The following is a 144,179-nucleotide window of genomic DNA, read 5'->3' as shown; positions in this document are numbered from 1 at the left end:
AAGTTGTTCTTGTAGCTGTTGCTGGTGAGGATCGAGAGAGCTTGGGCCCAAATTGATTGACATGGTTTGTTTTTGTAACTTACTATTTATTGCATTAGATCAACCTAATTAGATCAAACTAATAGCAATATGATTGTGAATAGGCGTCTCTAAGGCGACTGAGAGCCCTACACAATTTTGTTATTGTTTACATTATTTCTTACATATTTTTTTTAATGAAATATGACTGTTGCGCGCTCTTTGTAGCTCTGCCGCGCTTTGTTGACTCTGATGGTGTGGCTTGTCGTGTTAGACGGTGCTGGTCTACGCACAGACTGTTGGTATTCTGGTGCTGGCCTCACAGGCCCGGGCACCGGTGTTGGTCTTCTTCATGCATGTGTATTTGATAAATGGTGTGCACAGTGGTCCAGGGCAGTCCGCTGGGCACGTGTCCGGTTTGGTTCTTATGATCGTCTTGGGATCTGGTGTTTGCAAATCGTACGAGTTTATTGTTTGTATTTTATTAAGGTTGATTTTGGTTGAGGTGATGCTTTTTTTACAGAAATAAAAAAAAATAAGTAAGAAATAGGTAATACAAGAAATATAATAGACATTCTTTATGCCCAACGGGCAACACAAGGGTTAAGGGTGAGGGAGGCGAGCTTTCACCTCGCACCGCTCTCCCGATCATGCCCACCGCACAAAAGAACTCCGCATACTTCTCTCCAATCGGGGCTTATGCTCCGCTCTTAGTTAAGTAAGTTTTTAGTTCAATTAGTAAAGTGAATAAAACAAGCGGTGAAACAACGACTTCTGCGTGCCTATATTTTTTCTGAGAAAAATACCAAGAGGAAATGCATTTAGCTGCCCCCATTTACTAAGGAAGTTTTGACCCCCTACAATCATTTGGTCCTTCGAACCGGATCCTCCCGAACCTCAGCATCGGTGGAGTTTCAAAATTTTCAAGCTAAGTAGTTTTTTCTAAATTATATGTATATGATACATGTACATGCCTCCAGCATCCGTACCCATTCTCACATACATAAAATTGGATCCCCTTGATTTTCCTAAACAAAAAAATTACTTTTGCGCATAATTCGTGCATTTAATTAGTTTTTTTTCTTCTTCAAAAGAGAGAAAATTTGGTCCCAAATTTTTATACATATACTTATATATGTATATATAAGGCGCCATATTTGTTCGCCTACTTCAAGATTTTTGTCTCGCACTTTCCAAAATTTTACAAGTCATCCGGGCCAAAAGAAGTCATCCGATGTTGTTTGGCTCTAAACATAATTTAAAAGCAGAATCAAAGTTTTTTATAAAAAAAAAATTAGAGCCAAACAACATCAGGTGACTTCTTTTGGCCCGGATGACTTCTTTTGGGCCACCTTGTATGTACTTTAAATAAATACATATATACAAGCCCAGTATATAAGGCGCCATATTTATTCGCCTACTACTTCCTCGCAATTTATAAAAGTTTACACATATGTATGTATTTAAATAAATCTAGAAAATTCAAAGCGATTTCTTATATACAAGCGAAGTTTGTGAATGTGACAATAATATAAATTACAAAAATATATACAGTGCTAAATCCTGTGAAAAGTGTGTGCGCTAAGTGAAAAATGGTTCCAACAAAGAGAAAAAGTTTCAATCCAAATTAATAAAGATTTAAAAAAAAAAAAAAGTGAACCACTCCCGCGACACCCTATAGAGTTGGGGCTTATCAGTCAGACGTATAAAAAAAAATATATATACAAATTATTAATTTTTTGTATACAAATTTATTTTCATCCAATCCATTCACACCTCTGCATATTTCCATTCAATATACATAATTAAACATTATTAGTCTCTGAAAAATCCTAAGAGTTTTTATGATTAGTTAATTAAGTATACATATGGGTATAACTGAACGAATGAATTTTTGTGATAAATAAAACCACGAATGCGCTCGCTTTCAAGGGGTTGGCAGGCACTTGTGGGGTATATATGCTGAAGGGCCACGTTAATGGGAGAAGACGGAAAATGTTTAATTATTGAAAATTTGTGTTCCGCGTCATTTTATTCCATATCCGATCATTAGAGATTCCGTTCAAATTCCGTTTCGGTTCAAAGGCAAAGCATATTTCTATTCTTTCGGGAAAATTAACTTATCATATTTTGTTCAATTCTTGTCACAATCGTTACGCTTTGCACACCAGAAACTTTGCGAAATCTTCATTCCAATTCCAAAGTGTTTTTAATCGTTGCAAGTCGTTATTCCATTCATTCTCCAGAATGTTCCAATCGTTCCATGTCGTGATTGTCGTTTTTTTTGCAACTCCAAAGTGTTCCAATCGTTCCAAGTCGTTTATTATCATTTCATTCCACTTCCATAGTGTTCTAGGCCAATAATTCAAACATACCAAGTCGAGTTTGTGGATTTCTATTGTCAATTCCAAAGCGTTCCCAGGACATTCATTGTGTATAATTTTCAATTTCAAGGCGTTCCAAGCCGTTCCTTGGGTGTTTTGGTAGCATTTCAGCCTTTCCCAAACGTTCCATTTTTTGAGGGAGGGGGTCGAGCAGGAATATGAGAAATGCAAGACACTCTCAGATAATAAAGACGGTAGCTCTGAAAATTTAGCCATCCAAGCTAAATATAAAAACTGCTACCAAGCTTACGATTGATGCACGGCGCGATTAAGCGAGCTTGTCCATGAAGCGTCTGCTCCTACTCCTCCGAACCATCATGGGTCCACCTCTGCACCAGCAGATCGAGACAGAGTTCTTTACTGGAGATTACCTTAAATGGCGTACGTACCGTAACTTGCTTACTGCCATCTACATAAGCGATTCTCGAATTTCCCCGGTTGAAAAGCTGTACCATCTCCTAGCGAAAACGAGGGTTGAAGCCAACCTCATTGTAGCAAAGTTCCCGCTTACAAATGATGGTTTTGAAACAGCATGGAACGCACTAAAGCAGGGCTTTGAAAATAAGCGCCTTATCGTGAACAGCCAGTTAAGAGCATTTATTAACCTGCCCCAAATATCCCATTCGAGTCCGGAAAGGCATTTCAGGATCACCAGAACGCCCTGCAGGTGCATTAGTGCTTTTGAGCATTGTGGCCTGCCAGTCACCACGTGCGGTGGCACGTTCGTATTTTTCTGTTGCATCAAATTGCCGAAAAACATCCTTTCACTGTGTGAACAATCTCTTGGAGATAAGACTGCCATATCAGAGTGGCAAACGATGGACGATTTCCTCATTGAGCGGTTTCGTACGATCGAAGCGTACTATTGCATTGGTTGAAAATACAACCGCAACAGCTGTGTCAGTTCCCTCATCCAAACCTCCGCGAAACCCACTTCCATTCACCCGAAAGGTTAATACATTTGAAGCCAAGGTGATCACCGAACCCAAGTCCTGTGATCTCTGTATGAAGGGAGAATCACCCGGTGCGTCGATGTTCCCGCATCCTTCAGATGCCGGTGCCAGAGAGGGTGGCATACATAAAGAAAAAGTCCCTGTGTCTGAAATGTTTCGCAAGATGACGTCAAGTAAAAGATTACCCATGTCAACATAATTGCTTCACATGCAAAGGGCGTCACAATACGCTCTTGCACAAGAACGCCCGACCGGAGAATAGTCCAACGCCAGTCCCAGCGCAGCCCAGTGCTCACAATATTGTCCAGACATACTTTACCTCTGAGGCAAGGTTCTCACGAGATAAGGCACAGCCATCGTGGACTTTTGGCATAAGGGCACTACTTATCCTTCACGGGCGTTATTAGACCCAGCATCGGAAGTCAATTTTATATCCGAACGAATGTTTCGGCTCATGAAGATACTATTCCAAACTGAAAGGTCAATGGAACCTTGAAGGTCTGCATTCGGTCATCGCATGGCTCTCCAGTCCAGATAGATATAGAAGCATTTGTCCCAAGTTTCCGATGGTTTTCCTTCATGTACGATAGCCAAGGACACACAGGTTCCATTTATCATTAACCAGTCACCATTTCTGCACCCGTTGGAAAGAGAAATATCTGCATGAGTTAGAAAGGCGGAATAAGCGGTGATTTCCTTGAAAAAATCTTGAAGTGGGCAACCTGGTGGAACTCAAGGACGACAAACTTTCATTCAAAGAATGGCGTCTTGGGTGAATCCACCAAACCGTTCGCGGTGTTATGAAACGACCAGTCGCGAAGCTAATCTTTCTTCCTCCAGAAGAAAGCATTCAAACTCTTTATGTGAAGTCGCAGTAGCGTCCAGCAGCTGGACCTTACTCCCAAATAAGAAGGGGCAAGATGCCAGTAGTAGTATGTGTGTTGTAAAGTCCTACATTAATCTGTTTTCTACGCTATCGGAAGCTTTCTTATATCCGTCGTCCACATCTCGACTTCATGGCTCCAAGATAACGTTTAGCAAAGGCGTCGAAAGAGAAGCGCAGATGTTCGTTAGGAACTGAGTCCTTCCGTTGCCGAGTCTGTCGCGGAATCTGTCCTCTAAAGCGATGCCGACTTTGCTGCGGCTGAACGTGGAGAAGATGATGCGAGCAGTGCTTGCCAGCAAGTACTACGCTAATTGCCTGGTCCATTAGTACTCCGAGGGAACCTGTCTGAGCGGTGATATGTACCGCACTTGCAAAGAGGAACCCCACACACCTGATGCCCACGGCGATGGTACTCCTCGAGACCTTCGATGTGAAGGCAACTTCTTTGGCCACGGCATTTAAGTTGACAGCCGTCAACATTGGGAACGAGAAAGCGGAGGCAGTAGTGACCCGGATCCAGAGGCAGCTGATCCCCGATCAGCGAAGGACGGCGATTGGAAGCGATTCCGAAGGTGGTCGATGGCCTGTGCTGTTGAACTATAAGCTCTCCGATGGATCCCCAGATTGCCGGGAAATTTGACGGCATCATCCTGGCAGACGATACATTCCACCGATCGTCGTCTGTGTCCTTGGTTTGGGGCGCAGACGTAATGACGTCATGTAGGAGGGGAGTCTAGCAGGAGTTGGCGGGCGGCCAATCATGATACGCACCGTCTTTGGCTGGACCCTGTCAGGAGCGTGGCATTAGCACTCCTGGTCTTGCACTCCGGCAAATGGAGGAGCATGTTTATGCCCAACGAGGAACACATAGAGTGAGGTAGGCGAGCTTTCACCTCGCACTGCTCTCCCGAACATGCCCAGAACTCCCCATACTTTCCTACGGGGCTTGTGCTCCGCACTTAGTTAAGTTAGTTTTTAGTTCAATTAATAAAGTGCATAAAACAAAAAATGAAACAACGATTTTTTTTAAGGAAACTACCAAGAGGAAATTCATTTAGCTGCCCCTATTTACGAAGGAAGTCTGGCCCCCTACAATCAGACCTTATGGAAAAATCCATACAGAAAGCATCCACCAGACTACTCAGATGCAGATGGAGTAGGCGACAGGATGGCTGATGACATCTGGATAGAAGCCCAAATGAAAGTCGGGTACCTTTCGGGACGTTGTTCTTTGGACGAGACTGAGCTAAAACTGTGTGGTGTTGCTTGCCACATGGATGGTAGTTTCTCGACTCAAAGGAACAAATTCACAGGAGCACTTTGGTGAAATTGCGGATCAGCGAGCTGAAGGTCTAGCGAAACCTGCTTAATCTTATTCGGAACAGCGCGGGACGGAAGTGTTTCAGATACCCTAGGCAGCACAACGGCGACTTCCTCGAGCTGTCTCAGCGGTTCGCCAGGAGGGGAAATCTGTAAGCGGCACTGTTTGTCGAGGCTGCCTGCATCGCATTGCCCAATGCCGCGAGCGCTAGTTGATACTTTGCGACTTAGAGGATTATTCAATGCAAACATCCTTTTGGAAATAAAGGACCCTTTAGATCCCATGTCAATCAACGCACCGACTTGGAACTGCTCGCCACGATGATGAGTAGTTACCCTCGCAGTACCCAGGTGGTCCGTATTGCGAGTGGAGGCGATGTAGCTTCTTACATGATGGCTGCTGCAAGAGTCTGAGGAAGCAGGATTCGGAATTGTGCAAGCATAAGGTGCTAAGTCCTCTTGAGCTTGACTTTAAGGATGGAAAGGGCTGACCGCTAGAACTTGGTTGAAGGACTCGATTCAGGTCGTCCCCGGATGAGCCGGCGGTCTTGTTTGGAGCGGACTGTTCCCACAACATTATTAATGACATCCGTCATTAGTCAAAGGTGCCCTTGAAACAAAGGCTCTGGCTTCACCGCAAGTTTTGCGACTTAAGTGGTAAATTTTCTCCACTTATGTTAGGCACGGGGCGATCGACGTTTACCCAAAGTATTTAGAGCTGGTCTAAGTGCATTTTGATGGAGACGAGTGGCACATCATCAGCTAAAGCATTGGCTTCGCGAACCTGGAACGCAGCGTGGAGTGTTTTCTGAGCTGTTACGAATCGAATGGGAACAATAAATTTTTTTGAATTGCTGGAGATTGTTGAGAGGAGATCGAAACGAAGCTGTAGGTAGAGGAGCGAGAATGAAAACTGTCTACTCCTTTTAATGAACTCAATAAATAAGCACAGATAGCATAAATGATAGTATAAGAATCTACAATTTGGTGCAGATATTTCGTTATAAAATATCGATATTTTCGACAATGTTAATACGAATTTATAAAAAAAAAAAAATCAGGAATTGGCAAAGGTTCAGTTTTTTAAAAAGGTCTAGCATTCGTAGAATTATATACAGGAAAGTAGAATTCCACAAAATTATCATTTAGTCGAACATACTCTATACTGGGCAACGCAATTATCGCTCAGTTTAACATTTTACAGTATTTTTAACATATTTTTTTTTATGTTGATATATGAATGTTAGTGGCAAAATGGTGAGTTCAGTGCTCCAGGGCAGTCCACTGGGAGCATCTTCTCCGGTTTGGTTCTTTTGATCTTCTTGGGTTCTGTTGTTTGAAAATCGTACGAGTTTATTGGAGTTTAATCGTACGAGGCTTATAAAATAAAAACCAAAGTTTACATACCTTTGCAGTACTTGGCCCTAATATTTTTACATGTTCCAAAATTTCCTTCTGTAACTTAATTCATTAATACACAGACAAAACCTTACAAGTATAATTTCCTTTTTCCTTCGCCTTCTTCATACACTTTAAATGTGTACATATCGAGATAGGAATGCATGCGCATACAGTTTATGTATGTCTTCTGCTGCTTTGGTGATTTGAAATAACTGTAACTTGTGTTCTATATTACCGATTTTTTTCATATTATGTTTATAACAAAAATTATAACACCAGTAAAATTCATAGGGATATTCCAACTCCTTCATGTATTGTTCGTATATCATTAATTCATATAGGGGTCCGATCTGGATGATTTTCATATTTTATCTTACCCGGGTTAATGGTAGAAAAAATATTAAGTTTGTAACGATCCTTTTTTGTCCTCAATATCTTTTAGGGCTGGGTTCGACACAACAAAATTAATTTTGTGCCCCGGTGAAACCAGTTATAAATGAAACTAAGTTATCAATGGATTTTATGCTCGTGTTTTTTTTTTTTTTGATTCCTTTGGGCTTGGCTTGGTATAACTAGTTTTTTGAGGCAGTCTCGACCTTTAGAAGCAACTTGTTCTCCCTTTCGTTGTTATGACAGGCTCTGGATTACGAGGCTAAAACTTGCAATTCCCTTTTTAGTTTCTATTATGATAGCTCCTGAACGTCGATTGGCCGTTGGATAAGTCCTGTGACCTTTCGTTTACGTTCTAGACTGAATCCTGAGTTTCTCGGGATTTCTATTTCACCTCAGCACCTTTGTTGCTTCTTTGAGATGGCTCTGCGTACACACTGATCACAAGAATAAATCCAGTGATCGTTGCTCTTTCCAGCGTTTGGTGGTCTTCGGGGATATATAGATCCCGGAATTTTGGCAGTGGGATATATCCTCGTGTCTTCCAAAAGCTTGCGGATTGGCTTGGAGCCGATTGGTATCTCTCTGTTTTCAATAATTAAGTACGGTGTTATTAGTCCTATTCGGAGGTGGTGATGCCTGCTGAACTTGTAAGGTTACTCGTAAGGGCTTATCAGTTCGTTGACTTATTGCTGTGTCCTGTTCCAAGGACAGCTGATACTTTTCCATAGGCCCATTGCTTGTAAATACGCAGTCCCTTGCTGCCATGAATGGTGAAAGTCCCGCAAGGCCTTGGCGCAGCAGCATCCACTTTCGTTATGATTGCGCGCCCATCAATTTCCTGTCCTTGTTACTCTGCATTGCCTGTCGCTATGCGGGAATCCGTCACTTTCTTTTTATCTTTGGTGCTTTCTCCTCTAACCCTTTCTCCCTCAGTCGACGCTGCCATCGCCCCAGCCGGCCGGTCTGTGCAGATTGCTCACCAACATGCCAAAAGAGTCGTCTGTGCTTAATTTTCATCTTGTTCCATTGTGTGGTCACTTATGTCACGTATCTGTTGTTTGAGCAGGCTGATAATTTGCATATGACTGCTGACACAAATCCGATCACCTTATCACCTTATCCTGAATCCATCCACACTCTTTATTGGCTTGTCGTAGCCGTATAGTGGTTGCCTTGACAGGGCGTCGGCAACATTGTTCAGTTTGCCTCTTCTTTAAAGTGGTATCCTTCCAATTTACGCACCGCCCATACTATCGCCAGGCATTCTTTTTCTGTTGTCGAATATTTTTTTTTTTTGCCGGACTTAGCTCACTTGATAGGTATGCTAGGATCCTCTTGTCATCCTCTGTATTTTGTACCAGGATTGCCCGTATTCTCATGTTGGCTGTCTGTCTGTAACACAAAAATTTTTGTGAAATCAGGACATGCCAATACTGAGCCATTCCTCAACTTTTCTTTTACTGCATCGAATGCTGCCTAATGCTCTTCATTCCAGTGCCACCTTGTCTTTTTCTTTAGAAGTGCAATTAATGGGTGCATCATTTCTTGGCATCATTTCTGGACCAATCACTTGGTCCAGTGCCCGCTGAAACGTTACTGACTCCGAATGTAGACCGAACAGCATTACCTTAAATTAAAACCTTACCCTGGAACCGTGAATGGCGTCATTGGTCTGCTTCTTACCCCGGATGGTATTTGCCAGTAGCCGTCTTTCAGGTTCAAGCTGCTGATGAATCTTGCTTTACGTAGTTGATTGATGATATAGTCAATGCGGAGCATTGGGTATGCATCCTTCATCGATTTGGCGTTGATCTGTCTGAAATCTACGCATAATCTCCATTTGCCCGTTTGTTTCTTCTTCGCCATCAATATGGGTGAGCTATATGGGCTTTAAGATGGCTCTATGCATCCCAATGTTAAAAGTTCATCGACAATCAAAAATTTCGCTTTGCATTTTAGAATTTTTCGGGTAATATCTTTGTTTCATCGATATATCATTCTTCAGTGTTATGCGATGTATCCCTAAATTTAATGGTTCCTTAATTTTTCTCAATTCATTTAACTCATGGTCCAATAATCTTTGTATTTCCTGTTGCTCATCATTCTGGTTCACCATGATGGATATCCTTTCTACCAGCCTGTCCTGTATTCGCCTTATTGTTGGTATTCGCACTCTGTGGCCTCCATACAACACCTCTGTGTTCATGATTCGTTTCCCGAATCCCAACAACATTCCATCGTCCTTTTCCTGATTTTTCCACACTGGCAGAAGAAGTTGAGTTCGCCGCATCTTAGGCCTGCCTGGTTTGGGTTCAGTACTCTCACATCTTGTATGTTTTTGTTTTCTTGGTGTGTTCTTACCTGATTCTCCACACTGGAGTCCTGGCATCTACTGCATCATCATTGTTTGCATGTCCACCTTATAGTCCTTAAAGTACTAATTTTTGCTTTGCTTGCGTGCTTTGACCTGATCAGCCAGTTTTTTGAAGAATCCTTTCGGCAGAAAGTATTTCTTGAAACATTGAAATGAACTCCTTCCATGATCGACATTGCTTGTTGTTCGCGACGTACCATTTTAGGGCTTTATCTTTCAGTAGCTCTGGCATTGCTCTTGGGATCATGTCGAGCTCGATGCCGTACATGTCCGCTGACCTTCTATCTGTTCTATAAATTCTAGAGGTCTAGAGTTGCTATCGAATCTGAAAGTCACTCTCTTACTTGTTTCGCCACCTTAGCATATTTGGTGGTGCTGTTTATTGTATTTAGCACCGTTTTCCTGGGTTCTATTGTTTGTCTTCCTATATTCCCTTTACTCTCGGTGTTGTCTAGAGCTCCTTCGCTTCCCCCTCTTGGCGGTATAAATGGAGGAATTGCAAACGTGGCAATATTTATTTACCAATATTTCATTCAACTCAGATTCCCTGTTTATAACGACTTCGCATGCCTTTGATGTGCTTGCTCCTGCTTTCGTTTTGCGACTTTTTGTTAGTTGCAAATTGATTTTAAGCTCGTGTTGTTTGTGATTTCTTTGGGCTTGGCTTGGTATAACTACTTTTTCTGGGGCAGTCTCGACCTTTTGCAGCGCTCCCTTGCTTCTTGATCTCCTTTTCGTTGTTGTGACAGGCTCTGGATTGCGAGGCTAAAACTTGCAATTCCCTTTTTAGTTTCTACAAGGATAGCTGCTGAACGTCGATTGGCCCTTGGATAAATCGTGTCTTTACAATTTTTACCAACCTAAAAAAATGTTTTTAAAATTGGTGTAGAAACGTGCAAAACACATAAAATATAGACACAAATAAATGTACATATCATTAATGCCAAAAAATGTAGACCTCACAATAAGTGTAACACAAAATGGTAGTTTGATGTTCACCTGGAATAATATATTATGGCATAACTAACGTGGTTATAGTTATTTATTTTTTAATTTATTTTATAAGATAAATTTTAAATCAAAAAGTTGGAACAATTTATTAAATTTGCAGGAAAACTGTACATTCGAAATGCAAAGCGCATGGATTCAGCTGTTGCAACGATCAGAAATATTTATTTTACTTATCGGCACTAAGGTCTGATTCCCATTGGCGACCATACACCATCTGAAATTTTACCATCCATACCATCCAAAAGAGACGTTTCTACCTTAGTCAGTTCAATTGGCTTTTGTTTATCGATATTTTCCGAATGCAACACTGAAAATTTGTCATTCACTGGAAAACATGTGACTTTCACAGCGAAAATGTAAACAATGAATGGGAAAAAACAAACAGAGACACAAAAAATTATATCAATTTTGTATGACATTTTCGACGGCATCGAAATATATACATTTATTTTGGGTTCGAAATCAAATAATTTTTTGAATTGTTTACATATTTATTTATTTTTACTTAAATTTATATACATATGCAGATACCAATATTTCATTCATGTATATACATGTTATATATTTCGGGTCTTGCGCATCGAACTGCTTCATTAGTTTTTTAAGTTATTAGGATGGTTTCATAAAAATTTTTTTGTGAAAATTTTTCATGAAAATTACCATTTATTCGAAAATTTGAGACCATCTTGCAACATTTATCAAAAAAAAAAAAAAAATTTAAGTCGATTTTGCCGTATAACCCAGGGACTGCAATCATTTTTAGTTTTATTTTAAGACTTGAAAAATAAAAAAATAATGACAAGTTAACAAGTTGACAAGTTAAAACTCTGCAGGTAAACTTATGTAAAAGTGTTGCATTTGGAAGATATCGATTAAAAAGCCAATTGAACCGCCTGTTTTGGATGATGAAATGGAATGAATGAATGAAATGGATCATAAAATTTCGGCACGGCAAAACCTTATGCACCAGCCCCCAATGAGATGGTGAATGGTCGCCAGTGGAATCGGCCTTGTGTATAGATATACATAACATACGTTTATATATTTTAGCTTCTTCCCAAGTAGGTAGGTGAATGAATGCCCTTGATCGTTGTAATGAATTGATACATCACAACTATCTGGATTGGGTTGTGTTGTTGGCCAGATACGATCATAAGTGCGCAACGTCATCATAGTTACGTCAGATCCAAAATCCATTTCAAAAGTACAAGATTGACCATTAATCTAAACCGGATTACGTTTCTTCAAGCTCACCAGATTAGATATGAGGTTTACCGATTTCCCGCATGGAAATTTCCCTTTACTGGACGAACATCGTATTTATTTATTCTGACAGACACGCTTAAAATGGCCTTTCCGGCTATAGCCGTGACATACTGCATCACACTAAAGGCACTACCCGCACATTGTTGTCCATTTCCTTTATGTAGTTGTTGAGGACGATGTGATTTGATACTGCGGATAGCCACATTATTATGTCTGATAGCCTTTGCACTCGCTGCTGCAGCTTCACTAGTAGCTGCGCGCTCCAAAACTGTCTGCACTGTCAATTCAGTGTCTACAAGAAAACTTCTCTACAGGTTTTCGTCCCTCATGCCGCAAACAAAACGATCCCGTAGCATTCTGTCGAATGCTTCTCCAAAATTGCAACCCACTGCCAATGCACGCAGCACTGCCATATAGTTTCCGACGGTCTCTTCCGCAAGTTGAACACGTTTGTGAAAATGATAAAATGCAGCGATTTCCGATGGACGTGGACAAAGATGGTCATTTAGAATCTTCTCGATTTGGTCTAACGGTAATGTACTGACCTGGTTAGGAAACACCAATGATGTCAAAAGATGTAGACTGGTGCTCGGACCAGTGTGAGGAAAGATGCAGTTTTGCCACCTTCGTCTTTGACATCATTGGCGAGCAGGAACAATTTAAATCGCTCTAAATAATGGCCCCATTTATTTGGCTGTCCCAAGTCAAACGGTTCCAAGCTTCTAACTGTCGTCATAATTGGGTTCCGCTGAGTATTTTAAGCACTCGTTAAATCAATTAATTCCTTATTTTCCTCAAATACGCCGGTCAATGGATTCTCCCCAAATTTACCAGCAAGCGACTCTGCCATGCAAATGTGTGTGTGTAAACATTAACAAAAACTTAACCACAGCATGTGTATGTGTAAACGTATGTATGTCTGCTTTTGTGCGTGACAATATTTTAATGTTTTGCGTCAATAATTTCAAGTTCAATTCCGGATGATAATTAGCATCCCATCCTCGTCGCCAGCTTAGAATATACACATAACAGGGATGCAACACAAATTTTGGAAAATAAAACACCTCATAGATTTTTGACCTGAAATAGTAATAATTAATGCCTATAGTCAGCAATTTTCATTAACAAAGAGAACGCAAAGATCTTAACGCTAGATCAGAGCGACGGAGCTAACTTCGGCAGCGCCATATCTTAGAAAGCAACATTAAGCATCGCGCTAAATATAGAGAAATTCTTGTTAAAAGTCACAGCTTTTCGGAAAATTCACATTCGTGACTTTCTTGTGCCAATCGGTATATTAACCTTGCTATATAAAGGAGCACACATGCGAAATTTCAGCTCTGTAGCTTTAACCGTCTAACAAGGGGAACTTCAGGTATGCGAATCACCGATTGGGATGAATTTCGGATATGTTGTAGAATACCCCGTCAATTGAGGCTGTATAAAATATTTCGGCGTACTATTCTATATTTTCCTAATAAATCGCATTTAAGACTACAGTATAAATTTATATAATCGTATAAATTTATTTTACCTTTACAAAAATAAAAATGTAGGGTAAAAAATCAAAGTATCTATCAAAGTATCTGTGTTAAAGTTTATATACCCTTGAAGTCTTTGGACATAAAATTTTTACATGTTCCAAACCCTTTTTCTGTAACTCAATTTACCAATGCACATACAAAACCTTCGAAATATCATGTACATTTTATTTTATTCTTCTTCCCCATCTCCTTCTACATGCATGCCGCGATTGGCAAGCATACATACATACCATACATACTCGTACAGATTATGTAGCGTTGCGTCTATGTGAGTATGCGTGTGCTCAGCGAAGCTGTTGATTTCGGGTAATGGCGTGGCGGCAGCGATTGAGCAGAGCTGATTTTTTTTGCCTTGTGTTCTATTTATTTGATCTGATTGAAATTTCAGCATCTAATGTTCTATATTTAAAACTATCATATTAGTGAATTTCATTGGAACAGCTAAATTTTTTCACCAATTTTTCTTCTTTAACAATATAATATAGTGGTCCGATACTGACATTTTTTATCTTCTCCGGGCTATAAGAAGCTCTAATAAATGACGCTTGACTGTTTCAAAATCTCGTTGCTTTTCCTCCAACTTTTGGATAATATGGCGGTGTCGAAATGTTTATTTATTTACGTCAACTAACACAGAAGTCGACGAAAACGCTTAAGCTAAAAAACACATAACAATTAATTGAAGAAAGTAAGCTTAGCCTTATACACAACTAAACTTTCCCGACTCGTTGTAGATTATTAAAAGGTATAGCGTGAAGAGAAGTGACAGAAAGAGAGGAGAGACAAGATGAGAAAGGTTGTTGAAAGATTGGCAAAGAACACGAAAAAGTTCGTGAAGAGACTGCAGTCAGACATATACTAAGGTGAATAGGAAAAATGTTTCTGGTAGAGAGTACCAGTACCGCTCTGAGTAGAGCGAACTATGTGTATAAAACCTTTGTTACGTAGGGGTCATTAAATTCTTTGGCCCAACGTTTTATGAAGTCAAGAAGACTGCATGCTCTATTAACAATGGAGGAAATATGGAAATTAAATGAAAGTTTTGGTTCAAACATAATGCCTAAGTCTTTGATGGTACACAATCTAACAGAGCAGACTTGATAGAGTAATGAGCTAGGAACGGAGACAAACGACTAAATGTCATAAGAGAGCACTTTAAGACATTAAGGTGTAATTTATTAACGTGGCACCAATCACAGAACGCATCGAGATCTGATTGCAAGTACTGTTAGAAAGAAGGATCACTATAGGAATAACAAATCTTGACGTCATCCGCAAACATGACCACGCGTGAATGAGCCAATGCCAAAGGCAAATCATTTATAAACAATGTAAATAACAGTAAGCCCAGGTGACTGCCTTGGGGTAGACCTGACGTAACTCGAACAGTTTTAGATATCGAGGAACGAAAAGACACCTTTTGGGTTCTGCCAATAAGATACGACTTTAACCAAGCCAACAGTTTTGGGGAAAAACCCATTATGTTAAGTTTCGCGAGAAGCATAGAATGATCAACCGTATCGAAAGCCTTAACAAAGTCGGTTTAAATAACATCAGTTTGACACTTTTTACGGAAGCCATGGTGAACAAGGGTCAATTCTAAAAGGTTAGTAAGCGACGAACGATCTTTCATGAATCCATGCTGACAAGGAGAAATAGTGGATCTGGATAGGTGTTGAAGGGAAGACATAGAAACATCCGATTTGCTACCCTTTTTAAAAAGCATAAAACATAAACATAACACTCTCATAAGAATCAACAACAAATTAGCTGAGACAACAAAAACTCTTGGAAAACAGCTGGACGAACAGAGCATGAGCGCATTTTTGGAGAGAGAACAAAACGCAGTAAAAAGACTAACAAAAACATTGCGGGAACATTATGAAATGTTCTTGAACAACAACAGAACTGATTATTGGTTTGTAAATGAGACAGAATTGGAATTCCCGCCGGATATAAAATCATTACTTTCAAAGGGTCCAAAGTTTGCTCTTCCCATAGAACACGAGAAGCTCCCTCTCATTAAATACATTGCCGATGGAGAAGAAATAATTCAGACGATTAAGGAAAAAGAGAAACAAGAGGCAGCGCGTACTGCATTCTCTTTAATGGTTAAAGAGCATAGAGCGATAAAATACATAAATGCAACAGATCGTGCAATATTAAATATAACTCAACGGACATACAAATTTCTTAAACAACATGACGATATTTTGATATTAACATCTGACAAAGGAAATAAAACGGTAGCAATGAAAAAGATTGATTATGACCATAGAATGATGGACATTTTGTCGGATCTAAACACCTATAGAATCCTCAGGAAAGACCCAACAACACGATTACAGACAAAGAACAACAATCTGGTGGACAAACTACATAATATGGGGGTTATCTCAAAGATTGAAAATAACAGAATGACGACAACTACGGCGATCTCTCCAAGAATATATGGACTACCGAAAATACACAAAGAAGGGACACCATTGAGACCAATTTGTTCGTCAATTGGCTCACCATCCTATGGACTTTGTAAATACATTATACAAATTTTAAGGAATATAATATTGGACTCGAAATATAACATAAAAAACGCAACTGAATTCAAACAACGCATAAATAACACATAAATTTGTGACGATGAACAATTAATTTCGTTTGACGTGGTATCATTATTTCCAAGCATACCAACGGATTTAGCATTAGACACAATCAGGAACAAATGGACTAAAATACAGGAATACACAAAGATACCAAAAGCTTTATTTATGGAAATAGTAAAATTCTGCATCCAAGAGAATAAATATTTTACCTACAAGGACCAAACATTTATACAATTAAAAGGAATGCCGATGGGATCTCCGGCCTCACCTGTGATTGCGGACATCGTTATGGAAAATCTTCTGGACACTACAATGGATAAACTAACCAGACCACCAAGATTATTGACGAAATATGTAGATAATATTTTTTCAATTATACACCAAGATGACATCGATAAAACACTGAGCACCCTAAATTCATTTGACAGGAATATAAAATTCACTATGGAGCTGGAAGACAATGGAAAACTGGCGTATTTGGACTCTATGGTCATCAGACGAGGAAACGAATTAAAACTAAAATGGTACAGGAAGCCAACGGCATCAGGACGAATCAATTTCAACTCAAAACACCCTAAGACGATGATAATAAATACAGCAAGGAGCTGTATCTAACGGATGCTGAACATTTCGGATAAAATATACCATGAAGAAACGAAGATGGAAATAATAAATATTTTAAAGGACAACGATTTTCCGGATAACGTAATCAGGACATTATTTAAAAAACATAAATCCACCATTGACAAAACTAAGAATGAAAAAACATATATATCGGTCATTTATGTACCCAAATTATCGGAAAGACTATCACATTCGGATTGTTATGACAAAGATGGAATAAAAATAGCACATAAACCGGACAATACCCTCAAACATGTATTCAACAAAACAAAATCCAAGATAGAGATGACTAATAGAAGCAATGTGATATACAAAATCCCATGCAATGGACAAGGAAACATACCGTGCAATAAGATATACATAGGGACAACAAAATCGAAATTAAAAACTAGGATTTCCCAACACAAATCTGACTATAAAATGAGGCATTACTCAGACACACCAGAAACAGCACTAATGACACACTGTGCAACTAGTGGCCATGCACCGAATTTGGAAGAGACGACAATATTAGATGAAGAGCGGCACTACAACAAAAGGTTTACCATGGAGATGCTACATATCATCAATACACCAAGCGCCACATGACTTCACTTTAAGACTGATACTGACAACTGCGCTCACATATACAGACATTTACTTGACAAGAATTAGTTCGTAACTCCACGTCAAACGGTACTGACGTGTTAAATAATGTATGTTACAAAATTTTTTAAATGTCACATAATTGATAAATGTTCTTGTATTTTATTGTAGTTGCCTTGAAGACGGTTGCCGCTACGCAACCGAAATATATCAGAAAAGAAATAAACTTAAAAAAGATGTTTTATTTTTATTTGAAAAAATGACCTAAAGCCTGATAGAATTTTTATATAAGTAAAAAATGTAAAAGGAGGATATAAGACTCTAAGAGCCCTTATTGATTGTGGTTCATAGAGCACGATTTTGTCTGAAGAGGCCGCTCAAATATTAAAATTACCTAAAATTAAACAAAATACAAAAATAAGTGGAGTGTCCTCAATAAAAGGCAAGAATAATAATGATTGCAAGTACTATTGGAAAGAAGGATCATTGTAGGAATAATAAATCTTGACGTCATCCGCAAACATGAGCATGGATGACTGAACCAAGGTCAAGGGCAAATCATTTATAAACAGGGTAAATGACAGTGGGCCCAAATGACTGCCTTATGGGAAACCTGACCTAACTCGAACAGTTTTGGATAACGAGGAACGAAAAGACATCTTTTGGGTTCTGCCAATAAGAAACGATTTTAACCAAGTCAATAGTTCAAATATAATGATCAACCGTATCGAAAGCCTTAACAAAGTCGGTTTAAATAACATCAGTTTTTACGAAAGCCATGGTAAACAAGGGTAGTCAATTCTGAAAGGTTGGTAAGCGACGAACGACCTTTCATGAAGCCATGCTGACAAGGAGAAATATGGGATCTGGATAGCTGTTGAAGGGAAGACGTAATAATTTTTTCAAACAGCTTAGGTATTGCGGAAAGTTTGGCAATGCCACGGTACCGGTATATGATAAGCTAGACATAATACAGTCTTCAGTAATAAAAACACAGTAATATGCATAGTCAAGTCGCGAACCAGTTTTTTCGGAGATTAGACAGTGTAAACCAGACTTGCGCACTAGGGACGGTAGGGACATTCACATAAGGAACCCATTTGTCAATTAGAGAATTAAGAGCAGAGTGGAAAAAATTCACTGCACAATCTATATCACAGAGGAATAAGGTTTTTTTTAACGTTTAATTTATTTGTTGAATCTACTCAGTACCCAGATGGGTTTCAGTACGGACTTGTATAGGAGGACTTTATACTCCAGACGTAGAGGGGAGCGAGCATTGATGATCCAATGTAAGCTGCTCGCTTTCAGTTTAAGTTTCGATTTTTAAATAAATGAAACATGTTTGCATTTCTGCTCGTTTATCCGGATACGCCAAGTTGCTAGCCATTCCTCTACCACCTTGAGGTGTTCCGCTAATTTTGCAGAGGCTTGTATTGGGCATTTGGATTTTCTGAGGATTGCCGTGTCATCAGCAAAAGTGGACGTTATAAGTCCTGAACTCGTTGGTATGTCTGCAGTGACCAGCAGGTAGAGCAATGGGCTGAGTACACAGCCTTGCGGTACAACAGCTTTTATTTCAAAGTCAGCCGAGTAAAGGTAAGATTCCATGAGATTGTGGAGGCACTGTGGGAGTTTTTGCCGGACTTTGAACATCAGACCTACCAGCCAAACTCTATCGAAAGCCTGGACAACATCAAGAAAAACAGAAGCACAGTATTCTCTTAGTTTAAATAATGTTCGTATTCCGAATGTTATGCGATTGATTTGTGCAATTGTACCATGTTCTTCGCGGAAGCCGAAGTGCGAAGGGATTGTGTTCTCCGATGCCAGAAATGAGTTTAGTCGGATCTGCAGGACCTTTTCAAAAAGACATGGCAGCAAACTAATTGTACTATAGGATGATGGCTGGGTTTTTTCCTTTCCCACTTTAGGAATCATGATGATAGTGGACCTTTTCCACGCTCTTGGGAAGTAGCCGATTATTATTAAACCGTTAAAGAGTTTGCAGATGTATTGTATGATGTTAGGGAGTCCTAGGATAATTTTCGGTGCATTTAGGTCATGACCAAGGGATTTTTTCGGGTTTAAATGGTTGTTAAGAACTGCAGACATCTAATCCGATTGGAGTTCCGAGTACTCACTATCCGTTAATGTGCTCGCAGTACAAATGAGTTTGATGTTGGCAGTATGCTGCAAGACCATTCACCGTTTGGACTCCTTATCGGTGAACCTGTCTTTGTAGGAGCACTTTAAGTTGGGTGGGATTTCTACAGATGATTTTTAGTGCTGTTAGAACTGAGCTTTTCTATGTATATTCTTTGAGCCCAGCTTTCCTCTTGTCTTAACGCCTTGGAGAGGTTGCGATTGGCAAGTCCTAGGTGAAGTTTTTCTTCTGGTGAGCGAGTAATCTGCCATTCTCTTCTTAGACGTTGTTTTTCCGTTACTAGTTGTTCTATCCGCTAGTTCGTAGGCCTGTCGACAGAGGATTTTTAGTGCTGTTTGGACTGAGCTTTTCTATGTATTTCCTTTGAGCCCAGCTTTCCTCTTGTCTTAACGCCTTGGAGAGGTTGCGATTGGCATGCCTTAGGCGAAGTTTTGCTGCTGGTGAGCGAGTAATCTGCCATTCTCTTCTTAGACGTCGTTTTTCCGTTACTAGTTATTCTATCCGCCGGTTCGTAGGCCTGTCGGCAGGTTAATCGTAAGTAGAGGCGGGTGAAGTAGATACTCTTGCTGAAGCTCCCATCATCGACTCAAGTGCAGAGACGCACATGTCAATGACATCTGCAGCATCCAGTTTCGGTGAACAGTGTGGGCACTCATGTACATTTTAAATTTAAGCCAATTTGTTTTGTTGTTTCTAAGCATATATGGGCGATCAAGTACTTGAGATCTTGTTAATAGTGTGAATAGCACTGGAGAGTGACCGGAAGTTAAGTCTAGCAGTGTCTCCACAGTGATCCGACTACGAGGAATCCTCTTGGTAACTGCAAAATCATTAAGTCAGGCACTTTCTGTGGGTCTGTGGGCCAATAAGTAGGCCTAACCGATGAGATGCAATTCATCTTATTGAGTGGGTTGACTATTGTGTTGTACAACTACTTGCCTTTAGGATTTACCAGGCGAGAAGAGCGAATGTTTGGCGTTATATTCCCCTGCTGAAGCGATTTCCGAGTGTGTTAAAGAAATCGGTAAATTCCTTTTCAGAAATTGAGAAGCGTGGTTGGCAGTACAGGGCTTAGACACTTATAGAAGTAGCTTGTAGGGTTTGTGTTTAAAATCTGTTGAGGAACGAGTGTTTTATTTGATTAGAATACCAGTCCCGTTATGAGATTTTTCGTATGGTTTGTTGTTGGTATTTGAAAACTATTTGTTGATGTTAAATGTGTTTCCGATATCAGCGTCGATTTCACTTGAGTCTAGGAATAGTAGTAGTTAATTTTTGTGCTTTGGGATGCAGTTAGCATTCTAAAAATATAGACGTAGGGAAGCCATTATTAATTATTGATAAGGTTCTGCATAAGCAGGTTATGATTCCCCATCAGTTCCTGCATGCAGTTTTGCATGAACGTCATAAAAGTGTTCATGTTTTGATTAAGTGAGATCAATAGGGCCTCTAAACCACTTGGAGTTTCCTGGGCAAGTTCTGGTGCACTTGGTGGCGGAATCTGTAGATGGTGAGTCGACGGGGTCTCTTTCGCGGGCTCCGTTTGTCCAGTTCGGAGCTCGCTAGCGAAGGATACACTAGGGGTGGTGGTAACAGGCATGTAAGATGGTCTAACAGCCTTGGCAAACAATACCCCCGGTGTAGTTTTGGAAGCGTTGAAGGTGACCTTTGGTGCAGCTGGGGGTTTGCGACCGTTTAGGTGTGATTTAAGATCCTTAAAGACAGGACATCCTCTGTAGTTAGCCGTGTGGTTTCCTCCACAGCTACTGCATAGTCTTAGTGCGACATTATTTCTGTCCTTGGTGCAAATGCCATATTTATGATGTTCGCCGCAGCCAACACACACTGACCTAAGATTGCAATTGTTGGAGGTGTGGTTACGTTCCTGGCAGTTTTTACACAGCGGTGGTTGGTATCTCTTATGGGGCTCCTCTCCGCTTTTTAGTTAGCCGTACAAACAGTTAAAATCTAGCTGCTGGCTGGCACAAGATGGGCAAGTCCAGCGGATTAAGCCAAGCTCAGGCATAAGGCCGTTAAGGCCAGCACATTTTAATTGAATAAGATTGTCGCAGAGCCAAGAAGATATTGCTCTATACTGATCATCAAAACAATCAGAATGCTTGCAAGTAGGTAGACAACAAGACATTGAAAAGCAAAAAGAAACACAACAAATATGTAGAAAATTTAAAAATACAGCACAAAGATAATTATCGATAAAAAATCAATAATTACAAATAAAACAAAGAGAGAGTTATTGTGCACAGCACAAGAAAGAGTGCAAGAATAGTTATAAGCCATGCTTTGAGAGGCGGCGTTACAAAAGTGAAAAAATAAAATGCACCAAACTCTAGTCACGAACAAAATCTAATAAATTTGGCAAATTATGCAAATAAAACACAAGGGTGTCAAGCTCACCACACCAGCGAAACTGTAAGCAAACTAAGCACAATTGAAAATTGAGAGATACAATAAATACTGATAAAAACTCAGGAGCTATGAAAAACACGACAGTCATGTCAGAGAGCGGAAGCTTTTTTTTTGTAGATATAAATGTAATAAAGTAGTTAACTGAACTGAACTGAACGTTAATTATTTTTGGATAGAATTGCATTTAAGCAATGGCTTTAAATGTTTATTCCTAGGTTATATTTATTATTATACAAAAACAGCATTGGAAAAATTAAGCAGCGGTTGTTTTTGCTCAAAGTGCCCCTACCAACCTGATGGAACTAGTATGTTTCACAAATCAGCAGAATTTAAAGCATATAGAAGAAAAGCAGATGGAACAAGTATGTTTCACAAATCAGCAGAATTTAAAGCATCTAGAATAAAAGCAGTCATCGGGGGTAAATTCCAGTGCAAACAATCTTGAGACTACCATATATGAGATAAGTGAAAACTTTCGTAACATGAACAACCGTATTCAAACTATGAAAAAATTATTAAAAGAAAGTTATTATGTGTATAGTGCATCCATTCAGTTTTTCATGATTGTAAATCAATTAAGCTCCGTGGTTGATGAAAGTGAAAAAATTCAGGTTTATCGTCCATGATGTAACCATTCATGCTTCCTTAAAATTAGTTATCTTACTAATTTTAATGTTAGTAATAACTTCTATAAGACAACTTAAAATTAAACGCAAATTCCAAAACGTGGCATTTGGCGGCCGTTTGCATATTGTTTAAGATTAAACATAGTGTTCATCTGAAATGGCTTCACCAAATCAGATGCAACTAAAAAATATACAAAACAAAAAATGTGACGAATCACAATACTCTTTAGGCTAAACTACGCCCATGTAGGGCCCCTTTTATTATTCTTTTTTTATTATTCGCTAAAATAAAATACCCTAATATCTAAATTAACTGTACTTCTTTTGTTTCTGACAAACAATGCTCGCGATCAACACCTCTCCCTTTCTGGCTACCGCCTTGGCGTGGCAGCGTCGATGCGTCGCGGAGAGGGCAGGCTGACACCAAAGAAAGAGTTGAGAAAGCGAGAGAGAGGGATGGAGATCGCGACGCGTGCCAAAGCGCAAGAGGCATCGTATGTTCTCACCGTTAGGATATAAGTAGGCAGAGCAAGGGTGGGTTTGGACAGAGACATAGAATTAGAGAAAATCAATCAGCAAGTGATCATCGCAGTGAAAAGAACAGTGAGAAAAAGAAAACAACAAGCAGCAGGAGAACTAGGATTCTTTTTTTGATCAAGGATTAAGCCAGGTGAGCTCATTACCTAGGTTTCCTCTTGGCTTTGAGTGCGGTAGGGACCCCCTTTTGCCCCATGAATATTGATTGTTTAGAAACTAGTTAACTATGAATAAAGTCTGAAATGTTACAATTAACGGACGCTGGCGTCGAAGCAGTACTTCCTCTGGACGACTTAGGGGTGGCGCGGCGTACAACGGATCGCGGAGTGCGTCTTCTTGGCTCCTCATGGAAGTGGAGTAGCGTGTGGTGGTCCTCCTTGCATTTTTACCTATTACAGCTCAGACAGGCTCCCTACGAAAGTTGATTGGCCAGGCAACTGGCGCAGTACTTATTGGCAAACACTGCCCGACGCCGGTTTTTCACTTTTAGCCGCAGAAAGCGCCCGCATCGCTTAAGAGACTGGATTCCGCGAATTTAGACAAGCCTCTATCTTAGCCAGCAGATTTGAGAACTTCTCGAAAGTACACTTATGGTTGGAAGTGGCCTTAGAGTACAGAGTTTTAAAAGTCTTCCACAACCCTTCCTCCTCCCCTCACCGGGAGGATTGAATGGGCCTTTTCACCACAAAACCTTGTGTACCAGTTTTTTTAAAATCAGACCCCAACAAAACCGATTTGATCGAGGCTACCCTTTACTAAGCTGCAAGAATGCAGCTCGATTTGGCTTGGTCATTGCTAACGCGCAAGTAAATCGTGGCACCATAAACCGCTGTAAAGGATCACAAAAACAATGGAATTGGATGTTGGAACTCGGATAAAGAACCGTGGAGTTCGAATCTGGTCAAGGAAGGAGCAGCTCTTTGTAAAATCCTGCCACCTGTGATGGAGTTTACTTGGCAAGTCTCATGGCTTGATTCCTGGCTCTTGTAGCCAAAGTTCTTGCATGAATACTTTGGCTTGAATCACAAAAGGGATCCAGACAGCCTGCGGGATCAAATAACTCTGCCCGAAGACTTCACGCTTATTATAAGCTGGCTCTTCTGTGATCGCTTCCGTCGGACTATAAGTGTCACACTAGACGTCCACTTACGCAAAGAAAAGCCAGCTGAACCAAGGGCTTCTTGAAGTTCATTGACCATTGCGATTGCTGTTTGTTCAGTGTGAGCCCCTAGCACGATATCATCGACATTCACATAGGACTTGATAATATCGCTAGCCAGTGTAAATTTTGATTGACAATCACTTGCGAGTTTCTGAAGTACTCGGATGGCTAAGAACGGAACAAACCTGGAACATTTTTTTGGAGAGTACCCTAATTTTTTAGAAACTGTGTAATTGCACCTGGTCTGGAGAGACCGAGGTTGATATTGCTCGGGTCTCAAAAAGGAAGTGAGACCTAATTGAGCCCTATTAGCGACAATAACGTGTTTGCCACAGCGCCATTTTACCGGAGAACGTTTTTATAAATTATTTTTGAATTCGTTAAGTAGATTTATTGTGGCTTACTTTATTATTGACAGCCCAATATCGACGTAAATATATAAAATAAAAATGTAATATTTTAGGTACAGATGCGGATGGTGTTTATTACCATATTGGCATAAAACAAAAAATGTCGGAAAATGGCGCCAGGAAATTGTCCTCGCAAAATGAATCAGAATTTTCTACCAGTTTGACCGGTGGATCCTCCACCTCCCAAAACCTTTTGAGAAGAGTTTCGAGTGCATCCTCTCTGCTTAAAGCGAAGCGTGGTGAATGAGGCACACGAAAATACCGGGACGCTTTGTAGCGGTTCCGAAATGACCCAACCAAATCTCGTCTCTTGTGCCATTAAAGTGCAGTAGACTTCGGTCTGGACGCCGGAGAGAGTTACTGCTGGTATGCCTTCAATACCGAGAAGCAGATCGATCTTTGCCATTAATCTAAAGGAGTGTTCAGCTATTTGGATATTGGGCTATCGTTCATGAAGACAAATCATCGGCAACTTGGGACAGGACAAAAGCTTCTCTATGAAAATGCCACCCCATGTGGTGACTGGAAGGTGCTCAAAATATTGCTCAAAGTGCTCAAAGCATTGTGCCTTTCCGGACTCTTGTGATATTTGAGACAGGTCAAGAAGTGCTCCGAATTGGCTGTGAACGTTAAGGCGCTTACTTTCGAACGCTGTTTTTGTGGGGGTCATGCTGTTGAAAAGCCATCACTTGTAAACGGGAACTTTGCTATAATGATGTTGGTTTTAACACTTGTTTTCGCTAGGAGAAGGTACAATGTAAATGGCCGTAAACAAGTTAAGAAACGTATGCCTTTTAAGGTAATTTCCCGTAATGACCTATGTGTCAACGGTCGAACTCAATCATGAGGAACTTGGAACGTGAACACGGTAACCTCGGACAATGATGTGGTTACCATTACCGCTTTTTAACTGAATTTCCTTATCGCCGACCGAGATAAAAATCGAACATTCGCGAGATGCAGCATTGATCTTAGACATTTGTAAGGGTGCGCTGTTTTAAACATTAAATTTCATAAATCTGGTAGCGGTTGCAAGAGTATACCAAGCAAAGATCTGAACTATTTGACAACGCGATGCCGCACTCGCGATCTAAGCGACGTTTTGGACTAATAGACGCAAGCTAAAGAAACTTACCATATCAACCATAATCAAACCCGGATAACGACTTACGACCTTTTATTGATTTATTAATAGATGGACAAATTTACACTGCTTTACTAGACAGCGGAGCTAACAAAAGTGTAGTAGGAGGAGAATTAGCAACAAAACTTATGGCCACCAAGCAATATTGCCCCAAAACGCGCGCTAACGTTAGGACAGCCGATGGGCAATCGCAACAGGTTGTTGGTACGATTACAACCTTATAACTCGAAAAGCGCCAACTTAGAATTTCTCTCTCCGACTATTACTCAAAATGTAATTTGTGGCATGGACTTCTAGAGAACATTTGGTCTTTCAATTTCTCACATTCAATCAGACCCTAAAATTTCTGAAGTTTTTTTTGAAGAGGATAAATTTCCATTAACAGCTAGTCAACATAGTCAAATGGCTTAGGTTTTACGAGCCTGATAGAACATGTTATTGATACCGAAAACGCCAAGCCAATTACACAAAAATTTTACCCAATATCACCAGCGAAGGAAATCTTATTATGTCTGGAGATAGACAAAATGTTAAAGCTAGGAGTGATAGAAGAAGCGCCCACGTCCTCCTGGTCTTCCCCTTGCGTCTTGTTAGTCAAACCAGGTAAGGTAAGATTCTGCCTCGACTCTCGAAAATTAAATGAGGTTACAGTAAAAGTCGCATATCCAATACCTAATCTAGAAGACCTATTAAGTAGACTTCCTCCTGTACATTGTATTTCCAAGATTGACCTTAAAGATGCCTTTTGGCAAATCGGTCTGGAAGAATCATCGAAAGGAAAAACAGCATTTACAGTTCCCAATCGCTCCTTGTATCAATTCAAGTACCTTTCGGACTGTTTAATGCCCCCCAAACGATGTTTCGTTTAATGGACCAAGTTATTCCGTATCAGCTCAAAACTCAAGTATCGGTTTACCTTGACGACCTATTGATATTATCAAATCATTTTGATGAACATCTTGCTCATCTTAGTGAGGTATCTGCTCGTCTGAAGCAGGCAGGGCTAACCATTAACATCCAGAAAAGTCAATTTTATATGCGAAAAGTAGAGTACCTAGGATATAAGTCGGAGAGTGCACGTTAAGAGTTAACCCAGACAAGGTTAAAGCCATATCCGAGTTCCCAGTGCCGAAAACCAAGCGACAGCTTAAGAGATTTTTAGGAATGACGGGATGGTACCAGCGATTTATCTCACAATATGCAACTATCACCTTTGTTTTAGCAGAATTATTGCGTGGCAATTCTTTTTCGTGGAACGAAGAAGCGCAATGTGCTTTTGGGAACATCAAGTCTAAACTTAGCACTGCTCCGTTTTTAGCACACGCAAATTATAAACCGTTTATAGTGCAATGTGATGCACGTATGATCGGATTAGGTGCGCTTTTAGCCCAAGTTGATGAGTTCGAATTCGAACGACCCATCACGTTTATGTCTAAAAAACTTAACAAAGCGCAACGAAACTATTCGGCTACCGAACTCGAATGTCTTGCGGTAGTTTTGGTGATTAAAAGATTTCGTATGTATATCGAAGGCCATGACTTTAAAGTCGTGATTGATCACGCTAGTTTGCGGTGGCTTATGAACCTACAAGAACTAAGCGGTCGATTAGCCCGCTGGTCAATGAAGCTGCAGGGGTATAACTTTCAGATAGAACACCGGAAAGGTAGTGAAAATGTTGTTGCTGACGCTTTGTCCCGATCATTTGAAAATTAAATATCTTCCCTAGAAATGGAATTATTTCCTGAAATTAACTTGTCCTCGTCGGCATTTGAATCCGAAGAATATAGAACTCTGAGAGACAAATATGTAAAGGCAAATCTTCCGGATTTTCAAGTTATTGATCAATATATATATCGTCGGACTGACTTTATGACTGGGAATTCAGCGGATAACGATAAGATGTGGAAATTGCTAGTGCCCCAAGAACTCCTTGATAGTGTTATTAGAGCAGCCCACGATCCTCCCAACTCAGCCCATTGCAGTATAGCAAAATGTTTAGAGCGTATTCGGCGTAACTTTTTCTGGCCACGACTAGTTGTAGACGTTAGGAAGTATGTTTAACAGTGTGAGATATGTCAAACCTGCACATACCCAACATGTAAACTAAAACCGCCTATGGGAAACCAAATCATAAGCGAACGACCATTCCAAAGACTATATGTAGATTTTATCGGTCCCTTCCCTCACTCAAAACAGGGAAATATCGGAATTTTTATCATTCTAGATCACTTTAGTAAATTTACCTTCTTAAAACCTGTAAAGAAATTTAACTCGAATGTAATAATATCTATCTTAAGGGATGATATCTTTAGCTGCTTTGGTGTGCCACAGTATATAGTCAGTGCTAATGGCACTCATTCTACTGAATGAAGCTACGGTTCGGCTAGATAGACTAGACAATTTCGTACGCATTAGATCTGATATTCAAAAATATTAAGACAAAGCTTATGATACAAATCAACTTGAGGAGTAAAATACGCAACTTCAAAGTGGGCCAAACAGTCACTAGTCACTAAGCGTAACTTTAAAATCAGCAACCTAGCCAATAATTTTAATGCTAAATTAGCACCAGTCGGAGTTAAAGTCAAGATCAAGAAAAAACTCGGAAATCTTTTGTATGTAGTAGAAAACCTTTCGGGAAAAGCGCTTGTAACCTTCCATGCCAAGGACCTTTGGTAATCAGCTTTGCACCCTTTGATTTTCTTCAGCTTTGAGCCTCCACTTATTAGGGCGTGTCATTCAAATCTGTGGTGAAAGGGTGCGCTGTTTCAAACATTAAATTTTTGAATTGACATTGAGCTGTTTTTGGAACCGAGCTTACATGATCCACTTCCATAGAAAAGCTCATACAAGATAAGTGCCCAAAAATTGAGCTTGAATAGTGTGCAGGGAGTCTAGAATGGTCTGAGCTAATATGCAGTCATCGAATAAGAGGGAGAACGCGAAAAAAAACCGCAAGTGCAAGCAATGCACGTGGAGTGACGTAACACTCCGGTACCCTCGTGGACATTACATAAATCCACGCCTCTTTTTTTCCGAGTTCCAATTTTAATTAAGGAACGAAAATAATACGTCGGCCCGGTCCATGAACTGACCACAGGATAAATTGTTGGAGAGCGATTTGGCCATAAACGCGAACACATATCGTTGTGTGGAGCGTAGCCAGAGCCAGCCTAATTCCTAGGCGAACCCTCGTTGGAGTGGATGTTTCACCTTAGGACACGGGATAGCCCCTCGCAACACAGACTGGAGATTTCTGGTGGGAAGACGTTGCTGCAGATTCGCATCCCAACATTAATGACCCCAACGTCACCCCCAGCCCGTAGTGGGCCCTCAAACAGCCGTTTAATTTCCCGTTAAGTATAGTACAAACATGTGTTCAAATTTATAAGCATAAAATGTATAATGAAATTTCTATATAGTAGGTTCTGAAAGTCATAACGTTGGTAACGAGAAGCAAATTATATTTTGGTACCCTTCTTAATAATTTTAGCAGCCTCTAGTGCTCCACCCATCATCAGGCCTGCTGACTGGATTGGACTCTATAAACTGTAAGTACGGCGTAGCCGCATAAATCTATTGGCGAAATATAACCACTTGCCGCGACCACAGAGTTAGTTGGTTTTGTTTACTTTTTCAAATTGAAATAAATGCTTAACGTAAAATTTAGTTTAGATCAAATTTATACTTATAAAACAGCCCACACATTTTTTTACGATTACTCTCACCGAATTAGTTAGGAATTATATAAATTTGAAATTATTGTTAATGCTTCTATTATATAAGTGGGATACGAAATCCGATGTTATCTTCTTATCTTAAAGGCATATGCCCTTTTTTCTTTGAATTGAATGATCAAATGATGAATTGCTGAGTTAGTTTATTTGGGCACCTGACGTAAGAGATTTAATAGCCAAAAGTGGGTAATACCGAGATTCCTTAGGTTTTACAAGGTTGGGTGGGTAAAGAGAAGGCAATGACATCTAGGTCCTTCGAAAAACACCCATTACCTCTGCACAAAAATGTACTCCGACACCCGCGTGTTCGTTACACATTTAATCGTCCTTTGGGTGGCTCGGACTCACAATCAGCGATTATGATGGTCGTAGTCCAGTTTGGCACGACTTGGAAATTAATAAAAGCCACATATGGAAATGGAACTGTTTGGAATAGTTGAGAACGTTGTCAAAGGACCCAAGGAATGGCCTGGAACGCCTTGGTGTTCAAATAAAATCCACAAACGCGAATTGGAACGATAGGAAAAACTTGGAATGTTGTCGATAGGTCCAAGCAATGGTTTGGAACGGCTTGCAATCCCAATAAAATACACAGACGAAAAATGAATCGGGTTAGAATAACTTGTAACCTTGCCGAAAGGCCCGAGGAATGGCCTGGAACTGCTTGGAGCTCAAATAATTGAGTTGAAACACAACAGAGGTTGCAAATTCTTTGCCAACCAACACGCTAGGAATGGTACGCTAAAGTAGTGGTGTTGTGTTTTTTCGGAATAATAGAATTGGAATGGTAGTTACAAGAAGTTTGCGATCAGCAACGCGAACCGATAGTAAATGAATTTTCCGGATGGAATAAACAATATGCTTTGTCAATTAAAGGAAACGGAATTGGAACTCAAAGAAATTCAGGGACTAACTGAATGGTCGTATATAGTGATGTGGAACACAAATTATCAACTATTAAATATCGTTCGCCTTTTCCTCAACTTGACCCCTCAACATTTATAACTATCAAAGTACCTGCAAACCCATGACAGCACAGCTACGTTTGGTCGTCTGTTTTGACCCGGTCCTTTGGCCGGGGTAAGCGGGACTTATGTATGCGGGTACATAGGCTGCGAGGGAGAGCGGAATTTTGCGCGAATATGGAAAAATAGTTATATAGATATGTATGTGAAAATGTAAAATTTTATGGAATATTTATATATACAGTATGTATAAATTAATATCCTCAGTTCCTGTTGTGGGTGAAGATTAGGTTGAGAGGCGAACTGTGCCTCTTATTGCTGGCCTCGCGCTCAGACAATAAAACAAATTATTTAACAGCTAAGTGCCGGAGTGAATATTTATTTAAGCGACTTATTGGGAGAGCGCTGTATTCAAAACTGATTTCTTAAAACACAGAATATTTCACTTAAGCTAAGCCAAAATTCGCATCACGCCACAATTTCATGGTCGGCAAGCCGACTCAGCAAATCTTTGACGATAACGGAAACTCTTGCAGCAAAACAAAAGTGTCCGGTTACCGTCGCTGACCATTCCAACTATAGCGCGCTGATACAATTTATGCAATGTCGCAATTGCGAGGGCTGCTACTTAACTTATAGAGCACGCGATAGCGAGGGTAGATTATAAACTTATAAAATATCCTATATCAAGTGTTAATTGTTAACTTATATATGGTATATGAAATTTACAATTTTATGGAATATTTATATATACAGTTGTGTTCACCAAAATAGCAGTGCCCTTCAGCTTTGACTTCAAAGTTGTTAAACCATATTAAAAAGACCAAAAATGCACCATTATTTTATTAATCCATTTGCGACTAAACAAAAGTCCCCCATTTTCAGAAATAAGCAACATAGTAAAATAAGGGCATTCTGAGCAGTTCATAAAATCAGCAGTGACAACTAAGCATTTAAATCTGTCCATTCCAAATTATTTAAAATGTTAAATTCAGGTCACTTTTAATATATATAAATGCATATGTATATGGAATTAAAAATTGTATATATATATATACCTATATAGTATGAATGTATATATGTATGTGTCTCCGCTTGTTCAGAAACTAAGGATGTTTAAATATGTTTCTCGAGATTATAGTCGGAAATTTGACTGTGCCTTAGTCTCACATTGGAAAAATATTATATATATATAAACATAATGGACCAAGAACAACATTACAACAAACGTTATACTTTTGAGATGCTGCACATAATAAGTACCCCGACATATATTAGACTTTATTATAAGGTATATACAGACAACTGCGGGTATTTATACATTAGAGACAAATTTGTGTGTACCTCCACGTCACAGAGTGCGGCCATGCAAAAATCAAAAGGTGTTTCGTGTTGTCTTATTGATGTAATGTTAATCATAATTAAATGTGATTTATAGTTGCCCTGAAGACGAGCACCGATGAGTGGCCGAAATAGTACGGAAATATAAACAAAAAACAAACTGTTTGTTATATATATTATCTAAAGAATTGACCTTGAGACGGCAATGCATATTTTATAACAATTGAAAGGTCGCTAAAATCAATAACCAAATTAACTGTTTACGAAAAATCTTTTTTAAAAAAGGCAATTAATCATATAAGAAATATGAAGAGGGTGTGATACATAAGCAACGCCACATTTTGCAGTTGTTTTTTATTCTGTAGCGTTAGAAAAAATCACAATTTTCTTTTAACCGATATGTTGACTATCCAAATTCTTAAACATTTAAATTCTAACCACGAGAAGAAAATAGTGCGATATGTATGGCTATATATATAGATATTTAGGGGTACGCGTTAGATGTATTATGTATGATAAAAGTATTGAAATATTTGAAATTTTATAATCAGCTGTTCTAAAATTGTGGATGGTGCAAGTGTGGGTTTTTAGTTTACGTACACTTAAAGACCAACCGTTCGTTGTAGACGGATCTAGTGGAACTAGACTTCATTGGTACTAAGTGGGATGACGGTATTGATCGAAATGGTTCGATGAAATGTTATAGTGTGGGAACAGACTTTGAAAAATTTAATATCGATCAAGATTTGCAACTCTACAAATGACGCATGATGAGAACAAAGATGGCGATTACACAAAAGTGAATTAAAACAGAACTCTAAACACAACGGGTTTTTGTTGTGTATTTTAGACAAAAGCATTGTATGCATTTAAGTAATTTGAATAATATATCTCAGAATGCGTAAATTAAAGTATTATAATGATTTTTAATATCTGGATAGTGGTGTGTAGATTACGTTCAATCCAAAACATAATTTCGGGTCTGTGCAAGTGTGTGTCGAAATTGACGAGAATCTAAATCGCCAACACCTTTTATTTAAAACTAAGGTAATTTCACATATAATTTGTATTATTTTATAAGTAAAACCCGTCGCTCGGTAATCTACTTCATAGATGAACATGTGTAGTTATGGGAAGTCTTTCACTAAAATGTAGCTTGATTCACGGCATCAAAAAACTATTAATTATTAATGTGCAGTAAACATAGTACATACATAAGTATAACATACATACATATGTACCTAATTAATATACTGCGTTCCAAACATAGATACTTCATTAATACGTAAACAAACATTTTTGATTTTTTAAAGCGCAATTAATAGGTATATATGCATATGTATCTATCCTAGAATTACTCTGGGGTTGTACCTATGTGTGTATATACCAATTATGTACATACATACATATATCCATACTAGGCGTATATGTATATACATAAGTACATATGTTTCTTCATTTCTTTACGTCATATGTTTTGAAACTGCTTAAGCTTTATTCTAAATGTACACATAAATGCATACATATATGATACATAAATAAATTTATTTAAAATCCACGTATGCATGTATGTATATAAATGTTTATTATTTTATTACAATGAAAATTATAGTGATGTATTTATTACTTCACATTAAATGAAATGTATGTATGTACCTACATACAAATGTACATACACACATCCATATTTATTTATAAGTACATATTACCTGTTGTACGCAGACAAAACGATTTGTTCTTTGAATCTTATCAACATGTACACAGCTTACAGCTTATTTCGTGCAGAGGTACTGAAAAACTTTGAGCCTGTCTATCCTTTAAACTATTTAAATAAATTATCAATAATATCAAGTACACTGGCGTCATAAAAACTGCACCACTTGAAAATTTGATGTTTTTTTTGGAATCGTTCAGATAAAAATAAGAAAATAAGATTTATTTTTTAACAATAAGATTAATTCACTAGGAAAAAGACGTTTTTATAACTCATTTCAATTTTTTTAAAAGTAATGTTAAATGAAAATAAAATAAAATACTAATAGTTTGTCACCCCCTCTGGTTTTTAGTAATTTCGTGTTTGGAAAAGGTGACAACAACAAATAAAAACATTACTTACGCATTTGGTTCGATGACATGGTGCATCGTCTTGGAAAATTACATCCGAACTATACGACAAATGCTCTTCTTTTGCCAGGACCAAAAACGCCTTTAGCACTTGCCCATATTTTTCTCTATTCATTGTTCCGTTTAAAAGTATAATAGATCTCGTCTGTAGTAAAAAAACATCCCCAGATTATCTGGCTCTGTGAAAATTGACCGTTTTCACGATGCAATTTTCCTTATACCGTTCTGCAAAAAATCGGCGTACGTACTGCAAGTTATCGGCGCACTGCAGGTTAAACCGGCTTTTGTCCGACCACAAAACATTTCGCTATTGCCGTCCAGTCTTTATGGTTTTTAGCCCATTTAAGACGCATTTCCTTATTTTTGCAGTATCTTTCTCGCAATCTGGTACGCACTGTTTCGACACTTAGCTTTTCTCCATAATGTGTCTGCAGCTCTGCCCTAATATTAAATGCATTTTGAATCGATCTTTAAGGCTTAACATCTTTATTAGGCCATCCACTCTTTTGGTAGACTTTTGCTTGGGACCAGATCCTTTTTTACGATCTATGAAGTTTTTTATTTTACAAAACGCACCACGGTCGAATCATCCTTTCTATCATCAATTTGCTTATAAGTAAGCCCTTTCTGTACCAATGTGTCGATAACGACTTTCTTTTTACTGCTAAATTGCTTATATTTTGACCCCATTTCGCTATTGACTCTCAGAAAGAACTGTCTTCCCATGTAATCACCCGCAAATGGCAAAATTTCCCTTTATTTAATTGGAAACCCATCAAGGGATTCCCATAAGTTTCAAAATATTTCACCGGGTTGACAGTGTGCGCTTTTCATAACCGCCTGTGTATATTTAATTTTTTACCTCATTCTTCCAAAACATTTTAAAATTCGAAGAACTTACACTATTGGCTTTTTCCATGTCACAGCTTATTATGTGCCGGTACTTTCATTAACTCCAATTTGCAAATCTTGTTTTTTCTTATAGTTGCTTGTTGTATTTTTTTCTTAAACATACACCTAACCCTCGAATTACACGATTGATTGGTTCCTTAAATAACAGTGTTAATAAAAAAAAAAAACCAAACAGTTTCTGTCTGAGTATTTTTTATTATGTGAGTGAAAGTCACTTATATGCAGACAACGAAAAAGTGTCAACAGTTATTTGCGAGCTATGGTCAAAACTAACTTGAGTGAATACATATTTTATAGAAGAGACAGTGTTGCCAAAAGATTAAATTACTTTAATTTTATAAAAAAAAAATTGTTTCTGCCTTACGTGAAATCATGTAAAAAAAATACATTTTTTTCGATTTACACGGTTATTTAAGGAACCGATGTATTAATGTAGGTCTATCATCATACACATTTTTCAACAGGTGCAAGTACTACAATAGTAAAAAACAAATCAAGATATTCAGAATTAGAGCTGTGTTCACAAAAATAGCAGTGCCCTTAAGCTTTGACTTTAAAGTTGTTAAATCATATTATCATCTCTATAACCATTTTGGGACTAAACAAAAAGTCAACTTTGTGACGATTCTCTGAATTTTTTTTTATTCATTTTCAACGGCATTTCGTTGATTCTTTTGAATATAATAAAAATAGAAAAACAACATTTTCGAGGTTGCTCCTATGTTTTGTTTCGTTGGACCGGTGAAATGTCCATTTTATGAACATATTCCGTATGATATAGGAGAGCATATTCTTCATGATGTTCATGTAGACATTTCGATCCATACTTCCATCAATCTTATGAATTGGACCAAGTCTAATATATGAGAAACAAGCCCATATTATTCCCTATTGCCAAACCGTTTTTTTCGTGTGGTTTGGGTGGTATTCCGTATTTGCGACGTACATACTGTTCAGACCCCGGACCACCAAACAAGACTACATTGGGTGTCTCTGCCCGAGAATATTACGCACTTTGCAATATAAAGATTCATATGCAGTTTTGTCAAAGTAAGAACGTGCTTTTACAGGCTTCGAAGTCAAGACTTTCTTTGGACTTCATCCGTTTACCTATTATTCAAAGAGTCTTCGCCGACAAGTGACATCCCTTACTGACAGGGTTAGATCATGTTGACTAAACTAGAAGATGGAAACGGATTGGATCTGCTTGGATGTGTCAGTCATCTGGAACCGTTTTTGCACGTTTTACTCCACGTTTTTGGGCTTATATAGTTTTTTTAATCTAGGGCAGCAGAGACCATCTATGCATAACATCCAACTAAACTTTCGATTTTTTTTTATTTGTTTCCAAGGTTTTGGATCCAGTCCATCTTCTCGGTAGAGTAATGCGTGCGTCTTCCGACTAACATGATAATTTTAGAGTTAATTGTCGCAAAAATTAGTACACCTTAATTAGCTAATTAATTACACTCACTACAGACAGATTTTTAAAGTTTTTATTTGCGTTTTTTGCAACTAAACGTTTCGTTTATATTGATATTTTTGTGAATAGCCAAATTTTTACGTATGTATATACAGCTGCGACCAAAAAAATAGTAGTGGCATCACCCATTTTATAAATAGCATAGAAAGTTATGTTATCGGGGCTACACTGACACTTCGTGGTATGCAAATTTTATAACCTTTTATCAATTATATTATAAACAAAAAAATAACATTCCATTTTGACTTTTCGAAAATAATGAAGAATTGATGTCAATGGTGTCAAATTGATGCGAGGAAAACAATAGTAGTAGATATTTTAAAGAGCACAAAATTTTAAAGCATAGAATTTTATTCCAGGGAAATAGTTTCATAATAAAGACCAAGTTAATATGAGCCTATTAATCATTCGTGGCATGTCCATTCTTCCCCAGTATGGCTGCGCAGCGACGCATGGAATCTGTTAGTTTTTGCCACCTTTCTGGTGCTAAGGCCTTTTATGATCGGGTTCAGATCGAACGACTGTGCGGGCCATTAAATCTACTCTAGCATTATAGATACGAGCTTTTGCCACTTTCCTTGTGTGTTTCGGGTCATTGTCTTGTTGAAAGACCGAACAAGGTGATATCTTCTCTTCGTCAAGTGGTACCTTTACTTCCTCAATAATTTTAACATACACATGTTTGTCCATGATGCCTTCTATGCAGCGTATAGGACCAACACAGTGTTTTTTTCTACGAATATACAACCTAGATCCCCTCTCTCCAAACATCACAATTGTGTACTCATCTGACCACAGTATGTTGCCCCATTTCTCCACAGACCAATTTATGTGCAATTTTGAGTATTCAATCCCCAGAAAGATGTTATATTTCTATTTCGTTATGAGTCCAATATGTTTTCTGGGAAACAAAAGAAAGAGCTTAATGCCTAGTTCCTTTTTTGACAACGACTTGTTTAACAATTCCCCACAAGTTCTCTATAGGTTTCAAGTCGGGGCCCATTGCAAAACATTGATTGCCTCTTGGTTACGCCGCGATTTGACTATCTTGCTGCAGTCGGGTCGTTGTCCTGTTGAAATATCCAAGTAAGTGGCAAATTATCGGCATATTCTCCAAACAAATTGTTAATAAGGATGTCCCTGTACATTTCGCCGTTTGTAATGCCTTTTATTTTCACTAGGGGACCTACGCCCGATGTGGTGAAACAGCCCCAGAACATAATCGAAACGCCACCATGTTTAACAGTCTTTTTTGTGTATTTGGGGTTCAATCGTTTGTTGGGAGGACGTCGTAAATATGGTTTACCATCACTACCAAACTCATTAATCTTGGATTCGTCGCTCCAAACAATCATGTTCCGAAAATTGGGACCTTTTTGAATATGCTCTGTGGCGAATTGAATGCGCTTTTTAACATTTGTAATGGACATATAACCCGAATTCATTTAGCCTTCTTTTTATGGTCTGAGCTGCCATTAAAGTTTCTTATAAAATTTGTAGAATACTTGTGTTTTTTTCGTAATATTCCGATATTAGCTTTCTTTCGGCTGGATTTGTATTTTTGTTTTTAGCCATAGCCATAACTTTCCCCGAAAAAACTAGTGATGTGTTATAAATCGATGATCTTTTGGCGATGTTGAGCGATGTATCGATGTTTCACCAAAACATCGGTTCTATTTGCATAATCAAATTTTATCATAACTTTAGATGAAGCTGTCTTTAAAAAGACCTTTCAAACCTTACTTAAGCTATAACTCGAAGCGCATATTTTTTAGATGGACAACAAAGATAACGTCAAGGGTTTTTCACCGACTGAAAAATGTTAACAAATAATAAATTGAATAAGCTCAAATCACGTAAACGAAATTTTATTTCGGAAAGTAAAGCCCATAAATACATTATCAATTTGTTTTTAAAAGATAAGGCTAACAATGAGAAAAGAGACCAGCGGTTTTAATATTTTATTAATACCTTATTCGAGATCGTTTCCCGATGTTTTAAATACCATCGTATTTTAACATTGAAACCATTGATGAACATAGACATCGATGTTTTTATTAAAATTTACATCACTAGAAACAACACAAGTTTGACGGTTTTAGCTCAAGGTGGTTTTAAGTATATGAACAGAGCGCAATACTCCTTTTTGACATTTAGTCAATTTTTGGGAAACCCCCGAATTCCTACTTGTAATACTGTGATCAGCTGCTTAAATAATAGTGTTGCAAAATGTAAAAATTTCAGGGCGAAATAAATGTGTTCAAAAAAGTTATTAAGAAAACAGTTTATGGTAGTGGTAGTGGCTTAAGTCTTAAGTCCATGAGCACCACCGTATAGAGTCAATAAACTTCTTGATCACGCAGCTCAAAAAAAACTTTATTTTAAAGACTATTTTGTTAACTCTTTTAATCAGATGATAAGTATTCATGCTTCAGATACTATAAAAAGGGTATATTCATTTTGGTCAGAAGTGTGCATAGAAGGAAGCATCTCCGACCATATAAAGTATTCTTGATCAGCACGACGAGACGAGTTTATATTGCCATGTCTGTCTGGATCAGCGCAAACTCCTCCTAGACCGAAAGAGCTACAGAGCTGAAATTTTGCATGTGGGTTTGTATATACTGCACAGGTTTTATATCTCGGATTCAGTCGGATCGGAACACTATATCATATACAATACAAACGGCAAAGTCACGAACAGTGACTTTTCTCAATAACTTTTTATATTTATAGCTATTTTATAACAGTTTATAGTTTATAACATCTACATATAAACGACTGTGCCAAACTTATATTTCTCTGTTAAACATAGCTATTAATGACTGTGCTAAATATGATCAAGGTGACTATATCATACAACTTCCATAGGAACAATCGATAGTCAACAGTGACTTTGATCAATAACTGCGTTATTTCCTATACTAAAATTGTACGCCGTTCTTTCGCAAACATTAGACTTTTTAAATAAAACATTTTTTCACTTTGACAGGTATAGGAAAATGGAAGAGCAACAAAGAACTTGCAAACGTATACAAACTTTGACGCGTTCGAAGTTAGCCCCGGCTCCCTCGTTTATATTATAGTTAGAGTCCAATGTTATATTCTATAAAATTTTTATGATGTATTTTTAAGATCCATAGGCTGTTGAGTCAATTGACGAACAAATTGGTTTCAATGGTGTCCCTTCTTTGTGTATTTTTGGTAGTCCATATATTCTTGGTGAAATTGCAGTAGTTGTCGTCGTTTTGTTTTTTTCAATCTTTGAAATAAAACCGATCTTATGTAGTTTGTCCACTAGATTGTTGTTGTTTGTCTGTAATCGTGTTATTGGGTCTTTCCTGAGAATTCTCTAGGTGTTTAGATCTGATGAAATTTCCATTATTCTATGTTCATAATAAGTCTTTTTCATTGCTACCGTCTTATTTCCTTTGCAAGATGTTAGTATCAAGATATAGTAATGTTGTTTAGGAAATTCGTAAATCCGTTCAGCTGTATCTAATATTGCACGGTCTGTTTTATCGCTTTATGCTCTTTAACCTTTTGTTTCTCTTTTTCCGTAATCGTCTGAACTATTTTCAAGAAAACACATATTTTACATATGGGCATTTCCGGAAAAAGGTCAACAACGAGCTCTAGGCATAAAGTCCAAAGATCTGGGTGTTTTTCATTATACATTATTCAGAAATTTTCTAATTTTATAACTTTTGGATAGAAATTGTTCACATGTACATGTACAAAATATTTGTAAGAGAGTTTGAGATTGTGTGTGTAATGAACTTGCTACGTTTATAAAAGATTACTCTTCAAAATATTTAGGACATTTGGAGTTCTCTTACCGTAAAGGTTATGGTTTTAAATTAATCTTAGATAAGTGAACTAACCGTAAAAAATATAAGGAGAGTACGTAATTTTGCTATTCTGTTAAATCATTTTTTTGTCATGTAAGTGACCGAAAAACAGTAAAAGTTGTCTTAACGTATACATTTTTAGAGGAAGATAGGTGAATTTGTTATTTACGTTAAATTGGATCAATAATTATAAAAATAAAATAAAACAATTATATTTTTAAATAGTTATTTTTAATAAATTTCAAAAGTTTTTCGTGTGAGTATTGTTAGGGTTTTTTTTATACCCATGCAGAGGGTATTATAAAATTGGTCAGATGTTTGTAACGCACAGAAGGAGACGTTTCCGACGCTATAAAGTATATATATTCTTGATCAGCATGAGACGCTGAGTCGATATAGCTATGTCCGTCGGTGCGTATGGGGTTTACTCAGCCATCTTAAGAGCTATCGGGCTAAAATTTTTATTCTGTGCTTTTTATTATCTGGGGCAGATCAAGTATGGATCTTTAGGATCGGGCCACTATATCATATAGTTCTATACGAGCGGTGAATCAGTTGGAGTATTGCTATGAAATTTACTCATGTGATAGTATTGGATATAAAACCTCAGATCTCCAAATTTTAATCTGATCGGATAAATAGAACAAAAGTTACAGTCATTATAAATCGGCTGCGTGCTGCCTACTACGTCATTGGTCAAAATGAACAGAACAAAAGTGTAGAAAAAAGAGTAATAATTGGAATGTTTTGTTTTTGTATTGATGAATTGAGTTTTGCAGGAAAAGAATTTTGACATGTAAAAATATTATTGCCAAGGGTATAAAGACTTCGGCATAGCATAGCTCTTTTGATATTTTTATTAAAATTTAGATGGAAAATAAATATACAGTATGTCCAATAATTGTTTGCAAAATGAAAAAAGTCACACAAGTTTAACTTCCACATCGAATAGCGAAAAAGGAGGGCTTTAGGTATATAGGTATAAACTATAGGTAAGTAAAAAAAAAATTCAAGAATTCCAAGAAACACGGCAAAGAAATGAAAAAATCAGCGCAGGGGCAATTTTTAATCTGTCTATTAATTGTTTGCAAAATGCAAACATTTATCTTTAAAAGTCTCAAATATTTTTTTTGTCCCCTTTCGACATTCAGAACTCCTTGGAGGCGACTCAAAATAGACGATACGGAGGCAGTCTTGTCATAATATTGGGATATTTTTTGCAATTCCTCGTTTAAACATCGGATAAATCTGTTTTTGAAGCAGGCGTCGTTTCGCTACCCTCTTCTTAAGCAATGGCCATAAATTTTCAATGGGATTGTGATCCGGACTCTGTGGGGTGTGTCGGTTACTTACAACAGCCAAGTGCGACACAATGGTGACTTATGCTTGGGATCTTTGTCTTGATACAGCTTGTATTTTAGTTTGCAGGTGTTTTCAGGATCCTCAAAGCCAAAATTGTTTGCATTTGTTGTTAATTCCTTCTTTAAAATGTCCAAATAATACTCTGTAGTCATTATTTCGTTGAAAATGTACAGATCTTCAACGCTATTCGAGGAAATACAGCCCGAAATCAAAACAGGAAGTTTCCCAAATTTTACGGTGGGGACAATATTTGTGTTCTGAAGGGCTGTTTTCAGCTTGCGCCAAACTTTATCAGGGCCATTGTTGTAGTACAACATTATTTTAGTTTCGTCGCACAATATAACGTCGCTCCAGTACTCTGGAGGCTTTTCAGCGTTCAATATTGCAAAGTTTAGTTTTTTTTCAATGATAGTACCTGACAGCAAATGCTTTTTTTCTGGCAATATACGAAGACTACTTGTGGACATTGAGTACTTTTCGCACAGTCTCAGGGCATTCGGTCTTTTTTAGCTTTATTTGAATATCCTTAGCCAACTCTGGGAGGGTTGTATTCATTTTATTTTCCTTCACTTTTAGAATACGGGAAAAATCTCGTCAAGAAAGCTTTCTTGGTGTGCCCTTAGAACTGTGCAATTCCCGCCTATTGCTGTATACACACTTCTAAGTTTAAAATTAAACATATCCGCCAATTTTGCGCTGGATATTCAAATTCCTTGCTATAATTCAAATACACTAATTGTATTAAATTTTCATCAGGGCCATTGCAAAAAAGACAAATAATAAGGACGTGTCATTAACCGAAGAAAATTTTGCAAAAGAATGAGTGGAAAAAAGATTTGGGATAAAATTGTGATAGGTCGTTTTGGTTTTTGACGTTCCGTTAGTTTTCCTTTCGTCATTCTTCAACCAGAGTTTGCATTTTGCAAACAATTAATAGACAGATTAATAATTGCCAATGTGCTGATTTTTGCATTTCTTTGCCGTGTTTCTTGGAATTCTTGAATTTTTTTTTTACTTACATATAGTTTATACCTATGGTTATAATAGTTGATAAAAAAAAATTTGACAAAAAGCCCTCCTTTTTCGCTATTCGATGTGGAAGTTAAACTTGTGTGACTTTCATTTTGCAAACAATTATTGGACATACTGTATGTAGAAAATAAAGAATGAACCGCAAAAACTGTCGGACGACAAAGCAGGGGGCAGTTGCTGGACTTGGTGTAATAATTGTACACATTGCAAATATATTGAACAATAAATCAAATAGGCGGTATCGCCTTAAACAGTGTAACTAGGCAGTTGGTTTGGGAACATATCAAAATTTGGTCCTTCGAGCCGGATACTAGCTGATGATTTATATCAATATTTTGCAAGTTGTGTAAAGTAAGTTGTAAGTTGTGTTAGACGGTACTATAGTTGGAAGAGACCGTGTCTAACCTAACGCGATACAGACAGTTATGCAACACCGTGGTTACTACAAAAGCCAAATCACGCGGTCTTACCACAATGCAAATACATTCATCGAGAAAACCCACGCCGTGGCAAGTTATGACACACGATTGCAACAACTGCAAGAAAACTACATGCGTTTTCTACAACTCACCGAGGAGTTGCACACCTATGAAGACACTTCGGACTGGGAAGATCCGGACGTGGACATTGATCCCTATGAGGAAAAGCACTACGCAACTTACTCGATGTTGAGTGTTGCGCGGGAGGAGCTGCAATTGGAGTCTGCCAAATCGCTCAACAACCGCCTTTCTGCAACAGAGGCACGTGAATGTCGCGTATCACACAACCACGTGAACTTGCACTATGAACGGATCAAACTACCAACATTCTCTGGCAATTATGAGGACTGGCAACATTTTTCGGATATGTTTCTTGGTTCTATCGGCGGCGATCCGCATCGCAACAGCTGTCAGAAGTTTTACTATCTGAAATTTTTTTTGTCTGGCGAAGCGTTTTTATTAATTATATATAGTGAGGCTTGGGACAGGCTGGTCCAACGTTACAATAAGAGACATGTAATCATTCGTTCCTTCATAGACAGTTTTCTAAATCTCCCAACGGCATCTTTACTCAACTCTGGCGCGATTCGCAAGCTGGCTGACGGAGCTGATGAAGTAATTCGAAGACTGAGACTAAGCCGACGAATAGCTACTACTCATCACGTCAATACGGAAACCCAGCCATTGGCTCATGCACCCTGTGCCAGCACGCTCATTCGCTATCAAGATGTGAACAATTCAGAGCACTTGATGCAGTTGCACGACACGCACACGATAGGAGTGACAACTTGTGAAGAGAATCCTGCTGACTGCTCATCACGAGGTCTAAGTCCATCTCAGTTGTTGAACCATGAGTTATGGTGGAACGGACCCTCATGGATTACCAAACCACAATCGGAATGGCCACTATCTGAACCACAAGGCCAAAGCTTTACTGACATGGCGACTGAGGAACGACGCCAGTCAATTACTGTGTTTCATGGAAAGCTTGAGGAGAGCATTCACGAGTTATTAATCAACAAGTTATCGTCCTGAAGCAACCATCTCTTAAGGGCAACCAGCTACTGTTACCGATTCATTGAGCGACTTAGGTGCAAAGGTGCACTCTCCGATAGAACATTCCTTACGTCTGTTGAGCTACAATCAGCACGATGCCTACTTGTGCAACACGTCCAACGAAAGAGCTTTTCCAAGGACTATGAGAAGCTTAATAAACAAGAGCCGTTATCAATTAAATCTCGATTGATTCGGTATAGTCCATTCCTTGACGAGAGAGGAATTATACGAGTCGGAGGCCGAATCGGAAGGTCATCCCTACATTACAATGTAAAGCATTCCATTCTACTGCCCAAGGAGTTACCGATCAGCTTGTTATTAGTTCGACACATTCATCAAACAACTTTTCATACTTGAGTCGATGCCACATTTACTATTCTTCGGCAATAATATTGGATTTTGGGTGCACGTAATCTAGTACGCCGAGTGGTTTTTCAATGCAAGCCCTGCTTTTTGCAATGACGAGCCACCCATACTCAGCTAATTGGTGACTTGCCTATACTTAGAGTTCAAGCAACTCCGTGCTTCCAGCATACTGGTCTAGACTATGCTGGTCCAATTGCAATCAAGGAGAATAAGGGTCGAACACCTCGTATTGGAAAGGCTAGGTTTGTCAGATTTGTCTCGCAACAAAGGCAATACACTTGGAGGTCGTAAGTGACTTAACAACTAACGCTTTCATTGCAGCATTTAAACCTACTTCCTTACAGTATCATTTTTGACCCTTTTTTTTTTTGTTTTTTTAAATATTTGTTTTTTATTAATTGCTTGATTCAAATAAATGTTTTTTTTTAGTTCGAGATATCTTGTTTTTCGATCTTATCGTAAACATATTTTGCATATCTGGTTTTCCTGAACGTGAAAAAATGAAAAGTATAATTTCATTTTTGACCCTTGTTAGGGTCAAAGTTGACCCCGCACGAAAATCCAATCGGATACGTTACAAAAAATACATGGCCTATGATAAATGTTCACATAAAAAGCTTGAATGTTTTATAACATGATAACATGTCTTCAAATAATTCGGTTTTTTTGTGTGCGAAAGCAAACAATCATTAATTTTGCTTAGTAGTCAATGACTCTTCAGATGCAAAACTGTTGCGAAAAAATAAATCCACAGTGAAGACTTTATGTTTGAATGAACTTGGACCCTACGATTCTGATAAAATTGAGGAAATAGGTTCTAATTCGAAGCTAATTGTTGTCTTCAATTTAGACTTGGAAGAATCACAAATCGCCTTTTCTTCGACGAGAAAAGAGGCCTCTCGCAGAAAATGCTATTATGACCAAGCCAAAAATAAGTGCTTGATGCCAATTATGTCCCTACAACGCAGACAGAAATATGTAGTTAAAATTTAGTTGTTGAAAAAATAAAATTAGAAACTGTGGTTTTTTTATTTAATAATTTTTATTTAAATGAAGCCTGATGGAAATCAATTTTTCGGAAATTATTTGTGAATATTTATATTTTTTATCGGTGGTTCACATTTTTTTAATACCTTTCCCAGCCACGCTCTTTGCTTGAAATTTTGATCAGTAAACCATCTTTTTAACTCTTTTAGGAATGTGTAGAAATTTATTCTCCGAATGTATTTTTTCGCTATTATTCCCTCGTTTACTGAATTCATGGTCGAAAATTGAAAGTGTTTTTAAGTCAATAGAGTTTCTTTTACTTTGGGACTCCCATAGTAGTCGATTAAAAGCAAAAATGTTTGGAAAATTCGACGGAAATATGGGTTTAGAGATTGTACGGAAGATTACCAATATTTTGTGATGGTATACTATACTATCCGATATTGGCTTGTCGTAGAATTTGCCCAGGCATGTGTACACCCACTATAGACTACTCGCCTGGGGGTTACCTAAAGTCTTCTCTTTCTTATTTTTGACCAATAATCGACCGAAATCCTACTGAAATGGACAGCTCTTGTAGGATTTCATCCTTGCTTTTATTGAAACTTCTTTTTTCTTAAAGGAAATAATAAAAGTTAGTGGCAAAACTTATGAAATGAAGAGACACAATTTTTACTTTAAAAAATTGTTCGTTTTTTGTTGTCTAACATAATTTTAAGTCGGAAACAATCAATTAATCAATTTAAATAGAAGTACTATCTTTCCGACATAAGGAACTATTTAAATAACACCTCAAAGTTCAATTTTAGTTAGAGTCAATTAATTGATCACTTGCTTTTTTTTGCTTTTTGTTGCCTATTATCGAAATATAGCGAAACAGATATTTCCAAATTATGATCTGATTAAAAAAATTAACGAAATAACCTTTAAAGTTGGGTCACTATATATTCTTGATCAGGATCAACAGCCGAGTTGATCTAGCCATGTCCGTCCCTCTGTCCGTATGAGTCATTAAATTTGGTATTTAGACTTCTTTAATACCTACGGTGTTAGAGTTTATTTCAAATTATTGCCACGCCCCCGTAAATTTGGTATGTAGATTTGTTTAGTATGCGTGCAGATTATAGATATTTCAAATTTTTGCCACGTCTACTTTCACCTCCTGAGTCTAGAAAAAACAAATTGCCTCCTGCAACTTTTTGATTATCGAAAACAAATTCAGCACACTAATAAGCCCTATTAATATCTACCAACCTACCTCGGACTAGAAACACGGAAAATATACGTATAAACGAATTTAAAGTGGAGGCGCTAGAATGCTCGTGTGTTTTTGTGAGGGTAAGCGAGAAACCATATGCGAATTTAATAGATACATGTCTTTTGTACATTTGTTGTTCAAAATAAAAAATATTTTTTCCCCTGGTGCATGGTATGCCAAAGTCGTCGAGACGACTTACTTACATCCCAGAAATAAAAATTTAGTTTTTAGTCAGTTAACCCTGGACATAATAGGCTAATACTATAATAATTTTTCTTTTAAAGGGGAATAAAAACCGAATTGTTAGTTTTTTCCAATTTAATCTTATGGAATTGTTTCATTGTTGAATGTTAGTGCAGGGCAGGTTTATCTTCTGAGGGAATGTGGTTTGAATTGACTTGGTGGTATTTGTCTATAACCATCGTTTAGTCCATGCATGGAAGTCGTGTAGATATGTTTGAAGGGTTTCCGTCGCATCTTGTGGGTTGTATGCACTGGAGGGAATAGCCGTCTCATCAGCATACGTCGCAATCATCATGCAGTTGGTTGTGGACTCGGTAGGAGTTAGCATATCGCCTGTGAACAGTATACCTTGTGGAACTCCTGCGAAGGTGGGTTTTAAGGATGAGAATGCGTCTCTAATTACCACATTAAATTTTCTTTCTCGAAGATATGATGCAAAAAGATCATAAAACGGAGGTGGTAAAACTTCTCGTATTTTTTAAGTAGTCCATAGCGCCATATGCGCTCGGGATGCCTTCATCCTTACCCAGGTGTGTCAGTACTCTACCAAGTAGAGTTCTTTCGAATACTTTGGAGAGCACAGATAACATGGCAGATTTGCCAGGTTTAGGAATCATTACAATCACAGCACGCTTCCACACCGCTGGAAAGTGCCGAATGTCCCCGGCGCATTCTTGAGTTTCACACGTCTAATTTGCTTTAAAATCTCCGCCTTAGCATAGGAAGCGATGGTGTCATCTTCAAGTACATAAAAGAGTAAACTTGATTCCGTCTTCTCTATGTCAATGCAATAAGGGCTGGGGAAAACTTCTGCTCTAGATGCCCTGCAAAAGCCTCAGCCTGATCCGTGTCATCCAGGAGCCAAGCACCAGCAGCATTTCGAATCGGATGGCGACGCTGAGGTTGTCTACTTAGTTTATGGGTACACCACCAGAATTGGTACTCTGATCTGTCTGCCCAGTCCGCTTGTTTCAGTAAAGCATCGATTCGCTGTTGGCGCATTTTTCGTTTAAGCGTCTGCCTATAGCATTAAGCATGTGCTTGTAGACGGGACAGCGCAAAGAAAGTTGGACCTCCAGAAGCCAATACATCGAATCTGGTATTAATTTTAGCACCAAATAACTGCTTACCACGGGAGTTATTTTGTGAATCACCACAAAAAGAGTGTCTGGCATTCCAATCACCTCCAATTAAGGTTTTAGGTGATCTGTTATTAAGTATGCCCTCAAGATCCTGTTGGGAAATATTTGTGTTTGGGGGAAGATAGATGGCGCCAATTTGAATTAAGCGTATGTTGGAGTTTACAGGAATGCTTGCAAGCTGCACTTTACGACAAGAAGACGGCGACAATGGTGTATGATGAATGTCTGATCTAACTAGAATGAAAGCACCACCATGGTGGTGAGCATTGTAATGCTCGTGGCCAAATATTTTTAGCGCATTCAAAAGTCTCTGATATTAGCAATATATGTACATTTCGTAGTTTAGAGAAAGCAGTTAATACTGGGGCCTTGTAACGAGGTCCATTTGCGTTCCAAATACATATTCTAAATGAAATTATATTTTATAAAACTTTGAAATGGTATCCACCAGGACTGTACTCTTGTGAGATTGCTCTTTTACCAGAGCGCTTAAGGCATTCAGTTGCATTTGCTGGTTTTCGATCTGATTTGCTAATTATGTAGCATAGTTTCCCACCAGTTGCTCGGACTGCTGGGCGGGCATATGTTATACTTCGTCTGCTGAAAGTGGTTTCGGTTTGATTGTTTCCTTGAAAATGGGTTGGGGGTGGAAATTGGGGATCTTTTGTTATTCCAGTTGCGATTAAGGAACTTTTGATAAATAGAGCATCCTTTGTAGTGAGCCGAGTAGTTCTCATTGCAGAGAGCAGGCAGTCAGTTGTCACATGACCAATTTCCACAACTAGCACAACGAGGTATTTTATGGCAGCCGTATGTGGTGTGGCCGAAATTTAGAAATTTGCCCCTATTATTTATTAGAGTGAAAGAACTTTCTGGTAAGACTTGTAATTCTACTTGTTCCAGCTTTCTAATTGAGGAGATTCCAGTGGTGGTTTATTGTTCTTTTCAGGCGTAGATTGAGTCTTCTTCTGGGATATACGCTTTTGCCACTCCAGCGTATCTTTGAATGGTGTCAGTGTCAACACTGTCTACGTCGGAATCAGCAATGTCATTGTCATCTTGTAGTTCGACAAACCTATTTCTTTTATCAGCTACTGCCCTTGAAGTACTGGGGATGTCATCCAAATGTATTGCTTTTTTGGCTTGTCGAAGGTCGGGGCTTGCGTCTCTTGCGTGCAATTTGACAGGCGTTAGAGGGCTTTTGGAAAGACGATACATTAAATATGCTGTCCTGGGTATAAGTACCCAACGAAAGGTGCCGTTTTTGGAAAAAATTGTTTCTGAACTCGCGTCTGTAGACAGCTTAGCACAGTAGTTAGGCACAATGGACTTCGTATTCCCTTTTGATAAAGTACGTTTCTTTGTTGAGATATGAGATTTGAGACTAAATTAACATCTCTAAAAGAACTTTTCGGATATAAAATCACAAAAATTGTTCAGTTTTAAAAAGCAATTCAAATGTGTGAAGCATCTCCGACCATATAATGTATATATATTCTTGATCAGCACAACGAGACGAGTTCAAATAGCCATGCCCGTCCGTCCGTCTGGATCAGCGCCAACTCCTCCGTAAGAGTTTGTAAGTTATATATAGTGCACAGGTTGTATATCCCGGCTTCAGCCGGATCGGACCACTATATCATATAGCACCCATACAAACGGCAAAGTCACGAACAGTACCCATAACCGACCAAATTTGATCAAGATCGGATGAGTATATCATATAGCTCCCATTGGATCGATCGGTGGAAATAGTGACTTTGATCACAAACATTGGACTTCTTTGATAATTGTTTTTGACAGCTATAGATCAGAAAGAAGGTTGGAAAATTGGGAGCAAAAATAGTTTTCAACTATAAATAGGAAAAAATTATCAAAGAAGCTAACTTCGGCTATGTCGAATTAAGGGGTTACGCCACCCCTGAGGTCCAAAAAACAGGGGAAAAAATGAATTATTGCTGTGCGGCCAGTATACAATTTAGGAAAAAACTTTTATTATACACAGATTGGGGATACTTTAAAGAATATTTATTGAAAAAAAAATAATTTTAAAACAAAATGGCGGAGATATGGGCCGGCAAGTGCCACCATGATTTGTAAATCCTTGCAGATGGGGTGTCAAATTTCTCGGCATCACCCGAAAAATCCACAAATAAAAAGAAAGGCTATGGCTATCCGCCCACGTAGGATTTTTTTTTTAAATTTTTTTTTTTGGCAAAATGGCGGCTGTTTGAACAAAAAACGCTCTTTTTCTGAGAAAATTCATAACTTCCAAACAGGCCCCTACGTGGGCGGATACCCAACACTGTAAAGAATATGTGGTAAAAATTTAAGCCAAATCGGTCCAGTAGACTCGGAGATATTTGACACCCCGGTTCAAAAAAAGTAGTTTCGAGAAAAACGCAAAAGAAAAAAATGTACCGCGTCGGGGACGACTCGGCCGCGCTCACTTCTAAACGCTGTAACTTCGGAACTAATTCGAATACCGATATGATGTAAAGTGTAAAAGAATCTTAAAACTATAAAAGATTTTTAGAGCCAAAAAAAAAATTTTTTTTTTTTTCAGGGGTGGCGTAACCTCTTAATTAAGAAGAGCTCAAAAAATCACCTTTGAATTAAATTAAATTGATTTTTTTTTGCCTCTTTTGTAACCACTACTACAAGGTGGCGCAAAAGAAGTCATCCGGGCCAAAAGAAGTCATCCGGGCCAAAAGAAGTAATCCGATGTTGTTTGGCTCTAATTTTTTTTTTTATAAAAAGCTTTGATTCTGTTTTTAAATTATGTTTATTCAAACATTGAGAAATTTATTGGCCAAATAAACTTAAGTTTTATTGATTTATTGGTCCGATCCAAAACAAAAAAAAATTTCCTCCGGATAACTCTTAAGATGACTTAGAAAAACGCGACGGACAGACTGACAAACGGACATGGCTATATCGACGCAGCTTCTCATGCTGATCATGGGGTCCGAAACGTCTCCTTCTGTGCGTTACAAACATCTGATCAATTTTATAATACTCTCTGGAAGGGTATAAAAATACACTGCAGCTTATATTCTCTGGAGTGTTAATAAACTAAATGAAGTAAGTCGTCTCGACGGCTTCGTTATACCATCCAGGTGAACCAATATTTTAAATTTCGAACACCAAATGTATGTCTATTAAATTCGTTTTACATGTCTCACTCGCTCACTCTCACAAAAACAAACAAGCACTCTAGCGCCGCCATTAGCCTACGGACAATTCCGCCCTTATGGACCGCGTAGTAAAACTCTTTATACGTATATTTTCCATGTTTTTAGTCGGATTTTAATAAAAATTTGGTAGGTTGATAGATATTAAAAGCGTTAATAAGTGGGCCAGAGGGCCTCGACCTCGCCGAAGTTTGTATACCCTTGCAAGTTTATTGTGTTATTCTTTCCTTAATTCCTTATTAATCGAAATCACTATTTACCACCGATTGTTTCTATGGGAGCTATAAGATATAGTCACTTGATCGTGATCAAATTTGGCACAGTCATTAACAAATGTATAAAACTGGCAATTAATTTTAAGACAATCGCGTCAAACATAACAAAGTTATTCTAAAAGTCACTGTATTTGTCTGATGGTTCCTATGGAAGCTGTATGATATAGTCACTCGATCTTGATCACATTTGGCACAGCCGTTTATAAGTGTAATAAAAAATTAAATTAACAAATTTGAATAAAATCGGACCAAAAACCTAAAATATTCGTATAAACGATATAAACTTTTACTAGACGGTCTAAAGGGCGGAGTTGGCCGTTGGCTAGTGGCGGCACTATAGTGCTCTTGTTTTGGTAAGAGTGAGCGAGATAGCAAATGCTACGAGGCATGTAAAAAAAATTTAAAAATCTTTGCACCCTTTTAAATGTTCCAATATTTGCTCCTCTAGGCAATAGTTAAAAAACTTGATGCTTTCACAATTGGTTCCTCATAAAGTTGGGCGTAGTGAGTCGGAACTCCAGAACAGAGAACATAGTGGCCAACGTAAACGGCTATTTAAAGCTTTACTATCCCGTGGCGATCGCAGCTTTTGTTGCCCCAGTGGAAGTGTTTGGCGTTTCAGTCGCCTGCGAGGAGGAATAATTTCTCGTTAATGGCCGAGTGAGGTGAAAGATACATTTCAAAAAGCTCCAAATTACCTCTTGATATATCTCTATTGGAGGTAACTGTATGTGTGTAATAGAGTTTTCCATAGTTAAGGATTCCTCGCCATTTCTGTTGGGTTAGTTGTTGTGAGCGTTATAGTGTGTGTATCCCAGAAATTTTACATTTGGTTATGAACGTTTTTCCGATAGCATCATTATGTCAATGTCTCTTTCTTGAAGGACCTTCGCCAGCCCTGATGTTTGCTTGGCAGGCCTTTGACGTTCAAAAAAACAATTTTGAACACTTTTTAAGTTTAAGAATCAGTTCAAGCATCTATAGCGTCATATTGACGTTGTTACGCATTTCTATCATAAATTCCATCATATCATTTCTTTGCTGTTTCTGTATGGCAAGAAGTTGCTTAATAACTTCGCACAAGGAACAAGGTCGCTAAAGTGTCTAGGGCGTTCAACCGTGATGTGCTGTGAAATTATTTGCATTTCCTCCTTATTGTTTGAATTTTTATTCACATTACTTTTAGGATTGAGTTCACATCCTACATATATCATCATTATACCATACACCCATAGGGTGAAATGGTATATTAAAGTCGCCAAAATGTATGTAACAGGCAGAAGGAAGCATCTCCGACCCCACAAAGTATTCTTGATCAGGATCAACAACCGAGTCGATCTAGTCCGTCTGTCCGTCCGTCCGTCCGTCTGTCCGTCCGTCCGTCCGTCTGTCCGTCTGTCCGTATGAACACCTAGATCTCGGAGACTGTAAGAGCTAGAGCCACCAAATTTGGTATGTAGACTAGTGTAGTATGTAGAGTGATCAAGTTTATTTCAAATTTTTGCCACGCCCCTTTCCGCCCCCGCAATTTAAAAAAAGCGTTTATCTCAAAAACTATTCCAGCTAGAGACACCATATTTGGTATGTATATTCGCTTAGTAAATGCACACATTTTGTATGTTTAAAAATTTTGCCACGCCCTTTTCCGCCCCCGTAATTTGAAAAACTTGATTATCTCCCGTATTTTTGTACCTTATGCAATCAAATTTTGCACACTTAAATTTAATACTAATATCTAGCAAAATACCAATAATTTGATCAAAATCGGACAAAAAACAGTCGAGTTATGCATATAAACGTTTATCCATAAGGCTGGAGTTGGCCGTTGGCTGGTGGGGGCGCTAGGGTGCTCGTATGATTTAGTGAGCGAGATACTAAGATATGCTTGTAAAAAGCATGTGAAAATGCATTTGTTCAACAAAGTTGAAATATTTGCTTTACTGGTGTATGGTATACCTAAGTCGGCGAGACGACTTACTTACTTCATTGGTGTAGTAAGATGAAGGCCCCTGAACACAAGTCTGAATGGTTTATCCACTTTAAGTTGGCAAGTGCGGAATTCACAAGGCTAAAAAGCTTGCTAATTATTTTTAGGAGTCACTATCGACGCAATGGACTCTGACGCCGTTAAGGGGTATATACAGTGGTGGTCAGCGGGTTAGCCCCTTTTTTTTTGTTTGATTTTAAATTTGATTTTCTCGGCTCCTAAGAAAGTTAATGAAGAAATTTTTTCAGTAATTTGTTGGTTATTGTATTTAGATGATGACACGTAATTATTGTCATGCCAGCTTTCGGCGTTTTTTTTACAGGTGCGTTTGAAAAAAAATAGGCCCCCAAATGCTGGCCATTAGTTTAGCCCGTTCTTTCCAAAATCTTTAATATTATAGTTAGACATGTGTATTCTTTGAAGAAGTTGTAGATCTAGGTAATCTAAGATAAACTGCATACCAAATTGAGTATGGGCGATGAAATCAATCTAATTTTTGTCGGATTTTTTTGAAACATGTATCATTTGACGGGAAATTCAATTCAGTTTAATACTTAGAATAAGAAAATATTACTTTAGTTTAAATTGGTATCGTAAAACGGCGTCAAACCAAGAGACCTCAAGAATTACATACAAAAACCCGAAATTTCGATTGGCCCCAAATCAAATACTGGGGCTAAAATGAAAATTTTTGGTATGCAGTTTATCTTAGATTACCTAGATCTACAACTTCTTCAAAGAATACACATGTCTAACTATAATATTAAAGATTTTGGAAAGAACGGGCTAAACTAATGGCCAGCATTTGGGGGCCTATTTTTTTTCAAACGCACCTGTAAAAAAAACGCCGAAAGCTGGCATGACAATAATTACGTGTCATCATCTAAATACAATAACCAACAAATTACTGAAAAAATTTCTTCATTAACTTTCTTAGGAGCCGAGAAAATCAAATTTAAAATCAAACAAAAAAAAAGGGGCTAACCCGCTGACCACCACTGTATGTTGTGCTCGGTAAAAAAATTTGTTTATTCTTTTATCTTAAAGTACAGTTTCTGAAGAATATTATCCCAAATTTTTGTAGCGATCCAATCAATAGAACCAAAATTATAGCGCCTTCAATATTGCTCCGTCACGCGCGCGTAGCGCGTTAATCAAACTTTCAACGCGACTATCTCGGAATCGTGTTTTTCAAAAAGTGTTGTTGCAGTGACCTCGATAACTAGAAAAGTTTTCAACCGACTTCAACAATTTTTTATTTTATTTGTTCGTAATTGAGTTGGTGTGTACTTGACCTAAGCGTTTTTTTTAAATTTTTTTTTATTTTAATGTTATGAATTGAAAAATCGCTCCCGATTTCAAAAAAAAAATTTTTTTTCGAAATGTTTATCGTTTAAGTACACAACAATACACTATACTAATGAAATTATTTTGTTTTTTTTTTGCTTTTGGTTGAGCTGCTGGACATCGTGGTCACGGGAAGCCTAGGGGGAAAAAAAGCGTTTTGCGGAAATTGTTGTAATTTTTATAATTATTCATTTATTTTTTTTTTAACTTTTTTTGAAGATCAGACATTGCACTACGCAAAACGTGTAAAAACTTAACTTAACTTTTGTATTTTTTTAGGACAGCCATGCTTGTTGAGGCCTACGTCAACTTCGTTTCTTTCAAAATCTTCATTGTCAGATGAGTTAGTAGATAATTCTTCAAACCGATTGTTTTGTTGTTGAATTGATGGTAATGAGTTTGTTCTGAGTGTCTGTCGTGGGTTAAATAAATCTTTGCGTTTGGTATAAGAACGTTTGTCTATAACAATTATGAAATCATTAAGTGTTACGGTGCAAGCTTTTAAAATACTGCTTGACTTTTCATTAGTAACCACGCTTAGTAGTTGTGCGAAACATTTCATCGTAAATTTGTTAAAAACATTTACTGGTAATCATTTTTTTTTTTTTTTTGAGTAGACCTTTAGACGTACCGGCAGGCGCAGTGCAGGTTAGTTTTTGTTTTCACTTTTTCCATATTTTTTGCTTTCTGCCTAAGGAACCTGAGTGCTTAAAGCGCTCCAGTAACTTGTAAGATCGAGTGTGGAAGGCAACTGCTTGCGGTTAGCGGTAGTTCTTCATTGCACTTTTGCACATCTGTTCTTATTAGAAGGGAGATCGCAATTTTTTTTGTGATTGTGCAAACATTTTCTTCCAGCTGAAAATCACCGAACAAAAATCACAAAACAAATTTATTTACAAACGATTGCTTGATGTATCGAAATTCGGGTAAAGTAGTTTCGTACTGATGCCAACATAAATGTTAAAATACCCGAAGCAAATGAAATTGAATACAGCTACGCGAAGTGGCATCCAGTGGTTTGGGATTGCTTACCGAAATATTCGTTTGACTCATTCATATTTCTAAAATGGGTAACTGTATTTAGACATATTGGCATTGCTTTTGAGAGAAGAATTAAATCTTTGGACCTAATTTCTAGAACGAAGTTTTAAGAACACGCAATACTTGTGGAGTCCTACAGGTAAAGAATGTTGCCTATGCATAGTAATGTGGCACATATTATAGGGAATAATTGTAAATATTCATGATACTCAATGTATTCAGCAAAATTCACTAAAATATTAGACCAGTTACAAATTTTTTAAATTATACCTGGAAATTACTTAGTTTACTTCATCATGCTACCACTAATGCTAGGGAATGAGTTTTCTGATCGTAAAACTTACCACATAACATTTTCGAGTTAGTCAGTTCTTGAATTCTGGTGATTACATCTATTAGTTCGTCAATTAGCGCATGTCCACACATTGCATGAGTATATGATCCTAGGGCCAACTCCGATCTTATGCGCATCTAATAAAAAACGTTTATATGCATATAGTGGTTAATATAGTACCTATATTTGGTATACAAGATAAAAAAAAATTTTTTAAAATCAAATAAATGATTTGGGTGAAATGGTATATTAAAGTCGCCAAAATGCATGTAACATGCAGAAGGAAGCTCTTTCCTACCCCATAAAGTGTATGTACATATATAAACCTATTCTAGCTGGAGACATAAAATTTGTCATGTATACTTGCTTATTAAGCCCTCAGATTCTGCTTTTTTAAAAATTTTGACATGCCAATATAAACAATGCAGATATTATTATTCTAGGGTTTTTAAAATTTATTTTTAATACAAAATTGCACTATAACTATAAATGGTTTTAAAAGTGCGCCCACTGACTTTACTACTTAAAATTATCTATCAGATAGTAAAAGCTTAATAAATATGGGTTGTAGATTAATTGATGATAGATTGCAGATTTCCCCAAATCAAAAATTTGTTTTGATTTTGTCTTCTAATCAAAAAACAATTTATCTGCAACCATTTTTTACATTCATTCCTAAGGTCAGATCTAACTATGGTTGCGTAGCGTGCCTGAAGTCCTTCTTTTAGTACCGACATAAGTAATGGGAAACGCTAATTCTTCACAATCAGAATCTAAATGGATAAAAATTTTCACACATATTGTTTTAATGTTGTATTATCACACGGGCAAACAAAAATTGAATTGAGACTATGAAGTATACAAATGACAAGCGAAAAATAGAAAATATTGCGTCGTTCACCCTCCCTGCCGGAAAAAAGTTGAAGCGCACCTATTGAAAAACGCTTTATTTCTTGTTAGAATAATAATTGTAAAATTAATTTTGATAAATAATGATTTGTATGTTAAATAATGATTTGAGTGTAAATTTTTAAATTTCCGAATATAGTGCAAAGCACTATAGCAATCGACACTGCCCAGCAAGCATTTTTGAAGTTAACAGAGCATAATTGAGTCTTTGAAGAGTCGCGCGACGATTGAGAATAGTCATATTTGCGCTCATTTTCTGATCATAAATGGCCCATTCGTCGGAAGAAAATGGTACCCTAGCCGCGACTCATCTTGATGAGTCGCCTATGACCCTTTTTTAATCATAAAAGAGTCTTTCACGAGTCATCTTTTAATCATAAAAGAGTCTTCCACAAAGCCTCTCTTTTGGCCACGCGACGACATTGTTTGACTGACATAATCACCTTTTTATACCCTTGCGAAAAGGGTATATTAATTTTGGTCAGAAGTGTGCAACGCATAGAAGTGAGCATCTCCGACCATATAAGTATATATATATTCTTGATCAGCACGACGAGACGAGTTCATACAGCCATGTCCGTCCGTACGTGTGTCCGTCCGTCTACATACATACAAATGGCAAAGTCACAAACAGTGACTTTTCTCAATAACTTCGTTATTTTCTGAGCTATTGTCGTGAAATTTAATATTGGTGAGTTTATTACACATATAAATGACTGTGCTAGATTTGATTAAGATCGGGTGACTATGTCATATAACTCCCATAGGAACGATCGGTCGAAAACAGTGACTTTTGTCAATAACTTCGTTACTTTTAACGCGATTGCCTTTAAATTAAACATTTGTTAGTTTAATATATCCGTTAATGACTGTGCCGAATTTGATAAGGATCGGGTGACTATGTCATATAACTCCCATAGGAACGATCGGTGGAAAACAATGACCTTGATCAATATCTTATTCATTTCCTATGCTAAGATTGTAGGCCGTTCTTTCGCACACATTAGCCTTTTTAGCTAAAACGTTTTTCCACTTTGATGGCTAAGGAAAGAGTTACCAAAAAAGTTGCAGGGGTATACAAACTTTGACGCGGTCGAAGTTAGCCCCGGCCGTTTGATTATTTGCACTTTCACGATCGAATGACAAAATTTTCACATTTTGGCATGTGCTGAAGAAAAAGTGCCGTTTAATTTAGATCTAATTGTAATTTTGGATCAGCCAAGCAAGCAGAATATGAGTGCATAGTAAGAAAGCAAAACCAAGCAATGATCATATTTTAATCACCTGCATGCTCATTTGGCGATTGCTTAGCATTTCGTTTTTGTATTTCAAACCAATCATACTTTGAGCATATGGAAGGGTCATTTATAAGTCTTCTTTCGATCGCCCAGGAGATTAGTCGTTTTTTAATCGTCAAGGGAAAAAAGACTCAAGACGATTTCTGTTAAAACAGTCTTCCAAATGCTTGCAGGGTGGTTAGTTAACGCCATATACTCAAGCACCACTTACAAAACTTACAGTAAACTTACTTACTGCCGTAAAAATCAGTATTAAGAACAGGTGCCTTCCAGCAAATATTAATAGCTTGTGCTACATTTATTATTCTCATAAAAAAAAAATATTTATATAAAAAACAGACCTCAAGCTTAGGCTAAAGCAATTCGGCGCATGTAGAATGCTATTTTAAAGTTAGTTTATGAGTATGACAGCTATATATTTTTAATTAAGATTTTTATCAAATTTGGCAGAGTCATTAATGCCGGCTCGAGGTCAATTATTTTTTTTTTCTTTTTGTAAAAATGAAAAATAAAAAACAGTTGTTTTTGTATTCTTTTCCGATATATTTCGGCTACTCACTGGTGGTCGTTTTCAGGGCAACTATATATTTGAATTGTGATTATCAATTGCTGGCACCAAATAAAACTCCTCCTCCTTTATTTAACCGTTAACAATATTTCCACAACAAATGAGTATGATTTAGGTCGAATGCATGAAAAAGGAATCAATATCTGAGTCATATTTAGCTCATATTTCGTTCGTGTAGTACTGATAACCATTGTACAGTTTGGTTGGCAGACTCTTTACCGAGTCCTGGACAAGCTGCTCAACCTTGTGTTCCTTTTCTTGTTCATTTAAATTCATATGAAAGCGTTTACGGAGATTCTGAACGGTACCGAAACATCCATTTATAAAGCACGATCAGTGAGCATAATTGCGCATAATTTCCACAAACAGTTGCGAGCAAAAAAATAGTAGCGCAAAACACTTGCCGATATTTGTTACTATAACTTGCAAGATAATATTCCGATCTGTGTAAAACCTTTAAGTACCGTTATCAGCAATGTCTAAGACTTGTCCATTACGTTTTAACTTCACTTGGAGACTTAACTTTTTTGCTACTTCATTTTTAAGCTTAATTGCCAAAGAGCGAGCAAAATAATAGTAGTGAAGGATCTTTCTTTGCAGGAAACTTAAACTATTGTTAGGAGGTTGTTTTTTTTTTGCTCTATTTGATGTGTTAAATGTTCGCGGTAGAAGATTCATTAAAGTATTTCAATTTGCAGACTTAAATGGGCCGGGATACGCATATGTCTTTCAAGAAGATTATTCAGATCAGAAACCTTATGAATGAGGGCAAAACTTACATAGAAGTCTGCGAAATTTGTAAGTGCTCCCCAACTGCAGTTCAAAATGCATTAATATTTAGAAAAATATCAGAAAGACGTGGCCGAAAGCTTAAAATCTCGCCCGAATTAGAAAAAAGAATAGTACGAGACGCAAGGCTTCGCTCGTTTGCATCTGCTGTGGAGGTCCAGGAAGAGCCTAAAGTGCCGGACAGTGTTTGGACAGTGCGGTGAGAGTTACCTCAAAATAACTTGAACGCTCGCAGCCTTTGGAAAAATCCGCTTCTCCCACAGAAGACCATAAACGAATGGATTGAATTCTCAAAATTTCACATAAAATGGCCTGTGGAGAAATGGCGCAACATACTGTGGTCAGATGAATCCAAAATTGTGATGTTTGGACAGAGGGGATCTAGGCTGTATATTCGTCGACAGAAAAACACGGAGTACAGTCCACACTACACCACAAAGACTATTAAACATGGCAGATGAAGTGTGTTGGTGTCAGGCTGTTTTTATACCATACACCCATAGGGTGAAATGGTATATAAAAGTCGCCAAAATGTATGTAACAGCCAGAAGGAAGCATCTCCGACCCCACAAAGTATATATATTCTTGATCAGGATCAACAACCGAGTCGATCTAGCCATGTCCGTCTGTCCGTCCGTCCGTCCGTTCGTCTGTCCGTCTGTCCGTATGAACACCTAGATCTCGGAGACTGTAAGAGCTAGAGCCACCAAATTTGGTATGTAGACTCGTGTAGTACGTAGAGTGATCACGTTTATTTCAAATTTTTGCCACGCCCCTTTCCGCCGTTTTCGTTTTCCGTTTATCTCAAAAACTATTCCAGCTAGGGACACCATATTTGGTATGTATATTCGCTTAGTAAATGCACACATTTTGTTTATATAAAGATTTTGCCACGCCCTTTTCCGCCCCCGTAATTTGAAAAACTTGATTATCTCCCGTATTTTTTTACCTTATGCAATCAAATTTGGCACACTTTAATTTTATACTACTATCTAGCAAAATACCAAATTTGATCAAAATCGGACAAAAAACAGTCGAGTTATGCATATAAACGTTTATCCATAAGGCTGGAGTTGGCCGTTGGCTGGTGGGGGCGCTAGGGTGCTCGTATGATTGAGTGAGCGAGATACTAAGATATGCTTGTAAGAAGCATGTGAAAATGCATTTGTTTAACAAAGTTGAAATATTTGCTTTACTGGTGTATGGTATACCTAAGTCGGCGAGACGACTTACTTACTTCATTCCTAATACGGTGTTGGTCCTATATGCTGCATAGAAGGCATAATGTGTACGTTAAAATTATTGAGGAACTAAAGGTACCACATGATGAAGAGAAAATATCACTTTGTTGGGTCTTTCAACAAGACAATAACCATAAACACACAAGGAAAGTGGCAAAAGTTCGTATCGATAATGCTAGAGTAGATTTAATAAAGTGGCCCGCACAGTCGCCCGATCTGAGCCCGATTGAAAATTTGTAGTGCGACTTTAAGAAGGGAGTAGTTGCCGCAAAGCCAGCCACTAAAAGAGGTCCTTAGACTGCTATAGAGGGTACATGAAAGGCCATAACACCAAAAAAGTGTCAGAAAATGATAGATTCAATGCCGCGTCGCTGCGCAGCCGTATTGGGGAACAATGGACATGCCACTAATTATTAATAGGTTGATATTAACTTGGTCTTTATTTTTAAACTATTTCCCTGGAGTAAAACCCTATACTATGATATTTTGAGCTCTTTAAATTATGTGCTACTATTATTTTGCTCGCCTCAATTTGGAACTATTGACACCAAATCTTCATTATTTTTGAAATATCAAAATGGAGCGGTTTTTTTTGTTTATAATATAATTAATAACAGACCGAATAATAAATTTGCATACCAAGAAGTCTCAGTCTTGCCCCGATAACATATCTTTCTATGATATTTATAAAATTGGTGAAGCCACTACTATTTTTTTGCTCGCAGCTGTATGCTTGCGCATGGACATCATATCTACTAAAAGCACCCATCACATCCACAAATTCGTGTGTATGCTTGAATACCGGCTGCTCAGAATCCTTTAAAGTTATATTTAGAATAAGTGACCATCAAAGTGGAAAAAGTATGTTACCATTATGCATGTTCTTGACCTGTAGCAAATATGAAATAAGGCAATAAGCAGCACAGCCCTGTACCGGAGCAAGGGAGCTCTTTTTTTCTTAATGCCAAAGCTTTTTGAGAGCTACTGCTGAAGGATCTTCCGGATCGTTGGTAATGGAGTAAATATTTTCGCAGCTCAAATTATTAAAATGACGAGTGCGTGCGTACAGCACCAATGTTGAAGACATTGGGTGGAGCTTGATCTCGTGAGTTGCTATCTTGCGCAAGTTTAAGTATTATGCTTTTACTTCATCATCTCTCTGCGACCGCATATCATCTTCATCCAGCTGCGGGCCACCCAAATCAATACATGTTTAGCAAATCGGATGTTATAACTTGCATGCAACTAAGGTTCTATATAAAAACATTGTTCTTGGGGGTTTTGAATTAAAATTAATTAGTTGTCCTGAGGATGTCTTTTCCCACACCAAAAAATAAAAATTTATATTACTACATTACTTTCAATTATAGTTTGTTTCCTCGTCTAATTACTATATATTAGCCGATTTCTCGGCCAGTTAATAAATTGCTTTGTCGTTAATAGATTCGATGCCTCATAACTTTCCTTGCCTATGTTGTTCCACAATGTTACCGAAAAGATTAGACGACGTTATACATTTTGTACGTTTATTTGCGTCCGTCTTTGAGCTCGCGATATATCGATAGTTTATCTATTAAACATAATGGTTAATATTTCAGAATAATTTAATAATTTCAAATAAATGATTCTGGAAGCGGAGCGATCTTGTGAATTTGCCTTTTGAAGGTTCCTTTAGCAGTCCTTAGTTCGACTACTCGAATTTTGTCATCAGATTCGGTAATTACAGGCACTACTCTTGCTAAAGGGCAATGTTGAGCCGGCACGTTGTCTTATGGACATAATCCCATTCCGTGTCCAGAATTGTTGCTTCAAATAGTTTCACTCTATGCCGTCTATCCAGATACCGAAGTTCCATTCCGGGAGGGTCTAAGAGGTGGAATGGTAGAGTAATAATTCTGGTACTGAAGTTAATCCGGTTCCAATCAGCAAATACCCAGGAGTGAGAGCACTGAAATCGTAGCTTCCACATCCGAGAACACAGTGAGTAAGAGATGCATTTGAAATATTCCTCAGAGCCAGTGTCTTTGCTGATTTTACTGACGCTTCCCAGAGGCCGCCAAAGTGTGGAGCTCTAGGTGGAATAAAGCAAAAGTTAAATCCTTTAATTGAGCTATATGTTTTTATGTGATCTATGACGTCTGAGGTAAACAATTTTGACTTAAACTCAGCTAGCCTTGTAGCAGCGCCAACAAAGTTTGTGGCGTTGTCGCAAACCATGTGCAATGGTACACCACGGCTACGAATCTACGTATACCATGCAGAAATGCATTTGTTGACAATTCGGAGACTAATTCAATATGAATCGCCTTTGAAGCGAAACATACAAAAATTGCCACATGTGTTTTGCACGGCGACTTTCCGCGAATCTTGTAAGACGTGAAAAATGGGCCGCAAAAATCTACTCCTGTTACTAGGAATGGTCTTTAAGCTCGTTGAGTCTTGAGGCGAGGTTTAAAGTGAATGCAGCGGATGCAGCTTCGCACAACCTTTCTAATCAACGCTCGTGCATTGATTACCCAAATTCGTTCTTTGGGCTAGCATGAAGATTTTTGTTGTGCAAGAATTCGATGTATAGCTTGTTAAAACCATGATTTTGAGGTAGCAGGGCCTGGTGATTGGCGTTGAATGGAAGGTCTCCGTTTTCGAGACGTCCTCCGACTCTCATCACACATACTGCAGGTTATCCAAGTGTCATTGTGTGCATGAATGGTGTCAAACGCTGTAGACACGGTGTTAAGGTTTGTTTGTTTTTTAGTAAAGATATTTCATCAGCATAACATTCTTGTTGTATTAGGCTTCACTCTGTTCACGCTGCGATAGAGGTATGAAACAATTCGAATAAACGATGAAGAATTATTTATGGTCATATTTAGAATAGATTGTGAACTAGCGTTATCTTAGCAAGCAGAGCGCTGTCCACCTCCCGCCTGACCGACCGTGGGGCGCAGCCGCATATCGGACGGCACGATCGCGTGGACAAATACAAATAAAACGGACAAACAATTAAAAATATGATTAACTACAGCTAATTACGAGCTAAATGTGCTAAAATAGAAGTTTTCACAAGGGAAAGAGAGGCTTCTGATCTGATTACGGGATACAGAAGATTGTAATCAGAACATAGGACTCGAAAAGGTTCATGCAAAGAATAGTTACAACTACAGTGTTTTAAGGATAGAGGAATAAAATTTCTAGTAGGTCTACGGGGTACAGATAGGTTTAACTGGTTTAATTTTGACTTAGCTTCTCTCACTTTGTTGTAAGCAGGAAAAAGTTTACAAGATCGGGAAATGCTGAGCTCGCGAAAGTTGTTGTATTAACTTTTAGTCAATGAATTTTCAAGCAGATATGCTAAAGCTTCATTCTCCGTTAGTCGAACCGAGTCATTTTTATGAGTAAAAATATTTTTTCGAGCCTTATTGGCGTCACTCGGAGTAAGAAATGTGTTTTTTAAAACAAGGGCTGCATACTTCTCGTTCGATTTTTCGGCTGAAACTGCGGCGGCATGCACAAGAAGAGATGTGTTGTGACTTTGATTTACAGCTAAATCGGATGCCAATTTACTCTTCTGACGGGGACCTGCGTTAACATATTTAATGGGTGGGCGTCCAACTGGTCTTGATGTTGACGGGCTTGGATTTGAAGCCAACGATGGACTTACTGTTATAGCCTTATTGGACAAAAGCCATTCGGTATGCTTTGTCTTAAATCTGGCCATATTTCTACAACATTTTGCAAGGTTCCTTTGTATGTAAAGGTGAAAGCTTCTCAACCACAGCTACAATATTAGAGATTTATTCACATCGGAGCAAAAACGGGTTTTAAAATTAGATGAAGTAAGTAAGTCGTCTCGCCGACTTAGGTATACCATACACCAGTAAAGCAAATATTTCAACTTTATTAAACAAATGCATTTTCACATGCTTTTTACAAGCATATCTTAGTATCTCGCTCACTAAATCATACGAGCACCCTAGCGCCCCCACCAGCCAACGGCCAACTCCGGCCTTATGGAAAAACGTTTATATGCATAACTCGACTGTTTTTTGTCCGATTTTGATGAAATTTGGTATTTTGCTAGATATTAGTATTAAATTTAAGTGTGCAAAATTTGATTGCATAAGGTACAAAAATACGGGAGATAATCAAGTTTTTCAAATTACGGGGGCGGAAAAGGGCGTGGCAAAATTTTTAAACATACAAAATGTGTGCATTTACTAAGCGAATATACATACCAAATATGGTGTCTCTAGCTGGAATAGTTTTTGAGATAAACGCTTTTTTTAAATTGCGGGGGCGGAAAGGGGCGTGGCAAAAATTTGAAATAAACTTGATCACTCTACATACTACACTAGTCTACATACCAAATTTGGTGGCTCTAGCTCTTACAGTCTCCGAGATCTAGGTGTTCATACGGACAGACGGACAGACGGACGGACGGACGGACAGACGGACGGACGGACGGACAGACGGACTAGATCGACTCGGTTGTTGATCCTGATCAAGAATACTTTGTGGGGTCGGAGATGCTTCCTTCTTACATACATTTTGGCGTCTTTAATATACCATTTCACCCTATGGGTGTATGGTATAATTATATACACTTTGAACTATAATGACACATAATTACTTTTGGGCACAACTTGGCACAAAATTAGTTAAAATCCACAACAGACGAATCAGCAGGTTAGCTTTTTTCTACTTTTGGACAACACAAATAAACGTACACAAAAAACACATTGACAAACATGAACAAAATCTTTTTTTAAACAAATATTCTTCATACCTTGGCCTTTCTTTTCCATAATTTTGGTGAAAATAGTTTAAGCCACACTGATTTTGGCACTCTCGCAAGTAAATAAAACTTTTCCGCGCTTTTCTGTTTCGCACGCATGCAATAAAACAGCTGACTTTGAAGGGCTGCCAAAATTCCAGGGATACATCAAAACAATTAAAATTTTTTGGTTCATTTTAATCAAAGTATATACTATTCAAATTTTTTTTTATTAAAATGGGTTTGCTTTCAATAAAAAATTTGAATTTTCGTCGAACTATCGGTTCGCTGGTTTTTGGTGGTCATAAATGTATCAAAAGGTAAAGGTGTCACTGCTTGGCACTCCAAGTCATTCCCAGAGTTTTTGTATTGTCTTGATCTTCCACGGCGACAAATACTTCGTCCTCTGAAGTTTTCGTAATTTCCTTGCAGTTGCTACTAAATTTTGTAAGGTGCAATCCAGCCTGTGCTAAGATGTCTACTGTATAATTTTTAATGTGTTGAAGCTCCGGTTAGCAAGTTATCCACATATAAGTCGTTGCGTAATGTTTCATCACCTATAGGATGATCGTGTGCATACAAATCGGCAATATGATGAACACTGCTGATGGCTAAGAAGGGTGCAGTGACATGCCTTATGTCACGGTGTTGAGCTCGTAAGTTTTTAGTTCTTCTGTTTTTGTTGGTCGCCATACAATGCGCTGAAATCTCCGGTCTCTTGGATCTATGACAAATTGGCGATACATCTTGGCCTTGTCGCCTGTAAGTGCATACCTGCTCAGACTAAATGATAGAAATGTTATAATTAGGTCTTGTTGAATTGTGGGACCAATCATAGCTCATTTAATGATTTTCCCGATGATTTTTAGCCGAAGCATCAAACACAACTCCAAGTTTCGTAGTAACGCTTTGCGAACCCAGCACGCAATGATGAGGTATGTAATAATGCGGTTCGTTCTGGCTTGCAACAGGTTTGAGAGACATGTGGCCAAGTTTTATATACTCGTCGATGAAATCTACATATGCTTGTTTTAGTTGATCGTCGCATTCGAGACGACTTTCTAAGAATTTGAAACGCCGTACTGCGTTGTTGTAAGACAATCCTAATTTCTCTGGGGGTTCCTTAAATGGAAGTCGATCTTGAAGTCTTCCATCAGATTTTACACTTGCATTTTTACAAAAATATGTTTCGCATTCTTGTTCTTCTTTGGTTGCCTTGAGAATTTCTTGAGATTTCGTCGCTTGGCAGTCTTATCTATAATAAAATTCAGTTCAAAACATGAATCTAAAAAGGCCGGACGGTGTGTAATTTGCCAGTCTTATCCATTATGTGAATTAATGCTGTAGGAAGCATCCTTTTTTATCAGTGTTTGTTAGCAACAAAGTGCTTTGTGAATTAGCTATTGGATTGACAGATTGAACCGATGGTGATAGGTTAATTATTGAGGTGGGGGCAAATTGATAAAATAACATGTGATGAGTTGATCGGCACACTTTGCACCGGAAGAGTGAGGTAATATCCTTGACGCGATGTCCAGTGCGCAGACAGTTAAGACCTGCACTGGACCGTTTGATAGTTTTGATCTTTTGTTGTTGCGATAACTTTCCAAATGATTTACAATTACTAACATAGTGCGCCGTCGAATGGCATTGTAAGTATTGAGAGTTAATATTGAGGAATGCCTATGAGGTCGATGGTCGTTTTCCTCCTAGGGAACTATTGCGCTGGCCGAGTTGACCAGTCTGAGGACTTTCTAGGAATTGGCAGCGGCGATGAAGAATTGTGCAGAATTCCTCCCAGGTTGAAAGCTAGTCGAAGCTTTGCTTTTCGTCGTGGAAGCCTTTGGTCTCAGTATCAACCTTCGTAGGAAATATGTGAATCATGATGTTATTCATTTTTTCCTCAGTTGATCCTAGTGTAGGAAGTGATCCGCATATAGCGATCGCATTATCAATGAGCTTTTGCAAAAGTCTAGCTTTTGGTTGCTTGACTAATGGTAAATTAAACAAACTCGATATACAATCACGATTTTTCAAACTCGATATACAATTTTTTAAAACGTCGTTGTCGTAGCGAGCTTCTAATCTTGACCAAGCTTGACTGTGGTTTTGTTCGGTGACTTGGAACGACTGCACGACCTCAAGTGCAGGTCCTGATAAACATTCGAGAAGATTATTGAACAAATCAATTGTTGGCATGTGGTGATCGTTGTAATATAGATTCAGGAAAGACAATTTGAATCTTTTAAACGCTGAGTATTTGCCATCGAAACTGGGTAATTTCAGTTTAGGCAATCGTTGACTGCCAACCACTGTTGGAGATATTGAAGAACTCATTAAACTCGTGTCTGATGCGTTTACTGGTCCCGTTAAACGTTTTCTCTGTAGAAGAGACAATAATTATTAGAATCCAAATTACTGCGCTCTTTATCAAATCAGAACCAACGCGAATGTAGAATAAATATATGTGAGATGGGATAAGGTAGTTGCAGCCTGGTGGCAACTCCCTTATGCAGATTGGCAACGCAGCAGCAGTCGTGAGGTATCGTGTGAAGTCAGCAGTCGGTTTTCAGCAGAAGTATCAGCAGTCGTAAACAGCATTAAAAAGCCGATAAATTAGCAGTATACAGAACCCAAAATTTGAGTTGCATATTGTAATCATTATTCGCCCGTCCACGATTTATAATACTATTAATAAACTATAACACGCACACGCTCGTGTGTTTGTATATGTAAAGAGTGGAGTGAAAAACAACGAAAATATAACTGCGATTTTCTATCATTGTAGATGTGCGAATACAGTAATTGTTTGATTTAATAATTGCAGTTTTATTCCAATGACTTTACTGCAGTATAAACGTGGTAAACAAAAACTTATTTAACAGCAAGTTTCGGACCTGTCACGGTCGCCAAAATGCCAAATTCTCGGCCAGTAAAAACATTGTTCCTCGTTAGTAGATTCGAAGCCTATGTTATTCCACAATCCACTATAAATATGTATATATTTTATATATTTGTCACACAAATGTGTGAAGTATTTTATTGAATGGCATTCTATTCATTACAGCAAATATTATTTATTTTTTGATAACTCTGGTTGTCTTTTTAATATTTTTGACGTTGTTGGTCTTTTATTTAAGTTCCAATGCTCCATTTCTTAATATGTTGGCAATGTATTTGTATTTTGCGTAAGATGAACATGCATATTGGCCTCAATTTCACACGATTGCGGTGTATTTCTAGTCAACTACTTTTTTTTTGTTCCCTGAAATAAGTCCTATTTGAAATAATTTGCTGTACAATTACTGGTTGTTGGGTCTATGGTTAATATTCTATATGTTGTCGCATCACTAATAATGTCCATTTTAACCCGGTTATAGCGTCGAAAATTCAATGACTTGGTTTGTTCCCCATACAAACTTATATGGAAGGGCCTCCGTTTAGTGCGTCTCCACTTATAGCGACTAAATTTTTCAGAATTCAATCGAATATTGCGAAGTTCCAAATAAAAATGCATTAAAATAATGACAACAAATTTTGAAACGTGTGAATGGCAATGTCACGAACAGTGACTTTTCTTAATAACTTTTTGGTTTTCTAAACAATTGTCGGAATTTTTCATATATGTTACTTTTATATACCTATTAATGTCTATACAAAACTTGATCAAGATCGGATATTCATATCATATAGCACTCATAGGAACGAGAGCCAAATTATTATTATTATTTGTCGTGTAATATACCTCTTAATGACTGTAGCGAATCAAAGTGGGCTATATTATATAGCTGCAGAACAAACGATGATATGGCATGGTATGCTCAGTATTGCTTCATCCTAAGATTTAGGCCGTTCTTTCGCGAACATAAGACTATTTATGTAAAATGTTTTTCCACTTTGACGGTTATTGGTAAGGGAAGAGTAACAAAACAACTTGAAATGGTATACAAACATTGGTACGCTCGAAGTTAGCGCTGGCCCTCTGTTTTTTTTATTAAATGATTATTTGTTAAAGTTTTAAGCCCAAAAATGGAGAAACTTATAAAAGTTAGTCCCCTGCAAAGCTATCAACATAGCCATGTGTATTGGAATGAAACTTGATATCTAAGCTACCTGGTTGAGCCTTCTACGTCATTGCTCGAAATCACCAGAGCACACACACGTTACAACGCTACACAAACTGTATGGGCTTGCAAAGGCGTTGCGTGTACAAAGGTTTGCAAAGGCGTTAGAGAAAGGAATGATTTTTTCGAAAACTAACAAAGCGAAAGTTACCAAATGTATGAAATGTATGTATCTATGACCTCCGAAAATACCGATTACTTCCCGCAATTTTTTGACTATTGTATTCAAATTCGTCAGACTAAGTATTTTTATCTATTTCTACAAACGCAAAAAATTTTATTAAAAAAATAGAAACATACAAAATATACGTATAAACGTGTTTCTAAGGCGGAAGTGCACGTGTGTTTGTAATAGTGAGCATACGCCATGATCAGACATATTAAACAATTTTCTAAACGTACAGTTAGTCTTTGAAATTTAAAACATTTGATCACTTGGTTCATGGTATGCCAAAGTTGACAAGATGAATTACTTAATTTTTTAAAATAAAACTATCATTTATTTTAAAACCTATAAATTTTGGGAAATGTCGGTTTAATGAACTGAACGCAATCTAATGAATTTATTTATTACATATTAAAAAGTTGGTTCTTCCATTAAAAATTAAAAAAATAAGAAAATTCGTAGGAAAAATTTTTTAGTATTTCGAGAACCCACCCTGCTTGGCTTAGTAATCAATCACAGTAATATATTAGTAATATATATATTCTTGATCAGCATGAGAAGCTGAGTTGATATAGCCATGTCCGTCTGTCTGTCGGTGCAAATCAACTTCACGCCGCTTTCTTAAGAGCTATAGGAATGAAACTCGATATTTGAGCTCTACTCATAGCCCTGAGCAGATAAAGTATGAAAATTGTCAGGATCGGACCACTATATCATATAGCTCTAGAAGAAACATTTTCATGAAAATTGGAGTATCCCCATGAAATTTACTAATATGATAGTTTTGGATATAAAACATCAGATTCCGAAATTTCAATCAGATCGGATAAATATAACACAAGTTACAGTCAATATAAATCGGCTTTACTACATCATCGCTTGAAACCCACAGAGCAGCTGAGTACACGCATACACACACACAGACGCAACTCTACGTAAACTGTATGTGTATGCGTGTCAATCGCGGCATGCAGCATGGGGAAGAAGAAGAAAAAGAAATGGAAATGATATTTGGAAGGTTTTGTCTGTGCATTGATGAATTGATGATACAAAAAAGGAGTTTGGAACATGTAAAAATATTATGGCCAAGGACTGCAAGGGTATATAAACTTCGGCACAGCCGAAGTTAGCTTCTTTGATATTTTTAATATTAATAAGGAGTTAAGCTTAAAAAATCAGATCATTTAATATGTTTTATAGTTTTTACAACAATCATTTGATCGCCATTATCGACCTATTACATCTTAAACAAATTTGCAATTTACATTGAATTAAAATCAAGAAAAAAAATACATGTTTCTTTCACAGTGTTTCAACTGCTTTCCCAGCCATGGCGACCAGTGACGATGAACCAATGCACTTGTATGAGGTGTTTCAGAACTGTTTCAATAAAATCGCTAATAAGCAGACCACAGGGACAGCTGGATCTGAACGTGCCGGTGGTGGATATCATTCGCCTTATGTTGGACTTGGTGTAGAAAACAGCATGTATCCAAACGAATTTAATTCACTCCATGAAGGAAACAATGGAAGCTCTAATAACCGATTTGGTCATACAACGACTGTGGATCAGTACTTTGACTCTGGAGCTGCAACAACGAGTGCCGGATGGTACCAATCTCAAATAAATAGTAGTAACAGTTATATGGGACACGGAAACTATCAAACCAACACGCCTCTAGCTGGTCATACATTAGATCAAGTCCATAATACCGATGGCATAACACCTAGTGCGAACCTTGGAATGAACATAGGTAGCGGTGAAAGTAGCCATGCCATGCACAGTCCGGTGTCTACATCCTTACCACCAATGAGTTCGTTTCGACCAGGTGGAGGTGCCAGTTTACCAAGTTTGGGTGGGCCAACGACAGCAGTAGTGCATTCTCCGTCTGTGTATAACTCACCACAAACGCACAATCAAAACACAGCACAAGCTCATCATACTTCACTAACGGCGACTGGACCGCATACACATGTAGTACATGGTCACCATTCGAACAATCACACCCCACACTCACATTCACATGCACATTCCCATTCCCACCACAGTCAGCTGAGTCCTGCAGTGCAGAATGCAGATGCCTTTGGCGCGAGCGTAAAATCGGGTATAGTTGGTAACTCTTCGACCACATCACTGCGTCAACAGATGTACATGTCAGCTGCAGTGGCAGATCAAAGCATCAGTAGCTTTAGTTCAAACCCATCTACACCTGTAAATTCGCCACCGCCGCTAACACAATCTGGTGTAGGAGATGCTTCGAATGTTTCTGGATCCACAGGATGGGGTCACCCTGTGTTAAACGGACCTGCTAGTTCAAGTTACTCAAGTGATATAGTGCCTGTGTCCGGTTTGCATCCAATGGCTTCGGTGTTTCAAGGTGTGAGAATGGAAGAACGTCTAGATGATGCACTTAACGTTCTTCGCAATCATTGTGAACCTGAAATGTTAGCAAACGTAGTGAATCCATCGCTGACGTCAATAGATAATATTGATACATTACCCCCTTTTGTGCCCCATTCGCCTTCCCATCTCATAAGTGGTAGCTCGGCTGGTAGTGGTGGTATACCAAATACACCTAGTGCACATGCGCATGAAGTACTATCTCTTGGCACAACAGGTTCTGCTACGGTTCAAACAGTCGGCTCTGGTGCCGGTACTGGTTTAACAAATATCAAATTAGAACGTAGCTCATCGACATGCGGACCATCAAAACAATCGAAAAAACGTAAGGAACACACTTCTACTTCTATTAATGCGAATACGACAGTAGTAGGAGTATCCACTACATCCAATTTAACCAGTTTAGATATTTCCGACACAAAACCAACAAGTTCGATTGAATCGTCACAACAACAACATTTACAACAATTGTCACAGGGAGCAAAAGGGTCCAAACGACCACGACGTTATTGCTCTTCGGCGGAGGATGACGATGATGCCGAACCAGCTGTCAAAGCGATCCGTGAGAAGGAGCGTCGACAGGCCAATAACGCCCGTGAACGAATTCGTATTCGTGACATAAATGAAGCGTTAAAAGAATTGGGTCGAATGTGTATGACGCATTTAAAATCGGATAAACCCCAAACCAAGCTAGGTATCCTGAATATGGCTGTCGAAGTAATTATGACACTAGAACAGCAAGTAAGGGAACGCAATTTGAATCCAAAAGCTGCATGCTTGAAGCGTCGGGAGGAAGAAAAAGCAGAAGATGGCTCGAAACTAAGCAGCCAACATCATATGATACCCCAATCCCAAGTCGGGAGTACTTATCATAACCAGCCTTCGCAAATTGTGCCACCTCCAACACAAACCATTAATAGCATGACCATATCCTCACCTGCCAATCAGGCTACCAGCGTCTTACCATCACATTTACAGCAGCAACAGGGGCAGCTTGGACTTGCTCAGATTCCACAATAGCATGCAACTTCTACTAAAAGCGTCTTAAAATCGACACGCTCTTCCATTATCACTCAATTTTTACAAGAGTCAACCAAGTACTCTTCTAAAAAGCTCTTAAGCAGTTTATTTATATGTCGTCGTCCACACCAAATCCACGAACGTCAGCTTCATACATAAAATATCTACAGTTGCCCCATTGTTACTAACGAAATGTGGGTCGTTCATTATAAAGCTGTGTGTTAATTTTCATATTGCAGAGAATTGTTTTTGATTAAAACGAATGTACATAGCTGTTTTAACATAATTTAAAGAGAAAATGTCTTGCAAAACTTTTCAAAGTTTACTTTATAATTTGGGTTTGATAAATAAATACAAAATGTCGTGCGATTTCAAAGTAGCCATATTTTTATAAAAAAAAATATATATACATACATTACTCTATATTTAATTATAAGTAGTTTTATTTAAAAAATAAATCTTTTTTAAAAACATAGAGTTATGTTGTATTTCCATATTTTACATAAAATATGCATTATGTTCATGTTTAATTTTTTTAGATTGTCCTACATGTTCTAATTAATTGAAATCATACAACCGTCGTACATATAAAAAAACAGTACTTGCATAAATTTATAAATAAGAAAAATTCGTTAAAATTATATGCTAATTGTTGTAGCCTATCATGCACCATAAGGTTTTAATATGGTTATAATTCAATATTCAAAAGAATTGTTGTGTTATTGCCTTCAGTATCCATTTTGGTGAAAAAAGTAAAATAATTGATGTTATATTTACATATAACAAATTAACTGGCTGTATGTGGTTTAGCAACAAAACTGACGGTCTTTTGCGGAATTTCCCAAACATACTTGTACTTCAACATTCATCGCGGCTTGGTAACAATTCACACATAAGTAATAACGTTTGTATATCTTGTTAATAATAAAGCATTTTAATTTTCAAAAATTGTATTTTTCTTTAAAACGTCCATATTCCTCACTCTTTAAGTATAAATTGTAAAAATATATGTATTTCTTAGTTCACAATGGCTAGAACGCCGATAACGATAAATAAATCAGGCAAAACATACAAAATCTGCTAATTTCATTCGGGCTGGGAATTATGTATTATTTGTAAGATATGGACATTTTAATATACAATGACACTTGAAATTTAGCTATAGCATTTTCCCGATAATGTTTAAAATGCGTTCTTTTAGTTACAAGTATTTTGACTACATAAAACATTGAGTGCAAAAAGAGATAAGCTGCCTATGTTTGAATTTTAAGACCTTTTACAATTGAAAAAGTAGAAAAAGTTAAATCGACTAGAGCACTATACCTAAGTGAAGCTAACAGCATCGCCCTGGTTTCAAAGCTAGTCGAAGTAGTTGGGGCAAATTACTTTTATATAACCTTTACTTATTAAACCTACGTGGGCATATGAAATTGTCCTATTTGCTTGATACTAAATACCTTAGGGATGTTTTGGGCCCGAGTAGCTTAAGTAAATATTTACCGAAAAATGAAGTGCCAACCTCAAAGGAGGTTCAAATAATTTGCAACTACCAAAGTCTCCGGCTGGCAAAAATCCTTTAACTGAACCTTCCACGAGGATGCCGGCTGGGCACTGTATGCACCAGCTAAGAACCTGAGGTGCAGTGTTACTTGTTTAATCCAGCGAATTACAGTCCTGGAAAGTCCTAAAAAGAACGCAACTTGGTCTGGGATAATACACTTTGCATCAAAGCCGTTTATATTTTTCAGCAATAAATGCTTGGCGGATTTTACCGCAGCTCGCCTATGTCTTTTTTAAAGAACCGTAGTATCAATCGGATCATTATAAGGTAGGAGATATGGATTCCTTGTTCCCTTTGATACTTGTTCATTGAGTCGTTTCTTTAAATGCGATAATTAATATGCAAATTCTGTTTCTTAAATTGCTTGATGATTAATCTGCGTGCTTGGTCCAACTCAAACTGATTTGTTGATTACGCCACTATTCGCTGTAGCCGGTAAAATGAATTTCTGTGATTTCCCTTATACAGTAGCGGACATAGAAATCCGGAGACCTCGGTATGGCCTCTATATGTAAACTTTGAACGGGCGTAAAATGTTTAAAAAACGTTCAATCGGCTTGGATCTTTTTTCGCGTTGTCTATTAAATATTTAGTTTTAAAATACCGCCTATAAAAAGTGAAAAATGCTGAAAATGACTGAATCTGATAAAGGTGCCATATTGGCTATACGATCGGGAATATTTGAAGCGGTTGGGAATATCTTTATTGGATTGCAATAAGGGTGTACAGTCGTTTTTTGAGCATTTAATTCAAAAATCTATGCTTAACAATAATTTTCATTTTCATTACATTGCGTGAAGTAATAAATACGCTTAGCAATTGTTTTTCGACAAAATGGGTGTGGCATCTCGGCTCCACGGTCAAAAAACGGAATTTAGCCCAAAAAAATTGGCTAGGTGTCTCATTACACATACAATTTTTCATATAACCGTTGTGATTTTAATATTTTCTTAAAATTTAGGGCCAAGATCCATAGAAAAATCTAGAAAATGTTCTTAAAGTTGATCAATATCATTATCAGCATAAGTAATAGAGACACTTGAAGCAAGCAATTGCTTCTGTCAGCCGTGGAATTCGAGATATTGTTTTGGAAGTTTTTTTTAAGGGATCTGAACATGAACATCCATTTTTATGGGGAAAGTGTTTTTAAAATCTCCGATTCTGTTGTTCTTTTTGGCCTGACGGTTTGGCTTATATATATAGCAACCAGCAACTGTGTAATACTCCTTATCGATTTCTGTAGCTATCCTTATTTTCTGATTCGTACTACTCTTTGTGGATGCATAAATGAGACAGCAAAGTTGCCCAAACGATTTTTGTGTTATTATTGGAGCTATTCCCTATTATTTAAAAGGTCGTTTGCATCTACCATTTAAAAAACTAATCTTAAAAACATTCAAATTGGTCCTATATATTTTGGTGCATTTTTAAAAAAAAAACGCCTGCTGTTCACTTATAATTTCGCATCCAATTCACCTGGAGCGTTGTACACTACATGAGCCTAAAACCTATAAACATTAACTCCATATATGTACATCATTCCTAATTCGTTGTTTTTTGCTTTTTTTCTCGCGATTAAATACTTTTACATAACTCTTAAATTATCGGTTTAATTAATAATGATTACAACATCCGAATTTTATTTTCATTTCGCGAATTCTTGCTGTCGTTTTTGTTTAAATTTAAATAAAATCAAAACTTACAACAATACTTGCATTAGCGGTGTTGTTGTTTTGCTTATCTCTTTTGCTTTTGTGTCTTTACCGTTTTAACTAACTCTCGCGCTCTTGCGTACAAATTGTTGTTGCATGTGTTCAATTTGACGAGCTCTCCCGCTCTTTCCTATTCTCGATTGATTTGCGCTCTCGTCTTTTGCCTACCCGCGACTCTGTGATACGTGTTTTTGTTTTTGTGTTTTCATTTCTTTTTATTCTTTAGTTGTGAAGGCTTACTCTGCACATTAACCCTTGTGTCAGAACTGGTCAGTATATTCTTATACACAGATTTTTTACCTTTAGAATTTTTATTTTTTATTTTTTTGTATTTCCTTTTGAAATTAAATTAAACTTTTGATAAAATGGTTGTCTGCTCAAAAAATAATTGCATAGTTGCCACTAATGCGGTTGACTCCCATGATTATATTCTTTGCTGGTTGTGTGACAATGCGGTTCACGTTAAGTGTGCAGGTTACACAGGCAGAATCAAGGAGTCTATTGCTAAAGGTGGTGGCTTAAAATATGGATGTGATGCTTGCCGGGAGGTCGAGAATGAGATGCGCTCTTTCATGAGGCGGACTAGAGATAGTTTTGACACTTTAAGGGCAGGTTTTAATAAACTCCAAGCGAAGTTTACTGCGGTGGAGACTCAGTTCAGAAGTTTATCGCTTATGAATGAGTTTCCGAAACGTAAAAGGACCAGTCCTTGGGGTGTTTCTGTATCTGTAGATCCGCCAGCGTCTCTTATCGTCCCCGACCGGTCTCATGCACCGTCCACTCCTAATGTACAGCAATTGATATCGTTTAAGAGTCCGGTTGTGAATGCTATTAGTAATGAATTACCGGTATCCCCTGGGAATGATCTCTTAAAAACGATGCCTATTGTAGTGTCCAAAGTGTCTGGGCAATTACCCAGATTCCCAATGCCCAATTCCAATGGAAATTGCCGATAGTTCTAAAAGTATTGAGGGCCCCGTAAACAAGTTGACTGCTGCAGTGGGTGACTTGTCCAACGTTACTACTGCGGCTGACGCTTCGGGACCGCGGCCTCTCGTTGGCATACCACCAAAGAAACATATATTTGTTTCTAGGCTAGACCCTGTTGTCACATCTGATGATGTAATAGCCTATATTCGGACGAAAGTTAACGTCTCGAATATTGCGGTGGAGAAGTTTAAATTTTCTTATTCTCGGGACATTTCATCCTTTAAAATTAGTGTTTCTGCGAATATCTTCGACACTATATGTCGAGAAGATTTTTGGCCTAAAGATATAATAGTTAAGGAATATACTGTAAAAAAGAAAAATCGGCAACCGATTCGCTTGCCTACAACAACAACTAATACTATTCCTGCCACATCAGCATCTGCTGGTGTGTCAAAAAACTAGCTTCGTCCCTTAACCTGGGTTACCAAAACGTTAGAGGACTGAAATCTAAACTTCCTAATCTCTATGTAGATAGTCTTTCTTTTGAGCATAACATTCTAGCTTTCACAGAGACGTGGCTAAAACCTGATATTGCTGATGCATCGTTTTTTTCCACAAACTTTTCTATTTTCAGACGTGACCGGATTTCTCGCATAGGTGGTGGCGTTCTGATAGCTGTTGATGACTTGCACATGACTTTATTGATGGCCTTCTAGGCTTATCTTTATCCCAAGTCAATCCTGTCTTAAATTCTAATGGAAAATCGTTAGATCTTATTTTTGTATTGGATTCTTCTTATTGTGAGGTTTCTAGGATCGAACCATTTGTTCTTCCAGAAGACAAATTTCATCCTACATTAAATTTAAAAATTGATTTGCCCTTGCTTTCACCATTACTTGGTTCAAATGGGTTACCTCTAACTAGGTGCTTTCGTAAGACTGACTTTGCCAGCCTTAATGAAAACATTGCTACTACCGATTGGTCTTATCTGTACAATTGTAGTGATATGAACTCGGCTGTTCGGTTATTTCTATGATACTCTGAATTCACTCATTGATATTTGTGTGCCTCTTGGTAGGCTGGAGCGGCTTAAAAAACCTCCCTGGTTCTCTCGCGAGCTATCCAATTTGAAAAATGTGAAGACACGATATTATAAGAAGTTTCAAAAAACACGTCGTTCATCAGATTATGCTCTGTATACAGTCGCTCGTTCAAAATTCATGATGCTTAATACACAATGCTATAAGAATTATCTTCAGCGGTGTAAGCTTCAGTTTTCTTCTGACCCTAAACAATTTTATAATTTTGTTAATTCTAAACGTAAGACCTCTGTGCACCCATCTTTTTTGTCTTTTCAAAATAAAAAAGCGAGCACTGATCAGGCAATTGCCGATATGTTTGCGAGTTTTTTCAAAACAACTTATTCCTCAACGGAATATCGAGCAAGTCCGTATCCTTATCATTTAAAAAAGGCTAATTGCATTTTCAATCCAGTGATTGATGAAAGTTCTATTCTTAGCGAACTTAAATTAGTTAAACCTGTTTTTTCTCCGGGGCCAGACGGTATTCCTGGATGTGTACTCAGGTTCTGTGCAAACGTATTATGTAAACCCATTTTAAAATTGTTTCTATTGTCTGTAGAATCTTCCTCTTTTCCATCTATTTGGAAGGAGTCGTATATTATTCCTCTGCATAAAAATGGCAAAAAGTCCGAAGCCTCTAACTATAGGGGTATCTCAAAATTGTCCGCTATTCCGAAAGCTTTTGAGAAAATTATAACTTCTCAATTGCAACATTTTTGCAGCTCTATTATTTCGCCATCCCAACATGGGTTTGTGAAACGTAGATCTACAACCACTAACCTTTTAGAATTTACATCAATAATTATCAAGGGGTTCAAAAATGGTAAACAAACTGATGTCATATACACTGACTTCAGCAAAGCCTTTGATTCCGTTAATCATAACCTATTACTTTCTAAGCTGAGCGACATTGGGTTTCCACCCCTTTTCCTTTCTTGGGTTCGAGAATATTTAACAAATAGAAAACAGAAGGTACTTTTTAAGTCTTCTTTTTCCGTTTCCATTTCTGTAACTTCTGGTGTACCTCAAGGTAGTCATCTTGGCCCTCTGCTCTTCACACTATTTATTAACGATCTTCCATCAGTCATTGTTCATTCGCTTGTGCTTATGTATGCTGACGATGTCAAGCTTTGTCTTACTTATAAAGATACAGATTCATTTAGTCGGCTACAAGCTGATCTTAAAAACTTTCAAACCTGGTGCCAGTTTAATCTACTAAATCTTAACACTACCAAATGTAAGGTAATGACTTTTTTTCGTAACTCTCCTCAACTGGTCACTTATTTTCTAAACAACAGCCCTTTAGAACGTCTAAATAATATGAATGATTTGGGCGTACCCTTGGACCATAAGTTAAATTTTAACACCCATATTTCCACCATGGTCGCAAAGGCCATGAGTGTCCTGGGTTTCATTAAAAGATGGTCAAAAGAATTTGATGACCCCTATACAACTAAAGTTCTTTTTACTTCGCTTGTCCGTCCTATTTTAGAGTATGGATCTTGCATTTGGTCACCTCAATATGAGTCGCACCAGATTAGACTAGAATCCGTTCAAAAGCAGTTCTTGCTATTTGCTCTTCGTGGCTTAAGCTGGGATCGCAATGTCAATTTGCCTTCGTATTCTAGTAGACTTCTCTTGATTAACCTTCCGTCCCTAACTAACCGTAGAATTATGTTTGGTGTCATTTTTATGCACAAGCTCCTAATTGGTGATATCGACTCGCCTGAGTTATTAGCTCAGGTGAATCTGTCGGTACCATGTAGACGGAGTAGACATCCTTTAATACCTTTATCCCTTAGCGGACGTTGACGATACTATGCGCAGTACGTTCAAGTGGCCCCTACGACACCAGGACAAAGCCTGTTACGCGCGAGCCCAAGCAGATAACTGCCCACCTCCCACCCGACCGAACGAGGGGTGCAGCCGTATAACGCACGGCACGAATCGCGTGGACAAAATACACAATAGAAAAGACAGACAAACACATAATACTATAGCTATCTATTAACTAAATGGGATAGGATAGATGTTTTAAGCATATTAATAGAAAACTCTGAGCCGATTACAGGGAATAGAAGGTTGTAATCAGAGCAGAGGACCCTAAAAGATTCATGCATAGCATAGTTGGAAGAACAACGACTAAGGGATAAAGGTATCAAAGGATGTCTACTCTGTCTACATGGTACCGACAGATTCACCTGAGCTAATAACTCAGGCGAGTCGATATCACCAATTAGGAGCTTGTGCATAAAAATGACACCAAGCATAATTCTACGGTTAGTAAGGGACGGAAGGTTAATCAAGAGAAGTCTACTAGAATACGAAGGCAAATTGACATTGCGATCCCAGTTTAAGCCACGAAGAGCAAATAGCAAGAACTGCTTTTGAACGGATTCTAGTCTAATCAGGTGCGACTCATATTGAGGTGACCAAATGCAAGATCCATACTCTAAAATAGGACGGACAAGCGAAGTAAAAAGAACTTTAGTTGTATAGGGGTCATCAAATTCTTTTGACCATCTTTTAATGAAACCCAGGACACTCATGGCCTTTGCGACCGTGGTGGAAATATGGGTGTTAAAATTTATCTTATGGTCCATAAGTACGCCCAAATCATTCATATTATTTAGACGTTCTAAAGGGCTGTTGTTTAGAAAATAAGTGACCAGTTGAGGAGAGTTACGAAAAAAAGTCATTACCTTACATTTGGTAGTGTTAAGATTTATAAAGGGATAAAGGTATCAAAGGATGTCTACTCTGTCTACATGGTACCGACAGATTCACCTGAGCTAATAACTCAGGCGAGTCGATATCACCAATTAGGAGCTTGTGCATAAAAATGACACCAAACATAATTCTACGGTTAGTTAGGGACGGAAGGTTAATCAAGAGAAGTCTACTAGAATACGAAGGCAAATTGACATTGCGATCCCAGCTTAAGCCACGAAGAGCAAATAGCAAGAACTGCTTTTGAACGGATTCTAGTCTAATCAGGTGCGACTCATATTGAGGTGACCAAATGCAAGATCCATACTCTAAAATAGGACGGACAAGCGAAGTAAAAAGAACTTTAGTTGTATAGGGGTCATCAAATTCTTTTGACCATCTTTTAATGAAACCCAGGACACTCATGGCCTTTGCGACCGTGGTGGAAATATGGGTGTTAAAATTTAACTTATGGTCCATAAGTACGCCCAAATCATTCATATTATTTAGACGTTCTAAAGAGCTGTTGTTTAGAAAATAAGTGACCAGTTGAGGAGAGTTACGAAAAAAAGTCATTACCTTACATTTGGTAGTGTTAAGATTTAGTAGATTAAACTGGCACCAGGATTGAAAGTTTTTAAGATCAGCTTGTAGCCGACTAAATGAATCTGTATCTTTATAAGTAAGACAAAGCTTGACATCGTCAGCATACATAAGCACACGCGAATGAACAATGACTGATGGAAGATCGTTAATAAATAGTGTGAAGAGCAGAGGGCCAAGATGACTACCTTGAGGTACACCAGAAGTTACAGAAATGGAAACGGAAAAAGAAGACTTAAAAAGTACCTTCTGTTTTCTATTTGTTAAATATTCTCGAACCCAAGAAAGGAAAAGGGGTGGAAACCCAATGTCGCTCAGCTTAGAAAGTAATAGGTTATGATTAACGGAATCAAAGGCTTTGCTGAAGTCAGTGTATATGACATCAGTTTGTTTACCATTTTTGAACCCCTTGATAATTATTGATGTAAATTCTAAAAGGTTAGTGGTTGTAGATCTACGTTTCACAAACCCATGTTGGGATGGCGAAATAATAGAGCTGCAAAAATGTTGCAATTGAGAAGTTATAATTTTCTCAAAAGCTTTCGGAATAGCGGACAATTTTGAGATACCCCTATAGTTAGAGGCTTCGGACTTTTTGCCATTTTTATGCAGAGGAATAATATACGACTCCTTCCAAATAGATGGAAAAGAGGAAGATTCTACAGACAATAGAAACAATTTTAAAATGGGTTTACATAATACGTTTGCACAGAACCTGAGTACACATCCAGGAATACCGTCTGGCCCCGGAGAAAAAACAGGTTTAACTAATTTAAGTTCGCTAAGAATAGAACTTTCATCAATCACTGGATTGAAAATGCAATTAGCCTTTTTTAAATGATAAGGATACGGACTTGCTCGATATTCCGTTGAGGAATAAGTTGTTTTGAAAAAACTCGCAAACATATCGGCAATTGCCTGATCAGTGCTCGCTTTTTTATTTTGAAAAGACAAAAAAGATGGGTGCACAGAGGTCTTACGTTTAGAATTAACAAAATTATAAAATTGTTTAGGGTCAGAAGAAAACTGAAGCTTACACCGCTGAAGATAATTCTTATAGCATTGTGTATTAAGCATCATGAATTTTGAACGACCGACTGTATACAGAGCATAATCTGATGAACGACGTGTTTTTTGAAACTTCTTATAATATCGTGTCTTCACATTTTTCAAATTGGATAGCTCGCGAGAGAACCAGGGAGGTTTGTTAAGCCGCTCCAGCCTACCAAGAGGCACACAAATATCAAAGAGTGAATTCAGAGTATCATAGAAAAAACGAACAGCCGAGTTCATATCACTACAATTGTACAGATAAGACCAATCGGTATTAGCAATGTTTTCATTAAGGCTGGCAAAGTCAGTCTTACGAAAGCACCTAGTTAGAGGTAACCCATTTGAACCAAGTAATGGTGAAAGCAAGGGCAAATCAATTTTTAAATTTAATGTAGGATGAAATTTGTCTTCTGGAAGAACAAATGGTTCGATCCTAGAAACCTCACAATAAAAAGAATCCAATACAAAAATAAGATCTAACGATTTTCCATTAGAATTTAAGACAGGATTGACTTGGGATAAAGATAAGCCTAGAAGGCCATCAATAAAGTCATGTGACAAAGAGGGCAGCAACGTGGTAGATTCATCTGTTAGTGACCATGCTAAAGCGGGTAAATTAAAATCACATACAACTATGAGCATGTCTTGACTCGAAACTAAAGAGGAGACAAACTGAATTGCCTCTAAATGATTTAAATATACCACCATGTCTGACAATGGTGGAATATAGGAACAAGTAATGAAAGCATTAAAAGATTTAAAATTTACTTTAACACCGACAAACTCAATCTCCTGGGTACTAGAAAATTGAATCATTTCAGATGATAAAGCAGCATCAACAGCTATCAGAACGCCACCACCTATGCGAGAAATCCGGTCACGTCTGAAAATAAAAAAGTTTGTGGAAAAACCGATGCATCAGCAATATCAGGTTTTAGCCACGTCTCTGTGAAAGCTAGAATGTTATGCTCAAAAGAAAGACTATCTACATAGAGATTAGGAAGTTTAGATTTCAGTCCTCTAACGTTCTGGTAACCCAGGTTAAGGGACGAAGCTAGTTTTTTGACACACCAGCAGATGCTGATGTGGCAGGAATAGTATTAGTTGTTGTTGTAGGCAAGCGAATCGGTTGCCGATTTTTCTTTTTTACAGTATATTCCTTAACTATTATATGTTTAGGCCAAAAATCTTCTCGACATATAGTGTCGAAGATATTGGCAGAAACACTAATTTTAAAGGATGAAATGTCCCGAGAATAAGAAAATTTAAACTTCTCCACCGCAATATTCGAGACGTTAACTTTCTTCCGAATATAGGCTATTACATCATCAGATGTGACAACAGGGTCTAGCCTAGAAACAAATATATGTTTCTTTGGTGGTATGCCAACGAGAGGCCGCGGTCCCGAAGCGTCAGCCGCAGTAGTAACGTTGGACAAGTCACCCACTGCAGCAGTCAACTTGTTTACGGGGCCCTCAATACTTTTAGAACTATCGGCAATTTCCATTGGAATGGGTAATTGCCCAGACACATCGGACACTACAATAGGCATCGTTTTTAAGAGATCATTCCCAGGGGATACCGGTAATTCATTACTAATAGCATTCACAACCGGACTCTTAAACGATATCAATTGCTGTACATTAGGAGTGGACGGTGCATGAGACCGGTCGGGGACGATAAGAGACGCTGGCGGATCTACAGATACAGAAACACCCCAAGGACTGCTCCTTTTACGTTTCGGAGACTCATTCATAAGCGATAAACTTCTGAACTGAGTCTCCACCGCAGTAAACTCCGCTTGGAGTTTATTAAAACCTGCCCTTAAAGTGTCAAAACTATCTCTAGTCCGCCTCATGAAAGAGCGCATCTCATTCTCGACCTCCCGGCAAGCATCACATCCATATTTTAAGCCACCACCTTTAGCAATAGACTCCTTGATTCTGCCTGTGTAACCTGCACACTTAACGTGAACCGCATTGTCACACAACCAGCAAAGAATATAATCATGGGAGTCAACCGCATTAGTGGCAACTATGCAATTATTTTTTGAGCAGACAACCATTTTATCAAAAGTTTAATTTAATTTCAAAAGGAAATACAAAAAAATAAAAAATAAAAATTCTAAAGGTAAAAAATCTGTGTATAAGAATATACTGACCAGTTCTGACACAAGGGTTAATGTGCAGAGTAAGCCTTCACAACTAAAGAATAAAAAGAAATGAAAACACAAAAACAAAAACACGTATCACAGAGTCGCGGGTAGGCAAAAGACGAGAGCGCAAATCAATCGAGAATAGGAAAGAGCGGGAGAGCGCGTCAAATTGAACACATGCAACAACAATTTGTACGCAAGAGCGCGAGAGTTAGTTAAAACGGTAAAGACACAAAAGCAAAAGAGATAAACAAAACAACAACACCGCTAATGCAAGTATTGTTGTAAGTTTTGATTTTATTTAAATTTAAACAAAAACGACAGCAAGAACTCGCGAAATGAAAATAAAATTCGGATGTTGTAATTATTATTAATTAAACCGATAATTTAAGAGTTATGTAAAAGTATTTAATCGCGAGAAAAAATAAAAGTTGATAAGCGCAAAACAAACACGTCCGTCCTCTGCAACGAGTGAAAGTTTTTTTTTTCGTTGTAGTCGTAGTCGTTGTTCTTCTAACTATGCTATGCATGAACCTTTTAGGGTCCTCTGCTCTGATTACAATCTTCTATCCCCTGTAATCGGCTCAGAGTTTTCTATTAATATGCTTAAAACATCTATCCTATCCCATTTAGTTAATAGATAGCTTTAGTATAATGTGTTTGTCTGTCTTTTCTATTGTGTATTTTGTCCACGCGATTCATGCCGTGCGTTATACGGCTGCACCCCTCGGTCGGTCGGGTGGGAGGTGGGCAGTTATCTGCTTGGGCTCGCGCGTAACAGGCTTTGTCCTGGTGTCGTAGGGGCCACTTGAACGTACTGCGCATAGTATCGTCAACGTCCGCTATTAAAAAAGATTAATAAGAAGAAGTCTGTCAGAATAAAAAGGTATGTGAGAATCTGGGTCCCAAATAAGAACGCGTAACGCGATCTTGATGAATTGCTTCTGTACCGATTTAATACAACGCTGGTGAACATCATATTTATGAAGCCATAAGACTACATGCTCTATTGACAATTGAAGATATAAGAATATTAAAAGAATGTTTGCGTCAAAAAATACGCCTAAATCTTGAAATGATGGTACACAATCTTACAGATCATACTTAATAGAGTAATGAGCTAGGAACGGAGACAAACGACTGAATGTCATAAGACAGCACTTTGAGGCATTAAGGTGTAATTTATTAACGTGGCACCAATCACAGAATACATCGAGATCTGATTACAAGTACGATTGGAAAGAAGGAATAAGAAATCTTTGATGTCATCCGCAAACATGAGAACGCGTGAATGATCCAAGGCCAAAGGCAAATCAATTATAAACAGGGAAAAATAACAGTGGGCCCAGATGACAGTGTAATGACTGGGTTCCAGTTTAATTATAATAATGAGAGACGAACACGTCAGTGTCGTTTGATTGCAGTTTTAAGATTGATTTTTATCCAATAATTATAGTTTTGCTAAACCTATGTTTACATATATATTCTTATGCTTCCGCATCCGCAGCAGCTACAAAAAAAAGGGAAAGTGTCGGTCGTTTTTTGAGCATTTAATTCAAAAATCTATGCTTAACAATAATTTTCACTTTCATTACATTGCGTGAAATAATAAATACGTTTTGCAATTGTTTTTCGACAAAATGGGTGTGGCATCTCGGCTCCACGGTCAAAAAACGGAATTTTGCCCAAAAAAATTGGCTAGGTGTCTCATTACACGTACAACTTTTCATATAACCGTTGTGATTTTAATACTTTCTTAAAATTTAGGGCCAAGATCCATAGAAAAATCTAGAAAATGTTCTTAAAGTTGATCAATATCATTATCAGCATAAGTAATAGAGACACTTGAAGCAAGCAATTGCTTCTGTCAGCCGTGGAATTCGAGATATTGTTTTGGAAGTTTTTTTCAAGGGATTTGAACATGAACATCCATTTTTATGGGGAAAGTGTTTTTAAAATCTCCGATTCTGTTGTTTTTTTTGGCCTGACGGTTTGGCTTATATATATAGCAACCAGCAACTGTGTAATACTCCTTATCGATTTCGGTAGCTATCCTTATTTTCTGATTCGTACTACTCTTTGTGGATGCATAAATGAGACAGCAAAGTTGCCCAAACGATTTTTGTGTTATTATTGGAGCTATTCCCTATTATTTAAAAGGTCGTTTGCATCTACCATCTAAAAAACTGATCTTAAAAACATTCAAATTGGTCCTATATATTTTGGTGCAATTTAAAAAAAAACGCCTACTGTTCACTTATAATTTCGCATCCAATTCACCTGGAGCACTGTACACTACATGAGCCTAAAACCTATAAACATTAACTCCATATATGTACATCATTCCTAATTCGTTGTTTTTTGCTGTCTTAAAATGTCGTCCATATGCAGAAATATGAGGTTATGCACTAAAAAGTTAAATTTAAAAAAGTGGTTATTTGTGGATATTGAGACTTTTATATTTGACAAAGAACTTATTATTCTATCCAATAGTAAAAGTTTTAGACTGGACACTGGTAGACTTTTTTTATAACTCTCTCCCTAAAGTTAAGGTTTCGTAACAAGTTTTGTTTTTGAAAGTCGCTCAGAATTACACAGATTTTAACACACCTAAATTTATGATAAATCAAATCCAGTAACACATAGTACAAACCCGACTTTTTTAATTGCATCTTCAGTTTTATCAATAACGTTTTTTTTTTTTTTTAAGTTATATACACTCAAAGACAAACAACAATTTGCACTAAATGAAAGCACTTGTTTTCGAATTATTTGGGTTTCTAAAACTTTTAAAAATTGATTTAAGTGCTCTAAAAACGTCTTACAATTAGCACTCCATTGTGAATTGGCCAGGCAATAGTCCTGAACTTGAAACCTATTGAGAATCTTTGGCATATTTTAAAGGTTAATATAACGAAGAAGAAACATAAACCTGTAAAAGAGCTTGATTTAGTTTTGGAAAATGTTTGGTACAATGTGTAACCGTAGAAACAATTCAAAAGTGGATTCACTTCCGTAACCAAAAAAAACCGTAACAAAAAACAAAATATTGAAATCTAATTTTTTAAGTAGAATAATATTAATTAAAAAAAAATAATCAAAACTGGGGTTTAGCCGGGCTTCAGGTCAATAAATCTTAATAATTTACAAGATTTAAAATCATAGGCAGCACAAAAGGGTATGCACATAAAAAAAAGTGGAATCTGCAATCCTTGCCGTTCTTTTATTTATTTATTTATTTACGTCAACTAACACAGCAGTCGACGAAAAAGCTTAAGTTAAAGACAGATAGTAATTAATTGAAGAAGATAGCTTAGCTATATACACAACTAAACATCCCCGACCCGGTGAAGGTGTTTTATTTGCATAAGTCTGTCAGAATAAGAAGCTATGTGAGAATTTGGGTCCCAAATAAGAACGCGTAACGCGATCGTGAGGAATTGCTTCTGTACCGATTTAATACAACGCTGGTGAACATCATATTTATGAAGCCATAAGACTACATGCTCTATTGACAATTGAAGATATATGAATATTAAAAGAATGTTTGTTTCATACTTAATAAAGTAATGAGCTAGGAACGGAGACAAACGACTGAATGTCATAAGACAGCACTTTGAGGCAATAAGGTGTAATTTATTAACGTGGCACCAATCACAGAATACATCGAGATCTGATTACAAGTACGATTGGAAAGAAGGAATAAGAAATCCTTGATGTCATCCGCAAACATGAGAACGCGGGAATGAGCCAAGGCCAAAGGCAAATCAATTATAAACAGGGTAAATAACAGTGGGCCCAGATGACAGTGTAATGACTGGATTCCAGTTTAATTATAATAATGAGAGACGAACACGTCAGTGTCGTTTGATTGCAGTTTTAAGATTGATTTTTATTCAATAATTATAGTTTTGCTTAACCTATGTTTACATATACATATATTCTTATGCTTCCGCATCCGCAGCAGCTACAAAAAAAAGGGAGAGTGTCGGTATGGCCTCTATATGTAAACTTTGACCGGGCGTAAAATGTTAAAAAAACGCTCAATCGGCTTGGATTTTTTTCGCGTTGTCTACTAAATATTTAGTTTTTAAATACCGCCTATTTTGAAAAAAAAAAATAAAAAGTGAAAAATGTCGAAAATGACTGAATCTGATATAGGTGCCAAATTGGCTATACGATCGGAAATATTTGAAGCGGTTGGGTATATCTTTATTGGATTGCAATAAGGGTGTACAGTCGTTTTTTGAGCATTTAATTCAAAAATCTATGCTTAACAATATTTTCACTTTCATTACATTGCGTGAAGTAATAAATACGTTTTGCAATTGTTTTTCGACAAAATGGGTGTGGCATCTCGGCTCCACGGTCAAAAAACGGAATTTTGCCCAAAAAATAGGCTAGGTGTCTCATTACACATAGAACTTTTCATATAACCGTTGTGATTTTAATATTTTCTTAAAATTTAGGGCCAAGATCCATAGAAAAATCTAGAAAATGTTCTTAAAGTTGATCAATATCATTATCAGCATAAGTAATAGAGACACTTGAAGCAAGCAATTGCTTCTGTCAGCCGTGGAATTCGAGATATTCTTTTGGAAGTTTTTTTCATAGGAATCTGAACATGAACATCCATTTTTATGGGGAAAGTGTTTTTAAAATCTCCGATTCTGTTGTTCTTTTTGGCCTGACGGTTTAGCTTATATATATAGCAACCAGCAACTGTGTAATACTCCTTATCGATTTCGGTAGCTATCCTTATTTTCTGATTCGTACTACTCTTTGTGGATGCATAAATGAGACAGCAAAGTTGCCCAAACGATTTTTGTGTTATTATTGGAGCTATTCCCTATTATTTAAAAGGTCGTTTGCATCTATCATCTAAAAAACTGATCATAAAAACATTCAAATTGGTCCTATATATTTTGGTGCAATTTAAAAAAAACGCCTACTGTTCACTTATAATTTCGCATCCAATTCACCTGGAGCACTGTACACTACATGAGCCTAAAACCTATAAATATTAACTCCATATATGTACATCATTCCTAATTCGTTGTTTTTTGCTGTCTTAAAATGTCGTCCATATGCAGAAATATGAGGTTATGCACTAAAAAGTTAAATTTAAAAAAGTGGTTACTTGTGGATATTGAGACTTTTATATTTGACAAAGAACTTATTATTCTATCCAATAGTAAAAGTTTTAGACTGGACACTGGTAGACTTTTTTTATAACTCTCTCTCTAAAGTTAAGGTGTCGTAACAAGTTTTGTTTTTGAAAGTCGCTCAGATTTTAAAACACCTAAATTTATGATAAATCAAATCCAGTAACACATAGTACAAACCCGACTTTTTTAATTGCATCTTCAGTTTTATCAATAATGTTTTTTTTTTTTTTTAGTTATATAAACTCAAAGACAAACAACAATTTGCACTAAATGAAAGCACTTGTTTTCGAATTATTTGGGTTTCAAAAACTTTTAAAAATTTATTTAAGTGCTCTAAAAACGTCTTAGCACTCCATTGTGAATTGGCCAGGCAATAGTCCTGAACTTGAAACCTATTGAGAATCTTTGGCATATTTTAAAGGTTAAAGAGCTTGATTTAGTTTTGGAAAATGTTTGGTACAATGTGTAACCGTAGAAACAATTCAAAAGTGGATTCACTTCCGTAACCAAAAAAGACCGCAACAAAAAACAAAATATTGAAATCTAATTTTTTAAGTAGAATAATATTAATTAAAAAAAAATAATCAAAACTGGGGTTTAGCCGGGCTTCAGGTCAATAAATCTTAATAATTTACAAGATTTAAAATCATAGGCAGCACAAAAGGGTATGCACATAAAAAAAAGTGGAATCTGCAATCCTTGCCGTTCTTTTATTTATTTATTTATTTACGTCAACTAACACAGCAGTCGACGAAAAAGCTTAAGTTAAAGACAGATAGTAATTAATTGAAGAAGATAGCTTAGCTATATACACAACTAAACATCCCCGACCCGGTGAAGGTGTTTTATTTGCATAAGTCTGTCAGAATAAGAAGCTATGTGAGAATTTGGGTCCCAAATAAGAACGCGTAACGCGATCGTGAGGAATTGCTTCTGTACCGATTTAATACAACGCTGGTGAACATCATATTTATGAAGCCATAAGACTACATGCTCTATTGACAATTGAAGATATATGAATATTAAAAGAATGTTTGTTTCATACTTAATAAAGTAATGAGCTAGGAACGGAGACAAACGACTGAATGTCATAAGACAGCACTTTGAGGCATTAAGGTGTAATTTATTAACGTGGCACCAATCACAGAATACATCGAGATCTGATTACAAGTACGATTGGAAAGAAGGAATAAGAAATCCTTGATGTCATCCGCAAACATGAGAACGCGGGAATGAGCCAAGGCCAAAGGCAAATCAATTATAAACAGGGTAAATAACAGTGGGCCCAGATGACAGTGTAATGACTGGATTCCAGTTTAATTATAATAATGAGAGACGAACACGTCAGTGTCGTTTGATTGCAGTTTTAAGATTGATTTTTATTCAATAATTATAGTTTTGCTTAACCTATGTTTACATATACATATATTCTTATGCTTCCGCATCCGCAGCAGCTACAAAAAAAAGGGAGAGTGTCGGTATGGCCTCTATATGTAAACTTTGAACGGGCGTAAAATGTTAAAAAAACGCTCAATCGGCTTGGATTTTTTTCGCGTTGTCTACTAAATATTTAGTTTTTAAATACCGCCTATTTTGAAAAAAAAAAAATAAAAAGTGAAAAATGTCGAAAATGACTGAATCTGATATAGGTGCCAAATTGGCTATACGATCGGAAATATTTGAAGCGGTTGGGTATATCTTTATTGGATTGCAATAAGGGTGTACAGTCGTTTTTTGAGCATTTAATTCAAAAATCTATGCTTAACAATATTTTCACTTTCATTACATTGCGTGAAGTAATAAATACGTTTTGCAATTGTTTTTCGACAAAATGGGTGTGGCATCTCGGCTCCACGGTCAAAAAACGGAATTTTGCCCAAAAAATAGGCTAGGTGTCTCATTACACATAGAACTTTTCATATAACCGTTGTGATTTTAATATTTTCTTAAAATTTAGGGCCAAGATCCATAGAAAAATCTAGAAAATGTTCTTAAAGTTGATCAATATCATTATCAGCATAAGTAATAGAGACACTTGAAGCAAGCAATTGCTTCTGTCAGCCGTGGAATTCGAGATATTCTTTTGGAAGTTTTTTTCATAGGAATCTGAACATGAACATCCATTTTTATGGGGAAAGTGTTTTTAAAATCTCCGATTCTGTTGTTCTTTTTGGCCTGACGGTTTAGCTTATATATATAGCAACCAGCAACTGTGTAATACTCCTTATCGATTTCGGTAGCTATCCTTATTTTCTGATTCGTACTACTCTTTGTGGATGCATAAATGAGACAGCAAAGTTGCCCAAACGATTTTTGTGTTATTATTGGAGCTATTCCCTATTATTTAAAAGGTCGTTTGCATCTATCATCTAAAAAACTGATCATAAAAACATTCAAATTGGTCCTATATATTTTGGTGCAATTTAAAAAAAACGCCTACTGTTCACTTATAATTTCGCATCCAATTCACCTGGAGCACTGTACACTACATGAGCCTAAAACCTATAAATATTAACTCCATATATGTACATCATTCCTAATTCGTTGTTTTTTGCTGTCTTAAAATGTCGTCCATATGCAGAAATATGAGGTTATGCACTAAAAAGTTAAATTTAAAAAAGTGGTTACTTGTGGATATTGAGACTTTTATATTTGACAAAGAACTTATTATTCTATCCAATAGTAAAAGTTTTAGACTGGACACTGGTAGACTTTTTTTATAACTCTCTCTCTAAAGTTAAGGTTTCGTAACAAGTTTTGTTTTTGAAAGTCGCTCAGAATTACACAGATTTTAACACACCTAAATTTATGATAAATCAAATCCAGTAACACATAGTACAAACCCGACTTTTTTAATTGCATCTTCAGTTTTATCAATAATGTTTTTTTTTTTTTTTTAGTTATATAAACTCAAAGACAAACAACAATTTGCACTAAATGAAAGCACTTGTTTTCGAATTATTTGGGTTTCAAAAACTTTTAAAAATTGATTTAAGTGCTCTAAAAACGTCTTAGCACTCCATTGTGAATTGGCCAGGCAATAGTCCTGAACTTGAAACCTATTGAGAATCTTTGGCATATTTTAAAGGTTAATATAACGAAGAAGAAACATAAACCTGTAAAAGAGCTTGATTTAGTTTTGGAAAATGTTTGGTACAATGTGTAACCGTAGAAACAATTCAAAAGTGGATTCACTTCCGTAACCAAAAAAGACCGCAACAAAAAACAAAATATTGAAATCTAATTTTTTAAGTAGAATAATATTAATTAAAAAAAAATAATCAAAACTGGGGTTTAGCCGGGCTTCAGGTCAATAAATCTTAATAATTTACAAGATTTAAAATCATAGGCAGCACAAAAGGGTATGCATATAAAATAGGTGGAATTTGCAATCCTTGCCGTTCTTTTATTAATTTATTTACTTACGTCAACTAACACAGCAGTCGACGAAAAAGACAGATAGTAATTAATTAAAGAAGGTAGCTTAGCTATATACACAACTAAACATCCCCGACCCGGTGAAGGTGTTTTATTTGCATAAGGTGCCAGCTATGCCCCGATTCACAGCCAATGTGGTCAGGGATGAGTTGCAGCCATCCTAGAATATTTTCATTGGTTTCGCTGTAGATGATTAAAAAGTATAGCGCGAAGAGAAGTGACAGAAAGATTAGGAGAAATTAGGTGAGAAAGGTTGTTAAAAGATTGGCAAAGAACACGAAAAGGATCGTGAAGAGAGTAGTTAGTCAGACATCTACTAAGGTGAACAGTAAAAAAGTTTCTGCTCCGACGTGAGGGAACACAAAAATATAGTGTATCTAGTAAATTAGTAAAAATGACTTCATCGTTGACTAGTTTATGGAGAATGAGACTGCCAAATACGGTTATAAAGTGAAGGAAGATTAATAAGAAGAAGTCTGTTAGAATAAGAAGGTATGTGAGAATTTGGGTCCCAAATAAGAATGCGTAACGCGATCTTGATGAATTGCTTCTGTACCGATTTAATACAACGCTGGTGAACATCATATTAATGAAGCCATAAGACTACATGCTCTATTGACAATTGAAGATATAAGAATATTAAAAGAATGTTTGCGTCAAAAAATACGCCTAAATCTTGAAATGATGGTACACAATCTTACAGATCATACTTAATAGAGTAATGAGCTAGGAACGGAGACAAACGACTGAATATCATAAGACAGCACTTTGAGGCATTAAGGTGTAATTTATTAACGTGGCACCAATCACAGAATACATCGAGATCTGATTACAAGTACGATTGGAAAGAAGGAATAAGAAATCCTTGATGTCATCCGCAAACATGAGAACGCGTGAATGAGCCAAGGCCAAAGGCAAATCAATTATAAACAGGGAAAAATAACAGTGGGCCCAGATGACAGTGTAATGACTGGGTTCCAGTTTAATTATAATAATGAGAGACGAACACGTCAGTGTCGTTTGATTGCAGTTTTAAGATTGATTTTTATTCAATAATTATAGTTTTGCTAAACCTATGTTTACATATATATTCTTATGCTTCCGCATCCGCAGCAGCTACAAAAAAAAGGGAAAGTGTCGGTCGTTTTTTGAGCATTTAATTCAAAAATCTATGCTTAACAATAATTTTCACTTTCATTACATTGCGTGAAATAATAAATACGTTTTGCAATTGTTTTTCGACAAAATGGGTGTGGCATCTCGGCTCCACGGTCAAAAAACGGAATTTTGCCCAAAAAAATTGGCTAGGTGTCTCATTACACATAGAACTTTTCATATAACCGTTGTGATTTTAATATTTTCTTAAAATTTAGGGCCAAGATCCATAGAAAAATTTAGAAAATGTTCTTAAAGTTGATCAATATCATTATCAGCATAAGTAATAGAGACACTTGAAGCAAGCAATTGCTTCTGTCAGCCGTGGAATTCGAGATATTGTTTTGGAAGTTTTTTTCAAGGGATTTGAACATGAACATCCATTTTTATGGGGAAAGTGTTTTTAAAATCTCCGATTCTGTTGTTTTTTTTGGCCTGACGGCTTGGCTTATATATATAGCAACCAGCAACTGTGTAATACTCCTTATCGATTTCGGTAGCTATCCTTATTTTCTGATTCGTACTACTCTTTGTGGATGCATAAATGAGACAGCAAAGTTGCCCAAACGATTTTTGTGTTATTATTGGAGCTATTCCCTATTATTTAAAAGGTCGTTTGCATCTACCATCTAAAAAACTGATCTTAAAAACATTCAAATTGGTCCTACATATTTTGGTGCAATTTAAAAAAAAACGCCTACTGTTCACTTATAATTTCGCATCCAATTCACCTGGAGCACTGTACACTACATGAGCCTAAAATCTATAAACATTAACTCCATATATGTACATCATTCCTAATTCGTTGTTTTTTGCTGTCTTAAAATGTCGTCCATATGCAGAAATATGAGGTTATGCACTAAAAAGTTAAATTTAAAAAAGTGGTTATTTGTGGATATTGAGACTTTTATATTTGACAAAGAACTTATTATTCTATCCAATAGTAAAAGTTTTAGACTGGACACTGGTAGACTTTTTTTATAACTCTCTCTCTAAAGTTAAGGTTTCGTAACAAGTTTTGTTTTTGAAAGTCGCTCAGAATTACACAGATTTTAACACACCTAAATTTATGATAAATCAAATCCAGTAACACATAGTACAAACCCGACTTTTTTAATTGCATCTTCAGTTTTATCAATAACGTTTTTTTTTTTTTTTTAAGTTATATACACTCAAAGACAAACAACAATTTGCACTAAATGAAAGCACTTGTTTTCGAATTATTTGGGTTTCAAAAACTTTTAAAAATTGATTTAAGTGCTCTAAAAACGTCTTAGCACTCCATTGTGAATTGGCCAGGCAATAGTCCTGAACTTGAAACCTATTGAGCATCTTTGGCATATTTTAAAGGTTAATATAACGAAGAAGAAACATAAACCTGTAAAAGAGCTTGATTTAGTTTTGGAAAATGTTTGGTACAATGTGTAACCGTAGAAACAATTCAAAAGTGGATTCACTTCCGTAACCAAAAAAAACCGTAACAAAAAACAAAATATTGAAATCTAATTTTTTAAGTAGAATAATATTAATTAAAAAAAAATAATCAAAACTGGGGTTTAGCCGGGCTTCAGGTCAATAAATCTTAATAATTTACAAGATTTAAAATCATAGGCAGCACAAAAGGGTATGCACATAAAAAAAAGTGGAATCTGCAATCCTTGCCGTTCTATTATTTATTTATTTATTTACGTCAACTAACACAGCAGTCGACGAAAAAGCTTAAGTTAAAGACAGATAGTAATTAATTGAAGAAGATAGCTTAGTTATATACACAACTAAACATCCCCGACCCGGTGAAGGTGTTTTATTTGCATAAGTCTGTCAGAATAAGAAGCTATGTGAGAATTTGGGTCCCAAATAAGAACGCGTAACGCGATCTTGAGGAATTGCTTCTGTACCGATTTAATACAATGCTGGTGAACATCATATTTATGAAGCCATAAGACTACATGCTCTATTGACAATTGAAGATGTATGAATATTAAAAGAATGTTTGTTTCATACTTAATAAAGTAATGAGCTAGGAACGGAGACAAACGACTGAATGTCATAAGACAGCACTTTGAGGCATTAAGGTGTAATTTATTAACGTGGCACCAATCACAGAATACATCGAGGTCTGATTACAAGTACGATTGGAAAGAAGGAATAAGAAATCCTTGATGTCATCCGCAAACATGAGAACGCGGGAATGAGCAAAGGCCAAAGGCAAATCAATTATAAACAGGGTAAATAACAGTGGGCCCAGATGACAGTGTAATGACTGGATTCCAGTTTAATTATAATAATGAGAGACGAACACGTCAGTGTCGTTTGATTGCAGTTTTAAGATTGATTTTTATTCAATAATTATAGTTTTGCTTAACCTATGTTTACATATACATATATTCTTATGCTTCCGCATCCGCAGCAGCTACAAAAAAAAGGGAGAGTGTCGGTATGGCCTCTATATGTAAACTTTGAACGGGCGTAAAATGTTAAAAAAACGCTCAATCGGCTTGGATTTTTTTCGCGTTGTCTACTAAATATTTAGTTTTTAAATACCGCCTATTTTGAAAAAAAAAAATAAAAAGTGAAAAATGTCGAAAATGACTGAATCTGATATAGGTGCCAAATTGGCTATACGATCGGAAATATTTGAAGCGGTTGGGTATATCTTTATTGGATTGCAATAAGGGTGTACAGTCGTTTTTTGAGCATTTAATTCAAAAATCTATGCTTAACAATATTTTCACTTTCATTACATTGCGTGAAGTAATAAATACGTTTTGCAATTGTTTTTCGACAAAATGGGTGTGGCATCTCGGCTCCACGGTCAAAAAACGGAATTTTGCCCAAAAAATAGGCTAGGTGTCTCATTACACATACAACTTTTCATATAACCGTTGTGATTTTAATATTTTCTTAAAATTTAGGGCCAAGATCCATAGAAAAATCTAGAAAATGTTCTTAAAGTTGATCAATATCATTATCAGCATAAGTAATAGAGACACTTGAAGCAAGCAATTGCTTCTGTCAGCCGTGGAATTCGAGATATTGTTTTGGAAGTTTTTTTCATAGGAATCTGAACATGAACATCCATTTTTATGGGGAAAGTGTTTTTAAAATCTCCGATTCTGTTGTTTTTTTTGGCCTGACGGTTTGGCTTATATATATAGCAACCAGCAACTGTGTAATACTCCTTATCGATTTCGGTAGCTATCCTTATTTTCTGATTCGTACTACTCTTTGTGGATGCATAAATGAGACAGCAAAGTTGCCCAAACGATTTTTGTGTTATTATTGGAGCTATTCCCTATTATTTAAAAGGTCGTTTGCATCTACCATCTAAAAAACTGATCATAAAAACATTCAAATTGGTCCTATATATTTTAATGCAATTTAAAAAAAACGCCTACTGTTCACTTATAATTTCGCATCCAATTCACCTGGAGCACTGTACACTACATGAGCCTAAAACCTATAAATATTAACTCCATATATGTACATCATTCCTAATTCGTTGTTTTTTGCTGTCTTAAAATGTCGTCCATATGCAGAAATATGAGGTTATTCACTAAAAAGTTAAATTTAAAAAAAGTGGTTATTTGTGGATATTGAGACTTTTATATTTGACAAAGAACTTATTATTCTATCCAATAGTAAAAGTTTTAGACTGGACACTGGTAGACTTTTTTTATAACTCTCTCTCTAAAGTTAAGGTTTCGTAACAAGTTTTGTTTTTGAAAGTCGCTCAGAATTACACAGATTTTAACACACCTAAATTTTTGATAAATCAAATCCAGTAACACATAGTACAAACCCGACTTTTTTAATTGCATCTTCAGTTTTATCAATAATGTTTTTTTTTTTTTTTTTTAGTTATATACACTCAAAGACAAACAACAATTTGCACTAAATGAAAGCACTTGTTTTCGAATTATTTGGGTTTCAAAAACTTTTAAAAATTGATTTAAGTGCTCTAAAAACGTCTTAGCACTCCAGAACTTGAAAGTCCTGAACTTGAAACCTATTGAGAATCTTTGGCATATTTTAAAGGTTAATATAACGAAGAAGAAACATAAACCTGTAAAAGAGCTTGATTTAGTTTTGGAAAATGTTTGGTACAATGTGTAACCGTAGAAACAATTCAAAAGTGGATTCACTTCCGTAACCAAAAAAGACCGTAACAAAAAACAAAATATTGAAATCTAATTTTTTAAGTAGAATAATATTAATTAAAAAAAAATAATCAAAACTGGGATTTAGCCGGGCTTCAGGTCAATAAATCTTAATAATTTACAAGATTTAAAATCATAGGCAGCACAAAAGGGTATGCACATAAAATAGGTGGAATCTGCAATCCTTGCCGTTCTTTTATTAATTTATTTACTTACGTCAACTAACACAGCAGTCGACGAAAAAGACAGATAGTAATTAATTGAAGAAGGTAGCTTAGCTATATACACAACTAAACATCCCCGACCCGGTGAAGGTGTTTTATTTGCATAAGGTGCCAGCTATGCCCCGATTCACAGCCAATGTGGTCAGGGATGAGTTGCAGCCATCCCAGAATATTTTCATTGGTTTCGCTGTAGATGATTAAAAAGTATAGCGCGAAGAGAAGTGACAGAAAGATTAGGAGAAATTAGGTGAGAAAGGTTGTTAAAAGATTGGCAAAGAACACGAAAAGGATCGTGAAGAGAGTAGTTAGTCAGACATCTACTAAGGTGAACAGTAAAAAAGTTTCTGCTCCGACGTGAGGGAACACAAAAATATAGTGTATCTAGTAAATTAGTAAAAATGACTTCACCGTTGACTAGTTTATGGAGAATGAGACTGCCAAATACGGTTATAAAGTGAAGGAAGATTAATAAGAAGAAGTCTGTTAGAATAAGAAGGTATGTGAGAATTTGGGTCCCAAATAAGAACGCGTAACGCGATCTTGATGAATTGCTTCTGTACCGATTTAATACAACGCTGGTGAACATCATATTTATGAAGCCATAAGACTACATGCTCTATTGACAATTGAAGATATATGAATATTAAAAGAATGTTTGCGTCAAAAAATACGCCTAAATCTTGAAATGATGGTACACAATCTTACAGATCATACTTAATAGAGTAATGAGCTAGGAACGGAGACAAACGACTGAATGTCAAAAGACAGCACTTTGAGGCATTAAGGTGTAATTTATTAACGTGGCACCAATCACAGAATACATCGAGATCTGATTACAAGTACGATTGGAAAGAAGGAATAAGAAATCCTTGATGTCATCCGCAAACATGAGAACGCGTGAATGAGCCAAGGCCAAAGGCAAATCAATTATAAACAGGGTAAATAACAGTGGGCCCAGATGACAGTGTAATGACTGGGTTCCAGTTTAATTATAATAATGAGAGACGAACACGTCAGAGTCGTAGATTGCAGTTTTAAGATTGATTTTTATTCAATAATTATAGTTTTGCTAAACCTATGTTTACATATATATTCTTATGCTTCCGCATCCGCAGCAGCTACAAAAAAAAGGGAAAGTGTCGGTCGTTTTTTGAGCATTTAATTCAAAAATCTATGCTTAACAATAATTTTCACTTTCATTACATTGCGTGAAATAATAAATACGTTTTGCAATTGTTTTTCGACAAAATGGGTGTGGCATCTCGGCTCCACGGTCAAAAAACGGAATTTTGCCCAAAAAAATTGGCTAGGTGTCTCATTACACATAGAACTTTTCATATAACCGTTGTGATTTTAATATTTTCTTAAAATTTAGGGCCAAGATCCATAGAAAAATTTAGAAAATGTTCTTAAAGTTGATCAATATCATTATCAGCATAAGTAATAGAGACACTTGAAGCAAGCAATTGCTTCTGTCAGCCGTGGAATTCGAGATATTGTTTTGGAAGTTTTTTTCAAGGGATTTGAACATGAACATCCATTTTTATGGGGAAAGTGTTTTTAAAATCTCCGATTCTGTTGTTTTTTTTGGCCTGACGGCTTGGCTTTTATATATAGCAACCAGCAACTGTGTAATACTCCTTATCGATTTCGGTAGCTATCCTTATTTTCTGATTCGTACTACTCTTTGTAGATGCATAAATGAGACAGCAAAGTTGCCCAAACGATTTTTGTGTTATTATTGGAGCTATTCCCTATTATTTAAAAGGTCGTTTGCATCTACCATCTAAAAAACTGATCTTAAAAACATTCAAATTGGTCCTATATATTTTGGTGCAATTTAAAAAAAAACGCCTACTGTTCACTTATAATTTCGCATCCAATTCACCTGGAGCACTGTACACTACATGAGCCTAAAACCTATAAACATTAACTCCATATATGTACATCATTCCTAATTCGTTGTTTTTTGCTGTCTTAAAATGTCGTCCATATGCAGAAATATGAGGTTATGCACTAAAAAGTTAAATTTAAAAAAGTGGTTATTTGTGGATATTGAGACTTTTATATTTGACAAAGAACTTATTATTCTATCCAATAGTAAAAGTTTTAGACTGGACACTGGTAGACTTTTTTTATAACTCTCTCTCTAAAGTTAAGGTTTCGTAACAAGTTTTGTTTTTGAAAGTCGCTCAGAATTACACAGATTTTAACACACCTAAATTTATGATAAATCAAATCCAGTAACACATAGTACAAACCCGACTTTTTTAATTGCATCTTCAGTTTTATCAATAACGTTTTTCTTTTTTTTTAAGTTATATACACTCAAAGACAAACAACAATTTGCACTAAATGAAAGCACTTGTTTTCGAATTATTTGGGTTTCAAAAACTTTTAAAAATTGATTTAAGTGCTCTAAAAACGTCTTAGCACTCCATTGTCAATTGGCCAGGCAATAGTCCTGAACTTGAAACCTATTGAGCATCTTTGGCATATTTTAAAGGTTAATATAACGAAGAAGAAACATAAACCTGTAAAAGAGCTTGATTTAGTTTTGGAAAATGTTTGGTACAATGTGTAACCGTAGAAACAATTCAAAAGTGGATTCACTTCCGTAACCAAAAAAAACCGTAACAAAAAACAAAATATTGAAATCTAATTTTTTAAGTAGAATAATATTAATTAAAAAAAAATAATCAAAACTGGGGTTTAGCCGGGCTTCAGGTCAATAAATCTTAATAATTTACAAGATTTAAAATCATAGGCAGCACAAAAGGGTATGCACATAAAAAAAAGTGGAATCTGCAATCCTTGCCGTTCTTTTATTTATTTATTTATTTACGTCAACTAACACAGCAGTCGACGAAAAAGCTTAAGTTAAAGACAGATAGTAATTAATTGAAGAAGATAGCTTAGTTATATACACAACTAAACATCCCCGACCCGGTGAAGGTGTTTTATTTGCATAAGTCTGTCAGAATAAGAAGCTATGTGAGAATTTGGGTCCCAAATAAGAACGCGTAACGCGATCTTGAGGAATTGCTTCTGTACCGATTTAATACAATGCTGGTGAACATCATATTTATGAAGCCATAAGACTACATGCTCTATTGACAATTGAAGATGTATGAATATTAAAAGAATGTTTGTTTCATACTTAATAAAGTAATGAGCTAGGAACGGAGACAAACGACTGAATGTCATAAGACAGCACTTTGAGGCATTAAGGTGTAATTTATTAACGTGGCACCAATCACAGAATACATCGAGATCTGATTACAAGTACGATTGGAAAGAAGGAATAAGAAATCCTTGATGTCATCCGCAAACATGAGAACGCGGGAATGAGCAAAGGCCAAAGGCAAATCAATTATAAACAGGGTAAATAACAGTGGGCCCAGATGACAGTGTAATGACTGGATTCCAGTTTAATTATAATAATGAGAGACGAACACGTCAGTGTCGTTTGATTGCAGTTTTAAGATTGATTTTTATTCAATAATTATAGTTTTGCTTAACCTATGTTTACATATACATATATTCTTATGCTTCCGCATCCGCAGCAGCTACAAAAAAAGGGAGAGTGTCAATATGGCCTCTATATGTAAACTTTGAACGGGCGTAAAATGTTAAAAAAACGTTCAATCGGCTTGGATTTTTTTCGCGTTGTCTACTAAATATTTAGTTTTTAAATACCGCCTATTTTGAAAAAAAAAATAAAAAGTGAAAAATGTCGAAAATGACTGAATCTGATATAGGTGCCAAATTGGCTATACGATCGGAAATATTTGAAGCGGTTGGGTATATCTTTATTGGATTGCAATAAGGGTGTACAGTCGTTTTTTGAGCATTTAATTCAAAAATCTATGCTTAACAATATTTTCACTTTCATTACATTGCGTGAAGTAATAAATACGTTTTGCAATTGTTTTTCGACAAAATGGGTGTGGCATCTCGGCTCCACGGTCAAAAAACGGAATTTTGCCCAAAAAATAGGCTAGGTGTCTCATTACACATAGAACTTTTCATATAACCGTTGTGATTTTAATATTTTCTTAAAATTTAGGGCCAAGATCCATAGAACAATCTAGAAAATGTTCTTAAAGTTGATCAATATCATTATCAGCATAAGTAATAGAGACACTTGAAGCAAGCAATTGCTTCTGTCAGCCGTGGAATTCGAGATATTGTTTTGGAAGTTTTTTTCATAGGAATCTGAACATGAACATCCATTTTTATGGGGAAAGTGTTTTTAAAATCTCCGATTCTGTTGTTTTTTTTGGCCTGACGGTTTGGCTTATATATATAGCAACCAGCAACTGTGTAATACTCCTTATCGATTTCGGTAGCTATCCTTATTTTCTGATTCGTACTACTCTTTGTGGATGCATAAATGAGACAGCAAAGTTGCCCAAACGATTTTTGTGTTATTATTGGAGCTATTCCCTATTATTTAAAAGGTCGTTTGCATCTACCATCTAAAAAACTGATCATAAAAACATTCAAATTGGTCCTATATATTTTGGTGCAATTTAAAAAAAACGCCTACTGTTCACTTATAATTTCGCATCCAATTCACCTGGAGCACTGTACACTACATGAGCCTAAAACCTATAAATATTAACTCCATATATGTACATCATTCCTAATTCGTTGTTTTTTGCTGTCTTAAAATGTCGTCCATATGCAGAAATATGAGGTTATGCACTAAAAAGTTAAATTTAAAAAAAGTGGTTATTTGTGGATATTGAGACTTTTATATTTGACAAAGAACTTATTATTCTATCCAATAGTAAAAGTTTTAGACTGGACACTGGTAGACTTTTTTTATAACTCTCTTTCTAAAGTTAAGGTTTCGTAACAAGTTTTGTTTTTGAAAGTCGCTCAGAATTACACAGATTTTAACACACCTAAATTTATGATAAATCAAATCCAGTAACACATAGTACAAACCCGACTTTTTTAATTGCATCTTCAGTTTTATCAATAATGTTTTTTTTTTTTTTTAGTTATATACACTCAAAGACAAACAACAATTTGCACTAAATGAAAGCACTTGTTTTCGAATTATTTGGGTTTCAAAAACTTTTAAAAATTGATTTAAGTGCTCTAAAAACGTCTTAGCACTCCATTGTGAATTGGCCAGGCAATAGTCCTGAACTTGAAACCTATTGAGAATCTTTGGCATATTTTAAAGGTTAATATAACGAAGAAGAAACATAAACCTGTAAAAGAGCTTGATTTAGTTTTGGAAAATGTTTGGTACAATGTGTAACCGTAGAAACAATTCAAAAGTGGATTCACTTCCGTAACCAAAAAAGACCGTAACAAAAAACAAAATATTGAAATCTAATTTTTTAAGTAGAATAATATTAATTAAAAAAAAATAATCAAAACTGGGGTTTAGCCGGGCTTCAGGTCAATAAATCTTAATAATTTACAAGATTTAAAATCATAGGCAGCACAAAAGGGTATGCACATAAAATAGGTGGAATCTGCAATCCTTGCCGTTCTTTTATTAATTTATTTACTTACGTCAACTAACACAGCAGTCGACGAAAAAGACAGATAGTAATTAATTGAAGAAGGTAGCTTAGCTATATACACAACTAAACATCCCCGACCCGGTGAAGGTGTTTTATTTGCATAAGGTGCCAGCTATGCCCCGATTCACAGCCAATGTGGTCAGGGATGAGTTGCAGCCATCCCAGAATATTTTCATTGGTTTCGCTGTAGATGATTAAAAAGTATAGCGCGAAGAGAAGTGACAGAAAGATTAGGAGAAATTAGGTGAGAAAGGTTGTTAAAAGATTGGCAAAGAACACGAAAAGGATCGTGAAGAGAGTAGTTAGTCAGACATCTACTAAGGTGAACAGTAAAAAAGTTTCTGCTCCGACGTGAGGGAACACAAAAATATAGTGTATCTAGTAAATTAGTAAAAATGACTTCACCGTTGACTAGTTTATGGAGAATGAGACTGCCAAATACGGTTATAAAGTGAAGGAAGATTAATAAGAAGAAGTCTGTTAGATTAAGAAGGTATGTGAGAATTTGGGTCCCAAATAAGAACGCGTAACGCGATCTTGATGAATTGCTTCTGTACCGATTTAATACAACGCTGGTGAACATCATATTTATGAAGCCATAAGACTACATGCTCTATTGACAATTGAAGATATATGAATATTAAAAGAATGTTTGCGTCAAAAAATACGCCTAAATCTTGAAATGATGGTACACAATCTTACAGATCATACTTAATAGAGTAATGAGCTAGGAACGGAGACAAACGACTGAATGTCAAAAGACAGCACTTTGAGGCATTAAGGTGTAATTTATTAACGTGGCACCAATCACAGAATACATCGAGATCTGATTACAAGTACGATTGGAAAGAAGGAATAAGAAATCCTTGATGTCATCCGCAAACATGAGAACGCGTGAATGAGCCAAGGCCAAAGGCAAATCAATTATAAACAGGGTAAATAACAGTGGGCCCAGATGACAGTGTAATGACTGGGTTCCAGTTTAATTATAATAATGAGAGACGAACACGTCAGAGTCGTAGATTGCAGTTTTAAGATTGATTTTTATTCAATAATTATAGTTTTGCTTAACCTATGTTTACATATATATTCTTATGCTTCCGCATCCGCAGCAGCTACAAAAAAGAGGGAGAGTGTCGGTATGGCCTCTATATGTAAACTTTGAACGGGCGTAAAATGTTTAAAAAACGTTCAATCGGCTTGGATCTTTTTTCGCGTTGTCTATTAAATATTTAGTTTTAAAATACCGCCTATTTTGAAAAAAAAATAAAAAGTGAAAAATGTCGAAAATGACTGAATCTGATAAAGGTGCCAAATTGGCTGTACGATCGGAAATATTTGAAGCGGATGGGAATATCTTTATTGGATTGCAATAAGGGTGTACAGTCGTTTTTTGAGCTTTTAATTCAAAAATCTATGCTTAACAATAATTTTCATTTTCATTACATTGCGTGAAGTAATAAATACGCTTAGCAATTGTTTTTCGACAAAATGGGTGTGGCAAAAACGGAATTTAGCCCAAAAAAATTGGCTAGGTGTCTCATTACACATACAATTTTTCATATAACCGTTGTGATTTTAATATTTTCTTAAAATTTAGGGCCAAGATCCATAGAAAAATCTAGAAAATGTTCTTAAAGTTGATCAATATCATTATCAGCATAAGTAATAGAGACACTTGAAGCAAGCAATTGCTTCTGTCAGCCGTGGAATTCGAGATATTGTTTTGGAAGTTTTTTTCAAGGGATCTGAACATGAACATCCATTTTTATGGGGAAAGTGTTTTTAAAATCTCCGATTCTGTTGTTGTTTTTGCCCTGACGGTTTGGCTTATATATATAGCAACCAGCAACTGTGTAATACTCCTTATCGATTTCAGTAGCTATCCTTATTTTCTGATTGGTACTACTCTTTGTGGATGCATAAATGAGACAGCAAAGTTGCCCAAACGATTTTTGTGTTATTATTGGAGCTATTCCCTATTATTTAAAAGGTCGTTTGCATCTACCATCTAAAAATCTGATCTTAAAAACATTCAAATTGGTCCTATATATTTTGGTGTAATTTAAAAAAAAAACGCCTACTGTTCACTTATAATTTCGCTTCCAATTCACCTGGAGCATTGTACACTACATGAGCCTAAAACCTATAAACATTAACTCCATATATGTATGTACATCATTCCTAATTCGTTGTTTTTTGCTGTCTTAAAATGTCGTCCATATGCAGAAATATGAGGTTATGCACTAAAAAGTGGTTTTTTGTGAATATTGAGACTTTTATATTTGACAAAGAACTTATTATTCTATCCAATAGTAAAAGTTTTAGACTGGGCACTGGTAGACTTTTTTTATAACTTCGGGAATTCGAGATATTGTTTTGGAAGTTTTTTTTCAAGGGATCTGAACATGAACATTCGCATCTACCATCTAAAAATCTGATCTTAAAAACATTCAAATTGGTCCTATATATTTTGGTGTAATTTAAAAAAAAACGCCTACTGTTCACTTATAATTTCGCTTCCAATTCACCTGGAGCATTGTACACTACATGAGCCTAAAACCTATAAATATTAACTCCATATATGTACATCATTCCTAATTCGTTGTTTTTTGCTGTCTTAAAATGTCGTCCATATGCAGAAATATGAGGTTATGCACTAAAAAGTTAAATTTAAAAAAAGTGGTTATTTGTGGATATTGAGACTTTTATATTTGACAAAGAACTTATTATTCTATCCAATAGTAAAAGTTTTAGACTGGACACTGGTAGACTTTTTTTATAACTCTCTCTCTAAAGTTAAGGTTTCGTAACAAGTTTTGTTTTTGAAAGTCGCTCAGAATTACACAGATTTTAACACACCTAAATTTATGATAAATCAAATCCAGTAACACATAGTACAAACCCGACTTTTTTAATTGCATCTTCAGTTTTATCAATAACGTTTTTTTTTTTTTTTAAGTTATATACACTCAAAGACAAACAACAATTTGCACTAAATGAAAGCACTTGTTTTTGAATTATTTGGGTTTCAAAAACTTTTAAAAATTGATTTAAGTGCTCTAAAAACGTCTTAGCACTCCATTGTGGATTGGCCAGGCAATAGTCCTGAACTTGAATCCTGTTGAGAATCTTTGGCATATTTTAAAGGTTAATATAACGAAGAAGAAACATAAACCTGTAAAAGAGCTTGATTTAGTTTTGGAAAATGTTTGGTACAATGTGTAACCGTAGAAACAATTCAAAAGTGGATTTACTTCCGTAACCAAAAAAGACCGTAACAGAAAACAAAATATTGAAATCTAATTTTTTAAGTAGAATAATATTAATTAAAAAAAATAATCAAAACTGGGGTTTAGCCGGGCTTCAGGTCAATAAATCTTAATAATTTACAAGATTTAAAATCATAGGCAGCACAAAAGGGTATGCACATAAAAAAAAGTGGAATCTGCAATCCTTGCCGTTCTTTTATTTATTTATTTATTTACGTCAACTAACACAGCAGTCGACGAAAAAGCTTAAACTAAAGACAGATAGTAATTAATTGAAGAAGATAGCTTAGCTATATACACAACTAAACATCCCCAACCCGGTGAAGGTGTTTTATTTGCATAAGGTACCAGCTATGCCCCGATTCACAGCCAATGTGGTCAGGGTGAGTTGCAGCCAATCCAGAATATTTTAATTGGTTTCGCTGTAGATGATTAAAAAGTATAGCGCGAAGAGAAGTGACAGAAAGATTAGGAGAAATTAGGTGAGAAAGGTTGTTAAAAGATTGGCAAAGAACACGAAAAGGATCGTGAAGAGAGTAGTTAGTCAGACATCTACTAAGGTGAACAGTAAAAAAGTTTCTGCTCCGACGTGAGGGAACACAAAAATATAGTGTATCTAGTAAATTAGTAAAAATGACTTCACCGTTGACTAGTTTATGAAGAAAGAGACTGCCAAATACGGTTATAAAGTGAAGGAAGAAGGAGAAGAAAAAACTTTCCCTCGTTGCAGAGGACGGACGTGTTTTTTTTTGCCCTTATCAACTTTTATTTTTTCTTGCGATTAAATACTTTTACATAACTCTTAAATTATCGGTTTAATTAATAATAATTACAACATCCGTAATTATTTGTTTAAAAGGTCGTTTGCATCTACCATCTAAAAAACTGATCTTAAAAACATTCAAATTCAAAAACTATATATTTTGGTGTAATTTAAAAAAAAACGCCTACTGTTCACTTATAATTTCGCTTCCAATTCACCTGGAGTGTGACTAGTGTATCTAGTAAATTAGTAAAAATGACTTCACCGTTGGCTAGTTTATTAAGAAAGAGACTGCCAAATACGGTTATAAAGTGAAGGAAGAAGGAGAAGAAAAAACTTTACCTCGTTGCAGAGGACGGACGTGTTTTTTTGCGCTTATCAACTTTTATTTTTTCGTGCGATTAAATACTTTTACATAACTCTTAAATTATCGGTTTAATTAATAATAATTACAACATCCGAATTTTATTTTCATTTCGCGAATTCTTGCTGTCGTTTTTGTTTAAATTTAAATAAAATCAAAACTTACAACAATACTTGCATTAGCGGTGTTGTTGTTTTGCTTATCTCTTTTGCTTTTGTGTCTTTACCGTTTTAACTAACTCTCGCGCTCTTGCGTACAAATTGTTGTTGCATGTGTTCAATTTGACGAGCTCTCCCGCTCTTTCCTATTCTCGATTGATTTGCGCTCTCGTCTTTTGCCTACCCGCGACTCTGTGATACGTGTTTTTGTTTTTGTGTTTTCATTTCTTTTTATTCTTTAGTTGTGAAGGCTTACTCTGCACATTAACCCTTGTGTCACAACTGGTCAGTATATTCTTATACACAGATTTTTTACCTTTAGAATTTTTTTTTTATTTTTTTTGTATTTCCTTTTGTAATTAAATTAAACTTTTGATAAAATGATTGTCTGCTCAAAAAATAATTGCATAGTTGCCACTAATGCGGTTGACTCCCATGATTATATTCTTTGTTGGTTGTGTGACAATGCGGTTCACGTTAAGTGTGCAGGTTACACAGGCAGAATCAAGGAGTCTATTGCTAAAGGTGGTGGCTTAAAATATGGATGTGATGCTTGCCGGGAGGTCGAGAATGAGATGCGCTCTTTCATGAGGCAGACTAGAGATAGTTTTGACACTTTAAGGGCAGGTTTTAATAAACTCCAAGCGGAGTTTACTGCGGTGGAGACTCAGTTCAGAAGTTTATCGCTTATGAATGAGTCTCCGAAACGTAAAAGGACCAGTCCTTGGGGTGTTTCTGTATCTGTAGATCCGCCAGCGTCTCTTATTGTCCCCGACCGGTCTCATGCACCGTCCACTCCTAATGTACAGCAATTGATATCGTTTAAGAGCCCGGTTGTGAATGCTATTAGTAATGAATTACCGGTATCACCTGGGAATGATCTCTTAAAAACGATGCCTATTGTAGTGTCCGATGTGTCTGGGCAATTACCCATTCCAATGGAAATTGCCGATAGTTCTAAAAGTATCGAGGGCCCCGTAAACAAGTTGACTGCTGCAGTGGGTGACTTGTCCAACGTTACTACTGCGGCTGACGCTTCGGGACCGCGGCCTCTCGTTGGCATACCACCAAAGAAACATATATTTGTTTCTAGGCTAGACCCTGTTGTCACATCTGATGATGTAATAGCCTATATTCGGAAGAAAGTTAACGTCTCGAAGATTGCGGTGGAGAAGTTTAAATTTTCTTATTCTCGGGAAGATTTTTGGCCTAAACATATAATAGTTAAGAAACATACTTTAAAAATTAAAAATCGGCAACCGATTCGCTTGCCTACAACAACAACTAATACTATTCCTGCCACATCAGCATCTGCTGGTGTGTCAAAAACAGGGATTGAAAATGCTATGCTACGTCGGAGTTTTTTTTTTTGCTCCCGCTACTGCTCTGATTTCGAAGGGCTACGTAGCATAGCAGAGAGCACAAACGGAAAACGATTGCTCTTCTGCTCTGCTCCGTAGTATACATCGTCGGAGCACAGAGCAATAGCAAGAGCAAAAAATTTTCGATACGCTATTCGTAGTTGTAGCAATAGCACAAGCATTAAAAGCGAGATGAGAGCGGAGCAAACAAAATAAATTTTTGTGCTACTGCTACGGAGCAGTTCCTTTTCTGTTGCTCTCGTAGCGATTTCGTAGTCGCTCTCGTAGCAACTTCGTAGTCGCTCTCATAGTAGATCTGTACTAGAGGTGGGCATGGGCCGAAATGTTACATCCAACCCAACTCAGCCCATGGGCTTAAAATTTCACCCGCACCCGAAAGCTAAAAAAAATGCGGACATTCAGAGGAAACTGTAATTCTACAAACTAGGAGGACAACAGTGGCATCACTCCAGAGTTGATCCTTGGACTTTCACCTTGCGAAACACATTGATGCTTATCGCCAAGCAACTGTGAATGTAGGCGCCAAATCCAAGAACCATAAGCATTGGCTGACTCATGTTACCCAGCGATCGTGGCCACTGCTAATATTGCAGATGCGTCCGCTATACCCTCTTCTCCATCTTAACTTCCATGTTGGATTTATCTCTGTTGTGCTCCCGGTTTGTGGCATTACAGTTTCCTCTGAATGTCCACATTTTTTTTAGCTTTCGGGTGCGTGTGAAATTTTAAGCCCATGGGCTGAGTTGGGTTGGATGTAACATTTCGGCCCATGCCCACCTCTAGTACAGATCTACTATGAGAGCGACTACGAAGTTGCTACGAGAGCGACAACGAAATTGCTACGAGAGCAACAGAAAAGGAAATGCTCCGTAGCAGTAGCACAAAAATTTATTTTGTTTGCTCCGCTCTCATCTCGCTTTTAATGCTTGTGCTATTGCTACAACTACGAATAGCGTATCGAAAATTTTTTGCTCTTGCTATTGCTCTGTGCTCCGACGATGTATACTACGGAGCAGAGCAGAAGAGCAATCGTTTTCCGTTTGTGCTCTCTGCTATGCTACGTAGCCCTTCGAAATCAGAGCAGTAGCAGGAGCAGAGCAATATTTTTATTGAAATTGCTGCTATGTAGCAGCAAATGCAAACACTGGTCAAAAAACTAGCTTCGTCCCTTAACCTGGGTTACCAGAACGTTAGAGGACAGAAATCTAAACTTCCTCATCTCTATGTAGATAGTCTTTCTTTTGAGCATAACATTCTAGCTTTCACAGAGACGTGGCTAAAACCTGATATTGCTGATGCATCGGTTTTTTCCACAAACTTTTCTATTTTCAGACGTGACCGGATTTCTCGCATAGGTGGTGGCGTTCTGATAGCTGTTGATGCTGCTTTATCATCTGAAATGATTCAATTTTCTAGTACCCAGGAGATTGAGTTTGTCGGTGTTAAAGTAAATTTTAAATCTTTCAATGCTTTCATTACTTGTTCCTATATTCCACCATTGTCAGACATGGTGGTATATTTTAATCATGACATGCTCATAGTTGTAGGTGATTTTAATTTACCCGCTTTAGCATGGTCACTAACAGATGAATCTACCACGTTGCTGCCCTCTTTGTCACATGACTTTATTGATGGCCTTCTAGGCTTATCTTTATCCCAAGTCAATCCTGTCTTAAATTCTAATGGAAAATCGTTAGATCTTATTTTTGTATTGGATTCTTCTTATTGTGAGGTTTCTAGGATCGAACCATTTGTTCTTCCAGAAGACAAATTTCATCCTACATTAAATTTAAAAATTGATTTGCCCTTGCTTTCACCATTACTTGGTTCAAATGGGTTACCTCTAACTAGGTGCTTTCGTAAGACTGACTTTGCCAGCCTTAATGAAAACATTGCTAATACCGATTGGTCTTATCTGTACAATTGTAGTGATATGAACTCGGCTGTTCGTTTTTTCTATGATACTCTGAATTCACTCATTGATATTTGTGTGCCTCTTGGTAGGCTGGAGCGGCTTAACAAACCTCCCTGGTTCTCTCGCGAGCTATCCAATTTGAAAAATGTGAAGACACGATATTATAAGAAGTTTCAAAAAACACGTCGTTCATCAGATTATGCTCTGTATACAGTCGCTCGTTCAAAATTCATGATGCTTAATACACAATGCTATAAGAATTATCTTCAGCGGTGTAAGCTTCAGTTTTCTTCTGACCCTAAACAATTTTATAATTTTGTTAATTCTAAACGTAAGACCTCTGTGCACCCATCTTTTTTGTCTTTTAAAAATAAAAAAGCGAGCACTGATCAGGCAATTGCCGATATGTTTGCGAGTTTTTTCAACAACTTATTCCTCAACGGAATATCGAGCAAGTCCGTATCCTTATCATTTAAAAAAGGCTAATTGCATTTTCAATCCAGTGATTGATGAAAGTTCTATTCTTAGCGAACTTAAATTAGTTAAACCTGTTTTTTCTCCGGGGCCAGACGGTATTCCTGGATGTGTACTCAGGTTCTGTGCAAACGCATTATGTAAACCCATTTTAAAATTGTTTCTATTGTCTGTAGAATCTTCCTCTTTTCCATCTATTTGGAAGGAGTCGTATATTATTCCTCTGCATAAAAATGGCAAAAAGTCCGAAGCCTCTAACTATAGGGGTATCTCAAAATTGTCCGCTATTCCGAAAGCTTTTGAGAAAATTATAACTTCTCAATTGCAACATTTTTGCAGCTCTATTATTTCGCCATCCCAACATGGGTTTGTGAAACGTAGATCTACAACCACTAACCTTTTAGAATTTACATCAATAATTATCAAGGGGTTCAAAAATGGTAAACAAACTGATGTCATATACACTGACTTCAGCAAAGCCTTTGATTCCGTTAATCATAACCTATTACTTTCTAAGCTGAGCGACATTGGGTTTCCACCCCTTTTCCTTTCTTGGGTTCGAGAATATTTAACAAATAGAAAACAGAAGGTACTTTTTCCGTTTCCATTTCTGTGACTTCTGGTGTACCTCAAGGTAGTCATCTTGGCCCTCTGCTCTTCACACTATTTATTAACGATCTTCCATCAGTCATTGTTCATTCGCGTGTGCTTATGTATGCTGACGATGTCAAGCTTTGTCTTACTTATAAAGATACAGATTCATTTAGTCGGCTACAAGCTGATCTTAAAAACTTTCAATCCTGGTGCCAGTTTAATCTACTAAATCTTAACACTACCAAATGTAAGGTAATGACTTTTTTTCGTAACTCTCCTCAACTGGTCACTTATTTTCTAAACAACAGCTCTTTAGAACGTCTAAATAATATGAATGATTTGGGCGTACTTATGGACCATAAGTTAAATTTTAACACCCATATTTCCATCACGGTCGCAAAGGCCATGAGTGTCCTGGGTTTCATTAAAAGATGGTCAAAAGAATTTGATGACCCCTATACAACTAAAGTTCTTTTTACTTCGCTTGTCCGTCCTATTTTAGAGTATGGATCTTGCATTTGGTCACCTCAATATGAGTCGCACCAGATTAGACTAGAATCCGTTCAAAAGCAGTTCTTGCTATTTGCTCTTCGTGGCTTAAGCTGGGATCGCAATGTCAATTTGCCTTCGTATTCTAGTAGACTTCTCTTGATTAACCTTCCGTCCCTAACTAACCGTAGAATTATGGTGTCATTGGTGTCATTGGTCATTGGTGTCACTTGGTGTCATTTCTATGCACAAGCTCCTAATTGGTGATATCGACTCGCCTGAGTTATTAGCTCAGGTGAATCTGTCGGTACCATGTAGACGGAGTAGACATCCTTTAATACCTTTATCCCTTAGTCGTTGTTCTTCTAACTATGCTATGCATGAACCCTTTAGGGTCCTCTGCTCTGATTACAATCTTCTATCCCCTGTAATCGGCTCAGAGTTTTCTATTAATATGCTTAAAACATCTATCCTATCCCATTTATTTGATAGATAGCTTTAGTATTATGTGTTTGTCTGTCTTTTCTATTGTGTATTTTGTCCACGCGATTCGTGCCGTGCGTTATACGGCTGCACCCCTCGGTCGGTCGGGTGGGAGGTGGGCAGTTATCTGCTTGGGCTCGCGCGTAACAGGCTTTGTCCTGGTGTCGTAGGGGCCACTTGAACGTACTGCGCATAGTATCGTCAACGTCCGCTATTAAAAAAGATTTATAAGAAGAAGTCTGTCAGAATAAGAAGGTATGTGAGAATTTGGGCCCCAAATAAGAACGCGTAACGCGATCTTGAGGAATTGCTTCTGTACCGATTTAATACAACGCTGGTGAACATCATATTTATGAAGCCATAAGACTACATGCTCTATTGACAATTGAAGATATATGAATATTAAAAGAATGTTTGCGTCAAAAAATACGCCTAAATCTTGAAATGATGGTACACAATCTTACAGATCATACTTAATAGAGTAATGAGCTAGGAACGGAGACAAACGACTGAATGTCAAAAGACAGCACTTTGAGGCATTAAGGTGTAATTTATTAACGTGGCACCAATCACAGAATACATCGAGATCTGATTACAAGTACGATTGGAAAGAAGGAATAAGAAATCCTTGATGTCATCCGCAAACATGAGAACGCGTGAATGAGCCAAGGCCAAAGGCAAATCAATTATAAACAGGGAAAAATAACAGTGGGCCCAGATGACAGTGTAATGACTGGGTTCCAGTTTAATTATAATAATGAGAGACGAACACGTCAGTGTCGTTTGATTGCAGTTTTAAGATTGATTTTTGTTCAATAATTATAGTTTTGCTAAACCTATGTTTACATATATATTCTTATGCTTCCGCATCCGCAGCAGCTACAAAAAAAAGGGAAAGTGTCGGTCGTTTTTTAAGCATTTAATTCAAAAATCTATGCTTAACAATAATTTTCACTTTCATTACATTGCGTGAAATAATAAATACGTTTTGCAATTGTTTTTCGACAAAATGGGTGTGGCATCTCGGCTCCACGGTCAAAAAACGGAATTTTGCCCAAAAAAATTGGCTAGGTGTCTCATTACACATACAACTTTTCATATAACCGTTGTGATTTTAATATTTTCTTAAAATTTAGGGCCAAGTTCCATAGAAAAATCTAGAAAATGTTCTTAAAGTTGATCAATATCATTATTAGCATAAGTAATAGAGGCACTTGAAGCAAGCAATTGCTTCTGTCAGCCGTGGAATTCGAGATATTGTTTTGGAAGTTTTTTTCAAGGGATCTGAACATGAACATCCATTTTTATGGGGAAAGTGTTTTTAAAATCTCCGATTCTGTTGTTTTTTTTGGCCTGACGGTTTGGCTTATATATATAGCAACCAGCAACTGTGTAATACTCCTTATCGATTTCGGTAGCTATCCTTATTTTCTGATTCGTACTACTCTTTTTGGATGCATAAATGAGACAGCAAAGTTGCCCAAACGATTTTTGTGTTATTATTGGAGCTATTCCCTATTATTTAAAAGGTCGTTTGCATCTACCATCTAAAAAACTGATCTTAAAAACATTCAAATTGGTCCTATATATTTTGGTGCACTTTAAAAAAAAACGCCTACTGTTCACTTATAATTTCGCATCCAATTCACCTGGAGCACTGTACACTACATGAGCCTAAAACCTATAAACATTAACTCCATATATGTACATCATTCCTAATTCGTTGTTTTTTGCTGTCTTAAAATGTCGTCCAAAAGTTAAATTTAAAAAAAGTGGTTATTTGTGGATATTGAGACATTATTGGATATTTATATTTGACAAAGAACTTATTATTCTATCCAATAGTAAAAGTTTTGGACTGGACACTGGTAGACTTTTTTTATAACTCTCTCTCTAAAGTTAAGGTTTCGTAACAAGTTTTGTTTTTGAAAGTCGCTCAGAATTACACAGATTTTAACACACCTAAATTTATGATCCGATGACCCGACTTTTTTAATTGCATCTTCAGTTTTATCAATAACGTTTTTTTTTTTTTTTAAGTTATATACACTGAAAGACAAACAACAATTTGCACTAAATGAAAGCACTTGTTTTCGAATTATTTGGGTTTCAAAAACTTTTAAAAATTGATTTAAGTGCTCTAAAAACGTCTTAGCACTCCATTGTGGATTGGCCAGGCAATAGTCCTGAACTTGAATCCTGTTGAGAATCTTTGGCATATTTTAAAGGTTAATATAACGAAGAAGAAACATAAACCTGTAAAAGAGCTTGATTTAGTTTTGGAAAACGTTTGGTACAATGTGTAACCGTAGAAACAATTCAAAAGTGGATTTACTTCCGTAACCAAAAAAGACCGTAACAAAAAACAAAATATTGAAATCTAATTTTTTAAGTAGAATAATATTAATTAAAAAAAAATAATCAAAACTGGGGTTTAGCCGGGCTTCAGGTCAATAAATCTTAATAATTTACAATCTGCAATCCTTGCCGTTCTTTTATTTATTTATTTGTTTACTTACGTCAACTAACACAGCAGTCGACGAAAAAGCTTAAACTTAAGACAGATAGTAATTAATTGAAGAAGATAGCTTAGCTATATACACAACTAAACATCCCCGACCCGGTGAAGGTGTTTTATTTGCATAAGGTGCCAGCTATGCCCCGATTCACAGCCAATGTGGTCAGGGATGAGTTGCAGCCAATCCGGAATATTTTCATTGGTTTCGCTGTAGATGATTAAAAAGTATAGCGCGAAGAGAAGTGACAGAAAGATTAGGAGAAATTAGGTGAGAAAGGTTTTTAAAAGATTGGCAAAGAACACGAAAAGGATCGTGAAGAGAGTAGTTAGTCAGACATCTACTAAGGTGAACAGTAAAAAAGTTTCTGCTCCGACGTGAGGGAACGCAAAAATATAGTGTATCTAGTAAATTAGTAAAAATGACTTCACCGTTGACTAGTTTATGGAGAATGAGACTGCCAAATACGGTTATAAAGTGAAGGAAGATTAATAAGAAGAAGTCTGTCAGAATAAGAAGGTATGTGAGAATTTGAGTCCCAAATAAGAACGCGTAACGCGATCTTGAGGAATTGCTTCTGTACCGATTTAATACAACGCTGGTGAACATCATATTTATGAAGCCATAAGACTACATGCTCTATTGACAATTGAAGATATATGAATATTAAAAGAATGTTTGCGTCAAAAAATACGCCTAAATCTTGAAATGATGGTACACAATCTTACAGATCATACTTAATAGAGTAATGAGCTAGGAACGGAGACAAACGACTGAATGTCAAAAGACAGCACTTTGAGGCATTAAGGTGTAATTTATTAACGTGGCACCAATCACAGAATACATCGAGATCTGATTACAAGTACGATTGGAAAGAAGGAATAAGAAATCCTTGATGTCATCCGCAAACATGAGAACGCGTGAATGAGCCAAGGCCAAAGGCAAATCAATTATAAACAGGGTAAATAACAGTGGGCCCAGATGACAGTGTAATAACTGGGTTCCAGTTTAATTATAATAATGAGAGACGAACACGTCAGTGTCGTTTGATTGCAGTTTTAAAATTGATTTTTATTCAATAATTATAGGTTTGCTTAACCTATGTTTACATATATATTCTTATGCTTCCGCATCCGCAGCAGCTACAAAAAAGAGGGAGAGTGTCAGTACATACGTACATATAATTTGGGGGCTTGCATCAAAGTGCTTGGTCCGCGTTCACACGCCAGCTTAGCCATAGCTTATAATACGCTTTTGCGTATATATATATATATATAATGTACATACATATATGAACATGATTAGATGCATATTTATGTGAATATGTTTGTGTGCATACATCAATGTATGTATATATATAAACATATTCAAGTGCACACTTATATTTTATTGTGTAGCTATGCCCCGATTCACAGCCAATGTGGTCAGAGATGAGTTGCAGCCAATCCGGAATATTTTCATTGGTTTCGCTGTAGATGATTAAAAAGTATAGCGCGAAGAGAAGTGACAGAAAGATTAGGAGAAATTAGGTGAGAAAGGTTTTTAAAAGAAGAGAGTAGTTAGTCAGACATCTACTAAGGTGAACAGTAAAAAAGTTTCTGCTCCGACGTGAGGGAACGCAAAAATATAGTGTATCTAGTAAATTAGTAAAAATGACTTCACCGTTGACTAGTTTATGGAGAATGAGACTGCCAAATACGGTTATAAAGTGAAGGAAGATTAATAAGAAGAAGTCTGTCAGAATAAGAAGGTATGTGAGAACTTGAGTCCCAAATAAGAACGCGTAACGCGATCTTGAGGAATTGCTTCTGTACCGATTTAATACATTGCTGGTGAACATCATATTTATGAAGCCATAAGACTACATGCTCTATTGACAATTGAAGATATATGAATATTAAAAGAATGTTTGCGTCAAAAAATACGCCTAAATCTTGAAATGATGTTACACAATCTTACAGATCATACTTAATAGAGTAATGAGCTAGGAACGGAGACAAACGACTGAATGTCAAAAGACAGCACTTTGAGGCATTAAGGTGAAATTATTAACGTGGCACCAATCACAGAATACATCGAGATCTGATTACAAGTACGATTGGAAAGAAGGAATAAGAAATCCTTGATGTCATCCGCAAACATGAGAACGCGTGAATGAGCCAAGGCCAAAGGCAAATCAATTATAAACAGGGTAAATAACAGTGGGCCCAGATGACAGTGTAATAACTGGGTTCCAGTTTAATTATAATAATGAGAGACGAACACGTCAGTGTCGTTTGATTGCAGTTTTAAAATTGATTTTTATTCAATAATTATAGTTTTGCTTAACCTATGTTTACATATATATTCTTATGCTTCCGCATCCGCAGCAGCTACAAAAAAGAGGGAGAGTGTCAGTACATACGTACATATAATTTGGGGGCTTGCATCAAAGTGCTTGGTCCGCGTTCACACGCCAGCTTAGTCATAGCTTATAATACGCTTTTGCTATATTGCTTATGTGAGTATAAGTATGTGTATATATAAATGTACATACATATATGAACATGATTAGATGCATATTTATGTGAATATGTTTGTGTGCATACATCAATGTATGTATATATATAAACATATTCAAGTGCACACTTATATTTTATTGTGTACATTTTTAATTATTTATACTTGCAACAAAGTGTTACAAGTTGAGCTCTTTGGATTAATTGATTTTTGGTAGGAAAAAACACACAATTTAAATGTGTCATTGAGAAAGGAAAGGAGATGAAGCAGTAGTGGAATAAGGAGACTGAAAGAATGTAGCACACAGATCTGTAATTTCAGAATCATTATTAAGGTGGAAGATGAAGCGTCGCACAGTTGGGCCTCTGCTCGGATAGCGCTGCATAAATCAGTTTTTTCATGATCGTCGATTGGGAATACTTCAGAGATTATGAATCCAAAAAATTTTTGAAATCGGTTGAGATTCATAAAATGGAAATATAGGATAATTTTGATAAAAAATCGGAACTTTAAAACTGAATATTGGACGATTTCAACAATCGATCTGGATTTTTTGGTTTTATCTGAAAAGTATGTTCTTTATTAATAGCATGTTTCATAAATTTTAATATGTAATTACTTAAATCGTTATTGAACTAGAAGCGTTTAAAAACTATACTAAATATTGTCGTTTTTTTAACTTTGGTGGAATACAACTAACAAGGATCAACTAGTATCACAACCGGACCACATACACTAGTTAGGTGAAATATTTACCTATCAGATGTATGTATATGGTCCCAATATGCGGAGCCCTGTGACACCGATGCAGAAGCCAATAAACTAAGGTAACCTCGCCTAAAAAATGCGCTGCAAGGTATAAGGAAGAAGAGCGCATGCGTACTTGCCTGTAGCTTCTTTATATTTATATGATAACATTGCCTAATGCTGTTTTGTAAATACTACGTGTTTATATATATGCATTTCTACAATGTTAGATTGCTAATTATCTGCTTCGGAAAAACTGACAAGGCAGGTAAATGTTATTTAAGTTGTAGGTTGGTCCTTTTAATTTCCGTTTACCAAATTAGATGTAAATATTAGGTTTTTTACCTAATTAATACGAAAAGAGTAATACCGATTTTGCGTGTGCGAAAGTGCTAATTATTCCTCTCGTTTGCGACAGTTTATTTTAAACTTCATAAGTGTTGGTGAACAGCAGAGAGTGAGGGGTAGGGTTTTTTCCCAAACCGGAATGCGGTCATACTGAGGAGAGTAACGACGCACTACCGGCACTTTTTTTCGACTTGCTATTAACATCCAGTTTACCTTTAACCGAACCTTTTCGAGTGTGAGATTGTACTGGAAATAAAAATCATAGTTTTAAACGAAGTTCCCGCGCGTTTTTAATTATATACCAGCTCACCGACCAGAAGAAATTGGCACCCGCCAACTATTTGTAATTTTATTTGGATCCTTCCGCCCCTTCACGAACATTGGTCCTTCGAGCCGGATATCCTTCCGCTCTTCCAGCTTGCATCGGCGGAATTCCTGATAAGCACAACATTTCTTATTCAAAATCTCATTCACATTATATTCTATTACAAACTTATAAAAGTATGAGGTTTCCCGCTCTTCCATAGCGACCTACACACTTTTGTATACTTATATGTACCTACCTGACCTGTCCCAAACATTACATGGTATTTCCCGATCCTTTTTGTGTTTATGAAGTTCATTTTTTGTCCATTCTTCGAAATTGTGATTGTTCAAAAATCCAATTGCATAGCAATACATAAGTATTTATAAACACATATATACATACATACATGTAAAAACAGCTGTTTTTTTAACCTGCAAGCAAAAGTGTTTAATAATCGCGAATTTATAAAGTACCACTCACCTTTACTTAAAGCGTAAAGCACACTCCACCGCCTGATCATTAGTCCATCGGCATAAATTATTTATGCCAAATAATTTGTACATCCATACATATGTATGTACATACATACATATGTAATAATTTTTACCGCGGTAAGCGGCAGCCACTCCCATTGGCTCTCCGCAATTTAATAATTCGAAACCTACATAATTAAAGCAGGAAATCGTGATCTTCCCCCGAATACCCGCACTTTTTTTCGACTTGCTATTAACATCCAGTTTACCTTTAATCGAACATTTTCGTGTGTGAGATTGTACTGTAAATAAAAATCATAGTTTTAAACGAAGTTCCCGCGCGTTGTTAATTATATACCAGCTCACCGACCAGAAGAAATTAAACAATTTAAAATTAATTAAATCCACAAAACATAAACAATTCGTTTCGATCTCCTCTCTTGAGAGCTCTAATTCCACGAAGTTATTTGTTCCCATTCGATTCGTAATAGCTCAGAGAACACTCTACGATATCTCTTTCCGACTTTGTTGCCATGTGCGAGGCATTAACGGCGTTCGAGGCTCACAAAGCCCAGGCTTTAACTGACAATGTGCCACTCGTCTCCATTAAAATACACTTAGACCAGCTTAAGTCACTTTGGACAAACATCGAGGCAGAGTTTTGACGATCCCATAAGTCCTTGACGGCTCAAAAGAACGAATATAGTCAGATAGAGAAGACAGAGCAGTTGTCCGCGAAAATGGCTCCCCCACCAGTCAGGCTCTCCGTCGATTCCACCCATCAAAGCCACACAGTTCCCCCGTGCGAAGTCGAATTCTTCAACGGAGACAGCCTGGCTTGGTCTACATTCCGTGATTTGTTTACCGCGGTTTTTATCCATAATCCAAGTCTAACAAAAGTGAAGAAACTTTACCACTTAAGTTGCAAAACTCGCGGTGAAGCCAGAGTCATTGTTTCTAGGTCACCCTTGACCAATAAAGGGTTCCAGTCCGCGTGGGATAACCTCACTGCGCGATACGAAAATAATCGATTATTGATTATGAGCCAAGCCAAGCAGCTTCTACAGATCCCAGCTGTATCCCAAGAGTCTGGCAAAGCGTTGAAAAAACTGCAGACATCAATTCAAGGTTGCTTAACCGGTCTTGAGCCTTCCGGGGCTCGTACAGACAATTGGGATATCCTTCTCATATCAATCTGTACGAGCAAAATGCGCAAATCCACCCTTCTGTTGTGGGAACAGTCCGTTCCAAATAAGACCGCCGTCGCATCCTGGGACGACCTGAATCGATTCCTAACTGATCGCCACCGTGTACTAGAGGCTACAGATGTCCTTCAACCAAGCTCTAGCGGTCAGACCTTTCCATCCGTAAGCCGAAAACCTATGGCAAGAGCTCAGGCCTTTCCCGCTCTAATGCAAGAGAGCTCAGCACCTGATGCTTGTATAATTCCGAATCCTGCGTCCTCCGATTCTTCCAGCAGCCCTCATGTAAACGTGGGAAGTTACTTCGCCTCCACTCGCAACACTGGCCTCCTTGGTACTGCGAGGGTAACTATTCATCATTGTGGCAAGTAGTTTCAAATCCGCCCTTTGATTGATATGGGATCCGAAGCGACCTTTATTTCGCAAAGAATGTTTGAATTGATTAATCCTCCAAGCTGCAAAGTATCAACTATCATTCGCGGTATTAGCCAAAGGGATGCTGGTAGCGGCGACAAAGTGTGCCGCTTACAGATTTCTCCTCCTGACGAAACGCTGCGACAGTTCCAAGCAGTCGCCGTGGTGCTGCCTAGTGTAGCTGAAGCACCTCCGTCCCGCGCCGTCCCGAATAAGGTTAAGCAGGATTCGCTTGACCTGCCATCGTGCCGCCTACTCCATCTGCATTCAAAGTTCCCCCTCCATCTCCACCCGTGTCTTGGCGATCCAGAACGCTGCCATCCCCCATCCTTAGACATGTCCAGCGAGGCAATTGCAACTTGTTGCAAGGGGGGCGGTATGTTCACGCCACCGGGGGAACAGCAGTGAGTGAGGGGTAGGGTTGTTTCCCAAAACGGAATGCGGTCATACTGAGGGGAGTGACGAGGGCTCTCCTGTAAATCGCCATAATCAATCTAGTACGAGATTTTCCACCGAATACCCTCAAGTTTTTTCTACTTGCTATTAACATCCAGTTTACCTTTAATCGAACCTTTTCGTGTGTGACATTGTTCAGTAAATAAAAATCATAGTTTTTAAACGAAGTTCCCGCGCGATTTTAATAATTTACCACCTCACCGACCAGAAGAAATGGGCACCCGCCAACTACTTGTATTTTTATTTGGATCCTTCCGCCGCTCCACGAAAAAGTGTAATCACCTTAAATCCTTAAAAATTCTTAAATGAATAGTATTTTTCAATATAATTCAGGACAATTTTATTTATTAGTGCATTAGTGGATATTCAGAGTAGGAAGGAGATTATACAAGCTCTCCCGGAAGCTAGGACTGAAAGTTGACTGCTCAAAGCACGGATACGGAAACACGAATGATGGAAATACTTCAAGGAGTTTTTTTGAAAATAATAAAATGACATCTTTAATAACAGGGTTAAGTCCCGAAATTTCGAAATTAACCTAAAAAAATTTTTTATATTTTCCTTTTTGTAATTATGTTAGAAAATCAAATAAAAATATCAAAGAAGCTAACATCGGCTATGCCGAAGTTTATATACCCTTGCAGTCCTTGGTAATAATAATTTTACAGCAAACAGCGCTGCCGGCAGAGCTGATTATTTTATTGACTGCAACTTGTGTTATATTCATCCGATTACATTCAAATCTTGAGATCTGGGGTTTTATATCCAATATTATCACATATGTAATAATACTTTATTTTTCCCGGGTAATAAAAAACCCCGAAAAAAAATTTTTCGCCCGATAGCTCTTAAGACGGCTGAGTAAAATGCATACACACAGACTGACAGACGGACGGACGGACGGACAGACGGACAGCCGGACATAGCTTCTCATGCTGATCAAGAATATATATACTTTATGGGGTCGGAACCGTCTCCTTCTGTGCGTTACAAACATCTCATCAATTTTATAATACCCTCTGCAAGGTATAAATATAAAAAAATGTTAGATAGTCGTTTAAAATAATGATAAATTCGTATGTGATTGAAAAAACCAGGTTTCGCTACATTTTTAAAGGAAAAACATGCTTGGAAATATTCTGATTTTGAATATTACAGCACCACAAACACCCAGCACTCTTGACAAACATTTTTTTTTGAAGCTTAAGGTATTCTTTATCGTAAGCTTTTTAAATTTTTAAAATCGCTTTATCGGTTTAGAAGCTATGAGTTTTGCAATGTAAAATGCCAAAAGGACCCACTGTGCGTCGTTTAGAATTAACAAAACTGCAAAATCTTTTTTGGTCTTGATTGAATTTATCTCTACAGCGCATAATTTAATTATTGTAGCATTGAGTATTTAAAAGACAAAATTTAGATTTCGCTACACAATAATTTACAAAGTCGAGTCGCGAACCAGCTATTTGTAAACCTTTTAAAATATCTCGGTTTAATATTACGGAACCAGACCGGCGTACTGGAGACGGTAGAAATATATACATAAGTAACGTATTTATCCATTAGATTGAATTTAGTAGCGTAATTGTAAGAATGATAATATCAAATGGTAGGGTGATAAGGATCTTGGAAATAACAGTGGGATCCGAGACAAAAACAAGATCATGGATTCTTTTCGAAGAGTCAAGTAAAGAATTCAACTGGTATAACATGCATTCAAGTAGGTTATCAAGAAAAACACGTTGATACGAAGGAATTAAGTAAAATAAAGTATCATCAACCAGCCAAGATATATTAGGCAACTTAAAATGTAAGGAGATCACGATCTTTAAGACGACTAAAAATGGTTTGCAGAGAGCCGACAGCAATGAGTACTCTACCGCCACGAGAACGAACACGATTAAGCCTATAAGAAATAATTAGGAAGAATTTCATCATCCAAAACAGAGGAGTTGAGCCAAGTTTCAGAAAAAGCTAATATGTCAGCCCAAAAGGTTTTGCTATCACAGAACAGTTTCGAGAGCTTGGGAAGAAGTCCTCTGGCAAAAATTGGGGTCTACCATAGCTTAAAAATACTCATTTGGTACTGTAATTTTAAAAAAGGCTATTTCGCGAGGCCTAGAAAACTTAAACATTTCAATTAAAGCTGCCACAAACATGTCGAAAGTATCTGGAGCAAGCCTAGAGATAAAAAATTGTTTGCGATGAGGCACTACAGTTAGTGAAGGCGGAGGAGCATTGATATCCACAAGTGGAGGAATATATGAACAAGAGATATATAGGCTAAAGTAAGAACATGTAACTTCGAAGCAAATAAACTTAAACACAAATTCGAGTTGACAGCAATGACTACTCCACCGCGACGACGACTAACACGATCAAGCCTATAAGAAATAAAGTTATTAGGAAGAATTTCATTATCCAAAACAGAGGAGTTGAGCCAAGTTTCAGAAAAAGCTAATATGTCAGCCGAAAAGGTTTTGCTATCACAGAACAGTTTTGAGAGCTTGGTAAGAAGTCCTCTTACATTTTGATAATGAATGCAAAGACTGTAATTTTAAAAGAGGAGATTTCGCGAGGCCTAGAAAACCTAAACTTTTCAATTAAAACCTTAACAGGGCATATATTACCAATGTAAGCTGCCACAGACGACTCAGAAGTATCTGGAGCAAGCCTAGAGATAAATAATTGTTTGCGATGAGGCACTACAGTTAGTGGAGGCGGAGGAGCATTGGGATCCGCAAGTGATTGAGAGCCAGCATGATCCTGTTATAGATCAGAGTTTCCGTGAATGATAGATTGAGGTACACCAGGGCTTGTACTGGGTACTTTAAAAAATTTGTCGTAGTCGCGGCCATTGAGGCCAGCACATTTTAAGTGAATAAGATTATCGCAAAGCCTACAAGATATTGCTCTATACTGATCATCAAAACGATCAGAATGCTTCCAAGTAGGTAGACAACAAGCCATTGAAAAGCCAAAAGAAACAAGGCAAAAAAAAAAAAAAAAATTTATATATATCGGCGAATTGATGATTTCAGGGAATCGTTGGTAGGCACACAGTTCAAATTATTAGAAATGCCTTGTTCAATCTCCGACACGGTCATCCTGACAAATTACACGTCCTCGTGTAGCAGGAATATAAACCACCTTTACAATCTCCGACACGGTCATCCTGACAAATTACACGTCCTCGTGTAGCAGGAATATACACCACTTTTACAAACATCATTTTCACATCTTTGTTTTAACTAACTTAACCAAAAAAATTCTGTTTTATGCAGTTTGACAAATCCAATTTAATGTTAATTCAGAATCTCTTATTTGCTATAACATATTTCGTAACTTAAAATTCTTATTTCATATTTTTCTACTTGCCTATTTCAACATTTGTTTGTTCATATTTCTTTTACAATTCATTAAACATTACAATGTTTTCAATATTTTCTTATTTTATAATCTCCACATTTTCATTCTTATCAAACAACATTTTCGCTTTTAGTTTTACAAACATTCTCTTTTCTTTATGTTCTCATTTACGTTTCAAGAATCCACGGCAAGGGCCTCCACGTAGCATCGACAACAACACTCTTTCCAAAAACATCATTCCCCTAGTGCCACTTTCACTAGTCCATACGGTCTGTTTCACCCCTATCTTTATCACAGTCCTTTCCAACTGTTTTCATACGGTCTGTTTCACCCGTTTCACCACAGTCTCTTCCAACTGTACCATTACGGTCTGTTTCACCCGTTTCATCACAGTCTCTTCCAACTGTGCCATTATGGTCTGTTTCACCCGTTTCACCAGATGAATCAAACTCATCTCCGTAGATATCCAGCTCGCTTGGTACCTGCACCTCTGGCATTCTCCGTAAACTATCATGTGGGTACTGACTTATACTGTCTTTTACTTGACATGGACTTCAACGTATATCTATCGCCTTCTAATACTTCTATGACCATAAAAGGTCCACCATTATCATCAATGGGAACTAATCCCAATGGTCGAGCACTGTTACCGATTAATAATTTTAACGGACTCGATTTTGTAACTCGATTAACTGTACAGTTTAATGCTAATTGAACGTCCCCTATAGCATCTTACCATGAACGCTCACTGGATTCAACGATAGTTAATAGATTTTTTAAAGTGCTCATCACTCTTTCGACCTGTCCATTTGCCCGGCTAGCACCTGTCGCTATCAGGTGAAGCTGAATTTTCTGAGAAGCACAGAATTCGACAAATTTCAATCCATTAAAACTTCTGCCTTGATCAGCCACTAATCGAGCAGGTACTCCAAAAAGCGCAATCGATGACTTTAATGCGTCAATACAACTAACTGTGTCAAGCTTATAAGTGTGGTACAAATAAACATATTTTGTAAAACCATCGATTTGAACAATGACATACTCTTTACGATCGTTCTTCCCACTTAGTTTTTCAGTGATGTCTATATGCAACGTGTGCCAAGGTATGCTAATCTTCGGAATCGAGTGAAGTTCCACTTGGACTTTTTGGGACGCTGAATCTCTACAAACTTTCGAACGTACTTAGCCATTCCCGTAAACCAGTAATGCTCGTACACTTTATCTAGGGTCTTTTCCCAACCTAAGTGTAAGATCGATTCATGTATTTGGTTTATTACAGACCATCTAAAGGTTCTAGGAATGACTGGCAAACAACGAGTCCTACAATTTCTTTGAATTTTTCTGTAAAGCACATTAGCTCTCATCTCATAAGTTGCAGCTAAATCTTTAGAAAGTTCACCCTCACTCAACTTGTTAATTGTTTGCAAAATATCCTGATCACGTTGTTGTTCGGCTTGAATCCAATTTTCAGAAATTTCCATCAACTGTACATGTTTTTCTACAACCTTATTTTGATTCTCTTTTTTCTTATCAGGCAAAGGATTCCTTGACAGAAAATCCACATAGGCCATAAGTTTGCCTACGCGATATTGAATATCAAAATCAAATGCTTGAAGGAATGCCCACCAGCGATACACTCTAGGTGATAGCTCAATTTTTGTTCTAGAAGCCTTTAACGAATTACAATCAGTAAAAATGCATTAACTACCGCGAGTGTTTCTAACTCATAAGACGTGTATTTCGATTCACACACACTAGTAGTTTTACTTAGATATTCAACCACATACGGTTTATTTTCAATTCGATGCAAAAGTATGGCTCCATAGCCAATGGCACTTGCATCTGTATGCAGTTCTATGGGGTATTTAGGATCAAATATTACCAAGACTGTTTTGCATGTAAGAATATCAATAATCTGTTTGCGAACCTTCTCATGTTCATTCGTTCAATAGCTGGGAGAATCCTGGTACAAATTGGCGAAAATACGAAGCCAATCCTATAAATTGCCTCAATGTTGTAATTGACCTGGGTGGTGGCAATGCGCTTAATGCTTCAATTTTACGCAAATTTAGACGAATCTCACCCTGTACTTCGTATCCTAAATATTGAACAGATTCCCTCAAAAATGAGCATTTTTCTACATTAAACGAAAAGCCTGCCTTAGTCAAAGTATTTAAGACGATCTCTACTCTCTTTCAATAGCTTCTTCCTTAGTTGACGCCACGATCATTATATCATCCATATAGACGATAACAATATGAATTCCTGTATGTTCCTTTCGGTATTTCTAATTCACCTGCTGTATTTACAAGATTCATAAAGGTTGTGTTACGAGATTTGATTAAAGAAAACGATTGTGTAGTGTACATGGACGATATCATCGTTCCAAGTACAGGTATCGATGATGGTTTGGCCAAGCTAAAACGCGTACTAGACGTGTCAGCCAAAAACGGTTTACAAATTAATTGGAGTAAATGTCAGATGCTGCAACGAAAAGTCCTATTTTTAGGGTATGATGTGGAAAATGGTACCATAACGCCGAGCAAGGAAAATATTAGAGCTGTTTCGAATTTTTCCATCCCAAGTAGCAAAAAGGGGTTACAAAGATTTTTGGGTCTAACTTCCTATTTTAGATAGTTTATTGAAAGGTATGCAGTAATCGCGAAACCGTTGTCCGATTTAAGGATTCGAAGTTTGAATTTAAAAATATACACAAACTCGCTTTTGAAGAACTAAGAGCTGCGTTGACTAAAGAACCCGTCCTTAAATTGTTTAATTCGAAATTGCAAACTGAAATACATGCGGACGCTTCAAAATACGGATTTGAGGCAGCTTTGTTATCAAGAGGATAATTCTTTTCATCCCGTTGAATATATGAGTCGTAAGACAAAATTGTGCGAAGAAAGGTACAACTCATACGAACTCGAAGTGCTTGCTATAATTGGAGCATTAACCAAATGGCGTGTTCGGGCTATGTATCTTTAAGATTTTGATTATGTTATTGTACATCGATCATGTACTCAAATGAGGCACGTCGATGCGCTGAGTCGTTTTGCATGTTTTATGCTTGTTGAGGACACTATTAAACATCGATTAAAAGAAGCTCAGTTGCAAGATGAGTACACCAAGGCAGTAAGGAGGCTAGTCGAAAAGGAAAGTTAAAAAGACTTCTATATAAAAAACGAGATTCTCTTTAAAGACCCTAAGTGTGAGTTGATTGTAGTGCCTTCGGCAATGGAACATGAGATTATTAGACTTGCGCATAACCATGGTCATTTTTCCGAATTGAGAAATAAGATTACTCGTGTGGTACATAGTTGTGTGGAGTGTATTGTTGTTAACGCAAAGGCTGGCAAAAAAAGGGATATCTAACTTCAATAGAAAAGGGTGACAAACCACTTTGTTCTTACCATATTGATCACGTCAGACCAATGGAACTTACGAATAAACGGTATAATTACTTGTTGGTTATTATAGACAGTTTTTTAAGTACGTTTGGTTGTATACCACTAGGGGCTTAGGCGTAGATGAAGTGATACGGTGTTTAGAAGTTCAAGCAACAAATTTTGGGAACCCAGTACGATTGATATCTGATAGAGGCGCGGCTTTTACTTCGCACATCTTCAAAAAAGTATTGCGAGGATCACGACATCGTGCATTTATTGATTACTACCGGAGTACCGCGAGGAAATGGCAGGTTGAAAGGATTCACAAAATTGTTATTCCAATGCTAGCTAAAATGAGTTTAGATAATCCAGCTTCATGGTATAAATACGTAGGAAAAGTTCAGCAAATCTTCAACGATACGGCACCTAGAAGTACTAAGATAGCTCCTTTTAAGATCCTAACCGGTATTGACATGCGTAGATCAGAGGATGTTAACCTTAAAGAACAAATCGATGATCTTCTAATCGAAGAACATAGGAAGAAAATACGAATGGAGGCAGTTGAAAATATAAAACCAATTCAGGAGGAAAACAAGAAGTCAGCTAATCTAAACAGAAAAGGATAAATGATTTGGTTGCCATTAAGCGTACCCAATATGGCGTTGGTCTGAAACTTAAAGGAAAGTATTTAGGACCCTATAAAGTAACGGCAATTAAAAATCATGGAAGATATGAAGTAGAGAAAGTTGGACAGGCGAAAGGGCCTAATAGGACATCAACTGTATCGGAATATATGAAATTGTGGGGACCGTCATTCGGGTCAAATGTACTGTCAGGAGGGCCGAATGTGGGAAATGGCATTGCGAGAGAGCAATCCAAAGTGATAGAAGAGAAAAGACAAACACGTAGTGGCCGAACATTCTAGTAGTAGTAGAGAGTGCAGGGCATAGGATCATTATATAAGTTGAGAGAGAGCTTGTTAAAGAGGCCGTAGATTATTCGCAAAGAGATTGTCAACTGAGTCGTACGTCAAGTTCCATAAGTAGTCCATTGTTATTTTTATAAGTATGTATAAACCTTAACAATATATTGAAGTCGATTGTCATCAAACAATTCAAATCATTAAATCAACGCTACATATATAAAAATTTTGTGTGAGTACCTACAAGACTCTGGAGTCAGGTTCAAGCATGGTTTTTGTCCACTTTTTATGTCGATATCATACTCGCGAGCGCGAATAAAATATCGATCGCAGTAGGCGGGAGCAGTAACATGTCAACTACGTGTTAGGAAATTCATTCATTCATTCAGAAGCAATGTTTCGAATAGGACTGAAGAAAAACGGGAATTGATACGGGAGACGGAGCGGCTAAGGCAAAGGCAGAGGATCCTTGTGGAACCAGACAAATCTGCGTGTCCAATTGCAGAACGATGAATTAGCTGAGGTATTCTAACAACAGTTACTGGACATTGGGAACGGGAAGTTGCCAACGGATGAGACGTCAAGAAAAAAATTAGTTGCATCAAAGGAAGAACCGATTGAAAAAGTATTCCCTGATATTCAAATGAATTATAAGAATCATGATTGGTACAGTGAACGAGCGATCCTTGGCAGATGAAGCGGTTAATTATTTAACGAATTTTTTAACTCATTTGATCTGCCTGGAATGCCACCACATGTATTGAAATTGAAAATAGGACTGAAAATCAACTGGACAATTCAAAGGTGAAGATGTCCTCATTCCCAGGATTCCCATAATCCCGACTTTTCAATTCATAAGATTGCAGTTTCCCATTTAATTGGCATTCGCCATGACAATTAATAAAGTTCAAGGTCAATCTCTGGAATTGTGTGTTTTAGATTTACATGTGGATTGCTTTTCACATGGACAATTGTAAGTTGCGTGTTCACGTGTCGGTGAATCAGAAGCCTTTATATCTGGTATTGTATACTCATAAGTATTACAGAATTACACGTATTTAAAAGTTATGCATTGTTGTGTTCCTTATATTTTATGCCATCACCGACAATATACTACAACGAAGCGTTTATCGACCGGGTGTATATATATATATATGTATATATGTTCTGCATCAGCATCTACAGGCGAGTCGATCCGTCCGTATAAGCACACAGATCTCTGAGCTAGATCTCTATAAAAGCTAGAGCCACCAAATTTGGTACATAGACTCGTGTGGTATGTAAAGTGATCAACTTTATTTCAAATTTTTGTCACGCCCTTTTCCGCCTCCGCAATTTAAAAAAGTGTAAAGATTTTGTTTTTGTATGTCTAAAGATTTTGCCACGCCCCTTTCCGATCCTGCAATTTGAAAAAACGATTATCTCCCGTAATTTTCTACCGTGTGCAATAGTGAAGCGGTTTCAATTAAATTTGTAGAGTTGCTAAATTGCCACTCCTCGCCAGTAGCAAGTCCTGCCCGATGTGTCTATGTTATTTACTCGGATGGGACAAACAGTTTCAATTTACTTTAGCGTCGGCCTGCTACGACTGCATTTTCTTACGCAAATGTAAGAAAAAAATCTATAAGGTAAGACAAACTGAATTGAAATTGAAATAAAAGTTTAAAGTTAAAAAAACCTTTGCAATCGTACAATATTTCTCCAAAATACTATCGATTATTTGCATTTTGGTTTAAGAGACTCGAGGTATATATTCTTGCGACCTTTTTGGTACTAGTGTACGTCGAAGGATTGCAAGCCAACAGAAACAAAAAGATTTATTTCATATGCTCTTATTTTTTTCTTGGCTTTGAGCTACGTATAGCAATTTGTTTCTTTATTTGCCATTGCTATTGTTTTCTCAAATATTTGCTTTTCATAGTATGAACTGCCTTCGACCACCAGGGAATACAGAATAGCGTGGTATTTTTAAACCCTGCTACAACTCGATTGTGCATTCGTTTTTCTATAAAATCGTTCAAATGAGTAATGGTATCCTTTGGACTTTTAAATGTATTCATACAAGGCTCTAATAGACATTATAGTTCGAAATGTTTTGAAATCTGCAAGAAAAATTATTGCGATATAAAATATATGTCGAAGGTCCCATTTGTCCTTTTTTTAGTTTTTCGCGCAATGTGTCAATAGTTTTTGAAAGCGTCGAAATTGTTCTGTTCTTGATTTCACCTACGTCAATTTGAGAAAATCTCATAATGGTTCACATCCTTATCGTTTATTTTTGCCATTATCTTACCTTTATCGAGAATGCGTACTTTTTTGTATGGGTATGGAGATAAAAAAAACATTTATTGGGTTATCATAAATTTTGATGATGTCCAACAAAAAATGTCAAATTGCTATCAAACAATGTAACAAACACAGCAAACGAACTAAAATACATGTTTCTACCACTCATCACTTTCCAATACATTCCAGCTTCACTCTGTTTTTTTGCTACTACTACTATTTTTCCGTATTTATTTATTTTATTAAATGCATCCCACAGTTTTGTGTGCTTGGTCGAGAAACCAGTCTCGATTCTAGGTCTCCAATATATCCTATGTTCTCGGCATTGAGTCTGTTTAGATAAGGAAGGCTAAGCTACTCTTGGTGGCCTGTAATGCTTAAGAGTAATACCGTGGCTGAACCAGTCATGTGTTTTGGAATACCTTTGCGTTTGGCAATATGCCGTGTCTCCGGCATGTAATTGTTTCGCGCATGTTTCCATCGGTGAAAGCTTACAGATATTACAATCCTATTACAATCAGATATAGCGACGATCAGGTCATCACATTCACCTACGTTGTTATTATCGTACTGGGTATATACTTATTATTTTTAAGAACCTTAGATACTTCTATTATCGATGTAACGCTAATATTGATGAAGTGTTCTTTTATTATTTTTCCTATGTCATGGGAGTTTAGGATTGTCGGGTCTATAATATTTATGTACTTTTGCCAGTGAGATTGTGATAATTTTTTCTAATTCTGATACAATCAAACGGTATCTTGATAGCAATATCTCAAAGAGATGTCCCGTGCCGATCTGTGGGTATTTGGCTGCTTTTACTGTATCTGCCTTCTTTTTGATCTGTAACTACATATGTCTTAGTATATATATATATTATTGTTAAGTTCTTTTTTTTTAAATGTGCTTTTACTATAGGTTTATAGTGGGAGTCCGTGAACTCCGTTAATTTCGCAGTTGCCGACGCTAATAGCAGTAATAAAATAATCCTAAGTAAATAAAATAAAAGTTCTTAAGTTTTTTTTGCTTGTTTTGGTTTTTCTTTTCTAATGTCCTTAGGGACCTTTTATTAATCGATTTTCGATTTTAATTAGACTGGTTTATTTTAAACGGAATGTATGGACTTTTTGTATTGGATTGTAATAGCCACAAGCATTAGCTCGATTGTATCTTTTTTTTATTCAACTTTAAGCACCTAACGATTTAGATAAGACTGATATTAAATCGTTCCACCGTTAATCCCATTTACAACACTAGAATTTTTTCCCCTTAAAGTTCGCCTCAAGTCGGCCCAATTATAAAACACCAAAATGTCGAGTTTTTTCACCAAGCAAAATGAAAGAACGACAAGAAGAAACCTCTTGTTCTTCAATAATTATTTGGTTTCTGTAAACGTTGACCGGTTTCTCGCGACAGTGAATCAGCTACATAGAGCGGTTGGTGGTGTGTATAACTATTAACAAGCCGTACACTGTATAAATAGTTACTTAGAGCTTTCAGTAATCAAACTATGTCCAGCAATTCCCTCTCTTTTGTGGCATTATTAACTTCTGCCCCTCTAGCCTAAAAATTATTATGATGGACCTTTCTTCTTGTTGTAAGACAGTACCTAACCCAGATATCGGTGTAAGATCGGAAGACGTTGTTTTCACGACAACATTTGACTCTGGAGCGTGATGTTCTTTAATTAAACAAAAGATAAGTGCTAAGTTAGTTGGTAAAAGAATTAACAATGTAGTTCCATTGAAAGGTATTGGCAATGACACCATTTGTAGTAAATTGCAAATACTTAGCAACGTAGAAATTAACAATCATTGTAATGAAATGCTATTCCATGTTTTGGGCGATGAATGTTTGTGAAATTGTCAGATCAAAAATCGTAAAATATTGCTCAAGTAACGATACATTTTCTAAAGTAAATACTAAACTTAATGGTGAAGATAAAGATAAATTAATAAATTTATTGGAAAATTACTCAAAGTATTTCACAAAGGGAATTCCTTTTTCTACAGTCACTACTGGTTAAATGAAAATTAAATTCGCAGACCCTAAAAAAATTGTTCAAAGAAGACCATACAGACTTGGTCCAAATGAAAGACAGTTAGTGCGCGACAAAATTAAAGAGCTCTTAGAATGCAAGGTCATAAGGGCAAGTTGCTCACCCTATGCAAGCCCAATGAATAAAAAGAATGGTTCTCATCGTTTGTACGTCGATTACCGTGAATTTAATGCTAATACAGTCTCAGACAGATATCCTCTACCCCTTATTGCAGATCAGATAGCTAGATTTCATGGAGCTAAATATTTCACATGTTTAGATATGCCAAGTTGATATTACCAAATTCCCATGCATGAAGAATCAATAGAATGTACGAGTATGTGTCAATGATGATTGGACTCAAAAATACACCTTGCAAATACATTTGTGGTTGTCTATATGGATGACGTATTTGTGGTGGCTACCACAAGAAGTGAGGCATTGGATAGACTACAGGTTACTCTTAATATTTTAACGAAAGCTGGATTTTTGACCAATATTAAAAAGTGGTCGTTTCTAAAGTCGACAGTTCAATATTTGGGATATAAGATGAGCGCAGATCAAATTCGCCCAGATTCATGAAAAATTTTAGCATTAACTGGTTTAGATGGTCTGCATATCACATTCATGAGTCTAAGTAGATAAAGAAAATAAACTGTATTACTTATAAGGTGTCTAAGTCATTTTAAGGTAAAATAAAAACTACACTTCATCCAATACCAAAGATTGACACACCTTGGCACACGATACACATAGACACAAGTTGAGTGGCAATTCTGATAAAAAAGAGTATGTTCCAGTTGAACTAGAAAGTAGTGAGGAGGATTTAAATGAAATGATTAAAAAAGAAACTGCTAAAAGAGACAGTAATTGAAAAAGAAACTGTTGAAAAAGTATTGAAATAAGTGAAACTGTTGGAAGAGACAGTATGGATGCCTAAAATGCTGATTATAAAACATTAAAGAATTTGTCATAATGCAAGCACAAGTGCAAAACAAATGTTTTGATCGTGGAGTGTGACGTATAGGATTATGGAAACAAAGAGTTTAATTTAAATTTAAACACTTGGAATGTTGGTTGGAATGTTGAGTTTGCAGGATGACAAGCATCTTTGCTTTACCAACATATGGGCATTTCCTGGGTGTAGCTACAGACGTTCGTATACATTCAAAGTGAAAAAAAGTAAGATTACGACGCTTTTTTAAATTATTTTTTACTTTATTACATGCCTCTTGTGTTGAACTTTATTTAACACTCAAGAGAATGTAAGCTGTAGTGTGTTTTTTTTAAATTTTGTAAAATGTGACGCAGTTTGCACGGACAAAAACGGAAGTCTTTTTGGGAGCCATTTGCATAAGAAAGGATTTTAGCGAAAATAGAGATAATTTTAACGTGCAAAATATTTACGTTACCATTCATTCTTGAATAGTATTTTGAAAATATTTTTGTTTCATATACAAAACTTTTATATTTTGCTTTAGAAAAATATATTAAATCATTATTAAAGCGGACATTTTTTTCCATTGGGGTAATACAGCTAAGTTTTGTCATAAAATCAAATATATTCAGTTTTTTTTAATACACTTAAATCTAAAAGCAGTTACAGATAGCACAAGTATTGTAATAATATTTAAAATTAAACATTAAAATAAACAATTTTTTTTTTTTTTGTGACATTCTTGTCGGTGCCTTCTATGATTGTGTCTATGCTCATTACGATGAGTCTTGGCTATTATCTATCGTGGCACGATGAATGTAAAACGCCTGGTCTTCACTCCTCCCTTCTTAAATGCGGGAGTCCTCGGTCGCTACCACATATTGTTCGGGTGTAATCGGCATCACGGTTGTTGGATTGTTCCCCGCTGATCTGTGGACGCATTGCTTCTTAATCGCCCAGTACGTAATTGCTGCAACCCCCAGGAGTGCTAAGACAATCCAGTCGTTTCGTATATACCACGGGGCCCCCGTGATTGATCTTAAAATCTTCGACTGCGCCCTTTTTATATTGTCGACATTGCTGGTACTTGCACTCCCCATAGTACGGCACCGTAAGTCCAGATGGGTTTCAGTACGGGGTTGTATAGGAGGACTTTATACTCCAGACGTAGAGGGGACCGAGCATTGATGATCCAATGTAAGCTACTCGCTTTCAGTTTAAGCTGTGACTTTTTTGCTTTGATGTGCTTGCGCCAAGTTAGTCTTCTATCTAGGTGGATGCCAAGGTAAGTGACATCCACGGCTTGAAAAACTGGTACGTTGTTTAGCATTAGAGCTGGACAGTTTCTTCTGCTAAGTGTAAATGTAACATGTTTGCATTTCTGCTCGTTGGCCAGGTTGTTAGCCATTCCTCTACCACCTTGAGGTGTTCCTCTAATTTTGCAGAGGCTTGTATTGGGCATTTGGATCTGCTGAGGATTGCCGTGTCATCGGCAAAAGTGGACGTTGTAAGTCCTAAACTCGTTGGTAAGTCTGCAGTGTACAGCAGGTAGGGCAATGGGCCGAGTACACTGCCTTGCGGTATACCAGCTTTGATTTCAAAGTCAGCCGAGACGGAGCCATTACATCTTACAGCGAATTTCCGATTGTAAAGGTAAGATTCCATGAGTTTATTTAAAGAAAAAGATAAAAAAACACTTTCAAGCTAAATACATTAATTTATCATAACGAAATCGAGGTAAAGTTCCTCGAGCTCAAATAAATACAAAAGAAATAAATATTAATTTTACATAAAATAATAAATTAAATATATCACACCCTAAAAAAATTACTCTAAATAATATACTTATAAATAAAATTCTAGAATATTTAGCTAAAAAAATTAAAGCAAATCCTCCTCTTCTATATTCTACATTAAACCCAGAAACTAATTCAGATTCTCCTTCTGCAAAATCAAATAACGGTCGATTAGTTTCTGCTAAAGAAATTGTTAACCAAACTAAAGCTATAGGAAATAAAATAACTAAAAATCACATATAAACTTGATAATAATAAAAATATAAAATATTATATCTTCCAATTAAAAATACAAAAGACAATAAAATTAAAGCTAAACTAACTTCATAAAAAATTGTTTGAGCAACAGCTCGCAATCCCCCTAATAAGGCATAATTTGAATTAGAAGATCAACCAGCTACTATTACAGTATAAACACCTAATCTAGTACAACATAAAAAAAAAACCCCTAAATTAAAAGAATATAACTTAACAAAAAAAGGTATACATATACACAAATAAAGATAAAAAAAAGAAAAAATAGGAGAAATATAATATCTTAAATAATTTGATAATACAGCTTAAGTTTGTTCCTTAGTAAATAATTTAATTGCATCACAAAAAGGTTGAGGAACTCCTATTAATCCAACTTTATTAGAACCCTTACGAATTTGGATATATCCTAATACCTTACGTTCTAACAAAGTTAAAAATGCTACTCTTACTAATACACAAATAATTAGTAATAAACTTCCAATAAACGATAAAATTAATTCTATATAAAAAAAGTACTATTTGTAATAATATTATATAAATAAATTCTAAATTTATTGCACTAATCTGCCAAAATAGTTTTATTATTAATAATATTCTTTTTTAAAATATAATTATTTTAATATTTGGTCCTTTCGACTAAAATATTACAATTTGTTAAAGATAGAAACCAACCTGGCTTACGCCGGTTTGAACTCAGATCATGTAAGAATTTAAAAGTCGAACAGACTTAAAATTTTAACGGCTACACTCAAAATTATATCTTAATCCAACATCGAGGTCGCAATCTTTTTTATCGATAAGAACTCTCCAAAAAAATTACGCTGTTATCCCTAAAGTAACTTAAATTTTTAATCATTATTAATGGATCAATTATTCATAAATTAATGGTTTTAAAATTAGAAGTTTATTAAATTTTATTGTCACCCCACTACTGTGGGTGTACTGTGGGGAGTTTTTGCCGGATTTTGAACATCAGACCCTCTAGCCAAACTCTATCGAAAGCCTAGGTAACGTCGAGAAAGACAGCCGCACAGTATTCTTTTAGTTCGAATGCTGTTCTTATTTCGGATGTTATGCGATCGACTTGTTCAATTGTACAATGTTTTTCGCGGAAGCCGAACTGGTGTGAAGGGATTGTATTCTCCGATGCCAGAAATGAGTTTAGTCGGATCTGCAGGACCTTTTAAAAAAGCTTCGAAAGACATGGCAGCAAACTAATTGGCCTATAGAATGATGGCTCGGTTTTGTTCTTTCCCACTTTAGGAATCAAGATGATAATGGACCTTTTCCACGCTCTTGGGAAGTTGCCGATTATTATTAAAGCGTTAAAGAGTTTGCAGATGTATTGTATAATGTTAGGGAGTCCTAGGATAATTTTCGGTGCATTTAGGTCATGACCAAGGGATTTTTTCGGGTTTAAATGGTTGTTAAGAACTGCAGACATCTAATCCGATTGGAGTTCCGAGTACTCACTATCCGTTAATGTGCCCGCAGGGGGAAGTACAAATGAGTTTGATGTTGGCAGGATGCTGCAGGACTATTCACCGGTTGGACTCCTTATCGGTGAACCTGTCTCTGTAGGAGCGCTTTAAGTTGGGTGGGATTTCTACAGAGGATTTTTAGTGCTGTTTGGACTGATCTTTTCTATGTATTTCCTTTGAGCCCAGCTTTCCTCTTGTCTTAACGCCTTGGAGAGGTTGCGATTCGCAAGCCCTAGGCGAAGTTTTTCTTCTGGTGAGCGAGTAATCTGCCATTCTCTTCTTAGACGTTGTTTTTCCGTTACTAGTTGTTCTATCCGCTAGTTTGTAGGCCTGTCGACAGAAGATTTTTAGTGCTGTTTGGACTCAGTTTTGCTGCTGGTGAGCGAGTAATCTGCCAATCTCTTAGACGTCGTTTTTCCGTTACTAATTGTTCTATCCGCCGGTTCGTAGGCCTGTCAACAGGTTTAGTGTAAGTAGGGGCATGTGGAGTAGATATTCTTGCTGCAGCTCCCATCATCGACTCAAGTGCAGAGACGCACATGTCAATGTCCTCTGCAGCATCCAGTTTCGGCGAACAGTCAATGTGGGCACTCATGTACATTTTAAATTTAAGCCAATTTGTTTTCTTGATTGCAAGCCTATAAGGGCGATCAAGTACTTGAGGTCTTGTTAATAGTGTGTGTTAATAGCACTGGAAAGTGATCGGAAGTTAAATCTAGTGGTGTATCCGCAGTGATCCGATTACTCGGAATCCTCTTGGTTACTGCGAAATTAATCAAGTCAGGCACTTTTTGTGGATCTGTCGGCCAATTAGTAGGCCTACCCGGTGAGACGCAATTCATCTTATTGAGAGAGTTGACTATTGTGTTGTACAACTGCTTGCCTTTAGGATTTACCAGGCGAGATCCCCAGATCCCCTTTTCAGAGATTGAGAAGCGTGGTAGGCAGTACAGGGCAACTAATGTAGTGTTGCCACAGCTGGTTTGGACGGTTATAGCAGTTGTTTGTAGGTGCTGTGTTTCAAATCTGTTGAGGAACGAGTGTTTTATACGGTTTTGATTAGAATACCAGTCCCGCCATGAGCTTTTCCGTCTGGATGGTTTGTTGCGTAGAAGGTATATTTTGGTATTTGAAAATTATTTTTTGATGTTAAATGTGTTTCCGAAATCAGCAAAACGTCGATTTCACTTGAGTCTAGGAATAGTTGCAGTTCATTTTTGTGCTTGGAGATGCCGTTAGCATTCCAAAGACATAGACGTAGGGAAGCCATTATTTATTCTCGATAAGCTTCTGGATAAGCAGGTTTTGATTCCGCATCAGTTCGTGCATACAGTTTTGCATGAACGTCATAAAAGTGGTCATGTTTTGATTGAGTGAGATCAATAGGGCCTCTAGACCACTTGGAGTTTGCTGGCCAAGCTCTGGTGCGCTAGGTTGCGGATTCTGTAGATGGCGGAGTGACGGGGTCTCTTTCGCGGGCTCCGTCTGTCCAGTTCGGAGCACACTAGCGAAGGATACACTAGGACTGGTTGTAGCAGTCATGTTGGATGATCTAACAGCCTTGGCGAAAAATACCTCCGGTGTAGTTTTGGAGGCGTTACAGGTGATTTTTGCTGCAGCTGGGGGTTTGCACCCGTTTAGGTGTGATTTAAGGTCCTTGAAGATAGGACATCCTCTGTAGTTGGCCGTGTTGTTTCCTCCACAGTTGCTGCAAAGTCTTAGTGCGACGTTGTTTCTGTCCTTGGTGCAAATCCCATATTTATGATGTTCGCCGCAGCCAACACACACTGACCTAAGATTGCAATTGTTAGAGGTGTCGTTGTATTCCTGGCAGTTTTTACACTGCGGTTGTTGGTATCTCTTATGGGGCTACTCTACGGTGATTCTTCTGTGCAATAGGAGCTGAAGGTTGTAGATTGGGTGCACTTCATTTGGCTTCGATGGCTTTGCATCTGGTTGGAGCTCGATATTGAAGAGCGGCTGTGCGACTTTGTTCCTGTTTATGATGATGACAACGGACTTGACCGCAAACCCTTTTTCGGCCAATGCGTCTGCTATTTCCTGAGTAGGGACCGATGGCTCAATCCCCTTTAACACAACCTGGAGCCCTTTACTGCTTTTTAGTTTTGCGGGCTTAGCTTCCGCTTAGTTATTATAATATATCTATTCATTTCAGTTTGGACAGAAGGCGTTGGGTTTATTATTGTGGCTGTCTCTGGGCGACTTGTCGTTGACGGCTTGAGGCAGGTCAATACTTCGGCAGACGTTGCAGTAGTTGCTGTCAACGAGCTGACGGTGCTGGTCGGTGCAATCTGTGACCCAGTTATCGATATTGATGGAGAAGCATACTGCTCTCTCCACGGTAAATTGCTGTTGATTACTGAGTGGCTGGCACTTTCGGTGTTATTGCTTACGGTAGCATTCAGTGGGGTCGGCGACAACACCGAAAAGTACGCGTTGTTGCGTTGGACCGAGGTGGGGATGCGTTGTTGCTGGTGAGGATCGAGAAAGCTTGGGCCCGAATTGGTGGACATGGCTTTTGTAAAGATTACGCACTTTGTTGGTGTAACTTAGTATTTATTGATATTAGAACAAACTAATAGCAATATGATTGTAAATAGGCTTCTCTGAGGCGACTGAGAGCCCTATACAAATTTTTGCAAACGAGTTTTTTTTTTTTTACACTAAATTTTTACGGAGTGCATTAAAATTAAAGAGTTTATTGGGTTGGCCTTGGCCCAATCTATTGCATAAATAACATTGGTAATTTCTTCTCTTAATAAGCTTAATATGAATTTTGTCATTTCTATTTCTTTTCTGTTTTCATCTGTTTCGGGTTTCCTTTTAAGCAATAAGGAATTAGTTATTTTGATTAAATCGTTTATCTTATTTTCTACTAGGTTATTAATGATTACTTGTTTATAATTATTTTTTAGCTGTTCGTTAATTTTGTCAATTACAATCTTGTGGTCTTGATGATCTGGGGTACCCGCGAGCCACTTCCACGCTTTTCCAAGTATATCGAGAGAGCGTTTGGCTCTGAATCTCATCGGCTTTAGTCATAGATTGACATAGATTGTGCCACCTGGGTCGTAAATTCTTATCCGTTCTTTCTTCGTATTATGATATTGTAAGTCTGAGTCCTGCTTATCTGAAATTTTCTTTGAAATCTTTTTCCTTTCGAGTACTAGTTTTTCCGGTGAATGCGGTGAATTGGAAAAAATGCTTCTATTGGTTTTTTATTAGTGGTACTATGAATCGTTTTGTTATACTCATATACGGCTCCAAATATTAAATCTTCGAATTCCAATTCCGGATGCTCAGGCATCTCATCATTTCTGTGAATGCAGAATGAAATCTTTCTACCTGACCATTGCTAGACGGGGAATATCGTGCAGTTGTATGGACGCTTATACCTAGCTGGTTATTCAAAAGGAATTTTATTGACTCGAAATTTAGGGATTTTTCATTGTCCATCAATACTGTTTTGGTCAAGCCGAAAGCTATTAAAAACTCGCGTAGCGTAAATGTTCTGCCGCTTTTGAATGTACTAGTTTTATTTGCGCATACTTTGAGAACTGGTCTATTGCTGTTAGGATAATTTTATTCTGTGTTATGTAAAAGTCCATGTGTATTATTCCACCTGGATAACTCGGAATGGGTGTTGGTTGGATTTCTTGATTTGGGGGGTGCCTTTAATATTTGGAAAGTTT

The 144,179-nt window shown here is 37.0% G+C and overlaps 1 protein-coding gene across 1 annotated transcript; it reads left to right on the top strand.

The window, feature by feature from the left end:
- The first annotated feature begins 32,663 nt into the window (after positions 1-32,663).
- Positions 32,664-74,589, top strand: LOC6649972 (protein daughterless). The gene is made up of 2 exons (XM_002072472.4): positions 32,664-32,925; positions 71,529-74,589. Exon 2 carries the CDS (start codon positions 71,551-71,553, stop codon positions 73,639-73,641), a length of 2,091 nt encoding a protein of 696 aa, XP_002072508.1. The 5' UTR covers positions 32,664-32,925; positions 71,529-71,550; the 3' UTR covers positions 73,642-74,589.
- The last annotated feature ends 69,590 nt before the right edge of the window (positions 74,590-144,179 follow it).

This window comes from Drosophila willistoni, unplaced genomic scaffold (genome assembly GCF_018902025.1).
Source record: "Drosophila willistoni isolate 14030-0811.24 unplaced genomic scaffold, UCI_dwil_1.1 Seg485, whole genome shotgun sequence".
NCBI classification, from domain to species: Eukaryota; Metazoa; Arthropoda; class Insecta; order Diptera; family Drosophilidae; genus Drosophila; species Drosophila willistoni.
This window is presented reverse-complemented; position numbering and strand designations above follow the sequence as displayed.

Coding starts and splice junctions, on each gene's coding strand:
- LOC6649972 (XM_002072472.4), top strand. CDS start 71,551: ATGGCGACCAGTGACGATGAACCAATGCACTTGTATGAGGTGTTTCAG.